We start from the raw sequence: 121,460 nt of genomic DNA, 5'->3' as shown, positions 1-121,460 counted from the left end.
GTTTCAAGGTGTACTGATTTTTTTAAGATGGTTGATTTGAGGACGGTGCATGCAAACTCTCTGTTGGGAAATGAGAGAGGACAGACCCTGGACATCTTTCCAGTGAGCCAGATGGGAAAGTTGCGAGGGCGTCCTCGAAATTTTGATGATAACTTCTCTTATAGTATTATTTACAGGCAAGGAGTCCGTTCCAGACGCTCGATTCAATCACTTCCTACCTGCTGGAGAGTGCCAAGCCCATGCCTTAGTAGGTGACTCAAACTCCCCGATCATCCAATGTGACTCTATGGATTCATCAACGTTTAAATGCTCTTCATGCTTAAGTGACACAATCCAAGATGCAATGGAAACGAGTGAATGGAAATTTCAGTTCAACTCAGAAAATAAAATCATCCGTCTGTTGCCAGGATTTTGAGAATTGCTGATGGCTCGTTTACAAGTTGCCTGTGCCTATTGAAGAAATGTATGCTGTAAAACAAAGTAAGAACAAATTACACCTAATCTTGTATTTATCCAAGCATATTTATCTATGTATAAATATGAAACATACAAATGTCAACTACTTTTAGAGAATATCCCCCAAAAAATTGCCTTTTCAAACCCCCGCTCCCCAAAAATAATTTCTAATGAAGTAAAAGATGCTCTGTGTAAATATGAGATCCCCAGAATTGTCCATATTTGTGCTTATAGAGAATCAATCATTTGCAATATTGTTAAACGTTAAACACTCATGCTTTGTCGGTCCCTCTCCATCAGAGGACCCTGGGATTTAGTGCACCCTAGAACTTTGGATAAGACAACCCTGCCCATTAGTTTCATTGGGAACCATTCATGTCCACTTGGTCATGTCTTGGCCAAAAGCCAATATTTCTTCTTTGAAGAAAGGTAACTTTGGCTACCATTTTCATTTTTTTTCCTCAAGATCAAAAATAAATAAATAACTAGATTAGATTAGATACTTTATTCATCCCGTATTTGGGAAATTCACCGTTGTAGTAGCAAGAGGGTGAGAAGACAGACACAGGAAAATACATTTTAGATATGAATAAATAGGTAATAAATAAGTGAAAAAATAAATAAACATATATATATGTATATATATATGTATGTGTATATATATGTATATGTGTGTGTGTATATATATATATATATATATATATATATATATATATATATATATATATATATATATATATTTTTTTTTTTTTTTTTTTATTTATTTTTTTTTTTTTATATACATATCACATGTTGGTCTTAATTAAGGCAGTCGTGTATTGAGTGTATCTTACTTTGATGGTCATCTCCTTAATGTTCCTCAAGTTTAAGTTTTTTGAGTACTCTGGTTAATCAAAGATCCCATTAATTATAGATAAGAATATGAGCCTGAATGGTTGTTTATGGCATATCACCTAATGTGTGATTGGCTGCCAACCTGTCTACCAAGACAACTGGGATAGGTTTCAGCTTACCAATGAGCCAAGTGAGGACAAGCGTTATAGAAAAGGGATGGCTGAATTTAGTCATGCAGTGCAAATCCTGCCCTAATGTTGACATCTGCCTCCCCATTCACATACGTACACAATGCAGACTCCAGTCTGTCCCTGATGCATAATAAAAATGTCTGTCTGGTTGGAATATTCTTTTCAACTGAGTTTGAAACCTGCTCATAGTTCAACCTATGATCTTCTATTTTAGAAATAGTAGGAGTATTATTGGTCCTACAGTTGTTATTCTATGTGACCAGTAAATTTGCAAGAGAACATAATGATGAGCAGCCCGGTGGACGATTGGTTAGCACGTCCGCCTCATGGTTCTGTGAACAAGGGTACAATCCCCAGTTTATTCCAACCTTCTTGTGTGGAGTTTGTAAGTGGATGGGTTTTGCTCTGGGTACTTTAGTTTTCTTCCAACATCCCCAAAACATGCATGGGTGGTGTGTACCTGAACCAATTGCAACCAATTCAGGGTGTCCCCTGCTTGCTGGCTGGGATAGGCTCCAGCACCCCCATGACTCCCGTGAGGATAATATGGATTCCAACTTGAAGTACCAAATGTACAACATATCAAAACAATATAATAGTCCCTAAAGTGCCTCACCAGAATCTATCTCTGGGTGGTTGCCAATGGACCTGTAGACTTTATGCCTACAAAGACCCTTTAATAAAGAAGATTAAGTGAGATGGGCCTCCCAATCTTCCTTGTGAAACATGATACACTTTGTAACCTTTATCTTTAATCTGCAAAAGAAAAAAAACGTGAAACCAAACACACCATGCCCCTGGGATTTAACACAAGCGAAATGAAGGATTCGCTTTGTTAGACTGATTACTGTCGCTTCTGCTCTCCAGAGACCCCCACAAAGTCCCGTCCGACAATTTCTTGACAGGAGCGATTCTACAGATATCTTTTTAACGACTGTGTCTGAAGCATTTCGATTGAAAAACAGGAAGGAAATTACATTATTGTCAGTCATGCGTCTGGCACTCAAACCACAGTTAAAACCTTTGTCTGTAAGCAGCACATGGAAAACCAAAGCAAAACTAAGGTGACTTCCCTGGAATTCAAGTTATCTCTGTAAAGAAAGCTTGAAGAGGCACTGGAGGGGACATAAATGAGTGGATTTTTGTCTCCTAGCCATGCAGTAAATCAGATTTTTTCACGAGGTTGTCACCTTAAGTGAGACCCCTGACACTCTTTAGCCTTGTCTGGTTGTTTCTGAAGATATTATTCATCAACAGATCTGTGTCAAATGCAATTTTTGCTCCTCTGAACTCAGCATGAAATAAAAGGAAATCTCATGATGATAACTATCAAATGATCATATGAATTGTAAAGAATTCTTGAGGATAAAAACAAGAGAAACATGAAACGAGGCAAAGAGCCACAATATATATAGAGCCACGTGTTCGCCACCACTAAATAGCAAGTTGGATCTCGCAAGGGCACGTGTAGTTTTTCTTGAAAGTTGGAATATATACTGAAAAGGCATCAAGTCATAGATAGAGAGAGGGGGTGAGAGAGAGAGAGAGAGAGAGAGAGAGAGAGAGAGAGAGAGAGAGAGAGAGAGAGAGAGAGAGAGAGAGAGGAGAGAGAGAGAGAGAGAGAGAGAGAGAGAGAGAGAGAGAGAGAGAGAGAGAGAGAGAGAGAGAGAGAGAGAGAGAGAGAGAGAGAGAGAGAGAGAGAGAGAGAGAGAGAGAGAGAGAGAGAGAGAGAGAGAGAGAGAGAGAGAGAGAGAGAGAGAGAGAGAGAGAGAGAGAGAGAGAGAGAGAGAGAGAGAGAGAGAGAGAGAGAGAGAGAGAGAGAGAGAGAGAGAGAGAGAGAGAGAGAGAGAGAGAGAGAGAGAGAGAGAGAGAGAGAGAGAGAGAGAGAGAGAGAGAGAGAGAGAGAGAGAGAGAGGGAGAGGGAGAGGGAGAGGGAGAGGGAGAGGGAGAGACAGAGAAAGTGAGAGAGACAGAAAGTGAGAGAGATATAGAGCGAAAGAGAGATATATAGAGCGAAAGAGAGAGAGATATAGAGCGAAAGAGAGAGAGAGATATAGAGAGAAAGTGAGAGAGAGGCAGGGAGACTGAGCAAGAGAGCAATTGAGAGAGAGAGGGGAAGAGAGAGAATTGTGAATCGGGGTGTCGTTTTTTCATGCAAATTATTGGGCAACTCCAAATCCTAGGCGTGTCTTTGAGGAATGGAGCCGGATAAGCCAAGCAGCTCCTGTGTCATTCATATAGCACCTTCAAAGAGCCTGTGCGCACACATCCGCCGCAGCACTGGAGCAAACGCTGGTAAAGCACAACGTCGTGCTTCACTTTCCACGGGAGCGTCTTTTTGACTGAGCGCACTTCAGCGCAAACTTCAAGTGAGCAGTTGCGGGGCGAAAAAAAACACGCGCACACACTTGTTGCGTAAAAGCGACATTGCACACTCTTGTTTTTTTACGTCCATTTGTTTTCTTTGTCTAAATGCTACTATTCAATGCACACGGCGTTCAAGTCAGCACAAGAAGCTGAACCCGAGCGTCATTGCGCATTGACTCCATTGTTGGCATTTGTTTTGAAGTTGAGAAACTCGGGTTCGATTCCTGCGCCAGGATGACGGAGAGCGACAGTAGCCGTCTCCCGGAAACAGAAGGCTCCAATGTCAGCGTCTTGAGTTGGGAACAAGTGCAGCGTCTGGACGCCATCCTGACGGACACCATCCCCATCCACGGACGGGGCAATTTCCCCACGCTGCAGATGCAGCCCCGACAGATTGTCAAAGCGGTCCGCAGCAGGATGGAGGAGAAACAAATCCACGTCCGGGACGTTCGGTTAAACGGTTCTGCGGCCAGCCACGTACTTCACGAAGACAATGGCTTGGGTTTCAAGGATCTCGATCTTATTTTTTGCGCCGATATGAAAGGAGAAAGGGACTTCCAGGTTGTCAAGGACATTGTTCTGGATTGTCTTCTGGACTTTTTACCAGACGGTGTGAATAAAGAGAGGATTACCCCTTTAACGTTAAAGGTAGGCTTCCAGATTACAAATAATTTTGCAAAATCAGCCATATTGATTTTATATTTACACGGTGAGATTTAATTACAGTCTTGCAATTATATTGCAAGCACTTTATTGGAAATTTGATTCATTCGGTGATACTAAAGGATGCCGGAGAGGATTAAGTTAAACCAATTTGAAAGGTAACTTGAGCTCGGAATTGTAGATCTAGTACTATCCGAGGATAATCTTTGGTTCCGCAAAGAAGAATATATTGGAAAAGCTACAACTAATTGCACTTTTGCATGTGCAATATGTTTCTTATCCTTGCAATATCTTGCCTCTCACAGGAAGCCTACGTGCAGAAGATGGTGAAGGTGTGTAACGACTCAGACCGCTGGAGCCTCATTTCTCTCTCCAACAATCGGGGCAAGAATGTCGAGCTGAAGTTCGTCGACTCTCTTCGCCGTCAATTTGAGTTCAGCGTGGACTCCTTCCAGATCAGGCTGAACTCCCTCCTACTCTTCTATGAGTGCTCCAAGAACGCCATGACCGCGACTTTCCACCCTACAATTATGGGCGAGAGCGTATTCGGTGACTTCGGCCAGGCCTTGGATCACCTACGTCACAAGATCATCTGCACCCGCAACCCGGAGGAGATCCGAGGTGGCGGCTTGCTCAAGTACTGTCACCTACTGGTGAGGGGCTTCCAGGCCACGTCCGAAACGGAGATGAAGTCCCTGCAGCGTTACATGTGCTCCCGCTTCTTCATCGACTTTCCCGATATTGGCGAACAACAGCGCAAGCTGGAGTCCTACCTTCAAAACCACTTTGTGGGCCTGGAGGACCGCAAGTACGACTACCTGATGACGCTCCACGGGGTGGTCAACGAGAGCACGGTTTGTCTCATGGGACACGAGAGGCGACAAACCCTAGGGCTCATCGCCATGCTCGCGGTTCGCGTTCTAGCCGAGCAGAACGTCATTCCCAATGTGGCCAACGTCACCTGTTACTACCAACCTGCTCCTTATGTGGCAGATGGTAATTTCAGTAACTACTACGTTGCCCAGGTGCAGCCAATGTTTGCCTGCCAGCAGCCTGCCTACTCCACCTGGCTGCCCTGCAACTGAGCAAACCCAGAGTGGAGAAGAAGGTGAAATTTATTTGATCAGGAGCACAGTTGTCTACAAACTAACTATTTGGCAGCTGCCAGTAAAGGGAGTCTTTTATTTTAAAAATGTTTTGCATCAAAGCTTGTGTTTTTTGTTCATACTTTGAGTATGACTGATAAATAGATAACAAAACAGTAAACTTTCAGCCAATGTGAATATCTCTTGATTTTTAGAATTATTACATTCGTCACAATCAACAAGTGAACGCAAAATCTGCATCAGTGCCTGGTGAGTTGACATTAACGCCAGGTCACATCTGAAGGGAAATACATCAACCAATCTAACCTATTTTCAATGTAGGGACAATAGAATCTGCCATTTGAATTAATTGGCTTATTAAATCAGCAACTCCTTTTCATTTGTATCGATGTGGTTGTTATGGACCAAAGATTTTAGACTTTTTCTTACTTTGAAACCCTGTTTTGTTTCAGGGAGCAAAGCGAAAGCTCTTTCTATTTATACATACGAATGTGTGCTTAAGTGCCTATCGCCAGAAAAGAACGAGCAGGCACCAGGAAGGCTATTGCGTATATGTGAGATACACCTGCAAAGACCAGTATTTGCAAAAAAAGACCATGACTCATGTTTTGTATAAAAGCAGAAATGGGCATAGATTATCTCATCTCATTTTCCAAACTGCTTTATCCTCACTAAGGCCATGGGGGGTGCTGGAGCCTATCCCAGCTGAGTTCGGGTCAGAGGCAGGGGACACCCTGAAATGGTGGACAGACAATCGCAGGCATAGATTATAATAACCAGGAAGTATAGAGTTAAGAACAGTATAGTATCCTCAAACCCTCATTTATCATTCGCCCCACCAAGAATTCTGATATTGTTTGTAACAAATGAAAGCACTTGACCAAAGTAAAACTCAAAGTTATCAGTATATTTTGTAGGAAATAGGCTGATTCCCTCCCCCCACTCCCCTCTCACCTGGGAAACTGCACCAAGTTCATTCAGGTCAGAGGTCAATAGCCACTTTGATAGCATAAGCAATTATGTACTTGAAGCCATCCTACATGTTCAGGGTGTACAAGAGATCCATTTCATGTTCATCTATGTGTATTATAAAATTTGTTCTGTTTTGGCTTATGCCAGGTTCCATAAAATGTTGTACCACAGGTAGCGTATAATTCTTACCTAATGTAAAAACAACAATAATGACAAGAGGCTCCTTGGCGGTGCTACAAAGCGACGAAATGAGAGTAAATACTGTCAATCAGAGGGAGTCAGACAGAGCTGCTGCTTGAAGAATATTTGCCATGACACCTCAGTTGATAAGACACTATTTGCTGTAGCACCCTGACAGGGAATTCCTCAGCTGCTACTCAAGCGGTCCGGTTTGTTTTGCCTCTGCAGATGCTCTTTCGAGAGTTAAAAAAAAATACTCTGCCAAATATTTTGAGGATCCGCTGTGGTAGGAGGTAGTACATTGATAAAAGCTGTTGATTTGGTCTTGGATTACGAATGTGTGGCAATAGATTGTGTTTAAAAAACAAAGGCAGAGAGAAATACGTAAGGGAGAAAAAAACAGAGCTGGAGAGTATCTGTCTGGAGAGATGGGTGCAGCTGGTGACGGGGTTTCTCATCTCGAGAGCTGCCCTGCTTCAATGTGCAAACTGGATCACAAAATAATGACAGTGCTGCTTCCACCAAAAGAATTATTGCTTTTTTTATCACCAGATTTCTTTCAAGAGAGAAAGAAAAAAAATCATGGGAATGTACAACAAATCTTTGAGCTGAAGTGTTGTAATGTAGCTGCTTATTTAATGTCTTGAATGCTACATGTAGCCACATTTTAATACAATGTACATACATTATTACATCCTCCAGCTTTGCCAATTCACCTAATTCACAATCTGCCTGTTAAGTATTGATTGTGCTTATCAACTTGACATTATGGATTGCTGCATTGTCCTCACTTTTGTTGGTTCCAATATGTTCCTGATGCAGTGTTTCATAGAACAATATGGAAAACAAAGATTAAAGTTCATCGTCTTGTATATGTACTTTTTTTTCTCAAATCAATGTTTATCACTAAAGGAGACTGCCTATTCCGCAGCGATTTTGAATCTGTGATCAGACTTTCATGGATATGTTCTCTATAGCTTTTTGCTATGTTATGTTTTATGTCCAATGGGTCCAAATTTAATGATGTTTTCATCAATAAAATATATGAGAATAACGACGGATGTCTCATGTCCTGCCTTTGCTCTTTTCCACCCCATTAGTTTTAATCAAGTCATTTTCACTGATCAAAGTCAAATGGATGTGCCTTCATCCTGATAGCTACATATATTTATCCTAGTGGAGTTTAAGTAAGAAAAATGGATCAGAAGTTTTGTATAAAAGCGTTTTCTTATTGAAAATACTTTTTTCTATTCCGCCTGACCCTTTTAACTGCCACCACAATTCTTCCTCTGCACTCACTCACTGCTTGACCCTGTTGCGTAGATGTGGAATTTACCAAACAAATCCATAGGAGATTTTACCATCAATCTTGAGCTGGACAGGTATGTACAATAGAGGCATTATTCTCTTGATATCTCCTTTAGATCCGGATGTATCTTTTGCTATTAATGAAAATCCAATATTCATTCATTTTCCTTAGCGCACCAACTAGCCAATCCAAGGGCAGGAGATGAACAACCAACCATTCATGCTAGCACTAATTCCTCAAGACAATTTAAATTGTTAATCTGCCTATTTTTCATGTTTTTAGAATGTGAAGAGAAACTGGAGCATCTGGAGAAAACCCACACCGACACAAGGAGTAGATACACATCTGCATACAGGATGATTGGAATTTGCAATCCTAGAACTATGAGGCAGCTAACCAGTCTTCCACCATGTCACTTTCTGTCTGTCTGTCTGTCTCCCCATCCATTCATCCGTCCAACCATTCATCCATTCTTCCATCCTTCCATCCATCCACCCATCCATCCACCCATCCATCCATCCATCCATCCATCCATCCATCCATCCATCCATCCATCCATCCATCCATCCATCCATCCATCCACCCATACACCCACCCACCCACCCTCCCATCCATCCATCCATCCATCCATCCATCCATCCATCCATCCATCCATCCACCCATCCATTGATCGATTGATCTACCACAGCCCAGATTTTGATGGCTACCTCCAGCCATAATAGCCACATCATAAAGCTTGAATCACCGCAGACTAGTTACTTAAACTTGACAATGAGTTCAAAGTACTCAAACAGCCTCCAGTTACCAGATCTCAACCCAATAGAGCACCATGGGGAAAGGCTTGTTATCATGGATGTGTAGTCGACTAATCTGAAACATCATGTCGAAATGGACCGAAAGCCTCCTAAAAAAATCCTCAGTGAGTGAATGTATAATTTTAAAAATATAATACATAATTATATAGAAGGTTTTATTACAGCTACAAGTGATTTTACGAAGTGTGAGACAATATTTTGATGAATTGCATCCTAGCTGAGGGGAATCTTGTGCAACTCCCAATTGGTGTAATTTTAGGGTGTTTAAACACTATTTTCATCATTCTCAGAGGCGTAAGGAATGCACAATCTGCATACTAAAATACTTTGTGCGACAGTATTTCACATAAAAAAGGTCAAATTTTTAAAATGTATGTATTTGTTTTCCGTATAGTATATTAGTTTATTTATATATAGTAGAAATCTGATGACTTAAACTCACAAGCAAAAATATATCATTATATCGATATATCAAAATATATCCTAATGTTATGTTACATGACAATAAGAGTTGATTATTGAATTATTGCCAATTTGCAAAGGAAATATTGGGAGAAAAGTCTAACTTAGTAAAACATTTGAAGTTGATGTGGATTTAAATTGGGTTTTATTAAATTGGTCATCAATTTAGTGAGCCGAGCACGTTTGTCTGGTGAGATTGTCTGTGCATTTAAAAATGCAAAGAACTTATTTTTGTCAGAGGTTTGGGGCTTTACTGTTTATAATAGTTTAAACTGCGAACTTTGAAAGTATAATTAAAATGTTGCATTGTAGAGTGATCCTTTACCCACTTATCTCAACCTTCAATATTTATCATATCCCAAATTAGGGTAGCGAAATCGGATAGAAGTAAATATATGCAAATCTATGATTTTTTTAAACCTTAAAATGTACATTTAACATGCACAAAAAAACTGCGTATTTCCATTCAAAAGATGCCAAAACAGGCTGAGGTTTAAGTTGTGTTTCCCTGTGAGAAGTATTCTTCATCTTATTTGGAAAATTGAGTTATTTTAAGTACGCCGTGATAAAATGAATAAACATTAAGGGGAGATGTAAAAAAAAATGTAATATGGACACAATACATCTTTACTATACTTGCCTGCATAATCAGTCCTTTAACTGACCTTTGTACGTTTTTTTTGGTCGGGTCTGTGAAGGGAAAGATAGGCCACCTGCCATTTGAGCCAAACATATATTTATGTTTTATATGGGTGAAAGATAGTTGTGGTGTGCATTCTCCAAGAAACCAAGTCTAAATGCATCCAAACTTTGTTCACCAAAAAAAAGAAGAGTAAGAGTTTCTCTTTTCACTGACGTTGCTATTCAGATGCTTTTTAGATGAGTTCCCTGCTGTGAGAGCCTGTTGGTCCCAGCAGGCCCAAGCAGAAACTCATTCAATAGTGGCCATCTACTGTCAGACTAAACTGAAGCTGAATGTGAAGAAATTTGCAAACACTGAAAATCTTTCTTTTTTAAATGAATCTCCGCCTGTTCATCAAACTTTCTCTGATTAGAATCCCGCTCATAGCGAGCAGCTGCACATTGACAATCAAGTAGAAGTTCCATATGGAGTACAATCAGCTAATGGTTGTCAGATTGGGGGAAAAAAAGATCTGGATCAGACCACATTTCACTGTAATTCAATGTATGACACAGTATTATATTTTCTGAATGGGATCAGATTATTAACACACTCACTTAATTAAATTAGTTATTACCCCCAGCCATAACAATCTGACAGGCTATGGTTGATCAGGAATTTCCATAGTCAAACTAATCATGCATACATGGGTAATGTATAGTTGGCAAATATCTGACTGAGTTGATCTAGTTTAGGCTTGTTTGAGATTAGATTATGAACCAATGTATTGGTCGGAAAATCATCTGTCAACAATCTAAACCCTTTATGTACATTCTGGCATTCTTTACCATTCGGTGTATGTGCAGTAGTCTAGTCAGTATTAACAAATGACGATCATGGAATGTGAAGGTGATTTGAATCACAGTTGTGACTGACAATCCTCATTTTTAACATTCTTGAGTTGTAAAAAGAAGCACTGTGAACTTGAAAACAATGATAACTACCTTGAGTTTGCCAATGTTACCAAGGTGTGAATGTGTGAGTCTATAATTCTCCTTAAAAGCAAAAGAACTCAAACGAAAACTATTGTACACAGACAGACTTTATTTTTTGATAGCCATGGAGTTGAACTCTCGCAAGGGTGCTGGAATTTTGAGGCCCCACTGAATAGGCTCTTCTATCATAACAGTTGTCCAGTGTATGGAAAATGCCACTTTCAAACAGCAAAGAAAACCCACATTGTCTCCCTGTCGCTTATTTTGGTTTTGCTTTATATAAAGACGTGGCTTCTCTTACAACCTTAAAATACATGTGATTATGTTCTAGATATAGAACTATCTGAGAAAAATGTCCTTAGTAACATCACATGTTTAATTTGTGCCATGCTGTACAGTAATTCTCCCTAATTAGAGCAGGTTTCTCTTTTCATTTAATTCTCCATTTAACTTTCTATTCAATATAAGCTACACACCTTCTTAGTTATGAAATTTCCCGAATACAGAATGAATAAAGTCATCCAATCCAATGATAGGTGACAGACAGGTGAGAAAACCAGTGTGTTTGCTTTTGGGAAAGTGTCTCATATTAACCAGAACCACAGATGAGCTGTATTTGCACCCATAGCTTTTTTCCACCAATTCCTTTTCAAGCACAACTTAATTCCCACGTTAGAGACCCTTCTTATTTGTGGTAAATTCTTTAAGTCGTTAAGTTATGTAGAGAAAGCACCAAAGGGGCTTGAATCCAGACTCCTTAATTTGGAATGGAGCATCAAACAATAATTCCATTTTAATTTGAGGGAGCTGTGAGTTTAACTTTCCAGTTGTCTGAGTTGTGAAAGACCACACTGACGTACCTCAAAGAGTTGGCAGGAGGAGGGTGAGAGCTAAAACAGACTGCAGCGTGAATCCCTGTATAATTATCTGTTTTACCTTTGAGTAAACAGCGCAGCTGCATAGCTTAGATACTTTTCATATACGTATCCTCCAGTCTGTCCTTCCTGATTGTCTGAGAGCTCAACTATCCTCTGATGTCTTTTCCACTGCAGGGGTTGGAGAGTGACCTTCTTGGGATTTCTCATCGTTTTCCCTCTCAGTTGGAGAGAAGAATATTTTCCAGATGCAAGTTTTTATGGAGACACGAGAGTTTGGAGAGTGGTCTTTACCATACTGACAGCTGGGTTTGGACCGGCAAAGTTCCGCTAGGGTATTTATTAATGTGGTGTCTAGTCTCAGTAATTGGAATTTTTTTGTATGTACATACTTTTTGTGTATATCATTGAGGGGGAGTGATAAGCTCAAGCAGACAGTATAAGAGCAAAGTTGCAAATGAAATTCCTCCAGAGTTACATTTACAAACTGTTAAAAGCTATTAAAGATATATAAAGTTTTAATGACTGTCAGTAAAAGGTCACAGACCACCAGACACAAGTCTCTTAAAAACTTTAATGGAAAAAAAACATACTGAAATAAAATCATATTCACATTAGGCTCTCTGCGAGAACAAATATTCCATGTGGGAGTAAAGTTTAAGATTTCTCGCTTTTACTAGAGGGCTTGCAAAAAGACAGCGATATAAACTGAATGTAATCAGTGATAATGTGTTCATAATTTGCTGGACATGTATAAATATGCTGCTTGGAAAGACGACAGAATGGATTGTTTATCAAATGAATGCTGCAAACTCCTTAACACTGAAAAGAGAAGCTGGGTTGCTCAATGAGAGTTGAGGCACCCTTGGTATGAGGAAGTACTTTGTTAGCAGAGCTCATGCACAGGTTATGTGAAGTTTGCAAAGGTGGTCTGCACCACGAAATGGGCTGATAGACTGCTCGCACCAGTTTCAGTTTGGTAGCTCTGGCTACTCCACTCTATCCCTAGCCAATCATAGTTGGTGAAAAGCAATGACGTATCCCTACGCCTGCGAGAAGGCAACTCAAAATCTGATTGGTTAAAAGCAACAGTCTTATCGACGCTTGTTTGATGCAGCAGAGCCCGCAGAACTGATTGTGAAAGCTTTGAGCCATATTTCTGACCCTGGCAACAAAAAATGGCTGAAATGTGATTGGTTAAATGCTTCAATATGAAAACACACATCTGGAAGCAGTGCAACCAGAGGGAAAAGCAATGAAAGGAAGCGAACAGACAATTTGGAATTATTTAATAAGTATTCATGGACAAAATATAATTAACATCAGTCTGTAATTCAGATATTTCTGAGGCCAGCAGAGAAGGCCTTTAAGGCCCTGACGGCACACCACTGAAGGCAATATACTACGAAGATCTCAAGTTGGCCCTTACATGTTTGGATTTTTATGAATGCGGCCCAATTTTGCACCCCCCATGCACTAGATCAGTGATTTTCAACCACTGTGCCGTGGCACACTAGTGTGCCGTGAGAGATCGTCAGGTGTGCCGTGAGAAAATATCCAATATCCTTTTTTTTTAAATTAACATTTATTAATAGTTTTCTGCAAATATGATGTAATTGTCCAGTGTCCGTGCTGTAGTAAATATACTATACAGAGTGTCATTTTGTAAAATTTTTGGTTAGTGGTGTGCCACAAATTTTTCCAATGTAAAAAATGTGCCGTGGCTCAAAAAAGGTTGAAAAACACTGCACTAGATAGATATTTAAAGGACAGCTATTAAAGAAAGTGTTTTGCTGAGTGGTTTATAAGATGTGTGGTGTTAGTGTTCAGCTATTCTGAAAATATAGTGTTTTGGGCAGCTGTACACATGCAACTCATTGTAAGCAGTTAACAACATGCGTGGGGTGTAACAATGCCATAAAATATAACTATTTCAAATTAGTGCTGCAGCATAAAATAAAGCCCAGCCTGAAAACTAAGCATGTGACAAAAATGCGCTCATTATGTTCTTTGCAGGAATTTAGTAACAGTTTTTTTTAATCCCTTTTTTATCCTCTCTTCCTCTTATCTTTTTTTTCTTTCCTTATTCAAAGCAGCCATTACAGAGTTCTGAGAACACACTGTGGTCATACTGGTTCACACCCACAGCTGTGATACCCTGGAGACAAAAAAATAACACACTCACACACATAATCCACAAATAAACTGCACTCATGTGCTTGGTTTTGCAGGGTAATGGGTTGAATAAAGTTCATTTTAATAGGATTTTCAACAGTCTATCGTCATCATATCAGTCCTGCAGCTATCAAACTTGTGTTTATCTGAAGGGTGGAAAACTTTTCACTCATCTCAAATCTCTGTTTGAGGAATGTGCATACTCCTTCCAGCTATAGTCTTTGGAGATGAGCTCAAGCGAATGGCAACTTTGTAGTGGGCGGAGACACTGCTTAAGTCTCCCTTCCAAACATTATATTATTCTTGTGGTGAGAGAGATCATGTGTCATCTAATGCATATTCCTAAAATATTTTTTAACTACAACATTGAGGACTCCTATGGATTTAAATTATTTATGTCGCTGTTTAACTCATTTTAGCCTTGATATCTAAAACTGTATGACACACCCTAAAAATATCAATTGCTGTTCTTGTAATAATTTTAACATCTGACCATTTGCTGTTTTAGATGAGTGTACAAACACAAATAGAGCTTGAAAACTATATAGTGTCACATGTCATTTCAACCCATTAAGAAAACACCTTTTCACCAATCTGGCTCTCTACAGGTATAATTGCTAGATTGCAATCAGGTGCTACTTGTTTCCACAGAAACCTCATTGGATAAGTTGTCAGTGCTGAATTGCTTGGAACAAAAACCTGCAGCCAAAGCCCAGCTCTGATGTAAAAGGTTATGGACCAACTGGTGAGTAGACTAATCTGTTGTTTTGATCAAAACATTTTTACTGAAGACTGCTTTGACCAAGTGAAAAATGATGTGTTGCCATTGAAGAGTTGGGTAAAATGACATTGGACCCAAAACTAAACAAAGTTTGAGGTGGCCTTTTTTTCAAACGCTACACTTGCTTGTACAGATGATATTGTAAATGTAAAGTATTTACCATTCAATAGGCACCTGTGATCTGATGTAGATGCAGCTAGGTTACTGCTCTCTTTTGCCTCTGGTTTAAATTTGTGTGGTAAAATCTCCCAGTAATCATATTTTGGGGAATTATTTCCTCCTCTGAACCACTTTCAATTGTAGCAATTGCATGACGAAGACTACTTTTCTGCCCAAATGTTTTCCCAATGTTTTGTGAAAAAAACACCCCCAGTTCTTTTAATCATTGATTTTAACTATGCAGGCACAATATTACATTATTTTTATAGTAGAATTTCTGTACTAGACTTTGACAAAATCCTATTGATTAATTAGTGCATTTTGTGTGATAATGGGGCTTTTAAGGAAACAACAGTTTTATGTGCCACAAGGGAGTTTGGTGAGCCTCCCTTGTGGTGGCTTGTATTGTTTTTTTAATTTTTATTTTTAATTCATAAAAATGAATTCATGTCAAGTGATCACCATATAGTCAAGGCATACACATTTTAACCAGAAGAGGGAACCCAGTATCAGAATAAATCACCTGTGAACATTAATAAATCAACCTTTTACAACGTAATCTCTAATCCACGCACTGACATTCAGTACCTGTACATGTCTACTGAAATCTAATCATGCGTGCGACCATTGTCATGTGTGTGCTAGTGATGCAGAAAATAGAATTTCCATCCAGGGTGCAGTGGACAACCGAGGGGTGGGACGTTAACACCTCACCCGCAGTTGTGTCTGATGTGACACCGTCCATGCCAAGGCCTTGAGTTGGTCCTCTGGGCCCATCTAAGCCACTGCCAATCGACCCCCAGAAACAGGATGGAGTGCAAAACTTCCAACCACATCTAAATGCTAAATTGGTCCCTAGTCACTCACAAGGCACGATGAGCCAAATAAGCAATCGTGTATACCAAAGGTAGGGAACCTATGGCTCGGGAGACATATGCGGCTCTTTTGATGGGTGTATATGGCTCGGGAGCCATATGTGGCTCTTTTGATGGGTGTATATGGCTCCCTGCCTTTTTAAAATCATTTTTCTTCATTAAACTCTTCTGCATGCATCCTCTCATTGATACTCATAGATTAGCAACAGTGAAAAAATGTTTTCAAAAAAATTCAGACTTTTTTTTCCCCTTAAAGTTGTGAAATGAATAATAAATGCTCACATTTTCATGTATTTTTACTTTTGAATTCTGAGTATGGCTCTCAAGGAATTATGTTTGAAACTATGAATTGTTTATGGCTCTCTTCGTCAAAAAGGTTCCAGACCCCTGATGTATACCCTCATACCAAAGGACAATGTCAAATGGTCGATAGGCCTACCATGCATGTTTTGGGATGTAGGAGTACCCAGAGAATTGCCACACACACACACACACACAAACATGGGGAGATGATGCAAACTCTGCACAGAAAAGGCTGGAGCTTTGGTCTCAGAATCCAGACATGAACGTTCTAACCACACTACGACTGTGCCGCCGGCTGCGATTCATCTTGGTAGAATGCGCGACAGGCTGACAGAAACTTAGCATCTAACCACAAACGGCCTCTGGACTGCAGTTGGATATTTGTATCCAACCACTAAACATTTAATAGAAACTTCTATGGCACAGGCAACATCTTCCCAAAATTTAAGGTAAATTGGTTATGTATCTTTTGAAGTAATCCTGTCAACCAGAAAAAAAACAACCAAAATGTAGCATCTAAAATACTAATGATAGGCTTAAATGATTTTTTTCTTGGCAGACTGTAAAGTATCCAAATATGGCTGCCATGAATACCTATATTAGACAAATATTTTAAATACATAGAGGCCTCCGGTGCAAGTTCCTGAAAGAGGCTTTTCTATGCTGACAGCTTCAGTCGCTCACAGTAGTGTGTGAGAGGCTGCATTGAGATCTCTGGTCTCCGGGATCAGTGTGTGGAGCCGCCGGCTGGGTTCACAGGGGTCAGTCTGAGGATGTGCTCTGTTTGTACTGCAAAGCCACGCTTCTGCCAAAGTGTGCGGCAAGCGTAGACCTTCTCCAGCCATTGCCAGAAAAAGAAAAGCATTTTTGGAAAATTGCTAAAATGTTTATACACAGTGGTAAATTCGCTAAGCTTAGTTTGGACTGCGGTGCTGAACGGTGTCGCTTAATATAGAGATTTGACTTTATGTATTTTGGTTAAGATCAAAAGATTGACTTTTATTGCACTTTTATCAGGTGCGTAAGAGATGGTGCTGTTTATTTGTGCACGTGATGAAGTGCATGGTCGTGTGTGATTCTCTACACACTTCCAGCTTCCTTATCCAATCCTCAGAGAAGCACTTGTCTAGTGACAGAACAGTAATTCATTGTCTGACAGCTGTTTTCTTTTCTGTGCGCTTGCCATGCTTGGATCCCCCGGTGTAATTCCACACACACAGCCAGTTGGAGCTTTTCCTAAATGGAAAAAAAAGGCCATGAGGCCAGAGCTGTTAGAAAAGATCATCGTAAACCAAACTCCAGTGCACTAATTGAGTAATTCAATTTGACTTTAAATTCAATTATATTCAATTATGGGTCAGTGGGATTTGTTTATTTTTTTTTAGCTGTCATTTTCCCCCACAAACATCTACTTCATTGCTACTAATACAGACATACTGTAGACATGTAGCCGCTAATACCCTATATATATGTACACACGTTTTGTATGGAATTTCGGTTCAAGTTAATTCAAAAGAAAAATCATTTTAAACATTTAAAACATTTTAAATAGCAAACTGACTACCTATGTTGACCACTTATGTTGTTACCATACTGACTACTTTATTATTAATAACGTATTTATTGATTATTATTATTTATTTGTGCACATCATGGTGAAGCTGTAGATCTCATTACACTCATATATATTGACAATAAAATCATTCAATTCAAAATGATGCTAAATTGCATTGTTATTCAAAACAAAACCCCCTTTAAGACCATATTTTTGACACATCTTTCGAGGCACACTATTGTATTCCTCTAATTCATTTTCTGAACCATGTAATCCTCACAAGGGTCATGGGGTTGTTGGAGACAGACAATCATTCACGCTCACACTCTGGAATTGCCGTTCATATGGGCAATTTATGGGGTTCAATCAGCCTACCATGCATGTCTTTGAAATGTGGCTGGAAACTGAAGGTTCCAGAGAAAACCCACACGGTGCACGTGCCTCTGAGACCCGAGGACAATATGGAAATCATAATGGTCAAAATTCATTGTGGAGTCAAAAGTCTGTCTTTTGGATTCTGACGGTAATAAAAATCGAAGAAGAATTTAACAGAAAGTTTCTCTGATTATGTGACAATGAGCAAGATTATATGACATCTGCAGCTTCAGACTTGTGACGACAAAATGGGATCCATTTTAAACAAGGCAAGTGGACAGCATACTCTGACTACTTGGCAGGTTTTCAAACAGCTAAACGATTTCACACTGGATGACAAACATTGTGAGTAAAAGTAACATGGATTAAATGCAAAAAAAATAAAGATTATACAACATGAAAAACGTGGCATCCCCAAACTGTAACCTCAGACAATTAATAACATATTCCTCCAGCAGAAATTTGCAACTTTAGAAACTTTACTGGACTTAAATACAGATTTATACCGCAATCCCATGGTTAACTATGCTTCAAGTAAACAGAGTTGTTCTGGCCTACGTGAAAGTTGTGTAAATTTAGCAGGAGAGCAGCAGGTTTCTCGGTGAGTCACGCACAAACGACTCTTTAAAAACAGTTTTCCTTTCATTTCCTCTCTGGATGACCCAAAAACACACTGCAGGGTGGCTTGTAACATGGCCCAAGTAAGGTTTGGCCATCACCTCTGTCCCTCATTTGTAGACAGGATGTTTAACCAAATTATTTGGACAGGTTTGGAGGGAGGGGGTCACAAAGGGATTTGGTCCAGATGGTGTTACTGAAGCATATTTGGCACTATGCTGAAAATCAAGAAACTGAGACATGGTTCTTTGCTAGCATAGTTTTTTACTCTCATAAAACAAATGATTAAATCAGCTTTATTGACAAGACAAATACAATACTATAGGAATTTTTCATCAAATGATTTTTTTTTTGTAGAATATTGGCTTTCCCAATTGAATTGCCATGATCCCTTCTATTTATTCTTAATACCAAATTTCCTTTTCAAGAGGTCAACATTTTCAAATGTAGCATATAGTTTAATGTGCTTTATGCTGTTTTTGTCCAGTATAAATGTATTTCCCTGAGCAAGTCACACCTGACATTTGAGCACACCTTAATAATTTTGGAAAGATTTTGAAAGATTATTAACAAACAGTCAATTTGACGTATTTCTAAATTAACATGCAGATGTTGTGAGGTCCATCTAATCCTTTGACAAGACTCCCAGTCCTGGCTGCACCACCCTATAGAGTAGACTTTTCATAAGTAATGACACTGCTACCTTGTGGCTATCTGGATGTATAATTATGCCCAATTTCTGGTCAGCAGATGCTCCCACTCACGGCTAAGTACATTAACAGTCTGTACAGTAAGTGGGGGAATGGTGGGATGCTTTGAAACATTGCCAAGGGCTTGGTGTGAAAATTTTATTATCGCTGAGTGACAATTTTCTACATACCTTTCACCCCCAGTGCTCATTGAAGCTAAAATTACAGTGAAAGGTTTAAAAACCACCATTCTACAAATGTCATTCATTTTTCCTTGGACAAGATGCTGTGCAAATAATGGTGCAACACTTCAATCCAGAACTCTAAACGGCAAACCACAGTAAAACGTACTTGGAATGGAGATAACTATAATTATCCAGTTTTCCATCGTCCTATACCTCCAGCAGTAGAATCCCAAACATACTATGCACACGTGCCCCAGCGTAGATAAACACAGCTTTTAAACCATCGGCCATGTAAAAGTTGAGTGATGATACCGTACTTTAAGGTCACTGAAACTAGCAGAGCCCTTTTCTGCACTGCTCTAATCTCCTTAATTGTGCATCGAAAAAGCCTAAGGCTTGAAAAAAAGGGTAGCGGGAATTTGCAAATAAAACATGACTACTGACAAGTCCTTCACACGAATCAACAGCCTTTATTCCGCTGCCTTTAAAAGCAGCCTGTTTGTAGATTCAAAAGATGATTTTGAAGGTGTGATGTAGGCAGTTCATGTGTAACATCACATGAAAACTGAGCTGCAAATCTGTCTGCCTGTGGCTTGTCTGATTGTGCGCAAGACAAAACTTAGACTGGGGGGGGGGGGGGGGTTGGGGGGGCGCAACCATAGGTTCTAGATCTCTTTGAGGCAAAGTGGAAGGCTGGGGGCCAAATTTGGCCCACCGCATCATTTTGTGTGGCCCGGGAAAGTAAATCATGAGTGCCGACTTTCTGTTTTAGGATTAATTTAAAATAAAGAGTATAGATGTTTATTAAATTTGCTGATTTTCCCCCTTTGTAAATAAATAGTGTGGCCTGAGGTCAACTAGTATGAAGATCTACTGCAATTTAGTGGAAAATCGCAAATTCTACAAAGTTGAGCCTTTTAGGGTTCAATTTACCCATCTGCTCTCTTTTAGTGTTTGTTTTGTCCCCGTTTATACAATGTTATGGCTGACAGTATTTCCCTTAGATATACATCTCAGTAAAAATAGGCACAGAGGGTGTGAATAATCACTAACATCCATGCTTCAGAAAGAAACATTTATTTCTATGCATATTTCTATATTTCTGTAACACTAACAGCTAACTGTCCATTTCCGAGCAGTAATCAGGGTACACTTGAAACTGGTTGCCAGCCAATTGTTGGGTGCACATGGTCCAATAACCTTTCACACTCAAACAAAGGAATGGGAATGAGTGTTCATTAGTAAACCCACCCATAAATGGGAGAACATGGAAACTCCACAAAGTAAAATTTGCACTCAAGATCAAACCCATGAGCTCAGAAATGTTAAGTTTTCTGTGATACCTACTTTACTATAATACTTAAGACTGTGGGTTAGTGGATGAAATACTAGCTAAGGTTGCCTATTGATGCAAAAATGTGGGCAGGGCCAGGCTGAGTGATTGCATGTGAGACTATTGGCCTCATCCACAAGCAGCAAGGTTCTTGTCAAACTAATAATTGTGGTAATCAACTTTACATATTATAAACACTTACCCATTCATTGTTCATCGGTTGTCAGGATTCCTGCTTGCTTGATAGTTTGCCATTCTAAGCTACAACTGTAATGAGTTACTACTGCATTTTGGGCCTTGAAGTGTTGAAGTACTGTTGGATGGTTCACCCAGTCCAGAACGTGGCAAATTTCTGGTGCCATTCTAACGATTCCTCCACTTTAAATGTGTTTCCACTTAATATGACATGTATTCTTGAGGATATACCTTCTTTCACGTGCTATATTTACAAGTTAATTGCAGCCCATTCTGGGTGTAAGCCGGTCTTCTTGGGGTCTTGACTTGACTGTTGTGGTTATTATTGTTATAGAGTTCAGCAGGACCTCTCCTCAGGTTCACAATTATATGAAACTGAAAAAAAACTGAATAAATGAATGAATTAAAAAATAATAATGAGGCAACTACTAAATATCTAGCATTTAAATATATATATGCTGTACATTATATATAAAAACTGGAATCTAGGTAGAGGTTTACTTCATATACTCTACATGAGAAGGAAAATAGACTGTCATCTGGTTGGTAATATCATGCAAAACAAAATAAGTTGTCTTGTTTCACACTAATAACTTACTGAGCAATTAACATGCCCAGTTAAAAAAGTAGGCAGCAGTGACATTCTCTGTTTTTAAATGTCACAAAAATGGAAGGAAAGCACTCATTCAGGCTTTTGAAATATAATCGAAGCCACAGAACACAGGTTTAAAAATGTCAACTTAGAGCAAAAGACAGTGTTACAAAAACTTGCCCTCTTCCAAATAGTTTATAACACCAAGTTCTCAGATAGCTTTGGGAAACAATCCATCTGGCACATTGGTCAGTCAACTTCCACCTTTTGTCAAGAGGTGACTAAATGCCATATATCATATTATCTTTTCTTTGGACTTTGCTTTCTTCATTTTGGCTTCAAAATGCTGTATGTAAATTGCAACTCTCTTTGTGTATTTATTAAAGCTGTTGCTAGACACTATTTCATTTCAGTTGAATCTTTTGGGTGTGGGGAAAAGGCGACAGAGTTACTGGCTAGATATAAATTTGACAACAGATGTAATTCTGTGTTCATCTTTCTTCACATGCCGTGCTGGGAAACCAGTCATTGACTTTTTTTAATAACATGATAGCACTGTAACTGAGACTTAACCCACCACAGAGCTTCAGTACTTGTGGCTGCAGTAATTTCTCACCTGTAGAAACACATTTTGTGCCAATATATTTGGGCTGACTTGTTACATTTTAACTATTCCTTTCCCCGACCAACCACCCTATTTGTTGTTCTCTGTGTGTTTGGCTTCCAGATATAAGGAATTGTATCCTGCGTCTCATTATCTGTAATCGCAATGACCCTGAGTTGTGATCTTGCCAGATGGTTCCTTGCTATAAGAGGAAACACCACAATTGGCCAACCAATACAGAACTTCTGGAAGTTCTTGCAAACATCCAATCTTGCGGATTAAATTGAATGGAATATAGAGTTGGCCCATAGAGACAAAACACATAATATGGGATTGTCCAAGGTTCAGTTGTGGCGTGTTAGCCCACCAGGCAGATAGATTTTTCGGCAAGACCAGGACACATCTTGCTCACCATCACCCAATCAAGACAGTTTCTTGGTTCTTTGTAAGGTACTTTAAAGCTCAAAGTACATTTCTAAGGAAACTCGATGAAAACAAAAATAATCTTTGTTTGGCAGTTTGGCTGCTCAAGCACTGTAGGGAGTTTTGGATTTATGGGGTTGCCGACCACAGAATCCTAAAATACCAGGACACACATTGGACAAAATATAATCCACATATGAATCTTATTAGTTGGAGATCATGCCTGTGAGGTTATAGGGCTGCACAGCATGGGTTATTTGGAAAACAATGATATTTTAGCAGATTGTACCACAGGCTTTGCATCAGTATCATTTTGGCAATTAACGGTAGCAGTCAGAGGGATTTTAATGGTCACCTTTCTTATTCATATTTCATTTTGATGTATTTATTTTTCAGTAATCTTTAGTATTTTAAAAGTTACTCATTTAGGGATAAGTGGCCAGATGGGCGAGTGGTTAGCCCGTGGTGGTTTCCGACCTAGCTGTCCAGAGTTTGCATGTTATCCCCGGGCTTGCATATATATTCTCTGGGTACTCCGGTTCCCCCCTCACACCTGAAAAACATGCATGGTAGGCTGGTTGAGCATTCTAAATTGCTCCTAATTATGTGAGAATGGTCGTTCGTCTGCTTGCGCCCCATGATTGGCTGGCCACCAGTTCAGGGTATCACCAACCTGATATATGTAGTTTTTCAACCCTTGTGAGGATAAGTGGTATGGGAAATGAATGAATGTTTAGGCATGCTCAAATTAAAAATGAATATTTTATTCTAAACAAATTTTAAAAACGTCTGAGTAGAAATTATTCAACATTTCTCTAAACTAAAGTAACCACATGCTCTCTACAATGTTTGATGGATTTGCTCTTGAGATACGTATTGGAAAAAAAGGTGTGGTAAATTAAACAACCTACCAGTGTCAAAGTAAAAAATTAAAATAAAAATAAAAAGCATTTTTGCTCAAACAGTCTGAGGGATATTCACCAGGGTAACAGGGGTGCTGGAACTTATCCCAGCCAACTGTGAGCAGAAAATAACCTGAATTCACGCTCACATTCATACCTTGGGCAATTTAGAATATTTAACCTGTTTACCACTGTTGTTGGGATGTGGAAGGAAACAAGAGTACCCAGAAAAAAATCTTATTAAGTATCAATCCTCCAAAAAACGAATGACTTTTTAACAAAAAAGCGCAAACAAACACTGCATGTTGTTGGCTGCCATTGAACCGATGAGCTCAGAGGGGCTTGTGCTAACTCATCATTTACTTGACATAACAGTACAAGCTAAACGTCTTAACCAATACAATAATTTAGTTTAGTGGCATCGTTATGCTTCTTTCTGTACTTTGATGGTCTTTCTGGGATGAAAGCCTGAGGAAATAAATTGTTAACGTTCATGGCAGCTCTATGCAAACCAGCAGGAGCTGCTGCAATGGAGGATGAATGATTACTGATTCCCATCAGACGTACAAGGACAGACATACTGCAGACGTCCATGTGGCTGCAGCCAAAATAGATCAATTGATGGTGGGCAGGTTAAGGGCCAAATTCATTTGACTCACTTGACTGAGGACTAAACTGTTAATTCACATTACCTTTAGCCTAATCTAGGCCTCCCCCAAGAGTGTTTTGTGTTTTATACAGCGCTGGGAGAATAAATCTTTAGACAAGAGGAGAATCTGACATTTCCATCAGCTGCTTGCCTGGGCTTGCTCTAGACGATCCCTCAATGATACCTGAACTCACAACCATTTGTGTAATGTATGCCATAGCTTCTACCTATCTCGATAGAGAGATAAGGGCATAGCGGTGTCAATTGTATGAAGTCCATTTAGACTTAAACTCAAACCCTGAGGTGCTAAAATGCAGCTGTCTACATGTTTGGAGGAAATTTTGCAGCAAAAGAGGAATGACTTACCACAGTAAATATGCAAGTCAAGTTATGTGGCATGTAGAGGCAAGGCAGAGAGTAATAACACGTGGTTGAAAAAGTCAACCCATATGCTGACCCGCAATATTGATCATGTACAGCTCACTTTGTCTGAATAAAAATTAACACTCTGTTCTCCAGAGGCCTAACTTGTGCATGAAGCTTAGCTTGACTCCACTTATGATAGTTAGCCATTAATAAATGCCACATCTTGTCTGTCAAAGGCTGTTAAGGAAATTCAGCCCAGACCATAATTTGAATAATTGCTATTGTCTAGTGGTCCAGTCCATTGTTGTACTGTCACACGCATGAGGAAACAACTCTTAGAGATATTGGCCCAAAAATGGCAGATAGTAGCCTTGCTTTTACTTACTTGGAAAATGAACTCCCCCCGAAATGTAAAAGGTCAGACTTGTTTTTCTACAATAACACTTAAAATTAAGGCAAAAATCATGACAAGATCAAAGGTTTTTACCAGAACAGAACTCATTTATCATGATGCACATTGCTGTCATATAACCTTGAGGAAGAGCAGAGCTACTGTGAACATAAGGGTGTACATGCCTGTCCAAGAAGGATATAATGGGCACTATTCCAATTACGACATTAATGATCTTCAAGGAAAACTAAATAGGAAAATCATGCATTTAAATAAGGCACATGTGACTTCCTTATGAAAGAGAATCCTTTGGAGCCTATTAGGTTTTTCATGTACATAATGTGAAATCATATTCATTTTGTGGATCATAATTGTAATGGGAATACGATGGCTCTGAACAACAATACATGCATACATTGCCTTTCAGTAATAATGCTGACAACGTGCTAATGATACACCAAGAAAAGATCTGGAGTAATTCTTGTGGCCAAGATCAATAATAGCATTCATTTACTAATGGTGTATAATAGGCTTACACTCGTCTTTATGTATTGACCCTTGTTACTTCACAATCACGTGTATATGGCGTTTTATGGGTGGTGTTTTGTGTTGCATGTAGAATATATTTCATATACTTTAGCAAAAAAATATTATTTTTTTTACCAAGAACTGAATAGATAATTGGAAATTGACAAGGCAAATCATCAAACATAAGAATATGGCATGAAGGAGAAAACCTGTATACATGATGTTTTATGTAGACTGTGTGTCATAGTAAATCACAATTCACATCTTTTAGCAAACAAAGATATATATTTTTAAATTACCAAGAACTAAATTGACAAGAATAATAAAATGACAAGACAATTCACAAAATAAAATACTATGGCATTAAAAAGAAAACGTGGGCACTCATTCTGTGCTAGATTAAAAAATAATAATAATAATAATAACTTTTTATTTTAGATGTCATTTCTAATGGGGCATTGAACATTTTATAACTACTCCCATTTCATATATGGAGATACAAGTGTTGTGTTGACAGCGGTGTACTCACAGTTTGAATTAATGAGACCAAGACGAAGTGGAAATAAGAACAGGGAATACAAAAATACAAAAATGAACCAAAACTTGAAGAGTCAAGCATACCTAGGATGCACATCTAACCCTAACCTTACATTGGCAAGGATGCCACAAGAAAAGAACAAACAAAGGACACTTAAATACACAGAGATGGGTTAACGATACAATGAGTTTCTTGGCTGTTGCTGAGAAACACTAAGTTTGAACTTCTTCCAAATGTTTTCCATTGACTTTATGTCTGGGACAAGCTGGTCACGCCAGAACCTTGTCATGTTGGAAGACACAGCCACGACCCTTCATTGGTCTAACTGAGCGATGGAAGTTGTTGCAGTCCATTTGTCATGTCCCATGTGCAGAAAAACGCCCTCATGCTTCACAGTTGGGAGGATGTTCTTGGGATGGTACTCATCATTCTTCTCCCCCCCAAACATGGGTAGTGGAATTGTGACCATCTCACCAAAAAAAATTCTCACATGACTCCTTTTTAATATCAAAATGATCATTGGTAAACTTAAGACAGACCTTGACATGTTTTGGTTTAGGGACTGGAACCTTTCATCCCATGCATGATTTCAAACCATGATCATTTTGTGCATTACCAACCGTTAATTTTGGAAACGGTGGTCCCAGTTCTTTTCAGGTCATTGACTAAGTTCTCTCGTATGAGATAAAATTCAACGATTTTAAGGCACTTTTAAGGGGGTGCAGCTTTTATGCATATGCAGTCAATATGCGAGAAAATGTGGTAGAATTTTACATGCTGTGTATGTTGTTAAGCACAGAAATCCTATTTCCCAACAAGATGAAGGCAGTGTGTGCGCATGTGTGTGTGTGTTTGCGTGTGCATGTGTGGGTGTGTGTGGGAGAGAGCACATGTACATGTGCATGTGTATTTGTGTTTCCATGAAGCAAGGCGGAGGTTGACGTCAAGCATTGACCTTGGATCCCACTGGTGTTTACTGTTGCCTGAAGTATCTGTTCTGGCCAATGGTGACAAACACACACATGCCCACACAAATACACACCCACAGTCATGTCTATTCTTCACAATTTAGGGTATCTTTAAGAAACAATCCTGACTTTCTCAGGAAAGCATGAAAACAGTATCCTGGCATGCTTTGATTTATAGAAGTGACTGATGTCTAGCCAATCAGCAAGTTTTGACATGCAAGTAAATATTTTAATGGATTTTTTTTTTTGAGGGGGGGGGACACTTAGTAGAATTCATTGCCATTGCCCCAGCATTCATTCATGTATTCATTTTCTGAACCACTTTATCCTCATTGGGACGGTGGGGGGTGCTGGAGCCTATCCTAGTTGACTTCGGGCCCGAGACGGGTGACTCCCTGAATCGGTGGCCAGCCGATCACACATCAAAAGGAGACGGACAACCATTCACACTCACACTCATAGTGTCCAATCTGCCTGCAATATATGTTTTAGGAATGTAGAAGGAAACCGGAGTGCCCGGCGAAAACCCACGCAGGCTCGGGGAGAACATGGAAACTTAAGACAGGTGGACCAACCTGAACCCGGGACCTTAGAACTATGACGCTGACATGCTGACCACTCATTTGCCAGCATTATAATTGCCTTCAAAAAATATATATTATTTGTACAGTGGGGCAAATGAGTATATAGTCAACCACCAATTGTGCAAAAGTTCTCCTACTTGAATAGATTAGAGAGGCCTGTAATTGTCATTATGGGTAAATATCAACCATGAGAGACGAAGAAAAAAATCACATTGATTTTTTTTAAAGAATTCTTCCATGCAGATCTCTAGAGCAGTGATGTTTTGGGGCTGCCATTGGGCAACATGGATTTTCAACTCTCAACAGATTTTCTATGGGGTTGAGATTCAGTCTTCCCAGCCTAGCACTGGTCTATTATTTTGTCTCTGGTGGACTTTGAAAGCTCTTTAGTCTTGGCCGTAGTGGAGTTTGGAGTGTGAAAGACTGAGGTTGTGGACAGGTGTCTTTTATACCGATAATGAGTTAAAACATATGCTATTAATACAGGTGACGAGTGGAGACCTTGTTAGAACTCTTTGACCACCAGAAATCTTTCTTGTTTGTATGTGACCAAATACTTATTTTCCACTCTAATTTGGAAATAAATTCTTCAAAAACCAAACAATGTGATTTTCTGGTTTGTTTTGTCCCCCACATTCTGTCTTTCATGGTTGAGGATTTCCCATGTTGACAATTACAGGCATCTCTAATCTTTTGAAGTAGGAGAACTTGCACAATTGGTAGTTGACTAAATACTTATTAGCCCCACTGTATATACCTACAGCTCAGTTTGCTCAGCCAAGTTCTGAAAGTAGACTTTTTGCTTTAATTTCATGATAAGTATTTTCTCTTTTAATAAACTGACCTCAAGTGAGTGACCCACTTTCAGTGAAAACAACATGGACAAATTCATAGTAACTTTATTAAGCCATCATTAATAAACACGTTATTTACTTTAATCAACACCAAACACACAGCTTTTGTTTCAATTGTTATTCATGAAGCTGCAAATGCACTGTCAATAATACAGGTCTTTCTTTGTGGGTTGGCAGAGGGTTGTATAGGGTTGTGCGTGTGTTCCGCTATTGTTCTGACTTAATTTAAGTGTTGACAGTTCGATGTTTTGAACTAATAGAGGTAATCAACCCCCAATGTTTTAGAAAAACTAGAGTGATGTAATATTTGACATCAAGACAGCCTGGTCATGTTTATTGTTATGAAAACTTTGACCTGGTGCGCAAGGTGTCAGAATGAACCAATGTAGAGAGATTGATTTTCTTAAAAATAAAATAGGACATAAATTAACCCACACTTCCATCCTATTCTATTGAATAAACACAATGATTTATGAAAGGTCAGCCAAGCATTGTAATTATTTTCAGATTCCCCATTTTATTTAAAAGTTGGATTGCAATTCTATTTTTTGTTATTTAGTCACTGTATCCCTGATGGGTATTAAACAGACAGATCCTCAAAGAAAATGATGATATTAAAAAATAAACATTATCACTTCTGCCATTGCACTCCCTCAATGATCATTTTGATTATTTAATTCATAATCATTTATATATTTATTTAACATCCTATATACTTCACTTCTAATGGGAACTTTTAAGTGACATTTTGCAAAATATTGGAAACACATTGCACCGTTTAAAATATACATTGGACTGTGTTCAAACTTGTCGAAACTTCTCATTTTGAGAGGTGCACTTTTTAAAACCACAAGAGGCATGCTGCTGATTTTTAACCCTTTACAAGAACTTGTCATTGCAAATTAAGCAACTAACAGAAGAAAAGCCAAAGCTGATTTGTTAGATAATGATACCTAGTGGATCCATTGCCCCTTAATTAGAGTCTCGAGTCCCAGACCACGGAGACTCAAGTGAGTTATATCTGAGTCCGTGATTTTTCTTATAGTCCGAGGTGAGCTGTATGTCATTAAACTTGCAACTCGAGTCATCTCGAATCCGAGTCCCTATAACTCGAGTTCAACTGTCTTCTTTCAATTGTGAAGAAATCTTTTGCATTAGATTTTAATCCATTAATACCATTAAAAGAAATTAATCAAACATTGGCACAGTCTTTTAGCACAGAGCAAAAAAATCATGTTGTCATTTTACGAGTAACTGTAAGCCAACATTTTTAGAAGCACTAAAGGGAGGTCAACCCCGAGGTCCGTCTTGCGGTTCCGTCTAATGTCCAAAAACGTCCAGCCTTGACTTTAATGTCCTCTCAAATGTGTCAAGACATCATTTGCAAATGTGGTCATTAAGTTAATTCAATTATTTTTAACAACGTGCAGACACGTAAAGAGGAACTGGTGTATGTCGATTCATGAACACATCGACACGTGAACACATTTTAAATGAGAGCCATTAAGTGCACAGTTTCCAGATGAAGGGGTAACAAATTGCTCCTTGTGGACGTAGACATCAAACATTCTCATGAAGACAGAATCTGGGGAATGCTCCATGGAACATAGCACATTTCCAAGTCTGTTTGAGCTTGCCTGTGGTGAGGAGAGGATGACAGGATGCAGGTTTAGCAGGCCAAAGGTTCACTGAAAAGTTGAGGGTGTGTGTGCAAACGCAAGGTGCAGGACACTAACACATACCTTTGCTGAGTGTAAATGTTTTGGTGGCTTCTTGTCAAGGAGGGCTGAATGCATCTTTGACATAATTACACCGTTTGTCAAGGCTAAAGAAGAGGTTTCATATGAGAAGAGGATTGTCTGGTCAGTGTGAAAGAGTGGAAACTGGGCTGCCAAAAATGGGAAGTTGTTGATTAAACATCTGTGAATTAGTGACAGTTTGTGGGTGTGCGCCCATGCATGCGTCCTAGTATTATGAAAGCTCAGGATTTCTCATATGTACTGTCTTTTCTAGACTATATAAGTCACTTTGGCTGTATCTTCCAGTGTAAAATTATTCACAGATTATATTATTTATTATCATTTTTATACTGAACTGCAAGAAAAAATAATTGTGAAGGGCTTTTTCCTCCATTGTTTGGGTAGTGCGATTTATAGTCTGAAAAATATGCTAGTTTTCATTTGTGTTTTATTTTTTTCATTCATTCATTTTCTGTACCGCTTATCACCACAAGACCCATGGGGGTGCTGGAGCCTATCCCACCTAACTATGGGCACCAGCATGTTTTGGGGGATGTGGGAGGAAACTAGAGTACCTAGAGAAAACCCTCACAAGCCCGGGGAGAACATGGAAATTTCCCACAAGAGAATCAACCTGGGTTCGAACCCAAATCCCGAGAACAGTGAGGCATTAACCACTCATCTGCTCATCGGACCAACATATTATGATCGGCCTCTAGTACTCTCGCAGATAACGTTAATTTAAGATCACAATAGGTATGTTTAAACGGAGAGGTCGGAAGACTTTTGAGTGACCAATACTTGTTGAGCTGGTGCTGTCCTGAGTACCCCCATCCCAAAAGAGCTCAGAACTGAGAAACAAGAATAACTGTCGAGCGGTATAACAAGGAAATATGCAGTGGAATGTAAAGTAGGTAGGTGTGAGAGAGGGAAGCCATCCATCACTGTCTGACACAGATATGTTACTTGTGTTAAATTTTGCTTTTCAAAATATCTTCATTTAATTTTGTGTTTCTGTTATAATTTCTTATATAGTAAAGTGCCAGGGTGAATTCTTTGTATTTGACGTAGGCTGTACTGAAATTTGATCCAAAGTTTTACTGTCAGCAAATATTGTGATATATTTGACAACCTCTTTTGTATTGTCTTCCTTTATTGCTTTAGAAACAAGATAAAGGGAAAACATTTCAAACAAACACATGGTAGAACATAAATTTTTACTATGTCATGACATGAATGATGGCAATCCATGAGTCAGAATCCAGATGTTTCATTGATCATGTAGGAAATGGTACATTTTTCAAATCATGCCGCAAATACTACAAGACATGATGATAAGGCTTTCAAGTTCAGTCAATATAATGTGCATCATTCCTCTTGCATATATCAAATGTGATAACTCCAACTCACCAAGAAGAAGACACAGTGAAAAAAATGTATATATATCCGTGAAAAGACGGATCGGGAGATACAGTATTTCTCAGTGCAAAGAATTACCTGCAACTGCCTGGCCACCGATTCGGGGTTCAGTCTTAGCTCCTGGTTCAAGAATTTGACTAGGTGAAAGTAGAATAGAGCCTGCAATTGGCTGGCAATCAATTCCTCATATAGGTCTTGTATGGTGGTGACGGAGCCTATCCCAGCTCATTTAGGGCACCAGGCGGGGGCAAACGCAATAATCATTGACCGGGGACGGTGGGCTGAATTGGGGGTGGTACGGCGATCGAGTAGATAATACACCTGCCCCAAAGTTCTGAGATTAATGGTTTATACACAGTGTATTTCAATATTGCTGTCTAGACTTTGCATGTTCTCACCATGCCTGGCTACAAAGTTCACTCTTCAGGGTAATCACCCAAGGCAGGCTCACTTGATTAGACCCTTCATTCAGCAAAACCAATACTACAAGATGGCCTCATGCAAAACTATTTACAGTCACGGTGCATTATTGGGGGAACTAAATCAGATTCCCTCAATCCCATGGCTGCACTGCGATCTTCTGTTAATGAAAATTATTGACAGAATTATTGAAAAGGGCAGCCTTGGCGGAGATCAACCCTAAGTTGGAACAAATCCAAATTACTGCCAGAAATGTGCATCCAACTCTGACACTGATCATAGAGGCCCACATCCCATAGTCCATTGCTCCATACTCCTGCCGTACCACCCCAGAACTGCCTGGGAGACACGGTTGGACGCCTTTTCCAAGTCCACAAAACACTCGTCAACTGGTTGTATCCCATGACCCCATGAGTATCCTCTCCCCTAGAACAGGTAGGGTAATCTGAATTGCCGTTTGATGCATGAGGATAAACAACAGTCACGACTCATCAACCCCCACTCGAAGGCGGAGAATGCAACCTGATTGTCCACCGTGGTCAACCCAAATGTGTGAGGGATGATAGGTGTCTCTCGCCATGATTCTTAATGGCATACTTAATGAACTGTTGTCACAGCCTGTTTGTTACTTCATCAATTTTCTATTTGCATGAAGTAAAAGTGTGATTTTAAACTTCTACACTTCACCCATGGCTTTGATTTGCATTGGTCAATATCCATTATGATTGCATTAGAAAGTCCTGAGACAAAGTACATGACCCATATGGGGCCTGTCTGTTTTCCCTTTTCTGAAGAGTGCGAGAAAGTGTCCAGATCCACAAAACATGCATAATACGTTATCTGTCCGATCTTAGATCTTGATCTCTGATGTGGGGTTGGAGATTTTGGCAAACGAAATCCCTCATAAAGTCATAAAGTTTGTGTCATTGTTGCATTGTTGATGTTGTTCCATCTTATTATCCCCGTTCTTGCGATGCTCAGAACTATTAACACTTGATTTATTTTTCTGGTTGGCTTGCTTGTTTGGCACTTTGTAGATTTGGAAAGATAATTAATTTGTATCCACATTTTGAGCAGCTTTTTTCTAATCTCCTTCAGTGAGAGAGCCACACAGAGCATATAACAGAATCAAGATGTTTTCCATTGGCTTTGACCACGCCAAGCCATTATTATTTTGGTTGGAAGTTGGCCCTGTCACACGTGTATTTCTTTCACAGCAGAGACAGATTCCTTTCAGGATTCCATTCCTGTCATTTCGGTAAGTTTTAAGTCAACATCCGATGCATCTGATGCAATGTCTAGGCACCTTCACCCCTATGGAGCTGAGAAATGTAAGCCTCCTGATATCAGACTGCAAAGTCAATTAATACTATACAACAATATGACTCTGTGCGGAGATCACTACAAATTTGAATGTCAACAAATCTTGATAAAAGGAAGAGAATAAGTTTATCTGAATGACATGAGGACAGCGTATTTGTTCAAGTCGAGGAACATTTTTATTACTGAAAAGGGTGAAGTGGTTAAAATAACATAGAAGCTTTAGGCTTGGACAACTTCAGTATTGGATCCATGTGGTCGAAACTGACATTGTGAAAATTTATATGCTCCATGAAATATTTTATTTCAACTGGAAAATGTTAGGTTTGCCTATGTTATGATTTAATCAGAGAACATTACATTTTTAGATGTGGTTAGCAATAAAAAATCCCACATGCCGTAAATGGATCAGAGGAATGAGAGGTATAAAATAAATGGAGACATGACTAAAAGTACAATCATTTTATTTCATTCAATCAGCATGAAGTGGCAAGTGATGATCAAGTGCAAGTTTTGAGGGTCACTTATACTATATACTGAAAAATCATTTTTCTTTGGTACAACATCAACTGATATTCAAATGCAAGTCATGTTTCATGTCCAGTGAATCACTTCCCCGATTACGAATTAATGACATCAATGGCATTAGTCAACACTGAAGAGAAAATGGTGACCTAGGGTGACTTAAGACATCACTTGGAGTCAAAGGTCAAGGGAGAAAATTTAATAGGTACTGATTTGTGTCACATATGCAACCAAAGATCAGTCTGCTGACGTCTTTTCGTGGCCATGAATCACAGACAGCTGCGTAGCAAATGTTTAAGAACTCTCCCTTCCGTGTCAATTTTTATAATTTCCTTCAATTCAGAAAATGTGCTACAAAAAAAGTACACAGTAAAGCTAAGTTCATTTTACATTAATAGTAATAAATAAAGACAAGATGAAAACTACACCGTTCAAAGGATACAGAAAGTCGTTCAGTTTAATTTGAACACTCCTTTTTAAAAAAATGTATTTCCATCCCACATGGGAGAAGCATCATTCCAGAGAAAGATCTATTAATAGTAATGATGGTCTTTCCTGGGCAAAATGCAATGATAAAAATCATTGACAAATTCAAATGCATTGGGAATGACAGATAATGGAATTATTATTTGTGTAAACTGTTTATCAGCACAGTGGCAAATTATACAATATTTCTCCCAGAAAGTCTTTCACACTACTAGTCAGACAATCTTGAACATGATACAGCAGGGGTAGGGAACCTATGGCTCAGGAGCCACATGTGGCTCTTTTAATGGGTGCATATGGCTCTTTGCTAACCTGTGACCTAAAATATGGAAACCGCTGGTTCTTTTTTTTTTGCATTAGAATGTTTTCATTCATTGAGGGTGCGCCTTATAGTCGTGAAAATACGGTAAACAAACAATTATACTTAAACTCAAATCTTTAAGCCAATTTACAGTGGGAAGGATCAGAAATAATATGAACCTCTCTACACTGAAAGATTCAGATTGTCATGAAAATGCCACTGTAAGTAAAGACAAAAATTGCTACTGGTTTCCGCCTACTGTCTATCCTATGTACAGACTGCTCTGCAACAATTTATTCTGAATCCATGGAAAAACATCAATTGTAATTAGAGGTTAGATGAGAACGACATAGTTGTTTTTTCTCTTCTTCACATGGGAACCAAACTTATGATGGAAATCACAGAGAAGCTGTCATTCTCATTCAGACAGGGAGGATTTTGACGGGACGTGGACTGTGCGGGGCGGCAGCACGCTGTTTGAGGTTTTACTGTTGTCTTGAACCGCTGCCTACATACTTTCTGCTACTCAAACGATCGAGGCCTTCAAGGTCCATTTTCAACGACGTGTGTGGGGGAAGCTACTGTAGGTTCTGCTAAGGTTCAAACTGTGAGCAAATGAGTGCTTTCTTCTCAATGAACCTGTATTAACTAGAACATATCAATATACAGAGGATATGGTGCATATATATCTTATTATATAGGGTCCATGCAGAGCAAAAAAAGTTGTTTCTATACAATACTATATTTTGGTGGCAGGATTACAATTGCAAAAGAAGTCGAACAGAGTAAATCTTCTCACGACAAGCATTGAAGTTTCCACATGCTCGGCCATTATTAAGAGCCAAAGAACAGAGACTACTGTCTTTTTACTTCTTGGGGGTCAGCTAGTCCGTGTGTGGATTGGTGCAACGGCAGAAACAGAAACACTGTGATTATGACTGTCCCAAATAAATATTTTAAATGGCAAAGGCGAAGGAGGGATGACACAAAACCCAAAATCTAACCGTTGTGTAATTATATCAGTGCCTAAGTTTTTGAGGCCTTCCTGGCATGGACTTCTAAGATCACATAAGGACGCCTACTGTACAACTAGAAACACGGCATGAAACTATTCATGGACTGACGGGAACAACACAATCATTTTTTTGTGGGACAAGTCAACAACATAGAGTCCACAAACCAATGTAGTGGACTCTTTACATCTGCAGCAGATCTGAGCCTGGGCAATATATTTAGCAGCCATGTTAATCAGAGATCCGTAGGCATAAAAATAATAAATAATGAGCTTCCAACTAAGTATGTCCATACATGAAATGTTTCCAAGGGCAAAAGTAACCAAACGGTATTCTAATGAGTATACTAGAAAGACATTAAGAGTATTCAACTGATGAATTTTGTTTGTGAACAAGTGCTTGTCCAAGACACATGAATCATATTTCTCAACATAAAATTGCACGGAATTCAAGGATTTTAAAGGATTTGACGTCGTTAAAAGAGAACTAGAACTTGTGGCCCATTCCAGTTTATTTTTGGGCCAAAAAGTTAACTTATTGGCCATCATTGGTGGCGCTACACATTCAATTTCCTTTCAAAGACATTTTCTCCCCAAGATCTGTCACTATAATCAACTTGAGAATTGCACTAGACTCAAATAAGTCACTGCATTATAAAATGTCATAACACTGCCAGATGCATATCAATAAGTAATCTTCTCAGACATTTTCTATTTTATGAGCTTGTAATGTCCTCATGTAGAGAAAAAGACAAACTTATACTCAGATTTATGCGAGTCATACTAAAACAACAAAAAACAAAGGTTGCCCTTATTTATTGTTTATTCACAAGTGGCTGATGAAACAGTGGTAGACCACCTACATGTTTTTGTTGAAATCTCACACATCATTCTTTTCTTGAACATAGTGTAAATAAACAACTTTTTTCTTTGTTTGCACAGTGGCGGAAAAAGTCGGTAGAAAAAATTATAATAATATAAAAACATCTTGATCGTGAGGAAGTCCCACCGCATAAAAAGATACAGTATTAGCTGCCACGGTATTTCTTAGGCCAGCAGAGAAAGCCTTGAAGGCCCTGACGGTCTGCCACTGGTAAAATCTATTGTTGAATCAGTTTTTTTTGTTTATTTTTGTTTTATCAGCAGTCAGCTCGTGGGTTTAATACGCTCATACTCTAGATTTGATGGACAAAAAAAGCAGGTTGATATTGTTACAAAATGAAATGAAAAACAGTTCATAAGAAGTCTTAACAGGAGATTTCCTTATGCCAGTTCAAACCATTAATTTCTACTTTCACTGGACAATGTCTTTACAGAACAAATGAGGATGCGCAACAGCCTGTGCGTATGAGAATGAGGGTCACTCAGTGGTCTTTGTGCTCTCCATCGTCCTCCAGTTTCCTGATCTCCAACTTGAGGTGGTTAATGTTCTCCCTACTGGCCTTCAGCTTGTCTTTTAGCTCGGCAATCTCCTGACTGGTTCTCTTCTTGGCCGCCTCCATTTTTTCCTTGGTCCTCTGCTCTAGCTCGCCGACTGCACGCACACACATGTGCACATGTTAGAATAAATACCAGTGTGACAAAAGTGAGCGTGCTATTCTAAATATACATTCTGTCTCGTGTTTGTAAGCGCCCAAAGTGAGTTGCCTCGTTGTAGTCAGTAGCTGCTGCATCATGGCCGTCGGATCCTGGAAAATCTGTTGAAAAATAACTGAATGAAATCATACGTTTCTCGCGTTCCGTTTTCGCATTTTTTTCCTTCACCATTTCATCGTAGAATTCCGACACGACCGTTTTCTTCGGCATGGCGCTGGAGTCCGACTGGAAGAGCTTCAATAGATGGTAAAGGGTCACCTGGAGAATGATATTGTTTCAATACTGGTGGTCAATTTCCTTTTTGTGCGGGGCATGTTTTTTTTTGACCCTTACAGATCGCTCATTGGGGTCAATAAAGACGATTTTGATGGTGATCTCAAACTCTCCCCATCCGGTCTCTGTGATTTCATAAGGGGGCTTGGTCACCACTGTAGGGATGAGATGAATAAAAGCAAAACACGTCAATTAGGACTTCAAATGCGAATTTGGACGAGAACAACTAACCTCTAAGTGGATTTCCATAACTCTCGTGCAGCTTAAATTGGATCTTCTTCACATACGCTGACATATCCTAGAGGAAAACAGCATCAAATCTCCATAGTCGACAGAAAGTTGACTTAAGGAGCGTACCAAGACCTGCCTCATTTTTGTATGGTTTCACGTAGACGGACCACTGATGAGTGTGTCCATCTTCCTCTCGCTTCTTTCCAAAGTAACGAGCAACGTTTCCGAATACGATGGGCTTCACAATAGTAACTCCCTGCACACACAAAAAAAAAAACAAAGTTGAAGCCTAGCGGAAGCCAATAAAATAGGCTTGGGATCCGCTTCTTCTTCTTTATTTACCTTCACTCGACCGCCGGAATCTGGACCAAATTCCGTCATCTTTTTAAACATAATAGACAGACACTGGCATGAAGAATATACGCCCAGGAGACGCTTCACATTATTCTTTTTGGTCTACGGAAGAATTGCAGTTCTGTATGGCTCGCATTGTTTACTTTATTTGAATAAACGGCGATTCCCGGAAGTGCAACGTCTTCTTTTGTCCGAGTGGGCCCCAAGTACCGGAACAAATGTTCCGCATTCACGCGTGTTGCGTTTTGAATTGCCGGACATATCATTATTTCAACTTTTTTTTAAGGGACTATCATAGCCCCTTAAAATAATAATAATAATAATAATAATAATGATATGTCCAGCAGTCAACGCTGAAGATGAGTTCTGATATCACATTCTGTCCACTTACGGTTAAGGGGTATCGCGTTCTTTCTTTTTATAAAATAAAATTTAAAAAAGCCAAAACTGAGGAGCATCAGTGTTTTACTCACGTTTTACTCACGTGTTTTACAATCATGTGTAAAACACATGAGTTAAACACTGACACACTTAAAAGAAAAACAACAAAGTTCAAGTTTAGGCATATGTTAGAACTTAAAGAACCATGCATGTTTGGCTCCCCATGATTCCTTTTTGATCATGGCAGTGCCGAAAATACTGAGAAACCTTTAGAGTGAGCAAAAGATTGTGAGGAAAACCAAATAAATAAACCATACAGGGGCGCAGCCTTATTCAACAATGTGTCAAGAATAAAGAAAGCGCTATTCAGAAGACATTGTTCCATTTGCAGGGACTAAAAAGAGAAAAGTTAGTTCAAAACATGCACTTGCCAAATATGTTTATGCATAAAGTTCAAATGAAATCTATTCCTTAAGTTTGCTTCTGTAGACTGTGATGAAAGGGGTTTTGCAAACTTCAATAGCACATCAGCACCAGAAAGTACATCAGGTTGCTATTTTCCCAGAGAATAGTGCAGAATGATTACAGAAAACTTAAAATTTAGGTCAAAAGGTTTAATCAAGGTTTCATACATGAAAAAAAAAATTCACCATATTTCCTACCTTTGAATACATGGCAAGTTATGCACTGTGGTATTAGGGAACCAACCCTCCTCATCCTTGAAAAGGACATTCTGTATGGAAAATGTATATGTTGCACCATGCATTTTCTTATTGCTTGAAACACACGGAGAAATAATCACACAGTGATTAGTTGTTCCGCTTAATCCAACTCTTACTGTAATGAGGAAAGTCTCTCGTTTTTGTCAACCTGTGTGCACCGAGACATCAATGATGGAATACCGATTCAGACTTTAACATGTCACCCTTGCTATGTGGATCAAGGAATCAATAATCGAACACCGGTAAACATCCAATCAAAAACTAGTGGTACATCTAACATGCAATTGTTAATAACATTTTACCATCCAATCCAAAACTAGTACATCCAACATGCAATCATTAATAACTTAAACACTTTAGCATGTCACATATACATAAATAGACTAAAAAAAGCTAGCAGATGGCCATTTACTGGCGAGAAAACTCTTTGTTAGACCCCAAAGGTTATCATATTTTAATAACCATATTGGGCAAGATCACAGAAAGAAAATATTAGATATGGATGCTCGGACGTTGGGTCGCCGGTCTTTTGGTCGCCGGTCTTTTGGTCCCCGTTGGTCGCCGGTCTTTTGGTTGCTGTTAGGGTTATGGTTGTCAAATGTACTTAGTTATTAAACCCTAACCCTAATGGCGACCAAAGGTCCGGCGACCAAAAGTCCGGCGACCAAACGTCCGGTCACGTTATATATGACATTATATAATATAGTTATATGCATGGAGGGCACGGCGGCCGGACAGTTTTGGGGTCGAGGATTCAATCCTAGGTCAGTCCTTACTGTGTGGAGTTGGCACGTTCCCCCAGGGCTTGCATGGTTTTCCCGGGTTGTCCGTCTTCTTGTGCCCTGCGATTGGCTGTCCACCGATTGAAGGTGTCCCCCGCCTGGTGGCCGTAGTTAACTGTGATAAGATGCAGAGCCCCATGCAACTCTTGTGAGGATACGCGGTCCCAAAAATGAATGAATGAATATTCATGAGGATGTGCGCGGAAGTAATAATCGTGTATAATACCCTTGAGCTCGTTCTGTATGCTCAGCATTTGTCAATATGCTATTCACTGTCCAAATCCATAAAGAACTAAGAACAAATACGTGATGTCTTGTTAGTTTGTTATTTATGTAATGGTTGTCGTTAGATCCTAAGTATCTGCTTTGAAAGAAAACCAAAGTTTTGTCATAACGAGATTTATGAGCTGACTGTCGGTAACTTACTTTATATTTGCATTACCAGATGAGAACACTAATGAGAGATAGGTAGGAATATATTTGATTACAGTATAACATATTGCAGAGTTGTGACTAATATTAAAACCAGACTAACAGATCTCCATCTGTTTCTTCTTCAGATCTCTTCAACACTTTCAACCCAGCTCTTACTGTTTGAGCCAGCTTGCGCTTTGCAAACTCACACTCGTTCTCGTGGAACAATTTCAATCCATCCAAATGGAAAGCAAGATTCCAAACTAAACTGAACTCCAACATGGTACTGTGTGGTGTTTTTGTTATTGGAAACATCTGTGAGGATTCATCAAACATTAGGTATGAGTGATAGAGTTATTTGGGAATCAAAGAATCAACAACGATTCCGTAAAGCGGTTGAAGATTTTGTGAATTCACAGCTAGCACGATTCACGAGTATGTGATCTGGGAGTCATAGTGGAATTTTCTCACAAGTGACAAATGCAAGCATGTATGTATTTATGTTTAAATTGCAGGGTTCATTGCTTTTTCCCCTAAGTATTTGTCTTGGGTGTTTTGCTGGTCAGTGGCCTGGCCAGCGAAAAGGGGTTGTCCGCACCAAGAAGCTGTCTTTGAAAGGAGATCAGAGAACCTGCTGACCTAATTACCAAGATGTTTACCTCCAGACATCTGGGTTGCATGCCTTCCTTCTGCTGAGGGCTAACATGGAGGTACGAGATGTCATTGGGGCAGGTCGAATCAAATCACACCAAAAAATCACCAGTAATATTCAATGTTAACCTTGCATGACAAATTCTAAGTTCTATCGTTAAATGTGTTTGGTTGTGTAAGAACATAACAAGCTCTCACACTAACTCCATAAATCATATTTGGTTTAACCTCCCCAAAAGATTTTATAGATGAATGAACAATGATGGACGTGATCCCACAAACACACGCCAGTTATAAATACCAGGGATGGTGCCAAGGATTTAGGGCTGAAAATACCTGAAAATAGCTCCTCCCTCCAATACGGCTGTATTTTTAGGGTTTCTGTTCGTCATAAGCCCATTTCTGTTATTTAAGGCAATATCCCAAATGCCAGTGTCAAAATAGTTTTATTTCAGCAAAGGGAATCACTTTGGGTTTACATGGTATGCGGCAAAGAAATGACTAGACCAAACTCCTCTGCAGCATCTTCATCTGATTGCAAAATCTTAGTTTCAGCACACACCAGCCTGTCACCTCTTATTCAAAAAATATTTGACATTGTAAACCTTGGTTTACTTAATGAAGCTACCTTGTAAATTCACTCCTTTTTAGTATCAATTGGTATATTAATTACAAAGCATTGTCAAACATTTAGAGTTGCGGTTTTTGGTGTGATGTTTTTTTTCAAAGCATGTAACAATCACAACAAAAATATGTACAAGTGGAGATAATTAAGCAGCTCAATGGATGAGTGGTTAGCACGTCGGCCTCACACTTCTGGGGTCCTGGATTCAAATCCAGTTTGGTCCTTTTGTGTAGAGTTTGCATGTTCTCCCTGAGTGTGTGTGGGTTTTCTTAGGGTACTGTGGTTTTCTTACACATTCCAAAAATTTAGGTAGATTAGACACTTTAAATTGCCCCAAGGTATGTGGGTGAGTGTGGGTGCAATCAGCTGGCCACCCATTCCAGCCCCAAATCAGCTAGGACAACCTCCAGCACCCTCATAACCCTTGTGAGGATTAAGCCATTCAGAAAATGATTGAACGAATGAATGTGGACAATTGTAAGATCTTTACACTTTACCACCTCTCACTTATTTTGAATTCGCATAGCTTGGATGTCCAGAGTTAACTGTTTCAGCGACTAAATTTCATCGCATTTTTTTTGCTCGTGTGACTGATCCATTAAAATCAGGCTTACGACCAATGATAATTATGACCAATTGGAGCTTCTTGCCTTCATTTGCACTAGTACTTAATAGTACTAGCAAATTCTGAATCAAAATGTTTTCTCTCACATTGTCCATTATTTGGTCTTGTCATCTGCGTCAACCTTATTTAAGCGGGCACAAACAGCTGTTCTAATTAATTGCAAAAAAATTGGATTTTGAAAAATGGCTCGGTTTGTGCAACATTGAAAATCAGTGATGTGAGGACTAGCTATTGTGTCCATCATTATTGTCCTTGGTTGACTTAAATATAGCAGGTCAAGAGAAGCCACACGACTTTAAATATGTATTTCTGCAACGGTAATTAGAGACTGCATGTTAAGCGGTCACTGAGCCCAGGACAAGGTTTGGCTAAAGAAAACAAAAACAAAGCTTCCACACTGAAAACAGTTTGACAATATGTCAGAGTCATGCAGTAATCAAACATTCTTGGAAAGGTGAGTTTTTGTATGAGTTACATTTATTGAACTATCAGCACTGCACCAGCATGAGGCACGATTTGGTCATGAACCGTACTTTAGAAATGTGAAGGAGTTGATGGGAATTTATAGAATAGATGCGATACATTTGTGACAATTACCGCATTTTCTCGCATATAAGCTATATTTGTAACAAAAAAAAAAGTATGATTGAATCAAGGGTACGGCTTATATGCGCAAAAGACTTGCTATACTCTTTTTCACCAGTAGATGCTGGGAAAATAATATTTAGTATCCGTTGGTTGTTTTCAGTTTGGCAGTAAGAAAACAACCATTACTGATTCAGACAATATCTCTGAAATACCCCGTGCAATGATTTTCCCTTCAAAGTAACATATTTGTACTCCCTATTAAAATTTATATATATATATATAAAAATTGTACCCTAGAAATTGTAAAATTCAATGATTTAAGGCAATTCTAAGGGCTTGGCATATATGCAGGGGCATCTTATTTGCGACTAAATACTGTATGTAGGCTGCTTTACAGTGGTTAAACCTAGGGGTGAATGGCTGGTTCCTTATCATAATAGCCACATTAGGTCCTTGTTCAGGTTTAAGTGCCAAGCTCTCACGACATGCTCAGCATTTTTTAACATAACATGTATTTCTGTATGTACTTCAACCTGTGACAACACTTCTAATTAAACTTGGCCACCTGCGGCAACAGTTGGTGAGTATGGACACTAAAGTTATTTTTGTACTACCCTTTTTAATACTGCTTAATATCTTATCCTATTTTAGACGGAAATTGCCAAGCAACATTTATTTCCAGACATCTGGTAATCTTGACTTGCTTCTTGTTGCAGCAGTAAAAACAGTGTTGCTTTTTAGTGGGTACTCTTCTTAACCTCTACAGGCCAGCCTTTCAATGTTTGTTTGTTTTTCGAAGCAACTTTCAAATACAAAAAAAACACGGTATGGATCAGATATAGGCTACACAAGCTGGCTACCCTAAGATCCTTCCACCATTGCAAATCCTTTAAATGGTGCTCCATTTGTTTTCCACTCTCAGAGCTCTACTTCCGCAAGTAAAAGCCACTTTTAAAAGCCGCTCATAAAACACCACTCTCGCTTGTCACTTTTACTCATATTGTGGTCATGTAAGTTATTAAGCATATGGTGCCAAAGAAGACTATTTCTGTTATGAAAGAGTAATACAAAAATGAAGAGAATGTGATTGTGCTCAAGCAATCAAGTGTTTCAAAGAAAAAAATGTGGTTGCAAAAAGAAACATTATACACAAAGTAATAATAGAAATTAAATATGGATGTGTGGAGCATTTTTCTCCAGTTCAATGTGTGTTACTTGAAAAGTGTGATCTAGGGAGTGTTACGGCTCTGCTGATCAACCTCCTTCTTGTCTCCCTTCCAGCAGATATAAGCGTCTTGAGTCAGCCTGGAAGAAGGTTTTACTGTTCACACGTTTCTGTCTTGCTAACCTCAAAAGAGTTTTCTCTTCCCTCCCTGCAAAATAGCGCTCCTTGTGATCCTTCCGCACCGCCACTCAGCAGCACATCTGACACATCTGGGAACCCAGAGGATTAAGTGCTCTGTGTTTAAATGTGTTTTTGAAAAATGAGAAGGCGTCAAAGGGTTGCAGGATGGGAGCCATGACGCAAGCATTGAGCAGATTGGTCAAACTTTGAAAACATGTGAAAAGCGAAAAATACTGGGGCATCAAAATTTGTTTATGAGCAGTATTCAAAGGGAACCCAGCACCATGTATAAATATCAAGAGTTCCAAAATCTGCAAAAGAACTGAAATAGTCATATAACTTTGTGTATTAAGTCATCGTCAAATTTAAAATTAATAACACGCGTGTATACACTTGTGCTTGTGTGTATACACATAAATATACATGTGTCTACTTATTTATTTACAACTGATTTATTGATTATTTATCTGTTCATTTGTTGTTGTTATTGTGCACTTTGTGGCGAGGCTCTAAATTTCATTATACTTGTATAATGACAATAAAAACATTCAATTCAATTAATATAAAACCTTTACTGCAGCCAAAGCTGCGACACATAAAAAAAGCATCAATGATAACCAGGGCGGCCCTGCGGATGAGTGGTTAGCGCGTCGGCCTCACAGTGGGGGACTTGGATTCAAATCCAGTTTGGTCCAAATGTGTGGAGTTTGCATGTTCTCCCGAGGCCTGCGTGCGTTTTCTCCGGGTGCTCCGGTTTTCTTTCACCTTCCAAGGACATGCTTGGTAGGGTGATTGGACACTGTAAATTGCCCCTAGTTATGAGTGTGAGTGTGCATGGTTGTTTGTCTCCTTGTGCCCTGCGATCGGCTGGCCATCAATTCAGGGTGTCCCTCCCCTCTGGCCCAAAGTCAGCTGGGATAGGCTCCAGCACCCTCGCGAGGATAAAGTGGTTCAGAAAATGAGATGAGACAATTAAGCATTCTTTGTGTTTCAAATGTTAAACTTTTAATGGATTAAAATTGCCTGGAATAAAGGTGAGTTGTTGTAAAATACTAAGTAAAAATGTTCATCATTGTTTCTACTGACACACTGCTTTATAGCATCAAGACCACAAAAATCACGACTATTCTTCGTCATCTTCAAAACATTGTCATTGAATTGGGAGGACAAACCACCCCGTGGAGTGCGGTAAGCAAGCCACCATCTTTTCCACATTCAATATGTCGGGACAATATAGGCGTGGTTATACCTATTGTCGACGCAGCTGCGTAAATTAAGTACATGTGCAGTACCTCATCCTTTCGAACAGCCTTTCTATGCTGACGGACGACTAGCACGCCAACGAGGTAAGCGATTTACTGGCCTAAGTGCATTTTTATCACGCTACCGGTCGGACTTTGGAGATTGATTTGTTTATTATAGAATCTACAAGTATTCATCCAAATTAGATAAAAGCTTAAAACATTATAATGTTGTGTAACTCAATGATGTAATATGCGATCTATTTTATGAATGATATTGCCATGGTGAGGTTTTACTGAACATAAGTTGTGATTTACTTTTCCCCTCCTATAGGAAAAAGTCCATAGTGCTCCTGCATCTGCTGGTAAGTGGCCAGATCTCTAAGGCAAGAAGGATTTTCTAAAGATTTGAAACTTAATTTAATATTGGCATGAAAGTACATTTTGGAGCAGCAATTTTCTTTTGGTACAATTAAGACTTTAACTGTTTTTTTTATATATATATATGTATATATATATATATATATTTTTTTTGGCAAGATTTAATTGTTAGTTATGAATTGACTATGTCTTGTCTTATGTCTACAGGTGGAGAAAAGACTGGCCACACCAATCAACACTTCAATATGTTGCCAACTTCTAAGTGTGCAAGAGTTAAAATGTTTTCCTGTTAATAAAAAAAAAACATTGAACATGACATGTTTCTTGCATTTTTTGCTAGGTTAATGTGAAGAATAAGACATATATACACTCCTGTGTAGAGTTTGAATGTTGTTCCCTGTGTTGTGTGGGTTTTCTCAGGGTACTCCAGTGTCCTCCCACTTTCAAAAAACATGTATGGTTGTCTGGTTGGACACAAGCAGTGGAGTGTTAAGGAAAAAGTAAAGAAGTGACCTTTAAACTCAACAGTTTTCTATTCATTTTTGAATACCAATAAAATGTATGGTATGTTTGGGCTAAAATGTTTTGTATCATATTTTATTTTTTTTTTACCCCTACACCGTCTGTATTCTTTTATATGAATAGAACAACTCCAAGATGTTTGATTTCTCCTGTTGCTTTCAACCAGAAATCCTTATAAAGAAATAGTTGAACCATCCTTTGAATATACATATCTTGGAAACACATTCAATAATTAAAACCCTTTGTGGTAAGAGTTTACATGCCATGAATCATTTTGCTTTCAGGTTTTTGCATGTGAACAATACCACATGGACAGTCAAACCTTGGATGAAGATCAATCCAATTGAATGGCGGTCTACTTGAACTTTCCTACTAACATCTGGTTATAATCAGCTTAGCAAAACATGCCACAGGACATTTAACACTGTAAAGACAAATAAAGACAACATTTCTCAAGCAGCAACATTCAATCAAATTTAAAGTATTATCAGCCTTTATGGAGTTGATCATTTATACAATCAGTCCTGCTGGAGGACTGACATTTGCTCAGGTCCATTTCTGTATACAGTAATACCTTGACATACGAGTGTCCCAACATATGAGAAATTTATGATGGGAGGAAAATTTCGAGCAAATTACCTGTGTGCTGTCCGTGTGATTATTGTATGCATTTTTGCCGATTGTGTCCCCCATGAGTTCCCTTTCCTTGCGTGATCAAGACTGTGTATTTGGCAATCAATCCCTGTCTGTCTATTTAAACCCTGTGTGTTTGTGAGTCCTTGTCCGATCTTCGGCTTTGTTCGCGTCATGCCATGTCATGTTTCAAGTTACTCGTTTCCCCATGTCTTCCATGTCAGGTTTGGTTTTGTTATATATATTAAGTCCTTTTTATTTTCTTGAATCCTCTCCTGCCCCAGTCATTAAAGTTTTCGTTAGAGCACTGCACCCACTCGTCCCTGCATTTGTGTCCTACTCTACGTACCATGCCGCACAACACTTAACAGTAATATTTTTCTTTTGGTGTTTTTTCAGAGGGAGTGCAATGGATTAATTTTATTTAGTTATTTTGTATGGGGAAAAATTATTTGTATACAAGTAAATTGACTTACGAGCACAGTCCCGGAACGCATTAAGCCCGAAGAAAATTAGCCTGCCTATATAAACCTGATAGTAAAGTGAACTTTTGCAGAGTACAAATACTCCAATGCATTCAGGATTTGTGTATCGTCATAGTCAACTATCCACATGTTTTGTGCCACTATTATGCGCATTCTGGTGCATTACACAAAGCAAACACAGCAGAAACATTCCCATACATCCCCTCCCAATTCCAATATAACTGCCGTCCTTTCACAGCATTTTGCTTACCATACTTCAGCAACAGCATTTTAAAGTAGAAATGGATTTCAAATATCTAACTGAAGTCAGTGTAATGATGTGTCAGATGTGGTACAAACACCAGAGAGGGAAAGGCAATTGTGCTTATGACTTTTATCAGAAATGGCCCTTCTTTTAGAGAAAAGTGGCCAGTGGCTTTGGGTATTTAATTTAACGCACATTATGATGACCATGATATGCATATTTCTCACCAAGCTGTCAAACGCTTACAAAATTTCACCATAAGCTCATACTTATACAACATCCGTTACCTCTTAATATCCCACTAGGCCAGATGGTCAGCATTTACATATCATCGTCTTTCACAGTCAATCACAAGATTCTCCCAAGGAGTTGCAATTTCTTTGTCAAGGTAGTCATCACTCTTGCCGAGTAAAAGACCCCCTGCAAATTTGAAGGCCGTACACGTGTGGTGATCCTTCATTAGTGTCGTGGATGAATTTTTTCTACATTCAAATTAGTGCTGTACCCATCAAATGGGATGGAACTACACTCTGCGTCTAATAGTGTGTCAGTGATGCGCAAACGTAAAGAAAAGAAATACATTTATTCACCCACCCATCCAATCTACCTCAGAGTAGCATTTGCAGAATTGCTTTTTTTTTTACATTTACATTTTTGTAACTTGGTAGAATGATGGTTTGTGTAGGAATACACCATTTATTAAAAGTGCAAAAAGGGTAAGAATAAGGAATTTTGCTCACTGTTTCAATTTGAATATGAGACAGCTCTTGAGGTTTGGAAAAGTTTGTTTTCTGTCACTGAGGTAAGATTTCTATGAGTAACACTTCATTAATTTTGCTACTAAAAAAAGAATTTTGCGCTACATCTTTAAAGAAGGACACTAAAGTGCCTTTTGTACATGTCCCAATAAAGTATTGTATCTCAAAATTAAATAGGAACCTGTTCAGTATGAATCATTTCTCATCAGCAATCCAATCCAACACATCCATCTTAGGACACATTTCCTAACATGTAGACAGTTTCTGATAACTTTGAATAAATCCTCAATTCACAGAATTAGCTGTTTTCATGAACTTGCTACTCATTTAATTAGATGCAGATTGATCCGAGTCAAAATTTAATATGCATTTAATTAGCCGCTGCAAGCTGTATGTGTGCCACATGCACTCCCAAGATACCACAACTATGCATGCTAATGTAGAGTTTGTATGTATACAAAAAATGTCAAAAATAAAAAATGGGAAGGTTTACCCAAACCTGGTTCAAAACAATATGAGAAATGCAAGTAGTTTTGACTGAAGTCTGCCCTTTCTGTAACCCAAAATACAGGAAAAAACCTTTTGTTTGAAGATAAAACTTAATTTAAAAAAGGTGTGATAAATCATACATATGGAAAGCACTGCATGTCAAAGACATTCAGAAAAATAAAAGAATTTGCGCTTTTGACTTATTTGTACCACATGCGTTCCCAGGCACCCCTAAACCAAAGAGTCTTAAAATCCATACAAACAAATCCATACGGACTGCCACACATGTATTCACATGGCTCCAAAACACAAAGTCAGAGATTTATTATTTTTTTCAAAAACATGTGAAGCGTTTCCTTAAGATGTTTATGAGGAATTGCTGATCAAGGAGGTATTTTGTTTCTCTTTGTTTCATTTAGAAAACTTAATTGGTAGCGTTGAAATGGTAGTTTTTCCTGTGTGTCATGACAATTAACAACAATAAAGCCGATATAATATGGAAAAAAATATTCCAATTTATTGTCCTATGGCAAGGGGTAGGAAACCTATAGCTAGGGAGCCATATATGGCTCTTCCCATCGGTGCATATGGCTCTCCACTAACCTGAGAGGTAAAATATGGAAATCACTGGTGAGAGAACTGAGTCCCGAACGCACCAAAAGTAGCGACACTGGCGTTGACCTACCTCTAGCTGCTAACCCTAACCCTTGAAAATAAAATTGTAATGTGTGTGTGCGCTCGTGTGTATGCGTGTGTGTGTGTTTATGTCCGCAGGAACAACCACTGGGAGTTGGGAGCAGTAACAAGTATGAGGTAATTAAATGACAAAATGGGATTTTATTGTTGAAGCCAAAGGCAAAAGAAACTAAATATAACAATAGACTATCGATCACATCACCAACACTGTTGCCATCAGAAAATAAGGCTCCATAATTCTGAGGTACGTAATGTAAAAGTATTAGTATTAGTTGTGAGGGGATACGGGGGGCGAGGAGTCATCTGGACATGGGCTTCCTTTCTGAATAGCCAACAAAGTGTCTTTTTCTGGCTGCTCTCCATTGACTGGATACACGAGTAGGAAAATAGGGAGCACGTTGTTGGGGCTTTCAGGAGCAGGCGCTGGAACAAGAGAGGTTGAGAAAGTTAAAGTGAATCACTTGGTGATGATGGCAGATGAGGTGGAAAAGTCATGCTGGAAGGAGATGGTGAACAGCAAAGATGAACACTGACGTCTGTTGGATTTGATTGAAAGAATTATTAATGGCTTTGTGGCCATTGGCCCAGCGCCTGAGTAACTAAGAGTCAAAATGGCAATGAAAAAAGGATAATTAAAGTGTGGTTGATTCAAATCATCCAGTTCACAGGATTATTGAGCCATCCAGGAAAATAATTGTTTTGTTAATCAATCATTAGCAGTGAACTTAAATAGTGATGAATTGGGGACAAAACCTACATGGCATAAACAATCCGGTTCAGTAATCTTACCAGTGGTCCACTAAAATCTAGTTATGTTAAAAATGCTTTATTGCACATGACACATATACATGTTAAAATCTCATGTATATGCACTGTGAAAAATGTCCATGTTTTGAACCTGTGCACACATTAGGGACTGAACGAGCAGTCTGAAATCTGCTATGAGGAAAATATGTTAAACACAAGGAAAAGCTCATGCCTCACAGTCAAGTTCAGCCAACAAACATAACAGTGCTCTATAAACACTTGTGAAGCTAAACGGTGCTAATGTGAATGCAAGCCCAGTAAGGGTCAAGTTTGGTATCATCTTAAGGCTTCAATTCACTTTATTTGGGAATAAATGACATATTGAATGCCTCTCTGGGCAACAAAAATCCAGTTGAATAAATAAATGGATTTTGAGGTTTTGTTTCAAATTGTGCCAGTAAAAGTCTGGTTTCCAAACTGCTCAAAACTGATGATTTAGATTATTATTTATCAGTATCCACATTTTAAGTAAGCTCTTCACACGAAACACACACAACAACCATTTTACAACAAATAATGGGCACTGCATCATATGAGCTGAGCTAGAATTCTTAATATTTTTTATTTCTTTCTTTGATGTGAAAACCAGTGTACCTTTTTTTCTCTCCATAAAATAACAGTATTAAATTTTCAAGTTTAAATCTTTGTTTTAATAAGATGATAACGTTTCTTGCTTTATTTTTAAATTTCATATTGAATATGCACCCTCGTAAAACGATACACTCCAGAACAAAAGTACAGAACTACGTCTTTTGAGTCACGCCTATGAGGGTTAATCTGACAGGTGTGTACTGACTATAAGGTGCCTTCTCTTTATGATTATTTTCCAATTGTACTGTACAAGTGTTACTTCACAAAGTAGTTCCAGAATTCCAAAACTGTCCATCTCATTTTCCATTTAATCAATCATTAAAATGCTCAAATTTAATTTCCACTTCTGAATTTTAACTTCTCTTTTTAAACACAGTTTTTTTCCCTCTATGGGACTTCTCAAACTGATGATTTCTATTAGAGTACTTTAATGCAGATGGTATTTAAGGCTCTGGCACAAAGATGCATGATTACATCAATATAGATTGATTTTTTATTGAGGAGAAATATGAGATCATCCTTACCGTGTATTCATCTTTAGTAGTTGATCATCTTCTTGATTCCTTCAAAGCACTTCCACTTATCTGGGATGTAGAATGGTTCAAAAATATGTGGAAAGGGGGTGTCATACCCACACACTCTACTAATGGGGGCCTCCAAATTAAGAAAACACTCCTCCTAAAATGTTGAATATGAAAAAGATTTGAAACATTATAAAAAAATTGCCAGAATTAAATTTACAATCATGCATGCATCCAAACTGGTATGATAAAATGACGTCTGCTCTTTCAGTGTTTAGACACTTATCCAAATAGGTACTGCTGGGTGTTATTGTTGTTATTTTCAACTTGACTCGACGGGATTCATTTGAACATTTTACAGTTTCTCTCAAGATGTTCACTATAAAAATATACTGTAATTACTGACCAGCCAGAATACTCAGCAGCAATTGAAAAAAATCCTGCTATCATCACCATTGGCAAGCAGACAATTTTCTACTGAACAAAAAGAAACTATGTAAATTTTACTAACTTTTTAACGATGGATGATCTTAAAGCATTTTAATCCAAATTAACATGTTTTAGATGTTTGCATTGTTTTTGAACTCCTTGATATCAAGTAGGAAAATAATAACTGGCTGTCCTCAAATAGGAAAAGTAGGTTAAAATGGGTTAAGGAAATATTCAACAGTTGGCAGTTACTTAAGAGGCATTTCTTACAAAAAGAAAACAACAGCAGCTCTGTCCACTCTAGCTCGTTTTGTGTTTTTGCTGCTTTTTCTGCCTTAATGATTTGATTTGGTGATTCTTAATGATCCCATTTACTTTGATTTGCTCTGTACTTTCTGCTTTTGCTTTGTTGTTCTGCGGCCTTTGCGACTGTACTTTCTAACTTATAACTATGCCTTTTCTTGCTACTGTAACAATGAAATTTCCCGACAGGAAGAATAAATTTATCCAATCCAATACTTCACTTGGATCTTTTAGTGGGTTGGCCCGGTGTTGTCTTGCATATCATAACCAACAATTATAACAGGATGCTACAAGAGGATTTTTGAATTTTTTTCAGATTTTTTTTCATAACTTTCCTGTTGAGGCCTTCCATACCATCAAAATGGTATATATGGAAACATTAATGGTTAAAAGTATATATATATATATAAGTATAATATAAAAAAAATCATTCACCTGTACTGTAGAGCTGATTTCTGCAGCAAACCCTCCAGTTATTGGGGCCTCGTGACTAATTAGCAAACGTCCAGTTTTCACCACCGACTGCAAAATACGACACGAAAACAGACTACTAAGCTTTTGCACAATGTAGCATTGTTGGGATTGCACTTAAAGCTTTTGCACATTCTGGATCATTTATTTAATTAAGAGCCAAACAAAAATACTTTACCAAGGACTGTTTACATGACTGACATAATTTTATATTCAAAAGAAGTACTCGAAGGCACCCAACTTCATCCTCTATTTTGGTATACGTTTGACAATTCTATTTTTAATAGATAAAAAACTACTATAATAATATATACGATATAAAATATCATAATAAATTAGAGCACAAGACATTTTAGGTAAAAAATTGTTCCAAACCGAAAATAGATTTACTGTTGATTCAAAATAAAAAAAAACATGAGCACAAACTTTTGAATCAAATTGAATCAACAGGGGAAGATTCCCATTTGTTCAGAATTATGTGATTAAAACTGCTGAAAGACTTTCAACTGACAGAAGTTCTGTCCAAAGATTATATAATGGCAACAAAGAAATTATAGAAATTGCCTTCGACCCAAAAGCAGGGTGTGAATATTCAAGAACGGAAGCATTCATGGATCCTACATGTAAACTACGACTTCCCTCTAACTGTTTCCCGAAAAAAAATAGACTGCCTCTTTATCCATCTTAAACATATGTTATTCAGGGAATAATGGAAACTAAGACAAGACATTTTGAAGATGAAGTAGTAGGAAAAATGTCTGGAGGCAAAATTTATAGTTTGATGGTTTCAAAAGGAGAACATTCAACCTACAGACTGAGGAAAGGACCAAGTTTAGTACATAAATTTAAAACTTGGGACGCCATGCTGGCAAGGATTCCCCCCCATTAGTAGTATATATGGTATTTAAATCGTAGTGCATGATAAAAATACTAAGTAAGAGTTAAGAGCAGAGAGTTAATGTTAAATAAATTGAAAAAAATATGGCTGTTTTTTCTTTTGAAGATTTCTTTACAGTTTTATAACTCAGATACCATTAGAATAACCACAAGCTGAATTATATCTCTTAGCTAAGCTGGAACTTGGAACTAAAGTTGTGCTATAGACCATGACTTCTCTGGATAAGCACTATATTAAAAGTGAATAGATTAATAGACGTTGATACAGACTACCACGTGGTAAGTCTTAAGTATCCAAGAGTACATAGAGGGGTACCAAATGTATTATGGTTTGGGCAGTCCTGACTGTAGGATTTTTTCCTTTGTAAAAGTACAAAACCAGCTAACGGTGCATGTGAATCCAAAGGAAAAGAATCATCTTTAACAGTGTGGGGAGTAGGGGGGGAACAAAAATTAAAAAAAAAAAAAAAAATGAATTTCATTTTTATGATTTGTAATAATGGAAAAAAACAGCCATCATGCATGTTATATACACTAGTTACATGACATAAGACTGGTATGAAAAATTTGATATTGATTGAAATAGTTTTTGGAATTTGATTCCTGATAATAAAGGGTTGATGACAATTACTTTATATTGTCAGTATAGGTGACTGTTTGAAATTTTAAGATTTTCACTTAATGGTGTCCCTTGAGAGTTTTTCAATCCAAGTGTGCCTCAGCTCAAAAATCATTGGGAAACACTCATAAAAAGAATCAAAATATAAAATAAAATATTCTCTGAATATGACGTCTCTTCCTAGATTATGTAACTGACCCAATAGTTTATAAATTAAAGATCTGGAGGATCCGTTGGCAATCTGAAATGCTGTTTTCATAATCACAGGAATTGCCTTTTTCAGGCAGTGCTGAACAAGATGACCCCAATGATCTCAACTAGTCCAACCCAGGCCAAGGTTTTGTTCTCTTCAGTGGAAAATAACTAATGTCTGGTACAATGAGGCTGGAGCCTTTCCACACTTGTAACTCAAGGACTAATTTCATACATAAGGGTCAAAATCAGTGTAGTGAATAAAAAGCTCCTCGGTGGCAAGGCACTGGCGTTGGATGTTAACTGCACCGAGTTTATTTCCACATCGCCAGCAGTCAGTTGGATAGCTACATAAATAAGGATGCAGTTCATTACCCCCCCCCCCCCCCCCCAAAAAAAAAAAAATCAATAAATAAGCAGCACTGGACTATGAAGTGCAGGCTTCAAAGTCGGGAGAAGGTAGCGACTTATGGCCTGAAAATCATGGTACCATTTTCATGTCAAATTGAGTGGCTGTGATTTATAGTCCAGTTTTTTTTTTAAAAGAAAAAGTTGTGTACGTTTCATTAAGTATCTGTTTCCATGCAGATATTCGCTGTAATTATGATTTCTTTACTCAATCAGCTAGGTGATATGGTTTAACATTTGTCTTAAGTCTGTTGTAAGTAGGAAACTTGTGTATTAAGCCAATGCGGTGTTTTATCACCTTAGCAACAGTACAATTTCTCTAGTTTTCCCATGGACTATCAGATCAATGAAAACAGTGTTTGAAGCTCGCACTTTTGAGCAATGTTGAAAACAGAACTATATGTGGGGAAACTGTTGATTTTTTATGATCCCTTAAAGATGGATCGTGATTGATAATGGTAATGTGACCGTAGGATAAATGGTATTCATGGAAGATGTCACCACAGTTACAGCAGCTTTACCTTGCAAACAGTTTCAACATCCCAAGGCAGGATAGTGCGAAGGTCAATGACCTCACAGGACACACCAAGTTTTTCCTGTGCCATTTGGGCCACTTCCTTCATCACGTGTACCTAACCGAAAGAAAGAAAATCCTGATGGTTCATTTTTAGTTTTTACAATTGCTAGCTGTATTTACATTAATAGATAACAGAGTGACTACCACTTAGAGCTTTAAATAGGTGTATTAGCACAAGGATTCAACAATGATCTTATCTTGCATAATGCAAAGTTCAGCCCTTCAAAACGTATCTGCGCATTGCAGTTCAATAAATGACAATTACTAATGCCCAAGACTGCCAAATTTTGGACTCAAAAAACAGTTATGTTTCACCTGACACAGGGATTTCCAGTAAAGGGGACGAAGATACTGATGATGTCAGTGTTCGCGCACTGCACGAAAACAATGTTTTCATTAAAAAAAAACTTTTACCTGGTCTAACTACAGTTAATGCCAAACAAGAGCAATATCCACTTTTGGATGACTCTTACAAAAAGTCATTTAGAGTACAGAAAAACTATTCCGCATATCTAAAAAATATTTGGTTCACCTGAGACGCAGTAGGGAGAAAGATAAGTGTGGACAGACCTGGGAGGACCTCACTATCATGCATTATTGCGTCTCCATGTCCATGCAGATTTGCCAACACTAAAGCTTATTGTAAATGTGGAAATAAAGTAATAGCAAAAAGCTACTTTTGGGGATTTGCCCAGGATTGCTGTCATGTTAACGGGGCCTGATACTAGCTATGATAGAGAAACTTTCTTTCATTGTCCCATTAATCACCTCTAGGTACATTAGGCCCCGGATAAGCCGGATAAAGTGGCCGGGAACAATCAAATTGAATCTGACTCCTAGTGAGGTACCAGCTGTGATACCAAGCCATAGAAATCAAAGCCCACTGATGAAAAGACCATCATCAATGGAAAGTGTGCTGTGGACATGTGCAGTTAATAGACTGAAAGCCAAGCACAGCCTTGGTGCTGAGATGTCTGGGAAGAAATAGTCCAAGCATGCCAGCTGAGAGACCCCCCTACAGTGACACAGAGGGCTTGTAATGGATTTAAAATTAATCCGAGAGCTTTGGACATTACATATTGTTCAGGTGACTCCCTTTTCTTTTTTTCAGAGTTCCATAGATAGACGATAAATAAACTATTCGGCACACCCAGTGAGATGTTGTCAATGATGTGCAGGATTACCTACCTGTGTCCCCCATGCAATCAACGTGACATCACTTCCTTCCTCGACAACCTCAGCCTGTGATAGTGGAATAGTGTAGGGTTCTGTGGGAACCTGCTCCACTGCAAACACAATTGAGATGTTTAGCATGAGATCCATACATAAACTATATTGCCACATAGACCTAGGCAACAACAACAACAAAAAAAACTCATTTTATATTCCCTTTTCTTTTAAAGTAAGGTAACATAGTTTCATAATTGAAGATTGAGGAAAGTCATTTAATTACTCACGAGAAGTTTGAATTTTCAAATTTGAAAATAAGATGTAATAGTTATCATAATTAATAATGGATTGTATTTTTTTTTCTATCGTGATAACATTTTTTGACATGTCACGCAGGCATATTGCCACAAGTATTTTCCCAATTGCCTTGACTCACTCATGAAATTAACTGATAGCTTGTTTCTAATTTAGATAGACTTCAAAAGATTTTTTTTGGCCCATTCAATGTAGCTACAACACCTTCAGGAATTCTGGAAAGGCTTGAGTGTGCTCATGTGAATTGTCTAATCATTCTTTTACAAGCAATTTCTAAGGTTAAATATTGTTCTGACAGATTGACATCAGGATTCTGCAGCCCAATTAGTTTCATCCACACCATTTTTTAAAATCCATTTCTTTATGGACTTTACTTTCATCTACATTGAAGTGATTTTCGAGCAGAAATAGGCAATCAACAAACTGTTCCCACAAAGTTACAGAAGTACAGAGTCCAAAATACAGAAGCATTCAGTGTTTTTTTTCAAAAGAACTAAACTTACCTGCTGCTCTGTAAAGAATTTTGGGTTCAAAGAAAATGCAGGGGTTGTTATCTGCGATGCAGGAGAGAAGCAGCCCCTTAGCCTGGACGGGGCTACGAGGTACAACAACCTGGTCACACAAATTCAATTTTCAAAATCCATGTTTAACACATTAAAATATTAATACAAACAGTATGTTCATAGGAGCTTCTGTGTTCATGGGTAACCAAACATTTTTCACTTAGGGCCATATAACTTCTCTAGACTGTAATGAATACATTTATGCTAAAACAAAATAGTTTAGAGGACTGGGAACAACCAGAAATCATACATCGGGAGCACCAGATTATAAAGGACATAGTGAATTAATTCATTTATGTTACTTGACTATATGGGAAGTAGGTGTGGTACACGCTAAATTGGTTGCCAACCAATTACACGGCACAACAAGTCAACCAAGCCCTCACACACACAATCATACCTACGGACAATTTGATGTGTATAATAAACCCAATGTTTCTGTTTTTGTGAAGCACCTATCTAGCAGCCCAAAGAGTGCATTCGTCAATATTTTTATACTGCTTGCAGTATCATTTTTGACCACCAATGTTCCCATGGGCATTTCTAGAATTAAATGCTTTAATGAAGGGTCATTTTACAGCAGCTGTGAGCATTTTGTGGCAAAGGCTGAGCACCTACAGTAGCCGAAATGCCACCCACACAGGCATAGACGGAATAAGCAAACTCCGAAAAAGGAAGGTCAGAACCCACCGGGATTAACCCTCGTCTCAGAACTGTGAGACAATTGTGCTAATCAATCAAAGACCTACTAATTTACTGTAACATTTAAAGAGATATAATAAGTACATGCTAAGGTGAATGGCTCACCTTAATGCCAGGGCAATGGGCAAAGAATGCCTCAGGGCTTTGGGAGTGGTAAAGGGATCCATGGCCAACACATCCCCAGGGAGCACGAATCGTGAGGTTTCCACAGTCAAACAAGTTGCCAGAGCGATAGCGGTATTTGGCAGCTTCATTGACAATCTACAAGAAATCAGTAAAATTAGTTTCAAGAAAAATGGTTCCATGTCAGATATAATAGACAAATTACACAAAAGGTTGTTTCAAAAGAAAAATACTAGGTTTTAATTTAAACAGTGCACAGCAACTCTGAATAGAAAGGATAATGAAAGGAGTACCCTACTCTTGAGGCAGTAGTTTAAAGCAGGGTGTATAAATCAGATAAGAGCTGCCAAACATCAAAAAGCAAATTTCATAGTGGGTATTTAGCATTTTTAGATTTGTGACACTTTTTCCTAGTGATTATATTAGATTGCACACCTGTCCTTGAAAAGTGAGCACAGTAGTACTTAACTTTCAAAATAATGAATATGTGGCTGTGCGGTGAGTAAAAAATCCTGAGGGATTGTCCTCAAAATGTATACTTTTTTTATTATTTCTTTTTGTTTTATCCATACCTGGTCAAAAGCAGGATAGATGTAGTCAGCAAACTGGATCTCAGCAATAGCTGTTGCTCCCGCAACTGCTACACCAATTCCAAATCCAACAATCCCCTGCTCACAGAGTGGAGTGTTGAAGACTCGATCTTTCCCTGGTGGAGACAGCAAGAGAAAAATATATCTAAATTGTAAATTTATGGATATCTTCAAAAACAGCATTTATCAAGCTACATAAGGAAGTACACATACTTGGCTATTCGATAACATGCCAGACTCGGCGTAGTGTTTTCCCTCCTTTCCTGGACCCGATTGACGGGTGTGTTTATTTCCATTGTTCATGTATTATAATGTATTATTTAAAAATACAAACATTTTCTTTTATTTATAATAATAATAATTATTTTATATTATTGGTGTGATGGAGCAAATTCAAACTATAGGTAGAAGCGGGCCACTGTAAGAGTTTCGTAGAATTTTGACCATATCCCTTGAGGACTCTTGGTACCAAGAGTATTGGGTGAATTACCGCTACTAGAAGTATAATTTATTTGATCGTATTCATGTGTGAAGGAAAATGCAACAGGCGGTCGACAGGCGGATCGGTACGGTACGCCTTTTGTGGTGATGGTGACGCATCTGCATCGGTTTGTAGTGGTGAAGATGAAACTTAGCCAGAAGACGAAGCTCTCCATTTACTAGTATATGTATTCTCCTGTTCTCACCTATGGGTCAAGCTGCTTTAGACTTTCTAGTGTTAAAGAGTTTAAATAGAGAAGCTTGGTCTTCCAGGAGAGGGCCGAAATAGAGACGTTGCTCCACCACATTGAGAGGAGCCAGATGACGTGACTTGGACATCTGCTTAGGATTCTTCCTGGATGCCTCCCTGGTGAAGTGTTCCGGGCATATGCCAAAGTAAGGCGATCTCGGGGTCAACACAGCACACACTGAAAAGAGAGGAACGCCCCGGGATCCTCCTAGAAAAGCTGGACTAAGTGACTAAGTAGACTAAGGAGAGGGAAGTCTGGGCTTTGCTACTGAAGCTGCTGCTGCTGTGATCCAAGCACAGATAAGCAGGACAAAATGGATGGAAGGTCTTAAATGTGTATAATAAAACTATAACCTCACTGTGCTCAACCAGGCTCTCTCTTAGGGTGCTGTGGTTTATAGTTCCATTCCAAGAAAAATAGTCCACATGATAAGGCAAAAATTGTCTACAATTGTACATGTTGATTTAGGGTTGTAAAAGAATATTGACACTAGTATGCAGTGGCATTAAAACTGCTTATTCTTTGCAGTTGTCAGCAATTTAAAAAGGCAATGTAAGGAAGCTGTGACCGATACACCATGAAAGCCATTTATATAGTCCTTACCCTGTATTAACCTCTTTTTTGTATACTTGCAGCAGGTGTCAGAGGTGTACTCCTTTTCTTTCCTTTCACTAGTGAGAGGGGATAAAAACAGCTTTGTGCTCGTCACTGTACACAAGGACGAGGTGGAAAATAATGATCCCTCTCCAAAAGGTCAACATTTCTGACGTCAATGAAAACAAAAGGCAAAGCCGGCTGCTGTCCAATTGATATGAGGCTCCACATTATAAAAAGCAAAAAAAATGAGGGGATAAAAAAACGATCCAACCGCCCGAAAATCAACTGAAAATACATTAGACAAAGAGGTTATGATTTAAGACTATTTTTCCATGAATATCATCATGAGAAATGAATAAATCAACAAGTGTTTTTATTTGGAAAGGAAGCTTCTGTTTTGGAATTCAAAAAATATCCAAAAAGTTGTTTGTTTATCCAATTAGAGCTGAATAGATCCACAACACTATTAGTTTAATGCTTTTAATTAAGCGTAATATTTAAAAGAAATACTTTTTACAATTGAAAATGAACATTCTACACTGAACAAAAACAGAAGCACAACACCACTTTTTTTGCGGTCCCATTTTTGTGAGGTGGAATGATAGATGTAAAACTTCCCAAAACACAGTTGGCCAATTCCCTCAAATATAGTTCACAAATCTGTATAGGCACTTTTCTGGTTAGTCAACTACATTCTTCCCCTTCACGGGAGTGGCATATCATGATACTGATTATATAGATTGATTGTTGCACAGGTGTGCTTTAGCCAGGCAACAATAAAAGTTCTGCTACCCCGATTTGCCTCACATAGGGCAACACATTTCCTTTGCATTTACTTAGTCTTAGATTATTGGTTGTGCCATGTTGGACGTTGGCCCACTCTTTAAAATATGTGCAAAAATTCTGCCAGTTTTCAGAACGTGGATCAGGCTGTCGTATTGACCAGTGAAGAACATTGCAAACATGCTCATTTGGTGACACGTCCATTAGTATGATGGCAACGCAAGAACTGCGATGTTTTTAAAAGTCAATTCTATCCAGGAAAGTCTGAAGTTTGCTTTGTTTGGCCCAGACCAAAATACATTTTGTCCAGAACTCTTTTAATGCAGTTACTCTTCAGATTGAACCTATTGCTAGCAATCCAGGATTAAACAATAACATATGCATGTGCAAATATTGTTCAATCATTGGAAAAAAAAACGTTGGGGTGGGGTAAAATACGGAAGTAGACAACCATGGAGATCTCGCTTGCAGCCCTGCAGCTGTGGCTATTGGAGCCTGTAATGTGCAAATAGGCATGTGATTTCAACTTAGGTCCGATACACAATGTGGTCGTTTTCGCTCATGAAATGAAACGTACCACGTAACGCATGGAAGCAAACTAAGACCACCTGTGGGACTTAGTCTGAAACCAGGTGTTTGGTCTCCACCAAAGTTCACTGATTTGTATTCACACCAAATTGTTTGCACCACAGACTTTTTTAGTTTTTTTCCAGACCAAATAGGGCAGGTATGAATAGGACTTAAATTCTAGGATTTGTGAAAAGATCTTTGCATCATTGAGCCATGCATTATCATGCAGGTGACAGTTGAAGATGAATTCAAGAAAAATAGTCCGGGAGGGTCTTGTCACGACACTGTGCACTCAAAATAGCATCAATAAAATACACCTGTGCTTTTGTTTGCACATAAGTTATTGCCGCTTGATCCACAACGTTGATAATGGAAGTAAACAATCATGGAGCTGGTAAATTGCTCACCTAAATGACGTTGAACACAACGTTCAACAATCTGCTATAATTAGGATTCATCCGTAAAATGGAAACTATGCCAGACCATAACATACATAAGCATTTCCCCACTCAACTTGGTCACAACGACGAAGACAGCAAGAATTCACATGAGCTACAATGACTGTTGGTGCAGGTGTTTTTTAGTTTTAAAACTTTTCGAAGCAACTGCCCAGGTGTCTGGTCTGAAACTATCTTGGCGGAAAACATGGTGGATCTGGAGGTTCTGGATTCATGTGGTCACCTGTGGTATGAAATTGTGAGGCCAATTGGATGACTGCCAAATTGTTTGAAATGCCATTGGATACAGCTTATATGACCATCAATTCAAAGGCAACAACGCTGATAGACATTCCTGCAGTCAGCAAGGCATTCTCAAGCGGCATCAAAACTCATGTGTCATTGTGCTGTTATAAAACTGCATATTTTAGGATGAACAATTCATCATTCATCATCTGTACTACTTATCCCTGATGAAGGTCACGGAATGCTTGAGCTCATCTAACACAATGCCAATTTTGGCCAATATGCAAGACACACTCTAAATTGTTTGTCACTCAATCGAAAGACACAAGGAGACACACAACCATTAAGCAACAATCTCATTCCTAGGGCCAATTTGGAGTGTTCAAGAAGCCTACCATGCATGTTTTTAGGATGTATGAGTAAACCCAGAGAAAGCCACGCAGGGACAGCCAGAACATCTAAACTGTACATAGGAGGGACAGAGATGAGGGTTAAATTGGTAGGCAGGCATGCTAACTCACTATAAGGCACCACTACTAGCCACTCATTGAATGAACAACATTTGAGAAAAATTCCTAATTGTTTATGTACAAGTTTTAGATCTTTGACTTCATTTCACAAAACAATAGCAGCCAAATCAGAAGTGTTAAATTTATATTTTTTCAGTATCATACTTTATTTGAAAGTTTCTCAATGTGACAAACAATCAAATACCTCTATTTGTGGCATACTCATAATTCAGGAGCCATAAACAACTGTTCAACTGACCCCTATGGACTCTCGTCAAACATACACAAATGAAACATTGAACTTTGTCATGTTAAATCTACAGAAACTTCATAAATTGTCGATAGACGTGCCTTACGCTTGTTTCAACCGTTGCCATAGAAACCGGCAATGCAACAGTCTGGTGAAAAGTCCATTCACAGGCATAGCAACTGCAGCGTCTTTCCAAATCTGTCATCGCCCTTATACACTTTCCAATGCATAGACATATTGTACATACTGTATATTAGAACTGGACAATTGTTATGGGTTACAGTTTCACACTGGTATCCATTTTATGTGTATGGTGATACTTACCAAAAAATAAATAAAACACTTAAATCGTCTCATTTGTTGATGATATGCAGTCCTTTTCTACAATCCAGACTTGACTGACAAATATAAACTGACTAAAAAGAAAACACTTTAATTTCCCCTTTTTAATGTTCTAATTTCCAACATTATTTGAAATCACAGTGCTTATAGTGTGCTTAAGCTTTGTGTTTTAGTCATAGCTATGATTAACTACATTGTACATGCAGTAGCTCTTTTGCTTATGAAATACCAGCTGTACAGTAAACAAGGTTCATTCAAGTATCATCAGAGTGAATAGGAAGTGAAAGTATGTAATTACATTGGTATTGTAGAAAATTATATTTGCATTGTCCCTAAAGCATATATCAGCTTTCTGTCTTTCTGTTTCAAAAGGGTCCTTTTGGTCCTCTAGGTGAACAGTGAACTGTTTAAAGATTTAGTTTGTTGGGGCTTAAATCTCTGCTGCCATCTTGTGGTACAGTATCAAAGGGGCTTTTCGATGATAAAGGGAAAAAAAGTATTGTGAAGGAAGGCATCATCTTACCATATTTGTCTCTTAGGCCCACTGTACATCGAAATACTCCTCCAAAGGCCACATCTTCCCCAAATATAACTGCGAACAAATACATTACAGTTACATTAGGCTTTACACAAGACAACATGGGGTCTGCCTACTTTGACCAAGAGAGGTGGGACCAAATTTAAGAAATAGAAGTCGTTCAGAAACTTTAAGCATGATACGTTGCTTTTGTAAAAAGGTTCACAAAAAAGGCAAAGAAAAAAAAAAAGTAAGACAAGAAATCTGTAGCATTCCGCTCAATGACACTGTTTTTTTTTACATTGACTGATGCATCAAAGGTTTAAAAGAATCAAACATATGGAAACTTTTCCAAAAAGGAATACTGCACAATTCTGCTCCAGAATAAGAGAAACACTGAGACAAACATTGGCTTTTCCTTCAGAATTGTACTTTGGTTCGGATGGTCCATGCAATGCACAAAAGCATCAACACTAGCATGTGACGACAGGAGGACTGACAATCGACACAGACACACCTATAAACTCTGATCACTGACAGAATACACAAAAAAACATCATAGAAACGCACCTCCCCCCATGTCATTGGGAGCCCTGTGGGGCGATAGGAGGTAGCCAGTGCGAGGCAAACGAGGTTTTGGGGAATAGCAACTCTATCATGCAAAAAATAAAATACCGGATTCAACAAGTTTATTTACGTTTCAAGCGATGTTTGGATTTTTGAAACTTTGCAGTTTGTAACCTGAATTTTTTTTTTTTCGAAGCCGGAGATGAATTTTTCCCATTGAGGTGTCGCATGACCTGAATGTTTCATATGTACGTACGATCATAAGTCAAAAAACAACTATATGTTGTAATAATATCAAAACAAGAGCATCAACACCTAACTTTAAGATAAATACATACCTGCTGTTGGGTCAGTCGAAAGAGTGTTGTCCAAGGCACTTGTAATTGACTGAAACAAATTCATCTTCTCGGTGGGTCCTAGAAAAAAGTACAAGTACAAGTTGAGGAGACAATACTCAATATTATGGCAACCCATTTTAATCGTGTTTAACTTTAGCACATCTGCCTCACAGTTCTGAGATTGAGGGTTTAACCCTGAAATTGAGCCCACCCGTGGACTTCGCATCTGCTCCCAGACCTGCGTGGGTTTTCCCGGGTAGTCCGGTTTTATCACATCATGGGTATGCGCGTGAATGCAAATGGTTGTCTGTTTAGTTGTGCCCTGCGATTAGCTGGGAACCAATTCGGCTTCCATTCCAGCTGCAAGACTTGTTAGGATAAGCAGTATGAAAAATTAATAAATGATTATTTAATAATTATTACAGAACAAATATGTTTATGCCTCAATTATTTACTTCAACAACACACACCTTGATAAATATTTCGGATTAAATTGTGTATGACTTGTTCACCATTGAAGGGAATTATTTATTGTAATCACATGTATTCTTTAAATAAGTAGGATAATTCTCTTTAATGGTTACCAAGATCCAAGAGGATTACTAACGAATGATGGAGCAGTGTCCACAGAATAACAATAAACTGTGTGGAGACTTAACAGATATTTGGCCTGGAAAACTAAATTAAAAAAGTACTACTTCAATCAACCAATCATTTTATTCATACCTAGTCATGTGTAAGTAATAACCTGTATAATCGATCCAGCTAATAGGAGACATGTCATGACGTTTAACCTACGATTAGCCAACATATTTTTTAAAATGTGATATTTTTTATGCAAATATGATTTATCCTAAAATTGGAGTTAATGTACCGCGTAACATGAAAATCCAAATAACTATGGACTAATATTTTCATAATTTACATTTATATAAATTAAATGAAAAAATAACTTCATATTGCTGTACAATATTTATACCATGCTGACAAATAAAAAATAACTTAAGTAGATGTTATATTTTGCTGCCCAAAAGTGGATAAACTTGACGAGCTAGCTACTTACCATATTGTGTCGGAGCGAGGTCAGACTGAAAGGTAAAATGTGCAGCATGTCTGCGCTGTGTTTTCGCGTGGGGGTCACAACTGGATGACAGTTTAAGCAACGTTGGCCCAAAAGTGTTCTGTGGTACGGTGGATACACTGGAGACATAAAGTTTTGAGTGTACACCTCGAAGGAAAAGCCGTGCTACAGCCGCCATTATTGTTGTGACCGGAGATCAGACGGACCCAGCCTACAAAGATCGTATATTTGGGCATAGATGTCTAGAAAAAAATGTTCGTATTTCATAGCAGATATCACATATGATGTTAGATATCTAATTGCAGTGTCAGCGGCGTAGTGATTTAGCAGCCATCATGCGTCGGAAAATTCTCAGGTAGACTTTACTAAAGTGGACGGAAAGTGAGGGACTGTAATACTCTTAACTATCTGAATTATTGATAGAGTTGGATTCCAACAAAACGCATTTGCATAGCTATGATTCAGGCTGGACAATAACATTTGGAAAATAATATTAAAATTATTTTATGACATATCACTGCAGTGACCCAGTGCTGGGAGTGGTTAGTGCGTCGGCCTCACATTTCTGGGGTCCTGGGTTCAAATCCAGGATCAGTCCACCTGTGTGGAGTTTATATGTTCTCACCGGGCCTGTGTGGGTTTCCTCTCGGTACACCACTTTCCTCACATTCCAAAAACATGCATGGTAGGCTGATTGTACGTTCTAAATTCCCCCTAAGTGTGGGTGAGTGTGAATGGTTGTCCATCTCCTTGTGCCCCGTGATTGGCTGGCCACTGATTCAGAGTGTTGTCCCCCGCATCTGGCCTGGAGTCAGCTGGGATTGGCTCTAAGCACGCCTCACTACCCAAATGAGGATAAAGCAGTTCAGAAAATGAGATGGGATGAGATATTACTGCATCTATGGTCCATATGACAAGCCAAGTTGTTGTAAAATAATTTGACAATTGAGAAACGTGATACTAAATTATATGTAGTTACACACCAGTGCCTATAGTCTTAGCAATTGTTTCTGACACAAAATGACCAGCATGTAAAGTTGTAAACCATCCTAACTCCCATTGGCAGCTCAATTTAGATCCTATACGAGATAGAGAAGCACACACACTCATAACTAGGGGCAATTTAGAGTGTCCAATCAGCTTACAATGCATGTTTTTGGAATGTGGGAGGAAACTGGAGTACACAGAGAAAACCCACAGGACCAGGGAGATGCAAACTCCACACAGGTAGATTAAATTGGATTTGAACCCAGTACCCCAAAGCTGTGAGGCTGATGTGCTAACCACCTACGGCGCCAGACTTCCCGTGAATAGACTACAATACAAGTAAATTATTTACATTTTTTCAATTCTATTTATCACATGTACAATCATACTGTACAGACAGAATATATTTATAGAGTAAAAGCAGGGTCAATGTGGCATTCATTCATCTTCTGCACCGCTTCTTCTCATAAAGGTGCAGCTGCAGTAAAATATAAGTCAATTGTACACACATCACAAACCAGAATATGTAATGGCAAATGAATAGCCCGCGTTTATGGGATTATTTTATGGTAGTTTGATGTTCAAAATGTTTCTCAAAGATTTCTCAAACAATTCATGAAATATCAGTTGGGGAGTTCTGAATTTCTACCTTGTGCAACATGTTCTTACTTTTCCAGTTTACCACAAATAGTTCTCTTTTTTGTGATGTTTTACCTTTTTGTGATTTCGGAATGCATTACTAGAAATTACAGGTAGAGATTGACAATAATTTCTGAGGATACTGTTTTCTGTGTGTTTTGTTGTTGTTGCAATGTTAAGTTGAATTCGCACACTCAGCTACATCCAGCTTCTTGCCACTGCTGCACATTTTGGCAAGATTCTGTTAGGAGGGAAAAAACACCATATAAAAAAAATACAAAATGTTTGGAGAAAATTTATGAATTTTTCAATGAAAGTCTCACATTGGCAGCACGGATAATGGTGTTCGGAGACTGAAGGGCTGCAAGGTCCATAAGGATCTTCTGGAGATCGCTGTTGCATCGACGTTCTGAAAAAAGAGAAAACATGGTCATTGCAAGTCTCAACATGTGAAATTTAAGGCTTTTCAAGACCACTCAGAACAGAATTTAACCACAGTCATTTCCCAGCCAACAGCAAGAAAAAAAAATTATATAACTCCTAGGATGTCTAAGCACAGTTTAAAATGTATGGAATTTGAATCATACCAGAGGCGATCATCTGTTTTTTGGAGAAAATTGTAATTTGACAACAATTTGGTCCTGTAATATTTGTGTTTAGTTTTGCTTGCCTTTCCCCAAAAATGATCAGATTAGTTATTGTTCATATATATACTGCCATATTATGGATAGGACATAAAGTGGTTGAAAGGGTTTACTGCTTACAGGTCCAGTTGCGAATGAATGATGTGCCAGATTGTCAAAAACGTTGTTTCCTAATATCTATTGGTGATTTTTTTAGGACAATGTGCATATCTAAGATGTAAATGTGTTGATTACCAAATATCTATTGTTAAATTTGTTTTAGCTAATTAGAGTCACTGTTACTGATCAATAAAAATAAATTGTTTCTAAGCATTTTTAAGTTATTTTCTTTATCAAAACAGTGGAGTTCTAACTTTTCAATATGAAAAACTGATTTTTAAAATATAGGCAGTAATCGTAGTTTTAATATGTAATTACTGTATTTTAAATGAAAAGTGTACGGGTTTATGAACTTGTGGAGAAGCACTATACAATTTCGTCATACGCTGCCGAGGGTATGGTGACTACTAGGCTTTTGTCAAGTCAATGATGATGACAATGCCTATGTCTGATTTTCATTTTCATAAATCTTACATGCTTATTAATTCATTTGAGGCAAACGGCTTGCATTTTTGTGATTGAATTTGACAAATATACCTGGTTGTGGTGACTTGTGGGGATTTAGTTGCAGGTACGGATGCTCCAGGAGTTCTGCAATCGATATTCGTTCTCTGGGATTTCGAACCAAGCACCTCTGTTCAACAAGATGATAGTCATTTTTAACCACTGTATTCACTGTTTATTATACAACAAAGTATCACTGATCTATGCAACTCTATTTGTACTTCTTTGTTAGTTTTTTTTGAGTGAACACAACCATTTCACTTCAGTTGGACTAATTCATGGCACATATGATTGTAAAATGTACAAACATCAAAATCATAGCTTTTTGATAGGAGCCATTTTAGTTTTCAGAAGTGGTGTACATTCATAAGTTTTAAAGCCACATGTTTCAACTTGTTTAATATAGCACAACTGACATTAGAAATTAAAGCAGTGGCATTTTTGGCCTCTTACCTTCAACACATCCAGCAAATCCTTCTCTGGGATATCAGGAAATTCAATGTGATGGCTGGGATCAGTGATGGCGTGCAGCTTGGTAATTTGATTGGTGATACTTTGGAATGGAGTCTTTTTGTACGTCATACAGTACAGAATACACCCAAGAGACCACACATCACCTTTTGGACTGATCTTAGAAACAAAACAAACAAGTCAGTAAACACTTGAAATCAATGAGAACATATTTATTGTTGAATAAACAAAAGGAAGAGTACTTTTGAGCAAGCTTTTCCATTCTGGGATGAAGTGTATTTAATTGCTTCGGGCGGCATATAGTTCAAGGTTCCAACCTGTAAATGACAAAGAAATACATATTACAAAGTAAAATGAATTATTATATCTGCAAACCTCCAATTCATTAAGCCAAACATTTTTCTGTGTGCATTCCAAACATTTACAGCTCTTACTTGGGAATCTTTCATAATGCTTGTCACATCGGGTTGGATACGGTTTGCAATGCCAAAGTCAATTAACTTCAGTGATGCATTGACAATGACAAAATTGGCCGGCTTCAAGTCACTGTGGACGATACCTGCATAAAATGTCAAAGAAACCACAGGTTTGGTTTAAAACAAATATCAGTAACTCTATTTAGGGGCATTCAAAGAAAACATACCATGTTTGTGGATAGTGTGAACTGCTTCAAGCATGTTCTTCCAGTAAAACTTTCGCTCAAGTGGGTTGACAGTAGTTCGTTTCCGCAACCAAGTGTTAAGATCTAAGTTCCCACACTCCATCAGCATATAAATGTAACTGTCTGTTATTTCACTGTAGAAACAGGACCACAGAAATATTACGTTTTCATATAGTTTCCATTAAAGTTCTTATAAACTAATTATCATTTATTTCCACATCAAGTACCATATTTTCCATACTACGTCAACATCTAGTCCTACAAGGACCGAGTGGAACTTCCTTATTCATGATTCAGTAATCAAGCTATGCCAAACACGTTGAGATTTTTTTTTAAATCAGTCTATGAACAGTACTTACAATTCATAGAGCTTTATAATCTGATCGCTGTATTGCTGCAAGTGGTTTAGATGTTCTATCTCATTTTTGTAACTTTCTACTGTCTGAGCATCTGCATCCTGCAGGTTTACATATTTCACGGCAAACAACTGTTTTTTGTGATCCAAAACCTGGTACACCTAGGGAGGGGGGAAAAAAAAGTTAAACTGATGACCAATTCCACCCCTTCCATAATCTTTGCTAATCAACACATTTACATGTTATATTTCCTTATGGTCATTATTTACCTTGCTGGATCCACCTTGTCCGATCATTTTTAGAATGAAGAACTGTTTATCTTTGATGGTAATGGACTCATTTGACAGTGACCCGATGGAAGCCTGTGGGTAAGATATGATAAAACAAAATTTTATACAGTTTACATAAGAGAGAAATACAGTTCAACACGGTTTTGGGCAGATGGTTATTTGAAACATTTTGGCTTATTTTGCATTAATAGCTGGCCACCAGTTTAGGGAGCCCAACGCCTCTGTGCAAAAGCCAGCTGGTATAGGATCCAGCACCCCCCGCAACCCTAGTGAGGATAAACCAGTTCAGAAAATGAGATGAGACAAAAAACTAATTCGATTACCATTTTTTTCAACTGGTATAATTGAATCATGTGACTTAACTCAAATGCTGTTATACTTAACCAGACAAAAGTATGCAAATGTAAAGACAACTTTGCAAAACTGGAAATGAGAATATTAAACAATATATATGCAATACACTATGTACCTGTGATTTGTGAGCACTTGCTAATTGGTTCAGAGGTGTGTGTGGCGTCTGAACAGGTCCACGTCTGTGTGCTGATACTGAGGATGAATACAACACTGCAGGGTCTCTCTTTACAATAGGGGTAATTAGGCTGAAGAGGAGATCAATAGAAAGACAGTCAAGAGATTCATTAACACTTCTAAATCCAATTCTGATTTCAATGTACAGTTTCATTGCATTAAATGCAAGCACACAAAAAGAGAGCTACGAACGTGTTACCTATTAGCATAAGGATTTCTGTAATTGTCTGGTGTCTGTGGATCTAATTTTGGTAGTTGAGATGGAGTGGGGACAGATTTCAACCGACAAGGAGCCAGTTTGGCATCAGGTGGTGATTCACGTTTCACCTGAAAACAAGATAAGTGCATACAAATAGAAAGCTGTCATAAATAATATATTTTGTCCACAAGGTTTTCCAATCGGGCGGCCCGGTGGAGCCCTGCTATCGGCTGGCCACCAATACTGGTTGTGCCTTGCTTCTGCCCCGGAGTCAGCTGGGATAGGCTCCAGCACCCCCCGCAACCCTAACGAGGATAAACCAGTTAAAAAAAATGAGTTGAGATGAGGTTTTCCAATCGATAGACAAGTCAGATCTGACTGCCTGTTGCTCTAAAATAATCTGACCCCATGAAAACCTTTTTTTTAACTGTTCAGCATTGCACTAGCTCAGGGGTGGCCAACCCGCGGCTCGCGAGCCGCATGCGGCTCTTACATCCATATCAAAGTTTGTATTTGTGTTTTATTTTTTTTTGCGTGTGCGCTTCGCTTGAGTTCAATACGGTATTTTCGTCCAATGCGCATGTGCTTGGGATGAAAATACCTCAAAGTTTCCCAGTAGGAGCAAGGTCATTTGACTAAACGTTTTTAACAGAGTGGGAGAGCTCCCGTGAACCAGAAGCGACAATGAACGGCGTCGCGCACACAAAAAGTATCCCAAAGATCGAGCGTCGGCTGAAAAAGCCACACCCCCTGCGAGGCAGACCAAGGCGAGAGTGCTCAGCCGGGAGCAGCCAATAGGAGAGCGAGGTGTACACCCACGTGGTGGGCGCGCTAGTTCGCCCACCACGTGGGTGTACACCTCGCTCTCCTATTGGCTGCTCCCGGCTGAGCACTCTCGCCTTGGTCTGCCTCGCATGAACATTGTGTGTGCACTGTCTCACACAGACAAACTCTCAGTTCAACCAAGTCCACAAACAAAAATATAATAATTTACAATAGCGTTTTTCTTTTTCTATGCATGTTACTTAGTGGGACTTCTGTCATAAAATCAGCGCCTATTTTTGCGCAACATTCGCTCCTTGTGAGCTGTCATTTATTATGAATGGCTTTTAACTAGCGAAAAGCCATTCATAATAAATGACAGCTCACAAGGAGCGAATGTTGCGCAAAAATAGGCGCTGATTTTATGACAGAAGTCCCACTAAGTAACATGCATAGAAAAAGAAAAACGCTATTGTAAATTATTATATTTTTGTTTGTGGACTTGGTTGAACTGAGAGTTTGTCTGTGTGAGACAGTGCACACACAATGTTCATTGTTGATAATGACTGGCCTGTGCTGTTAGTACTGTAGGAGTCAATTTATGTCATTACTATGCTGGTGTGTGACATTTACAATAAATCTGTGTGATGTGGCTCTTTGCGGTAACACAGTAAAAAATGTGGCTCTTTGCGGTAACACGGTAAAAAATGTGGCTCTTGGTCTCTGACTGGTTGGCCACCCCTGCACTAGCTAATTGAAATTTCAACTACAATAGTGTTATGCTGAAAATGTGTGAGTCAATTTTATTAATTTTCAGAGCGATACATAGCATAATTTCTGTTTTGTAATCACACCTTTTACTTGACAAAAAAGGCTGGAAAATGTTAATGGTTTAAAGTTTAAACAGACGTGAAACATTTTTCTTTTTTTTTTTTAAAAGTGATGATTTTAGATAGGTTTACGCACATCAGTAATACTGGTGTAGGACTGGTATAACATTTATGAATCACAAAAGGATTTGGGAGAAAAATTATCAAAAATGACATACCTCAGGAGAAATTTCCTTCAGTGTTGGAAGCTTCCACTCTCCAATCGATACACTGTCCTTGCAAGCTGGTTTGGGGTTTTCCACTGTTTCATTCACTGGAACCCTAGAAGATAACTGGGGTTCTTGAGTTGGCCCCAAATGTAGAAATAAATTTAAAAGATAAAATATTTATTCAAGGTACAGTAACTAAATGAATATTTGTATATGCATATGTATATATACACACACATTTTACAGACATCTTTAACCAAACGTGTTGTCTTTTGCACACACACTTTTATTCATAAATAGGCCTTTTTAAAAATATCTCATACTGGTGGTGGTTATCTTGTGAAATAGTCTATTCTGTTGTAACATCACTTCAAAATAGATAATCTGGTGACTGTGCAGATGTGTGTATCTTTGGCATTGAAAATACCTGTGAAGGAGTACTCCTTTTTGGTGGAAACAAGCTGTTTCTCTCCAGATTTCAAGTTCTGCATGGCCTCCTCCAGGAGCTCGGCTGGCTTGGCATTTAACGATCGGGCTTTAAGCAGTATGGAAGTTGCCTTCATCACATTTCCTTCATAAAGGAGTTCAAAAAACACCCTCGATTAAAATTAAATTTGGCCATCTTAAAAACAATTATAATAGAAAAAAATAATTGAAGTGACTTTATTCATGGAGTAAAAATCTCATTGAACTACTATACCTTGGGAAGCCAAGAACTGAGCATGTGCTACATGGACAAATGCAAAAGACCTGCAGTTGGTTCTCGCAACTATGAAATGGTCTTCAGCTTCATCAGAGTTGTCAATGCTTTTAAGAAAAAAAGAAAAGAAAAAAGAACATATATTACATTATACTGTATTATCAGCATCATAATTGGACTAAAGCTATATATTTTATGCAAAAAAGACTACGGTAAAGCTCTTTGTCTGTAGTGAGCTTATACTTACGCCTTGATTTCTGCATATCTTATGAGTATTTTTGCATAGCTCTCGTTCTTGCTGAATTGTCTTAAAGGCAGGCGTGAAAAGACTTTACAATAACAGTCCTTGAGTTTATTAAGAAGGTTGATGTCTGTATGAGGGTTGCCTCTTTTTTCCAGATTCATCAGGTAAGCCCAACATGACTCCGGGGAGTTTGAAAGAATGAGTTGTTCAAAATTGAATGTTACGTCTGCAAAGGAAAATATCAAATCAGCAAATCAAGGGTAATAAGAAAAAAAAACATTTTAACTTAAATTCTTTTTTTTTTACATTTTGGTCAATAAATTAGTATGAAGACAAATATTTAAGCGTTTGAATACCGTCTAATTTCAAAGTGTTCTTTGTATCAAGTGTATAAAGGGAACTGGTTGTTGACTCCGCAGAGGCCTGATCTCTCCAAAGGTCAGTTTCTGGACTAACAGATGGTAACTGGAAGTAATAGAAAATGTATTTTCGATGAAACACACAAAAATGCCTCTGAATGCAAAAATATAGAATACAAAATGTTCACCGGAAAGTTGGCAATATAGTCATCAACAGTTTCTTTACTGGACGAGGCTGGCCCAAGCATTGAGCTTTTGTTTGAAGTAGACGTTTGCCTGAAAGAAAAACATACACACCAACTTACAACTCAGTTGCACAATATAAAAATGGAAAAGATTCCTTGCAAAGTCAACTATAATAAAATGAAAAAGCTTGAAAGTTAGAGGATGGTTTCCTTACCGTGAACTGAAAATGCTTGACAGATTGAATTCACTCATTTCATCAGAGATCCTGCTTAATTTCTGGAAATCATAGTCTTTTTCAACAATGCCATGTGCAGGGGTGTTTAAAAATGCTGTCAGAAATGACAAAGAACCATTAAAAAAAACGTGTCAGATAAAATAAAAACTTGAAAAGGTCAAAACAACAAATGAGATGGCTGTTGGATTAGCAAGGGATCATTTTTAGGAAAATATTTTGAAATGCAAGTGCTGTAAAACAGCAGCATCTCACACTGATCTCAATAACATACTACATGGGTATGTATGTTTACGCTAAGATGGAGGAATCTTTAAACATAATGCAATTACTTAGCCAGTAAAACATTTTAAGAGTCTATCGCGTAGCGATCGGCCGATTATCGGGGTCGATATGCAATATGGGTGACATAATCTATAAATAATTATGCATATACACAAAATGGATGCACTGCCACTAGTACCAGTGATCAGAATCAACCACATAGTACTACATTTTCTTCAAGTATAGCCGATGGCATGCAAAAAAAAATATCTGAATGTGTAGCACATTGAACAAACATTTTTCACATAAAAAAAATAAGATTCTTACATGGGTCGTTTTCCTTGTCGTCAATAGAAAAAGTGTGTGTTTTTTCTCCCCCCAACTTTTGCAAGGCATCCTCGAGTAGTCTTTTCGGTTTAGCATCCAGTTCAATTGCATTATGGAGAATTTCAATACTTCTCTTTGTGTTGCCTGAAATTATGATTTAAAAAAAATATATAAATGTCACCAATAATGTGATTATTTATTATAAAATGAAAATTGTAGCTGTCGTACCTTGAGAATGTGCAAACTCTGCATGAGCAATGTGGACAAAAGCAAAGTTCTGGCTATGAGATCTGGCAACATTGAAGTTGGCCTCGGCCTCATTGACATCATGAATTCTATTTTTAAAAAAGGAGAAAAAAAAACTCCAGTCAACTGAAAAGAGCACTGAAGTTTTGTTCACAGCAATAGTTTAAATACTGTTTCCAGAAGCAAGCACTTGCACATGACTATAACAAAGTCACTCACGCTTTCAACTCTGCAAATCTGACCAACATCCTGGCATAGCTCTCATTTTGACAGTGTAATCCAAGTGGCATATTTGAAAACACTCTGGAATAAAAACTAATGAGTCGAGCATAATGGTTAGGATCTAAATGAGGGTCCCCTTTCCTCTCCAGGTCTATCATATATGAAAGACAAGCTTCGGATGACTTAGAGCTGATGATCTGGTTAATATTTCCAGTGTCATCTGAAAGAAAAATCCACACAGCTGATAAAATGTGTGCCTTTTTCCTGCAAGCGATATAACAACAAGACATCAAAAGTACCTTCATTAAGATGTTTTCTTATCTTGCTAAGCCTTTGAGAAACTCTGGCAAGGGTCTGCATTGTGTCAGACTGCTCATTTTCATCCATCTGAAAGAAAAAATGTTGAGTTCACATACAACAGTCTGTCACAAACAATATCGCAATGGGAATGTTGTTATTTGTTGAATATGTAGCCGTTTTGTTTATATTTAGATTTATTTCACTCTGCAGTGTGCAGCCAGGTCAGCATTGCAAAAAATCTGCTATCAAATGGATAAATGGAGTATGCACAGAGAAGTTCCAGTTCTTCAAATTCCTGGGGGTCCACATCACGGACAAGCTCTCCTGGTCTACCAACACCATGGTAGTGGTGAAGAAGGCCCAGAAGGCAATTTCCTAAGGGCACTCGGTAGGAACAACTTGGACACTAAGCTTCTGGTAACCTTCTATAGAGCCATTGTGGAGAGCATCCTGTATTAGTGTGGTATGCTAGAAGCACGGCATCTGACAGAAAAGCCATGCAGAGAGGGATAAACACCCCCTGAAAAGATCATCGGCTTCTCTCTGCCCTCACTGGATGACAATGCCAGCCCTCGCAACCTCAGCAGAGCCGAGAACATTGTTAAGGACCCTTACCAACCTGTTCAAGCTGCTGCACTCTGGCAGACGCTACAGGTCTCACAAAACATGGACAAATAGACTTGGGGACAGTTTTTTCCCCAGAGCCATCAGGGCTCTGAACTTGCATTAGCACGACCCTTCTGTGCAATAACTTCGGGGTGTGCAATAACAATGTGCATGTGCAAAGTCTAAGAATTTAGCTTGCCTGGGTGTGACATTTTATATTACTTATTTATCTTTTTACTGAGAAACACGCACTTTGTGGAGTAGCACCACTAATTTCGTTATACGCAGCTGTTGTATGATGACAATAAAGGCTTTTGATTGGATTTTACTTTACCGTAGCATGTGAAAAACACAAAAACAAGTTTTCGCATCAGAATCAGATGCTACGTTCCAACAAAGCGTAGAGTTGTCAATATGTTCTACATACAATTCACATTTAGCAAGGGCAAATTGTAAAGGAAACAGCCAACTTCAGCGACAATCACAAAAGATGATCAGTAAATACTTATTTCTCAAATGCTTTCCGTCTCAGAGACGCTAGCTACCCTAACGTGGGTAAGCATGTCTTATCGTCATACAACTTCATTACTATTCCACAATTCATCACGCTATTTTGTTTCTAAACATGCATCGTTTAAGCATGGTTAACCAAAATATACTCGATTCTACCTCACCTTGTTTATGCTCCCAACAACATTAAACCCGTATTGACACCACACGATCGCCGTCAACTGACTTTTCAAATATACCACTTCCGTCTGAGTCGCGTGTTGATAGGCTCATTTCACATAATAACAGAAAACACGTCACACTGTAGAAAGCTTTCTTCCGGCGCAATGTAATTTTAATCGATGGCTTACTTTCGCCATTATCGTCAAGGGAACAACACATAAAACACAAAGCTTCTTTGCAACTTTGCTGGATTGAACATGTAATTAACGTGACAGCGAGCTATTTAATTAGCACGGGTGCTCTCCACGTTGGCATGCGTTTAAATTTCTCACGGAACACCGTTCTCTATGTTTTTTGAGGTGATTCGTTGGGTACACAGTTGTGTTTCCCCTTTATGTACTTCTAAAAACAAGTATAATGTAAAGTATAGTAAAGTATAATGATAACGTACAGGAAAATAGCTGCACGTTTGAGAAGGATCTGATTGGGTACTTTGTCAAAAATAGTGACACCTGCTGGACATTAAAGTCTTACAGGTACGAGTAATTACTATAGTACTGGACAAAAGCCTTGCTTGGTTATTGAACGCACCATTAGGCGGTTCTTTGTCTTCTTTGCTTATCTTAAAAACTTGGAGGGCAAAAAAAAACAAATACAAATAAATAAATAGATGCTTCAATATACACTCAACACCAAAATCCTACCATCACATAACTTTAGCAGGTACAAATATAATTTTGTATAATTTTGGAAAATAGCATTGAAGCTATAAACTCCGACATTTTTCCCAGCAATAAACGCAGCGCAATTTCTTTATTTCCTTGTTCCTGCTCCTCCCAGCTGAGAACCAAGATGGCAGCTACGTGAGGGCGATGAGCCGCGATACATCAGAGTTCTATCATGAAGCAACATTAGAGTATGTAGCTCTTACGGTCTTTGTTTTGACTTGTTGGTATAATAGTACCTTGCAAATTTCTTCACACTCCTCAACACTGTTGAATTTTGGAAAGACATGCTTTTCTGCAGGCTAAGCTAGCAAGCAGCGCTCGGCAAATAAATGAACATGTCTCGTCAGCAATATAAAGGAATCACTAGCTTTAAATACGGTCATTTTTGCCCGTTTCTGTGTTATTATCACAAAGTGTTGTTCAAATAATTGTTTACTGTACGTGCTTGGAGGGCACAAACTTTGGTTACTATTACCTTTTCCACATTCGGTGCTTCACTATATATTTGTATTCTGTATCGCACCCAACAATAGCGTATTTTTCATAAAGAGGTGTAAGTTATAAGTTAAGTTATATATTTTACCCCAATCCCCCCACCCACCTAGGTCAATTTCAACATGGCCATCACTCAATTCCGCCTGTTTAAGATCTGCACATGCCTAGCCAGTTTGCTGTCGTTCTTCAAGAGATTAATATGCAGGTAACTGTAATTTAAAGTCTCTCAATACATATGTATTTTAATATGATAACTGAAGCTGTTGGTTGTCAAATTCAATATATTTACTCCTGGTTAATCCATTTATCCATTTTTTTGGATCGTTTAATTTGTTTTAATTGAAATACCTGTCTGGACAAACAGTTAAGGCTCAAATTCATTTTTAGCCTTGTTTTTTTCCCCCAATTTTTAATTAATTGTTTTTCTTATTAATTGGTAATAAAGGACTGGAAGGGGCCGGAAGCTCAGTGGAGATCAAATATCCCTTCCGACTACAGTGGATTTCTCATCATCCATACCCAAACAGGTTTGTTGTCATTTGTAAATTAACCAAACACTATTGTGTTCCACCCCATTTTGGACCCTATTATGTGGACAAACAAACAGAATATTATCAAACATAAAGTGGTCTGGCATTTTGGCATTTCAGCCTGATTGTATTTGTGTTTTAAGTAGTATTTTGTGCTGTTAATTCTTCACAGCCAGATGTTGAAGAATGGAGTTCATGGGATGAAGAAGCTCCAACGAGTATTAAAATTGAAGATGGAAATGGAAATGTTCCCCCTCAACCTACTGATATAGAAGAGCCTGACTATTTTAAAGACATGACACCAACCATCAGGAAAACCCAGAAGGTATATACACACTGTTGTCATGCAGAATCCTCTATATCATGTAATATTTCTATATTCCATTGCTATTGGTTATTCATGAACAAAATTGTATGTGCTTTGTTGTTCAATAACTCAACTGAACTGATTTGTTTGTCTTAACTACATTACACCAAAAACAAAAAGAAAATCACAAGTCTCCTAGCGAGGGCTTTATTTTCATACTATATTTCAACTGAAGAGATTAGTCGCGCCTGTTCATCCCGCTTTTCTTTTTTAGAAACTGGTGGGGCAAAACTCCATCATTTGCCCTTTTGCAGTCACTGGAAAATTGATGAACTATATATTTTTGACATCCAATTTCTCATTCACATTATAAAAGCCATAATGGTAAATTAGGGGTCTCCAAACCGGTCCTCAAGGGCCGCTGTGGGTGCAGGTTTTTGTTCTAACCGATCCAACACAAACAGTTTAAGCAGTGAGGTTTCTGTTGAAACAAGAAGCACCTGCCTGCAATCCAATGATTGCACTTCTAAGATACCAGATTAAATATTGGAACTATCTGGAATAGTTTGAAGACCCCTGTGCTAAATGTTAACTCTCATAAAACGTCCACTACCGGGTTATATGTGATACTGGCTGCCTAAAAAGAATTTAGCAAAGTGTAATTATCTTTCCTGTATAGAATCAGCCAATTCTATTCTTTCCCCCCTACCTTCACATTTTCATGCAGTAGGGATAGTCCAATTCTGATGTTTTCAAATCTTCCTTGGCTTTTTAATACATTTAAGAATGCAATTTTAGAATTTTCTTTGTTTTCCTTGCTGCAGATTTTGCTCAAGAAAAGAGAACCACTGAACTTCCTGGTTCCTGATGGCTCAGCAGGTTTCTCCAGCAGACTGGCAGCCTCTCAGGATATGATGACCTTCAGTCCACCTTCAGTAAGTTATCTTTTATCATCTTCAAAGCTTCAGGTGTCATTGTCCGTATGCCGAGACAGACATGAAAGTTCAAGTTTTGTTATTGAGTGCAGGTGATGTTATTTTATCTTTATTTTAAAGCTTTATCAAACGTGTTAATTATACCATTTTATGTCAGGGCAAATCTATGGTAGTAGAATCATTCCCAAATTATGTAAAACAAAAAGTTTGATTTGCAAATGAAACATCATTCAAAAACAGAAGTGTGGTCTACAAAAAATAGATAGAAAAAATTTAATGCAAACTGATTGCCTTTGCATACAGATTGGTTTGCAGATGCTTACACATTGATTAGAATTTCCATTCAAATTCATTTGTATTGCCTGGCAGATCAATGAACATTTTTATCTAACTCAATGACATGTAAAATTTCAAGTCAAGTGACTTTACCATGAATTCCTGTCCATACCAGCCGATGGCGCTCTACACCGTTCCAAGACCACCAGGATTAGATCACTTCAAAACTAGAAGTGCACTCAAGCCATGTCTCTCTATTGCATGAGAGACGGGGGTGTGATTGAGGTTAGGTAACCCCACATTACGTCTCTGTGCAAATTCCGCCCCTACCTCGTCTTGTAGGCCACAGACACGTTACGTCAGTACTTCATTCCAGCCCGCCAAGAGGAGGCATTGCCATTTATTCGTTTTCACGTTGCGTTGCCGAGTTGGAGAAAGAGAGCTAGTAAACATATTATTGGAATCTTTATAACTGTCTGACTCAAACATTAATTAATAAATATATTTTCCAAGTATCCTGATTTCTTTGCCTTCAAATTCATATTGATGAAGTTGTTTATTTTATTTTTTACAGGCAGAGCTTGGTGAAATGGACAACTGGCAGGGGGATACCAATGCCTGGGAGGAAGAATCTGATGCCACCTGGGAAGCAGAAGAGGTGCTAAGGTAAAAGTCTTTCACATAGCTGATGGCGCACAGGCTCACGTTGACCAGGAGATGTCGGCGATGAACACCACTGCTTTCTCACTGGGTAAATAGTTAGCTGGTAATACAACATAAAGACATTGTCATTTGTTCTTGTTGGAACAGACAACAGAAGTTGGCTGACAGAGAAAAACGGTCCATGGAACAGCAAAGGAAGAAGATGGAGAAAGAGGCTCAGAGGATGATGAAGAAAGAGCAGAAAATGGCAGTTAAACTTTCTTAACATTTTGGTAATGCTCAGTTTTGAGCCAGAGGAATACAAGGGAAAGACATTGAATCAGTTATGAGTTTCATCAAAACATTTGAAGTTCTCATGCTGCTGTGCTACATTTTCAGTAATATGTCTTCATCCAGCAACCATTTCTCTCAGTTTTGGGGGAACAACTGAAAGCCATCCCATGTTTTGGACATTTTGGCCTTAAGGAAGAACCAGAAATTATATGCTCCCAGTATAGTTTTGGTGTATGTGCTAGTCAGCACAGGCCCTTATTCAAGGTGTGTAAATAAATTTAAACCTATACTGTTAGTCCTGGTCATCGTACGATTCTTTTTCTTTTGTCTTATTTCTAACGGGAAGGACAAAGTGGTGTATGTTTTTTTTAAGAATCATTGTTTATAAGTGACATTGGTCAGGTAAATAATTGTTTTTATATTTATGATTTATCATTGTTCAAAAAGCATTTTCTCCAATGATCATGTACACTGAACCTCCAAATTTGACAATTAAAATATAAAAAAGCTATGTAGTCTGTGGCTACGTGCTAAAGACTGGATGGTATGTCACATTATTTTTAAGAAATTGGTCTTGAATCGCTGCTAACATATCTATTCCATTCCCGGCAAAAGGAAAACTGAACCTTTGGGAATGTCCGCAAAAGTATTACCATGTAGTGTATGTGTTTCTGTCCTTGTGTGTTTATGCATGTATGTGTGTAAATACATACACATGCACAGGCATACAATGTGGGAAATAACTATTGAATGCATAAAAGGGTTTTCCCCTACAGTTATTCACAAAGATGCCATTCAAATGAAATAGGCTTTTTAGGAAACTTCAAATGAGCTTCAAAATGCTTTTTCCTGAAGAAAAGGTCATACGGCCCGGGTGTCCCTAGGGGCCGTAGTCGTGGAGTACACAACCGATAGTTTTCCCTTTTAACAATTGTACCTGCTTCCTCCAAATCTTTCCAGAGTATACTTTGAGGGTGGTCTTTGGCTTGTTGAATACTCCCTGGTCAGATTTCTTTTGAGGAGCCACTGATTGAATCCTTTTGATAGTCACATCGTCTTCCAATTGTTGTGAAGTTAAGTGAGCTTTTCTTGGTGATGACTTGTTGCCCACTCTCATGTAATATACTTTACACACATACTGAGAGAATGTGCAAACTCTCCTGTACCAATTTCATCCGCTTCACTTTAAACTGAGATTCCCTTTCCTCTCGATCCTAGACTCAATATTGATGCAACCCTTGCTCCGAGACCGCCCATGCCATCACAAACAGTCCATAGACATGCCAGCTACACTGGGCTGTGATACAAAATGATTCCTGTTAATGTGCTAAATAACTTGGGTCTGCCAGCATTTCTATATCCTGAAGGGGAACATTTCTCAAATTGCAAGACAAGATCACCATGGAGGGTTTTATAGAATCTGAAGGCATCAGCTTTTGATGCTTACGGAGCCAAGATAGTTATGTAACTAAGAGAGGATTGTCCCCATCAATGGGATTAAATAAGTCTTGGTTCTTTTAAATTTCTTCCCCAGATTTGACTTGGTTTTATTTGTCTATGAAAAGGCTGTGAGGTAAACATGTTTCAACTGTAGTGGTTGACAATTTAAGGCTTCAGTGGCTACCCTTACCAGGTAACAGATGAAGAAATATTTTATAAAGTGCAGTCAGACAAATGCTCTCCTGCTAAAGTATAGCAACCTCAGTTATTTAATCATGTGAACATAATGAATAGTGACTGACTGATATGGGTTTTTCAGGACTAATACCAATAACAATTATTAGTAGTTGGAGGAGGCAGATAACCAATATTTTGAGCCAAAATTAATTTGCAGTTAATGTGTAAAAAATAATGCAAGTTCTGAGCTTCATATAACTTTATTAAATCACACACAGGCCCACACCATTGAGTGTATAATTCAACTTGATTTGTATGGCATCAAAGCAACAGATGGTTAACAGGTTAAATTTGCATTTGGTGCTGGTCTCTGTGTGGTCGTTATTGGTCAACAATGAATGAATTCAGATGTTTGTCATGTTTTATGGGTCTCTTAATATTATTCAGAAAGATTTGTATTTAAAATTATACTTGAAATAAATGTAAAGAAGGTTATATGATTTCTACTGGAATAACCAGCCAAAAAAAACATTGCTCATTCAAGTATTGTGATATCATGCTTTAATAAGTATACATAGACATCTGATGCAAACTGCAGGTATTGCACATAGCGCAGGCACATAAAAGTGATTTGCTGTCAAGCATCAGCTTTGTGTTTTACAATACCAAAGTTCAATTAAAGCTAGTTAAGTTTTACTTTTTGGACAAAAATATAAATCACACTAAAAAAACAGGACTGATTTCACATTAAAGCTTTGGCTGAAGGTTTAAAGTTACTTTTTAAAACAATGACTTAAACATCTCAAAATCTTGAAAAAAATAACAGACATTCCATTTTAATCTCAGAAAACTCATCTGAACAGTGAAAAGTGCTTTGATTTTTAACAAGGATGACTTTGGACAGTACAAAACATTGAGAATACAAATATATCCTTCCTCAATAATCGACATTAAATAAAATATAACCATCACCCTCTTAATAAATGTTCCTTTTCATGTCCCCACTTCACTTCAACCCCACCTACAGTGCATCAATTAGGTGTTCAGGAACAAAAATACTCTCAAAAATGCTTAAGTGCTTTTAATTCAAAGTGAAAATAAGTGTTTTTACATTGACAGCCATTACAGATCTGGCTTGGGAGCAATGCGGCGAAGAGAGTATAATCCCATGATGCAACAACCCCTGATGAGAGTAGCGATGTTGACCGGAGTGCTTTTGTCCACACCATGCTGTGAGTAAAGCCAGACCAATGTAGGTAGCACAGGTGCAGCAATGGCAACCAGATCCACCAGAAAACTGTTGCTCCAGTAACGCTGGTTGAAAGCACTCATCTCTAGAGATAGAAGCTGTTTTTCTGTACTTGGTTCAAAATCCAGTTCATCCATCATTGGAATCTCTGCCAGATCTGAGCAACCGAAGTCAGCATCAGTAGCAAGGACTGTGCTGTCAAGAGGAGCAGGGGGCAGCATGTAGGGGGAGATGGGAGCCATCAAGTAAGGGGAATGCATGCAAGTGAAAGTGGGCAGCTTTGGGAGATCCACAAGAGCGCTGGAGACGGACAATGTTGGTCCTCTGTGCCCTTCGAGTCGAAGAAGCTGATAGAGTAAAGCCTGAAGCTCTTGTGACATGGACATTGTTTCAGTTTGGGTGCCTTTATCTTTTTTCTTCAGAGAGTGGGAAATGTGCCTGGAAGCAGGAGCTTTTATAACTAGTGGCTGTGGATTGGATATTTCAGAGATTATGGACACTCCGGGACCCATGTCCATTCCAGGATTCACCTTGTCGAGCGTGTCCAAATTGAACTCTCCTGCCGTGGACATTAAGACCTGCTCCAGAATGTCAGATCTGTTGGCCATTTCGTCGTCTATTAGCAGCCCACTATCAGCCAATGCCTCTACTCCGTGATCTCCTAAATCCATGGCACCTTCTTCCACTCCTGCCATCTTCTTCCTGCCACTCTTGGGGCTCTCAAAGAAGAAGTCTTGTGTGTTTTCATCCTGAAGGCTGACACCACTCTGAGCAAGTTCCATGCTTTGTAGCAGTGACTCCAGCTTCCTGTTTTGGATATTTATGTCTATGAAGTACTTCTGTATTCCCTTATCTTTTTCCATTAGGGTAGTCTTCATGGTCTCCACCACCTGACGCAGTTGCTTGATTTCCTTACGAGCTTCTTTGAGTGACAGTTGGGCCTCTACTCGGTGACACTCCTCTTCAATCCAGTCTTCCCTCATTCTGCTGAGTTGACCTTTGAGATCCTCAATTTCTGCCTCTCTGAAAAACAAAAACTTCCCCTTTCACCTAACAGACAAACAATCACTGCCACCAATTGCACATGAGCCAAAAGAGCAATTGCAATGAAAACAAGTTTTCTTTTGCTAAGTGAACATGAAAAATTCATACTCTAGCTCAACACGGTACAAAAGTTACGCACGATTAAACTCAAGTGCTACATTTTTTTGGTTATCTTATGTAATTACCCAGTGGCTGTCAGAACAAGTATCAGTTGAGTATCAGTGTCCGGATGTTGATATTACATCCCATTCACGACCACCACCATCCTTACTTAAAAAGCAAGCTAAAAATAAGTAGAGTGCCCAGTAAGACTACGGCTAACTGACCTGTCATACACCCGGTTGTCAGACTCCAGTAGTTTTGTCTTCAGGTGTCTGATGGTCACTTCCTTCTGCTGCAGAGGAGTGAGGTACTGCTCAGGCTGCGGTGGCTTGATTCCATGGTTATCGCTGCATGAATGATAGCGGCTCAAGTTTGCTCTCCTGCTGAGCAAAGGGATAATTTATTCATTCATTATCACAAGTAAACACCCTACACATCTACAGTAAAAGACTGCTACATTTTAGTTACTTTCTATGTCAAGAAATTACTGCGCACGAGTCGTGAAAATAAAGCTGATCCGATTAAAAGTCACTGATTGCAATACGCAGGTTCTGCGATAGAATGATGTAAGGACAGATGTTTTCTGGAGGCTTGATTTACTGTCTGATGCAGGATTACTGGCATTCAGACGAGACTGGATAATACCTATTCAAAATGCATGCTTAAAATAAAGCAGAAATCTCCTTACTGATTGCAACTATCTAAACACGAGTCATATTAACATTCCTATTATGTTTGATCCCAAATACAAGATGGAAAAGGGAGCAACTACCCGTATCTTTAAAAAATATGGTCATTAAAAAAAATCATTCCTATTACTGTATTTTAACCACTGACTGATTCGTGTATGCCTTTTACTGGAAGTGAAATTGAAACTAAAGAAAATAAAAGCTAAAAGCTAAGGAAGATGTTGTCTTGACTTTTTCCAAGATTGTCAAGTGACAAACTATCTGAAAAATATAACTGTAGATAGAAATGTAGTTGTGTCATGTCTATATTGACTTTTGTGATTGTATCAACTGCAAGAATGGAGTTGTATACAATAGTCTTATTAAAAATAAAGTGACAGGGCAATAATTACTCTTCCCTCCCATGCATCTGATGTGCATCCATCCACAGGCTGATAGCAATCATTGTCTCAGCCAGCACTCAAGGTCAAAATAGATCTGACTTCTCTCACCATTAATGGCAGTGAATCATGATCAATACCAGGCTTTACAATGTATTTGAGGTCTGTAACTATCAATGGCAGTGAAAGACTTCAAAGAACCAAATAATCCTTTGGTATATTGCAAAAATACCTGTACAGTACTATACTAAATATAGTTAGATTTTGAAAATAGTAACTAACAATAAAGACAATGTGTGCAGCAACAATATACAAGAAAATCCCAATCAAGAGAGCTCAATTTGTCAAATTGCAATTTCATATGCTGAAAACTTCTGGTGACTGGACTGGCTATTTACCTTGTGGATTGACTAGGAATGATCTTTGCCCCTTCTAATCTAAATACAAGGATTTAACTGCAACTTTCCTAAGATATAAACACCCAAAGCAAGCAAAAAAAAATAAAATCGATACAGGTACCTGGATGTAGGACTAGAGTTGGAGCTGCTACTTGAGAATGCAACTCCAGGTGGAGTCCTGTAGGGAGCATATAGTTCTGCATCCCGGTTGGTAGAATGACTCCCTGCCGGTTTGAAGACTGGAGGCAAGCTGAAATGGGTACTGCAATTTTGTTATACTGAAGCAAAATTATGTAATTTCTAAAATATTCACATTTGGCAATTAAAAAAAACAACTTTTTGTTGCAAAATAAAGGTAAAAAACAGATACCTGTGACATGGTGTTTTCTTTCCAGATAATTTGGTGATACGCTCTTTGTTCTTAAAGCTCCCTGTACTACTGGAAGAGCTAAAATTTGCCTCACTTCCTGTGTGGGGAGAAATAGTAAACCATGTTAGATGACCACACACTGTCACAAGTTCAATGACTTCAAATAATGTTTGTTTTAATTCTCATGTCAGAGTTGTAAGTATTACAAAATGTCAAGATCTTAAATTCAGATTCATCTGGGATTAAAATGGATCTGCCACTGCCAATTTAAAAAAAAATGTTGTCACATACTATACAGTCTCATTAAATGAAGGCTTTAATGCTTATGACATTAAAAATACTACATGTGGCTTTCAGGTTTGGCACTTGAAATGGGCAATTCTTAAAGACAACACTCACTGGTGAATTCACCATGCGACAACTGTACTTTAAAAAGAAATGTGCAATGTGCTTAGGGTTTGAGCAGAATAAAATATCAAGTCCATACCTGAGAAACTTTTCTTGCCTTCAAGCAAAACCATTGTATTGTGTGTAGTGATGATTGTGCCAAACAGAATTAGGCGTAAACCCTGTGATTCTACATCTCATTGTAAGTTTACATAAGATCTATACACACCACTTAGTTAAGTAACCTCCCACTAATCAGCCTAATTGGTTAAGCCCCAAACTTTCTCCCTTAACCAGTCAATTTATTCCCCGTTTTGCATCATGAATATCCTCTTGTGTCCAAAATACATTTCCAGTTTTATTAAGATGAAGGAACTTAATACAGATATAAGGATCTTATTATTATTTTTTGTTTGCCACAGGCCATATTATAGATTTGAATGATTATATTCTGTATTTTTTTTCAATTTGCAACATTTTTTCTTAGCTCAAAAATTATTATTCTTATTATTGTGGTGACATCAATAGAATCCAGGGAACCTGTTGTCATACTGGCAATTTAAATCCTTACATAAGGATTAGAGAAGATTTTTTAAACTGTGTGATTCACCCTCTTCTGGTGTTTCTTTACCTCTGACTTTCATGGCTGACCTCAGCTTCTTCTTCTGCCTCGGAGCACTCTGTGGTTCATGACTGGTCTCCCCTATGACTCGAACCCTCTTCACTCTGACCTTTCGTTCGGGTAGTGTTGGTGACCTATAGGTACTCTCGTCTGAGCCTGACGGAGTTTTGGAGGGGGACACAGACTGACTAGTGGGGCAGCCGGTGTCATCTATATTGTAGATAGGCACACAGATAGTAATAACCAAAACCAGACACCCGAGTCTGGGGTGCAGCTTGGTTATGCCTAAATGATATAATTTTATCAAGATACTGTTTGTGAACCGTTCCACCAAACCCAGATACTTCTCGCACATATTATTTCTTCTAATGATATTTCTAATAATATTTCCTAATTCCTAATAAACTCTCACCTCAGGAACGTTGACTTGAAGTTTTTATTATAAAATTATTTGTGTGCTTTTGTGAAAACCAAAATTTGAAAACAAATAGATTATCAAAATGAGGGTGAGTGGTGTATTTATTGGAAAAAAATGTCGGAATATTATTCATATCTTAAAACAGAAAGTGAATATTATATGTTAAAGTTGAGGAGTTCAATTTAAAAATGATATAATTAGAATTTGTAATCTGAGAGACAAATCTGCAGATAGAATGAAGAAGATTATTGGACTGGCATTGGCCCAATGACCACAGCTGTCCCTATGATGCAATGTAGCAAGACCTCAACTCTGCCAAGCTTTGTAACATTTCCAAATCTTATCATTTGACACACCTCATTGTGTGAAAAACATGCTTTCCGGCCCAATATTTCCTAACTTGTGTGTCATGATTGGCAAGTTTCACGTCTTAAAACTAAGTTCATGTCCTTAAGAACATGGATGTGTGCAAGACTAAAATGGAATTTAGCAATCATAATTTCAATGGTAAATCCTGAACATGAAAATATATTAGCCTGACCTTTCACATTTATTGGAATTCCACGTTTGCCTCTCTGTGTACCCTACGGCTGACTGGCAACCAGTCTAAGGTGTAGTCTGTCTTTTGACCAAAGTCCGCTGGGTTAGGCTCCAGCAACCCCCGCAACCCTTTCGAGGATGCATGGTATGGTAGATGAATGAATGAACTATTCAGATTTAGTTTTTCAATGCAACAATACAAATTCACTCATTCATTTTCCACACCGCTCATCCTAAACCCTAAAGTGGTCATCAGTCAGTTGTAAGGCAACCATTCACACTCCCAATTAACCACACATGGGTGGAAATCGAACCCATGCAGCCTGCACCAAAATTAGGTGAAAGAACCACTGCATTATCAGGTGTCATGATAAAAATGAAACACTACAATAGGAAATTATAGAATATAATTCCAATTCAACTATTCAAAATGAAAAATTTCAGTCCATAGGACAAACATAGCATTTTCTTATATTTTGTGATTTTGTCCTCAAATTTTAAGCAGATCAAATTGGATTACTACTAACTAATACTTACTAATACTCAGATTTTGAATTAAAAAGGTGAATCTAAGCACAATGAAGAAAGATGGTTTATAAGTATTTTTGAACCAAGTATCTGAGTTTGGTGGAATGTATTACATAATGTTGATTGATGTGCTGCAAGGTTTCAGCACGCACATGTATTTTATTGGTCATAATAATAAATAATTAAAGATGAATTATTGCGATTTGAGGTTCTTACCCGAGTAAAAGCTGTTGGAGCTGATGGTCCTCTTGGAGTGATCTGAGCTGACGTCATACTCTTTGCCATCCTCCTCTGAGTAAGGAGAGTCAGAAAAAGGGGAATTGGCACCCTTTGGATGAAAGGGATGGAGGATTAAACGTGGGATGCGACTCCGAGGGCTGCCTTTCTGTGGAGACTTCTTTTCCTGTTTTGTGGGAGGATAATAATCGGTGACTAAAATAAGTTTAATATTCAATGAGTGTATTTTGTATCAATTAATTATACAGGACCGATCAAATACTACCATTCTATAGACTAACCTCATATTCTTGGAAGGGTCCCATTGTTTTTCATGTAGCGTATTCTCACTGGTAAACAAAATAAAAAAGGGGGGAGGGGGTGAGTTGGATTATTAAGATCTATTTCCTGCAACAGCATTTTTGATGGCATGAAACAATTAGCCAACAAAGAACAAAGACCCTATTTTGGTTGCATCACCATACCAACCCACTACAATAACCTGCATGCATGTACACACACAATAGACATGCAGCTTGACACTAATTGTACAGAAAATACAGGGCCAACACATTCAAACTTTACCGTTTTATAAAACCAAACTGTAGCTATGCAATACTGTAATTCCAGGATGTGAAAAGCGATTTTTACACTACCTAGCATAAGGCCCTTTCATTGTTTTTGTTGTAGTGAGTATTCTGAAGACAAAATTTGAATGGGAATTAATCTCTAAAAAAAAATCGAATTACCGTATTTTCACGACTATAAGGCACACCTTCAATGAATGACATTTTTTCCCCATGTATAAGGCGCACTGGATTATAAGGCGCACCCTCAATGAATGGCACATTTTATTTTTTTCCATATATAAGGCGCACTAGATTATAAGGCACCCTGTCTATTTTGGAGAAAAATATAAGACTTAAGTGCACCTTATAGTCGTGAAAATACAGTATGTTGTTTTTTAGAATTTTTTTTTATTCTGCGTGGATGCCACTATTGGTTGAAGTACTATTGTTTATTCGATATTTTTTGCATTTATCAGTGTCAGTACAGATTTTGTTGTTTTCCAGCCTTATTCTATTTCAAACTTGACTGTAGAAGCTAAATGCCGTATTTTCCATATATATATATATATATATATATATATATATATATATATATATATATATATATATATATATATATATATATATATATATATATATATATATATATATATATATATATATATATATATATATATATATATATATATATATATATATATATATATATATATATATATATATATATATATATATATATATATATATAAGGCGCACCACATTATAAGACGCACCCTCAATGAATGGCACATTTTATTTTTTTCCATATATAAGGCGCACTGGATTATAAGGCGCCGTGTCTATTTTAGGGAAAATTTAAGACTTTTATGTGCGCCTTATAGTTGTGAAAATACGGTACTTGCAGTTTTCTTGTAAAATGTTTGGTTGCAGTTTATAGTCAGCAATACTCCAAAATATACAGTAATTGATTGCAGTACAGTGATTTCAGCCAAAAAGATCTACATTACATCAAATTAAATGTGTGTGTTGGCACAAGCACAACGTGTCTAACAAGAGCTAAGCAGAAGAAAAAGCTCAGGGTCACAAACATCAAATAAGTACAGCACATCTGCACTTATGTAACTGACCCAGTAAGTGAGAGTGCAAAGAGGCAGCACAGTTAACACACCAGAAGAACTGATATGAATGTGGCTTTTATTCTAGCAGGAAAGCTGCATTATTTATTTCTAAAACATTAATAAAAAATGTTTGTTCCATGCAAAACATGTGCGGCAAACATTAATTCATGTAAAATTGATTTCCTTCCTCCACACCACACTGTATTAAAAATGTTTTGGTTTGTTTTACTTTATGGTTGACAATGACATAGCGTTAGTAGAAATCAACGACATTGTTTAAGGGTTAAAGGCTACAAATAAGAAAATAATCGGTTTATTTCAAAAATACATGAACAGTACTAAACTATATAATTTTATTTACACTACTGAAACAAAATACTACCAAAAAAATAAATAAAAAAGTTTAAAAAATCACAACCAAAAAAGCTCACCATCACATTGAACTATTATAATATGTTGCTTTATAAAAATCAAATAGTTAAACCTAATTTAATTGTAACCTTAATCTGTGCTGCACTATTGATTTGCAAGACATTTCCTTTTAGCTAATAATATGGCTTTAACCTTTCATAGTTTTGTTCAAGTGGAGTGATGAAAATGTGTCGTGAGCACAAAACTGAAGATGAAGAATGTATTCATGTCCCAACAAAATAGTTTTGAGGACAACCAGAATTAATACATAAAGTGTACTTGATTATATATAACAAAAAAATAAATAGCACGAAAGAAAAGCACACATGACCTCTCCTGGCTAACTCAGAACCTAGAGGCAACAATAAGTCCACAGTTAAATAATGTAATTAATCAGATAAAATAAAAATTTAAAAAAATCGCCCACCAATCAACAATATCTGAAGGTCTATAGAATATTATACCTACTAATTTCACTATAATAAAATAGCTCCGACGTACAATAACAGAGGAGTGAAATAGTTTAAGTCCTCTCTCTTTAAAAACCACAGAGTAAGCATGAGCTTAAAGCCTAACTAGGGGTGGTTTAATAAAGGTATAGAGTCCTTAATATTGGTTATTTGTTCATGTAAATCCACAGCAGACTATGAACTGGAGGTTTCTACATTGCATCAAAGGATTGGGATCCAATGACTGGGAAAAACTGTATAATCTGAAGGCTATGCACAGGATTTTGTAAAAGCAGATCTGTATTATGACATCCTTTTTCTTCAAACCACAGAGGGCGATAAATATAGATCAAAACACCGTGGGAATAACACTCCATTTTCCATTGTCAGATACTAAAGTAGAACTAAGATCTAGGTGGCCTCCATTTTATATTTTACATTCATTATCTTCCTGAACTACAGTGCCATAATACATGAGTAGATTCTGTAAACTGGCACAGCAGAATCTGACAGAATATAAATATATCAGACATAGGCCCAACAAGTTTTAGCAAAAAATAAGACGCTGAAGAACAATTTTATATGTTTAAGTCTGTAAAATTTGACAACTTGTGCATCATTCTGGGTATTTGCCCTCCATGAATATTCTTCAGTATTATTATTATAGTTTTATTAGCCGATTAAAGAGGGTTGAATTTATGATTGCAATTTATGATTCTGTATCCCTGCTCATGCATCTGTGTGCAAATGGATCTACATTTCCACACTATTGTGCAATTGTCTATCAGTGTTACTTAAAAGCCTCCCCTTTAGATTCACATACATTAATCTGAATAATAAATAATGGCAAATGAGAATATAGCATAGCAGTAATCGCATATACATAGTAATAGCAATTATAACATTCATTTATTCTCTGAAAAAGAATATGTTGGGTGTTTTCCTTCACTCTTGATTTGTACTTTTCATTTATTCTTTCAATTTCTGAACCGCTTATTCTCAACTATGGGCACTTCCCTAGCATTTTATGGATGCTTCTAAATTAAGATAAATTCCCCAATTCAATCATCATTAAACTAAAACCATGACTGGCAGTACCAGGCAATATTAATAAATTGTCATGTGTTATACTATTGTCAAAGACAGGCTCTTCAGCTTTCTTCGCAGTGAGTGTCATCACAGTTTCTTAATCTAAAACCCTAGAACCAACAAATCTCCACAGAAGAGTGACATAAGGAATGAGGCACTGTGGAAAAGCAACATTATCTCAATAATGCACAGAAAATGTTTGGACTTCTGACCAAGTATGCTAACTTGATAATCATTCCCTATAACCAGATGGCGAATACTTTAAAGAGTTTAGATATATAAATTCTCTTAATCCATGTAAATCCAACTGCTTTCAAATGATGATCCTCACAGGAGCTCATGTCAAGCTGTTTACCACTTTATTCCATTAAAGCAATCAGTCCGTTAGTTCGATGCCTTTGTAGTTTGTCAAAAAAAGAAACTTAACTGATACCACCATAGTTTGATAAAGATAGTGTTGATTTATATATAACTCCAGCTCTGTATGCCTGCAGTTGATGTGTCAACTCTCATGTCAAACATGTCATGTATTGTAGAGCAAAAAGTAAAGCAGAATGGATACTTCTCGAAACCTACAGGCAACAATAACAACTAATTAATATAATTGATCAAGCCTGAAACATGGGAAAAAATCTGAAATAGGGCTCAGAGGATCAATGCGTATACATGCCAAGAATGTACCTACCAAATCTCATTCTGATTTGTTCACAAATAAAGAAAAAACACTAATTTCAGCCCCTGTCCTCCTCAAGAACAAAAAGGACAACCTAACTTTTTGAGCGCTTCCTCGGGCGTTCCAGAATTACCACTTAATTCCAGATACATATTTCTAAAACAGTGGCACGTAAATCAGATGCCATTATCACACAATGCTGTCTTACTGAGTCATGCTTGTGAGTCATCCCACAATATCACTAGAAAACACTATTCATTTGTTCAAATTTAACTCTATTCCTCACATCAGTGTTTTTCCTCCTTTTGAGGATTTTAATTGTGTTCATATGGACCACAACAGAAGGTGTTTTGCCTACAAAAGATACACGTACCAGGCCAGATTTCATCAGTTCACCAATTAACATTGCGTCATCATGCAAACCACAAACAACAATATCATAACACATAACCACCTCTTTTCCCAAACACTTTTTATATGCGCAATTTATTTATTTAGAAACACTATTAATATATATTTTCTCAATTAAAATCATGATACAAATATCACCAAAAGTCTCACCTGATGTTTTGCAGTTAGCCCCTAAAGATGATTGCTTCTCTAGCTGCGTACCACAAATACACGCCCGGATGCTGGCAGTACCAGCTTGTGTTCTACAGAGCAGATGGATCCACAGTAAGGAGACACACCATTGGATATATCTGACAGTACACGCACAGTATGACGACAACCATCCTTGGAGTGTTACATAACCCATTAACTCTTTGAGTCGCAAATGACAGTGCAAGACTGCATAAGGGCAAGGATTAGCAATGTGGAACTGCACATAAAATTGTGCATTAGAGCTGTCATAAACATACAAATTAAAAAATATACCTACATTTTTTTTAACCAAAATCCAGGATGAGCGAATTCTCACCGTGATTGCTCTCCATGGTTCTGAACGACCATGGTGGGCGGGGCAAAGTGCGTGATGTGTCTTTCGATGTTTACTTTTTGTTTTCTTTGTTTTTTTATAAATGTATTTTACCTTTTAACAAACCACACCCGCTTTTTCACATGTTCTAAACTAGCAAATTGTAAATACGCCGAATAGGCTTTAGAGATTAGTTCTTTAGTCTAGTAGTCCTTTATAGCAAAGATATATTATGGTCATGCTATGCAATAATAATAATAATAATAATAATAGATTGCTATTTCATTCTGCTTACCATTTGCCAGTTAGTCCATGTGGACCATCTTTATGGTCTGGATTTCTGACGCTGAGTCGTTGGGTGGAACCAAGGGATAAAACGGAACACGTGACCCCCCCCCCCCCAGCCCCCACCACCACCACCCAAAAACGTTTTTGAGGTCACTACCGCCCTCTGTTGGTAATAGTTTGTAATGACAGTTTCTAAATTTGAAATTTCAATTCTCCATCCAGTTTTGCCAAAACTGGCAATTCTGCACATAGCCATTTAAACAGTATTGTCTTATTGCTTCTCAGGAGAGACACTCAAATGGAAGAGGTATCATAAAATATATGTTCATAATTTCAATCAGATTCCCAGGTGGGTTCCAACCTGCTGCCCATAATTGGCTGGGATTGCTATCACCGCCCCCCCGCGACTCTTGTGAGGATAAGATTGTGACTCTCCATATTCTCTACCTCGGTCACAGTCTGCAGAAGTTCCCATTCTTGTGAATGACATCCTGTGTGTGATTCCAGTTTTTTGTCCAACTTTACAACGTCTTTCTGAGTCTGTATCCGTTTTTACTACCGCAACCATGATGGCGCTGTTCAAGTGGCAGCCGGTGGCAGAAGCCCCGTCCACTCTTGCTCGTTTTGTGTTTTTGCTGCTTTTCTGTCTTAATGATTTGATATGGTGATTATTAATGATCCCATTTTCTTTGATTTACTTTGTACTTTGTGCTTTTGCTTTGTTGTTCTGCGGCCTTTGCGACTGTATTGTCTAACTCAAAGGTGTCAGACTCGGGTTGGTTCGCGGGTCACATTAACGTCAACTCGATTTCACGTGGGCCGGACTATTCTAGATATAATATTGAGATTTTTAATATTGAGACACAGTTTCAAGATCGTGTAGATGTTCAGAAAAACTGTTGACTGAGTCGTTTCCCTTGGAGATGCTTTGTAACTCCACCATGTACCAAATGATGCCATAGTCAAGTTTTGCAGGTTTTCCCAGACGCCAGGAGGTCAAGGTCACCCTAATCCGGAACTTTAAATCTGGTTCAAGTCTCTTCATTGCCTGCAGAGGATGGGAACAGATCTGTACAGTTCTAAAATAGGCCACTTATCTCGAGGTCCTGATGGAGACAGTGAGCGTTGAACTTTGGAATGTACGAGCCACTTTCCAACCACTGCTGGAGCATATGGACCGGAGAAGGGCCTCCAGTTTCCTTATAGGCTGTTTCAGCATTTTTCAGAACCAAAGTCTGCAAACACCTTCCAGTTAGCTTTCAAGAATCTCACCACTGCATGTGAAATCCCATATGATTTCCTGTCATCAACACTTGATGGAGTAACATGAAGAAATAGAACCAACTCAAAGATGATTTTTCATAGGTGAGGATTATACATTAGGATTTGTAAAGGGAATTGGCTAAAATATTTTAATGCTGTACTGGAATAAAGCGCTTTACATTACATTTGGGAAAATGAGACAAGTTAAATACACTGTAGACCTACGTAATGAACACTAGAGGTCACTATACGCTTTATGAATGTCTTGTCCTCTTTCTATCCCGTTCGTGTTTTGAGTTTACAAAGGACCATGCAATGTATTGAATTCTTTTAATTAATACAGTGCTAGAACACTTCTCCTATTATCCAGATGTCATGCAATCGATTAAATGGAAAATATGTGCAAAGAAAACTTGTATTTTCAGTATACGTTATTTTGACACCATTTATGATCACTTTTTCAAAAATCTAGACGTAAAATATTCTGTTTTGGTCGAATGTGTCCTTGGGGCTTTAGTCTCAGACTTGATAAAACGCATTTTACTCCATATTGCAGATGAACATTTCCGTCTCAACTTTTTAGGAGACTAATTTGAGTGGTTGGCTGGACGGCACTAGACGTCCAATCCATTTTGCCTGGGAGAGCCTGGCATCGTGCAAGTCAGAACAGATTAGAGGTCTTGCGCAGTCAATGGCACTGAAACATGAGCATCCACAGTCCTCTAATTTTAATTGAATGGGACATAAAGAACACCCCCCCCCCACACACACACACACACACACACATATACCGACATAAAACAAACCCATATTCTTGTTATTGGGTCCCAAAACATTTCTTATTGTATTTATTTCAATTTGTATTACTTTTGTAGTTATCAACATCTTATTTATTGGTAAATGTGTTCATTAATGAAAATATATAGTAATGTTACAATTGTTGGTATTAACATAAGATAATATATATTTTCATTCAAATATGTATAAACATCACAGTTTGGGCTTCATCACATTATACACAAAATGTTTTCAGATTTTTTTAATGAGCATAAATGGTCATGAGCTTTATAAAAGGTTAATTAAATATATTATTCTTCATTTGTGTTAACTTTGAACTATAATGTACATTCGTTTTTAAGTAGTATAATGTCATTTGAATACTTATTTATTGTTTTGATTTATTTTTGTTGTTGTTGTTGTACACTTCAGGATGTTTTGGTTAAAAAAAAACACTCCATCCATGTGCTGCGAAAGTGCAACCAAAACTTTCCCACATGGATTCCCGGGTCGTTGCTTTAATGGCATTTGGCTGGGTGTTCGCAAGTGGGTGTCATGAAATTGGGAAGCAGTGGGCGCCCGCGTGGGCGTGTTCCATTCGGCCAAACAGCCTCCGCTCTTGTGCGCAGTCCAGAGCGCAAAACGCACTTCTCGAAGGGGCGCAAAAGCAATCTCCCACCCTGACGCGCAGACCATCTCCGGCTCAGGCGAGGGAAGGAAATCCACGAGTCTCTCCACGACCATTCCTCACTCACCCTCTAGCCATGTTTGCATGCAGACTCGTCACGCTTTACGTGGGCTTGCTCCTTGTTTTCCTTTGGAATATACCATGCTTCCAGTCTGCTGCTATCATCTCGCCCTCCGCCCCGAAGAGGAGCCGGGGAGCCAAACTCCCTCATCAGGGCGGACAAAGGTCAAGCAAACTTTTCAAAGACATCTTCGCTTCCTCCCATCACGCGATGAGTCCACGCAAAGACGATTTGAAGGACGACGTGGTGCCACACGAGTATATGCTCTCCATTTATAGGACCTACTCGGCAGCAGAGAAACTCGGACTTAACTCCAGCTTTTTCCGCTCCTCCAAATCTGCTAACACCATCACAAGTTTCGTGGACAGAGGAACAGGTTGGTTCGGACCCGCGGCCAACTCACCCACATACATTTTGACAACCTTTCTTTTGGGCTACGTGAAAAAAAAGACATAGAAGCAAATTCAGGGCTGGGGAACAAATTTGAGCACCAATTTTAATCTATGAGTGTCAAAGAGCCACACCACGCAGTGACCTACCAAAATAGACAGACACATACACTAAAACACACAATAATAACCCTATTATTAAACATAGCACTCGAATTGCTTATATATATATATATATATATATATATATATATATATATATATATATATATATATATATATATATATATATATATATATATATATATATATATATATATATATATATATATATATATATATATATATATATATATATATATATATATATATATATATATATATATATATATATATATATATATATATATATATATATATATATATATATATATATATATATATATATATATATATATATATATATATATATATATATATATATATATATAATGAATTTCAATGTGTTTTAAGAAATAAATAAAATAAGAGAAACATGAAATGAGGCAATGAGCCACAGATTATACAAAATATGATAAGAAGCAAAGCGCCATATTTACTTTGGCCGGGAGCCGTGTGCAGCTCGAGAGCCACGTAATCAAGTATTGAACAAAAAAGACAAATTAAACAACAATGCTAAATAAAACATACGAGCTTGACTTTATAGGACAACAGATTATTTTTTTCTCATTTTATGCCCCCCAATATAACTCAAGATCGATCTTTTTCTCTTAAATTTGACATTATTTCACTGATCGCATGCCATTGACAACAATGGATGATTCAATTAAATGGGGAGAATCAGCTGTTAATGCTCATCTTTCAATGCCATTGACATGACTAGACGTTCAATCCATTTGACCGATTGCCAACCTCAATCTTAATTGATTGGACGTCTAGCGGCGTCATAGCAGCGAATGAGTTAAGTAAGTCCCCTATAAAGGGTTAACCTTTGGGTAACACGACAGTAAAACACTAATTGAGACGCTTGCGAAAGGAAGGCTGTAAATCAATGTCAGTGCAGGGTTTTAAAAAATGTAAAGAAAAAAAAGCCACATATGGGAAACTTTTACCTTTTCTCCAACGCTTGTGGTTTCGCTGCACAACATCCTGAAATTGGCATTGAAATGAAATACCCTGCACATTTTCACATTCAAGTGGCCGACCTGCCAACCGAGTGTGTGTGTAGTGTGTGTGTAGTGTGTATGTGTGTGTGTGTGTGTGTGTGTAGTGTGTATGTGTGTGTGTGTGTGTGTGTGTGTAGTGTGTATGTGTGTGTGTGTGTGTGTGTGGGGGGGGGGGTCTTCTATAAGGAGCAGGTGTTTGAGCCATTATTAGTGTGAAAGCAAGTGCTTCGACGTTGTGCAATATTGCATTATTCTCTCGTGCAATATTGCCATTTGAGTACAGAAGCAAGTATTTATTCGACTTGAAAACGTTCTTCTTATTATTATTTATTACTGTTATCATCAACATTATTATTATTATTAGTAGAAGTAGAAATATTATTATTATTATTAGTAGTAGTAGTATTTGTGGTAGTATAGTCGAAATATTATTATTATTATTAGTAGTAGTTGTATTTGTGGTAGTATTAGTAGTAGCAGTAGTAGTAGTAGTAGTAGTAGTAGTAGTAGTAGTAGTAGTAGTATTATTAGTAGTAGTTGTAGCAGTAATGGTAGTATTAGTATTAGTAGTAGCAGCAGTAGTATTAGTAGTAGTAGCAGCAGCAGCAGCAGCAGCAGAAGCAGTAGTAGTAGTAGTAGTAGTAGTAGTAGTAGTAGTAGTAGTAGTAGTAGTAGTAGTAGTAGTAGTAGTAGTAGTAGTAGTAGTAGTAGTAGTAGTAGTAGTAGTAGTAGTAGTAGTAGTAGTAGTAGTAGTAGTAGTAGTAGTAGTAGTAGTAGTAGTAATAGTAGTAGTAAATCAACAACCCTTAGCATATCTCCAGCGAATGGAATAATTTCATTCATAAATATTTTTCAAAAGTCATTGAGTCAAAAATAAAATCCCACCGTAACGATTGCCTTTCAATAGTTGACTCATAAAGAAACATGATATATTGTATATCACTCATTCCAGTTCCAAAACAAAGACAACACGTTTACGAGCTCAGTATTATGTGTGTTATTTGCAGTGTGAATTGATTCGATGGGGGGAAAAAGCCGCACTTTTTTAATCCTGTGATTTTGATGTGGTGTGTCACTGCTCTGACCCTGAACTGAGACCCTCTGAGAGCCGATTGGCACCGAACGGCTGATTGGAGTACAATTTGAACTCACTGATCTAATTGAGTGTTCATGTCAAAACATATCAAACACCGTCTTCTCCCGTAATGAAGGCCACGATCAATGATACTTCCCCAAATAAGCGACCTCAATGTCTTTTTTCTCCTTTTCTTCTGGGTTCGCCTTTAACTTACCTCTTAAAACCCCTTAATGTGATGCATTTGGTTAAATATCAAATAACATTAAATCAATATGAAACACAAATGCATGACAAAGGAAGGCATTATTTTACCTATTGTTAATTTACCGTGTTAATCGCGTAATAAAGTTAATTGTCAAGTGCCGTTTATACATATATATATATATATATATATATATATATATATATATATATTTATATTATACATACATATACTCTCATTATACACTCATTGTTGTTAGGCAAAAATAAGGTCGTAAGTAATCTAACGGAATCACGGTATTAAGAAAACCTGGTACATTCTTGTCTGTCAACACGAATATGTCAGTAATTTCAACAGGCTGTTCACCCAGTCCGGTCAGGGGCATTTTAAGGGGGATGTTGTCGTTGGCAAGATGGAGTGAAATATATAGGGGAAGGGCTTTAATGAGAAAGATGGGAATTCGGGTTGTTAATTATTTGGCGAACATGTATTCGATTTTGTTTAAGGTCTTAAAAAAAGGTAAAAAAAAAAGGAACATAATGCAGACCATACGCGCAAATCACACAAACGAGCACAAGGTTTTAATCTGTTCTTTTTTGTGCTTTCCTTTTACGGTTTTACTCGGCCGGGTGCACCGAGGGAAACTGACAAGAAGAATAAAATATCTATTTAGAATAGTTTGTTCAATTGACGTGAGTGTGCGCACGAAGTCCTCTGATTGGTCCACACTGTTTTATATTTGGAAATTATGCTCGTCAACTCAGCTCGAAAAATGCAATACTTAAACGGAATCATTAGGGTTACTATTTGCAATTTACTTCGCGATTGAATGCCTATTCAAAAAGTAAATTTTAGGGGATTTAAAAACATTAAAAATGTACTTTAAAATGAGGACAACATGCGTTCAGCTATTATTTATAAACTTATATTCAAATTGCAATATTTTAATTGCATGTCTACAGTTGTAAATTTGCATGAACGAAGTTCATCCATTTGTTTTATTGCAAACTATTATGATTTTTTCCCACAAGTTCGCATTGATGGAATATTTGCACAGCCCCGCCCCCTTTTCTGCAGAGTATAATGCATTAATTGTGCATTGTTCAGTTGAGTTTATAGGCCTTTGCCGTGTTATGTCTGGCGCACAGCACCAATTTGACACATCATTCTTGAATGGAATAAGTTGCTAATAGTTGTCCAAATATAGTGGATATGTTAAAGTACAAAAAAAAAAAACACAATGCAAATAATTGCATCCATCAACACACAAAAAGCCCAAAACGACAGTGATTAAACATGCGTCCATACAAAATATAATGTTAATGTATTTGACATATTCTTGAGTTAGGCATCGTTAAATCAATAACAAATGACATTAAGCAGGATAATATCAACCTGAAAAATTCCTGTTGCAATTCAAGTATTATATTTAACTTTTTTCCCATACTTGCGTAAAGCGTGAATAGGATTACTAAAAAAATTAGGAATGATATATCATATATATATATATTTTGTAACGACGACTTTTGCTTCTTTTTAATAAACAGTTGAAAAATTGATCAGGAAAGCATTTTATTGCAATAGTTATTGTTGATTTTGTGAGTGTGAATGTTGTATGTATGAATGTAAATAGTATATCTAACTGAATTTGTGTCTTAGTGAGGACGCTGATAATACAATGCAGTTAAAGCAGTCTATAATATGTAATAGTTAGGAGTCAAGGACATTTTTTTCATTTAAAAATAGAGGAGAGATTTTTAACAGAAAAGGGGTAAAATGATAGTTGTCTGTTTTGGTGTGGTTTCTGGGTGTGTGGGGGGGGGGGTGCAAGGCCTCTTGGAGCCTCCTTCCTCCCCCATCTGAACACTGTACACCCTAAGTGAATCTGACTGCAATTATTTTCTTCTTTTATCCTTGCAGATGATCTTTTGCACCCTCCTCTGCGAAGACAAAAGTATCTGTTTGATGTCTCAACCCTTTCAGACAAAGAGGAGCTGGTTGGGGTGGAATTAAGGATATTTAGGAGAGCGTTAGGAGACTTCCAGACGACAGGCCTCTACCGCATCCAACTTTACCCCTGCAGCTCTGATATGCTGCTCGACTCAAGACTGCTGGACCCTTTGGACGCTACCAAGTCCAGATGGGAGGTTCTGGACGTGTGGGAGATGTTTAAATCTCATCAACAACGTCAGCGACATTCACAGCATCATCTTCTTGAATATCCAGGATCGCTGCTCTGCTTCCAGCTCAGAGTCACCCTGGGTAATTCTGATATTGAGTTGGACCTGAGGACGCTGGGCCTGGACAGGAGTGGGCGGTCCCAGCAGGAGAAAGCTATTTTGGTGGCCTACACCCGCTCCAAGAAAAGGGAGAACCTTTTCAACGAGATGAAGGAAAAGATCAAGTCACGGAGATCTATCAGGGAGATAGAGGTGCTGAGAACTTCACAAGAGGAGCAGGGGGAAGGCATGCCCTATAGGGGGGTCAGGGGAGAGGGGCCCAGGAGGCGGAGGAGGACAGCGCTGAGCAACCGACACGGGAAAAGACACGGGAAGAAATCCAAGTCCAGGTGCAGCAAAAAGGCCTTGCATGTGAATTTTAAAGAGCTAGGCTGGGATGACTGGATCATCGCGCCTCTGGACTACGAGGCATACCATTGCGAGGGGGTGTGCGACTTCCCACTCCGATCCCACCTGGAACCAACCAACCATGCCATCATACAGACTCTTATGAACTCCATGGACCCCACCAGCACCCCTCCCAGTTGCTGCGTCCCCACCAAACTGAGTCCAATCAGTATCCTTTACATAGACGCAGGCAACAATGTAGTGTACAAACAGTACGAGGATATGGTGGTGGAGCAGTGTGGGTGTAGGTAGCGGCCATTCAGCAAATAAAATAACGCTTTTCTAGGAGATTGATGGGTGGTAGTAAAGTCCTTACGGGATACCTCGACTCGTGCCATCCACATGGGATGCTAGATGCGATATTTTCTATTTATTCCAAGTCACCGCTTTCCAAAAATGCACTCTCTATCTGCCTTAAAGTGTTATTTCCCAACCATGCAAAAATTACAGGTCATCAAACAGACCCTTGTTCCCTAGAGATGCGTTCATTGTGTGATGGAATTCCATTGGGTGCCACTGTGCACCTGTTCGTGCTTTGGCTGTAGAGCATAGAGGCTTTTTGCCAGTCAGCGTTTGGATTTGCAAGCTCTTGTTGTGCAATCTTGTTTGTAGGACGGACTCTTTTGGGTCTGTGCATCCGGCTCATAATTGCCTCTGTCCGACTGGAGTCATTAAAGGCCCGTGCAACTTTTGCAAAAAAAAAAGGAGAGAGAAAAAAAGAACAAGAAGAATTGAGAGGGGAGAGAACAACACACGCACACACATTGTCAGAAATGAGGAGAACATGCCTTCAAGAGATTTTTGCCTGACAGCAGACCAGTCGGGAGGCGCTGTGTTAGGGTCACCGTGTGCTTTCCGGACAGAACGGGACAAAAACGGACTTGTCGGCCCGCTGTTTTTGAAGAAAGATGTTTTTAAAAGCACACACCTGAGAGAAACTAGTCTGCATCTTTACGAAATGCACTTCCGCAGCTTTACTGCGCTAAGGAGATGCCGACAGTTTGTCTGCTCTGATAAGGAAAATGTCAAACAAGAGACTCGCAAATGATGCGATATTTAAATGCACATTAGCTTTGAATGCACTGCTGTTCATTATTTTTTTGAGCTGTAAATATTTTGTATAGTCGATAACTTTACAAAGTGCTCCCAATGAAGAAATGAGAGAACTGCATTTCTTTGTAAATATACAAAATGCACTCAAATCGGTATAATTTCTATTCTATAATTATTTTATTATTTGTGATGTACAGAGTTTCATGATAATCATATATTTCTTACATTGATAAGAGTAATTTATGGCGTAGTCCATTTTTTTTTTGCAGAGGGTGGAAAATACCATTGTTAAGTGTCTACCTCATCATTGCGTATTGGACCTGAGTTTTGAGGTGCATTCAGTGTAAAGAGCTTTTACAGTATCTATAAAATCATTTATATTCATATATTAATGGATACTATTTCACTCCATTACTTTATAAATAAAATTCAAAACCAAGTCAACAAGTCTTTTATTTGGATTGATTCCACCCTCCTTTTGTTTTATGCATTAAATCCAATAAAACATTGCTGGACGTTTGTACCACAGTAAAATTGGGAAAGTCCACTTTTGAATTATTTTTATTTTAAGTTTAATAATCTATATGGTAATGTGCTACTACAATTTGACGTGTATGTTTAATGATATACTGAGTCATCTAGTTTAGAAAAATGAAAGATGTAAGCAAGTCCAAGTATAAGCAAGAATAAATACTAATTGAATATTATGGATAAAAAATGTCATTCAGAAAAAACAGTACATAACCACTGTAGCAACGATTGGAGTATATAATAATACAAGTGTCTTGGAGTATTCTTAGGTATTTGGTTTAATCTAATCTTTTTATTTGGAAATATTCTAACGCAAATAATGCCAAAAATGCCCATTGGCAGCTTTGCACAAAAGCCTTTTTTGCGTACATAGCAACAGACAGATGGGGACCGTCCAAAGAAGGTAACCTGACTGTCACTGATATAGCACTGAATGTACGAAAAGCCCAGCAATTTCCCAATGAATTACCCTGCTTAGGTCAAGTTTACTTAACACTTTAATGTTTTCCAATCTGTGGATGAAAAAAAGTTGGAGAGAAAGGGATTGCTCCCATATAGGCTATCGACCTTGGCCTGGAAACAATTAGGAAATTGCTTTGAAATGTTATATGCTGTCCAGACTCTTGTACAGTATCATGTCACTCTTCACATGCTTGTGAGGGGGAAACAGAGGATGCTAAGTGCACTCTTTAGTAGGCGCGGCAAATGACTGACACAACAACCATCCCCTTGAGAATAACCAAATGGCCCTCCAGGCTATAAGTCTGGAACACCACAGCCATGGTGCTACTTGAAACTTGCTGCGTTCCCCCCGTGAGCATTCGGGGAGATAGCAGGGACCATCAAGGTTAGAAATGAGACAAAGTAACAAAGACAAATGAAGCGCTTGAGCACTAGAGTTTTGGATAAACCTTTTCTTTTTGATTTATATTTATTTGACACGTTTTCTGGTTTGGTGTGCACTGGCCAGAAGGTGAATGTGAAGGGAACAGTTAAATGGTGATGAAAGGGAAAGGAATGCTTTGTTTATCCGCTCAGTCTCCCTCTCCTTAAGTTAAATGTTCCAATAAAACTTCTTCATGACAACCGGCGTATTGTCCCCCCACTACGCGCCGAAGCAAAGTGAGCGAAAAAAGAGTTGTGTTTATTTGAAACTTGCTTCAAGTGTATTAGTCCAAGCAAACCAAAATTGGCAACGAAACGGGCCCTTTTCATAAGAAATGTGGAGAATGTATAACACAAATAGTCTTGACACCCCACATCTGTGTGTGATGGCTCCTCTTTAGGGCAATGGTAAGCTCCAAAGCGAAAAAAAAAGTCAAGATCGGCAATGTGATGATGTGAGTGGGAAGCCGAGGAGCCTGTCCAAAATATAAAATTCATCTTGGCTCATTCGGAATGTGGATGCTCCTCATTCTTAACCTTCCTTTTATCAGCAATGTTCTCATCAGGACAGGCATACGGCACATCTTACTGATAACCTAGATTCCGAGACAAGTAAGGCAAAGGGAAATTTGTTAACTGAATATCACAGAACATATCTGAATGATAGAAATGTGGGAAACGAGCTTGGCTACAGCTAGTGATTTTACATTGATAAAATGCAGTGCAGACATATTTTCTGTCATGATGTTTCTCATTAGAGGGGCTCTGGGCTCTAGTGGGATTTCATTTTCTCCAGTGTTATGTAGATCCTGTTGTTAGAGTTAGCTGATATAGGTTTGACACCTTCCTCTTGACAGAGGCCAATACAAAGTTCACCATGATTGTCCATTTATTGTACTGCATTGACCATACTTCAATTCTCCACATTGTATGTTATGGTTAAAATGGTTCATTTTAAAATTATGCACAAAATATAGTAGAATGACAGTTAAAAAATATTTTTTAAAAAAGGGTCCTTTCAGACAGTGGTCGATACATCTGTTAAGACCAAGTGACTATTTTTGGTAATTTATTTATTTGACATTTAACACCCTTAAAGTGAAATGAGAGTCAAATGACATGTTTGCGCTATATGTGTTAACTTTAATAACACACTTCTTATATACATCCTTTAAAAATACCATTTGAAATATTATTACTGCGATTGGCTGGCCACCAATTTAGGATGTTCCCAGCCTGTTGCCCATATAGGACTGGCATAGGCTCTAGCACCCACTGCGACCATTGCGAGGTTCAGTGGTACAGAAAACGAATTATATGATAACGAATATTTTCTTAATAACTTTATTTCTATGTGAGTCGCCCTTTGTTGTTGCGGGAAACTGTAGTGATGATCTACCAACCATTCAGCCTTTACAGTTTGAGTAAAAATGAAAATAAGATTTTTTTTTAAGTCATAACATATTTAGGACAGCACTATTTTTATATCTAATATGTTGAAATAAAGATTTTAAATTTATATTTTTGTCAAGAGCAAAGTGGTTAGCACATCAGTCTCACATTTCTGAGATAAAAGGTTCCTTTCCAGGTCTTCCTGTGCGGAGTTCAGATGTTCTCCCTTGTCTTGCGTGGGTCTTCTCCTGGTACTGCATGGCAGGCTGGTTGAACACTCTAAATTGCCCCTAGGTACGAGTGTGAGCATGAATGGTTGTTTGTCTCCTTGTGCCCTTTGATTGGCTGACCACCAATTCAGGATGCCCACTGCCTGATGCCCAAATTCAGATGGGATAGGCTCCCGCACCCCCAACGAACCTTGTGACATAAGCGGTACAGAAAATGAATGGAAGAAATGAATATTGTCAAAGCTAGTAAATTATAGATGAGATAATGACATTAAAACAACGTACCCTATTTTTTTAGTCTGTAAGTCACTAATACTGAATGGTGACTTATATATGTATTTTTTCTCCTCCTTTGTCCTTTAAAATTAAGAAATTCTGACACAACCCAAGACAATGTAAATGTGGCTGGCCTTCTATACTGAGAAATTGGGTGAGCTGGCTTTATGCCTCCAAAGTTACACTATATTGGCCAATGTTCATCAATGTATAGTAGGAAGATGAATGGCTTGTCATACTGCAACACGACAAGCAGAAATTCTAATACACCAAATTTCCTGTGACGTTGTGAAAATGTGTCAGATTGGCCATTGGTATCCCTAATTTCAATGTATTGGCCAAGACAGTGAATGATTCTCCATCTCAAATTAGTCAACGGACAATTTGAGACAACGGAGGGTCAGTTTAAAAGGCATGCTCATTTTGTTCACGTTCTTTTCATTGAGGAGTTAAACTGGTGCTCCTCCATGCTTGTCCAAAATTGGAACATTTAGTAGGTATATTCTAGGTATACCCATTGACTTACTGAGCCTGAATATTAGTTAAAATGTTTTTCTTCTTTGTAGTTTGTTAAACTTTTTTTAAATTCCGTTTTCAGTTTTAGTTTTGTGAGCATCATATGGTTAACTGCAGGAATAGATGTGTTTTGGAGGGAGGAAAATGTTAACGCTGGATGGGGCAGATGTGTAAAGCTTTTGTGTGCATTTAGTATCTAGATATGTAGAATAAGTGGACAGAAGGGTGACAGTACACACAGATGGACAAATGATGGATTCAACAGTGCAACAGATGCCAAAAGTGACCCCAACTGCTGCCTTTCATTGAGTCCACTGGCTTTGACAAAAAAGCTGGAGTGGCCCTAAACATTAAATACACTTGCTTTTGCTTGAATGCCAAAGGTCACGTTGCCCAGCACTTTTGTTTATCCCTGTGAACCTATTTAACAACAAGATATCCAAAGTTGCCACATTTTCTAAAGTTATTTGAACAGAACACTGAAAAAATGATTTTCAAAGGAGGGTAGTTAGATAAGCAGTCATGGCTTAACACAAGATTGCATTAAAAAAAGTATAGTAATACCGTGAGATACGAGTTTAATGCATTCCGGAACCGAGCTCGTATGTCAATTTACTCGTATCTCAAATTAATTTCTCCCATACAAATGAACTAAATACAAATAATCTGTTCCTAGCCATTGATAAGAAAAAACACCAAAAACAGGATATTACAATGGAAAAACCTAATTTTATTTGTTCTAATTCACCACCTACTCACAAAGTAAAAAAAAAAAAAAATGGTTATGATCTTCTATACTAAAATGTGACTATTCAGTACAGACAGAAGGTAGCATTTACTGCGGAGTGCGCGGAGAGAGAGAGAGAGAGAGAGAGAGAGAGAGAGAGAGAGAGAGAGAGAGAGAAAGAGAGAGAGAAAGAGAGAAAGAAAGAGAGAGAAAGAGAGAGAGAAAGAGAGAGAGATAAAGGACAGGAGAGACGGCAATGGGCTCGTACCATAACATAATATTACATTTAACTCAAATGAACTTAGATTACTATGCACACGGACTTAAAAATACATTTTGATATTACCCTACACTAAATGTACACGTTCTTGTGGGATCACCGAGGCAAAGATGTTAACGTATACCACCAGTCGGAACTTTATGGCTTCTGCATGCCTCTGAACCGAGTGTTCGTTCTTTAAAATTACCGAACCAGCCACGACTCGCTTTGAAAGGTTTTACTGGTGTCTTTTTTAGATGCCTTGGTCTCAAGCCTATTTAGATTTCGCTGGCTTTTTTGCAGTTTGCCAACTTGGTCACAATATCTCCAGGCCCGGAGCTCGTAGATATCTTTGTGAAAGGAAGATGCGAGAACGACAGAGCAACGTTGTTCTCATAAGCAGCCTCTCGTATACTTACTTGGCCATCCGGACGGCCGCATCGGGAAACATCTGTCATGCTCGTATCTCAAATCCGTCTTGTATCTCAAGGCATACATTTGCTCAAAATGTTCCCCGTATCTCAAATTTCTTGTATGTTGGGAACACTCTTATGTCAAGGTATTACTTTCTGTATTTCACTGACTAAGTCACGTTTTTTTACCAATTCATCTTTATTCCTCCTGTCAAGCCAATACAACATCAGGAAAATGTTCAAACGCTTCCAATATCGCTTCCAACTCACCATAGATAATGTTTTGATAAAAAGTCATTCATGGAGTTTTTGATAGAACATTGTAGATAAGGGCCGTATATTTTTGTAAGCTCTATTTTTAAGAGCCAAACATTGCCCGCAAGAGCTGCTTGGCTTGTCCAAAGAAGCATGTTTATTTTCGAAAAGAATTTTAAGGGTGCCCTTTCACCTTGCTTCATCAATTTACTAACCTTGCCTAACTTACAGATGGTGACCTTATTCTTGTCCTCCCTGATTAATAAGTACACTTACAGATTCTCCAGCCAATATCAGCTACTCTTGCAGTCCATCTTATTTGGTTGTTATTGGGCGTCGCTGTGAGCTCTTGTGAGGTTCTGAATGAGCTTCAGTGAAAGGTAAATTTGATCTGTCAAGTGTGACAATAGTGATGTTTGGGAGCAAGGCAAGGACATGACCTCAGTGCCAATTCACATCCACAACTTGTGGAGTGGACAGTGAGAGAGGGTCATTTACCAACAATGGGATTTTCAGGTCTGGACACTCAGCTCATGGGAGGGCAAATAAAGCCTTCTTTGTGATGTATTGTCTTGAAGCGTGAGTGAAACATGTTTGAAGAAATCTTAAACTTCTTTAATTGTACTAGTTCAAAAAAAAAAAACTTCATTTTAACTAATACAGTAGCCATCATAGAATGGCATTGCATAGCTAAAGACATGGCTGATTTGGAATGAAATGTTGCTGTAAAATTCAAACATTTTATTTTATTGTAAAACACAAATAGCTTAGGGCTAATTAAGCAGCAAGAGAAGAATCTGATCTTGAAAGGCAGATGACTATACGGTGGAAGGTGAACGGTGGAGGGGTCCATATGGACTTGATGGACAACTCAACAACTCAGCAAAAGCAGAGCTTTCACTTAAAAATGGTGCCTGGCCTATCTCAAAAGGTCAGAGCCCAGAAGACTAGCACACTACATTAATCACGAGAAGCTGTGGCTTACCTGTCTAGTGTTTCAGCTGTGCCGTACAGTTAACCTTAATTATGGTTGATTAGACGGTGTGGAAGATTTAGAGTCTGAGCCATGCAAATGACTGGGCATTGATAAAAACACTGTCAAACAAATTAAAAGAGTAACATTTTAGGTAGGATTTACAAGTTTGAGGATTTCATTTTTTTTTATAAATCCATCAGCAAAGATCTAAATATTTAGATACATTATTTGCGTGCATTGTCTTGAAATAAAACATGAGTATGGATAGATTAAATATAGATAAAACCACAAAGTATGTACGTCAATTAAAACCTTTTTCCACTCCACTGAGCTGTAGAAAACAATTCAAAATCCTAACTTCCATCTTTTAACAGACATCAGTGTATGAGTATCTGAAAGTTGTCTGGGTATATAGAAAGGATCTGTATAAAAATCTAAATCATGAATAGTACTATCTTTATTTGCACCATTGAGACTTCTTCTATTAGTTGCATTGATAATATTACAATTAGTCTACTGTATGTAATCGAAATATTATTACAATCTCAGATAAGTTAACACACAGAAGAGATAAGCAAGAAAGCAAAAGAACCACAAAATGGTGGGCAGTTAAAAATATTGTATACTCTACACATTGTTTCTTTTTTAATCTCTCCATACATATAACTTTGTACATTTTATATCTAAGTTTTTAGTGCAAAACTACTTTTCAAAAAGCCACCACCTAGTGTAGAGTTTCACTCGCCGGACTTTGGTGTGGGCTCAATTCCCGCTGGTGGTGGTATGATTGGTAGTGGTTGTTTGTCTCTCTGTGTGTCCTATGATTGACTTGCGACCAGTCTACGGTGTAGTCTGCCTTTCGTCCGACGACAGCTGGGTTAGGCTCCAGCGACCCCAGCAACCCTTACGAGGATGGGTGGTATGGAAGATGAATGAATGAATGAAGAACTATTCAAAGCAATTTTCAAAGAATGGCATGAGTGGCTGCTTTTTGAAAGCAAAAAAATGCAGATGAATGACCATATATAAATAAACATTTTCTGCAACATATTACTACTTAATTAATGCAATACTGATCCATCCATTCGCTTTACTGATTTAAAATTCATCAATATTGTGAGCCAGACCCAATTCCCATGGTGACTTTGAGCGAAAGGCAAATGACATAAAGAGATGACTGTCGAACATTTACAGTGGACAAATGTCGACCAGTAAGGTGGCCAGGTGGAGAGTGGTTAGTGTGTACTTGCCACTGAGGTTCGATCAGGTTCGGGAGTGCTGGAGTGCATCACACCCAACTATGGACACTGGGCACGAGGAGACAGACAACCATTCACGCACACCCCTAGGAGAAATTCAGTGTCCATGTATGTTTTGGGGATGTGGGATGAAACTGGAGTACCTGCAGAAAATCCATGCAAACTCCACATAGGTAGGTCTCAAAGCGGGATTTAACCCTCCATCTCAGAACTCTAGCCCCTTCTTTGTAATTATCTCATTATACATTGGTGGCAGATGAAGCCACTTGAGATGGTTTATGATAGGGCCATAATCATTTTGTCTTACAAATAAGGGATAGATTTATGGCTCAAGGCAGTTGTCTGTTCACTGAGTCTTTCGCCCTTTGCTGCACAAACACTTCTGCTGTGTTTACACCCCCTCCCCCTCACACACACCAAAAAAATGCTACATTTTATTTCATGAAACTGTGCACATAACTGAAAGATCTATCTAACTTTTTCAAGCAAGAGTAACCTCATAACACAAAGTAAACATTGGTAAGCATTTTCAGCATTTACAAATATTTTATCTTACGTTGACCTTTTTGATGTGTAAAATGTTAGAAGTTTGTTTTGTTCAATTTGCTCTCAGTTTATTGGATTCAATAGCAAGACAACTAACTTGGTTACTCAGTACATTTCTGCCAATATTGGTAGATCAAATGCAGAGTGGTACATATTCCCCTAAAGCTCATGATTCATTCACTCTTTCATACCACCCATCCTCGAAAGGGTTGCGGGGGTTGCTGGAGCCTAAACAAGCTGTCTTAGGGCGAAAGGCAGACTACACCCTAGACTGGTCACCAGTCAGCTGTATGGCACACAGAGATACACACCACCCACCGCACTCCCAATTATATCACCACCAGCGAGAATTGAACTGGTACACCATGAGGGGGACTTAAGCAGAAGATTAATAATGAAATTAGCGCGTTGGCCTCTCAGCACTAGGGTCCTGGTTTCAAAGCCAGGTTGGTCCACCTGTGTGGAGTTTGCATGTTCTTCCAGGGCCTATATGGGTTTTATATTCAGAAAAATTGCCTCTAAGTATGAGTGTAATCATAAATGGTTGTCTGTCTCTTTGTGTCCTGTGATCGGCTGGTAAGTGTCCCCCACCTCTGGCCTGGAGTCAGCTGAGCTAGGCTCCGGCACCCCTAACAACCCAAATGATGATAAAGCGGTATAGAAAATGAGAAAAAAAAGAACCTGTAGCCTACCTGCATGAGATAATATATTTGATGACCTATTTGATTCTGAAATGCTGGAAATCTATTTTTCAGGTATGAGTCTTTTGCAAACAAGGGAAGCTGAGTAACACTTTTTTTTTTAAATTAATCATTTACTGGGGTCAACCAACGAGAGAAACCCCTTGTGTTTGTGCTCTGAATCATGTTACACAAACCTACCACTCTGACACGTCCAACACCTTGCACCTATCATTCTGACTTGTCCAACACTGATTGATTTTCTCATTGTAACAATCAACTCATTATTGAATCTTCTTCCACTATGGCTTAACACTTTTGAGTCCATTTAGCCAAATCAAATATTCACAGAATATTTGCTGGATTCCTGAATATTTAGTTTTATGTCAATCAATTTTAAGTATTCAGCGCAACCTAGTTAAAAGACTTCTTCTCATTATAGTGCTGAGGAATGCTTTTTTAAAAGCTGAAACTTCATCATATGTCCACCACCCCAACTGCAATTCTCGTGTCTCAAGCAGCTTTTAAAAATTAAACAAAAAAACATAAACAAAACAGTGCTTTAACACAATTTTTATGTTTGCTGTAGTCTGACCTCTTTGTGAACTGCAGTAAAGTGAAAGGCACTTTCAGCTGGGGGAGAATCAGATGGCAGTAACCATATGCCTTTCTACTGATACAAAGGTGGGAAAAGGGGGAGGCTAGGGAGCGTGAGGTTTGGGTAGGGTGGAGGTGGGGGTGATGGGGGTTATTGCATGCTAGGGTGAAAAGGAAAGTGCCATGCTCCATCTTTTTGTGTTGGTAAAGTGGTGGCGGTTAAGGGTCGCAGGTTTGGTAAAGAAAAGGGCGGTTTGCTGGATGTTGTACCCAACATTCGGCTGACTGACTCCTAAGATGGAAGCCCCTTACGGATGAGTGCAATGAGTAAACAACATTCCTTTTTTTTCTGTCTGTCTCTCTTTGTCTCCCATTTCAGTTTTTCCTGGACTAGCCTTGTCCATAAAGGTTAACAGAACACCAACAGACCTGTGACTAAGGCTTAAGTTGCTCCTTTTTTCACTATCCTAACACATTTCCTTTTAGGTGATGGAATCCCTTTGACAATTAAAAAGTAACAAGTAACAGTTATATTTTTCAGAATATAAATTTCATGGAAAAAGTAAGATGAGGGGAAACTCCTGCAAATTAGACCCATAGAGCTTATCCCAGCTGATTTAGGCCAAGAGGTGTACTACACCCTCGACTGGTCGCCAGTCAGCTGTGGGGAAAACAGAGAGGCAGACAACCATCTGCACTCACAATCACAGCACAACTGATTTCACGCTTGCCTGCACCGAAGTCAGGCGCTGAACCACTAGACTATCAGATCTTGGCATTTTATTAGATTAGAGACCAACAACAAGTTTGAAGGTTAAAATGTCAATGAGATGTTATAGTTTACATTTGAATCACCTTTGTCACCGAAATAACATTAACAAAATTGGTAGTTGCATTGGGGCAACCACAATCAGAAGGGAGAAGGGTCCAACTCTGGCCCGTAGTACTCGAATTCCACACCCTAAACCTTACCCTACCCCAATCCTAAACTCAACCATCTCTCTCTACCCCTCGTATCAGTTTTCATATCAGTGCATCCCTATACACTATTATAATACCAACATGAAGAACATCCGGCTGAGTAGGGATTTCTTAATGTAAAATATAAACAATTTTTCAGATAAGCGTAGCCAAAACAACAAGGTTACTTATTTACCAAATCCATTAGTCTTCATCTTCAGTATCACATCTGAACAAATCTACCAACTGTGGAAATGTAGTTTACTCACTGTCTTCACAAGTGGCTGCTTACTGTGTTCACTACTGTATTGGGTTGAATGCAATGTAGTTATGACAACTATACAATTTTATTAGAATTGCAGAGTTGCTCATTTATCAATATATCTTGCATAGTCACTTATGGCTCGGCAGAGGTCATAGAGCGCAACAATTATTCCCTCATGGGTTAGTAAACAATGATTACTATTTCATGCCATTCATAGTACCTTTTTTAAAAAGTCAAAATGAATGTAAAATGTCTTTATGTAAAATCTAAAAATATAAAACGACAGAATTTTGTCCTCTTTAGCCGACCCTTACACTGAATATTAAACAATTATAAACAGAGCCAATGTGTTACAAAGGCATTCGAATGTGCTTAAAAAAGGTCTTCATGAAAACAATAGCATGCTTTGTAGGCATGTGAAGAGCCAAAGCAACCAAATAAACACAATAAAACTCCATTAAATTCAAGCATCACTATATTTATCTCTCATCTTTCTCATTCTTCACGCACATGTTGTATTTATTGTGGAATTTACTTAGTGACTACAATAAAAGTAGATATAGTATTCATGAGAATATTATTAAAGCCCCTGTCAATTCAATTTCACTCATCATAGTTTGGAAATAATGTGGACTTGGGAGTGGAAAATTTGTGTTATTCAGCTGTTAGTCAGATGGTTGTTTTCAAATAAATCACTTGGAGAAATTCAGTTTCTGATTTTCAAACCATCTGTTAATTTGCGGAGAATGTTTTATAAAATGTTGAAATATGTGCCATAATAAATCTAGTGCAACGGTTTAAATTTGAACAAAAACCCAAGTATTTTTATGACATGTCACTACTAATATTCAATTTGGTTAGTGACACACTTGAGGGATGTGTGTCAATTTATTTCTTGTTGCTATTTGCAATGCTTAATTTGAACCAACTGCTCATCATTCTTTATGCTGCGATTGGCTGGCCACCAAGTCAGTGTGTCGTCCGCCTGATGCTCGAAGTCATCTCGGATAGGCTCCAGCACCCCTGTGGCACTTGTGAGAATAGGCAGTACTGAAAATGAATGAATGCTATTTTATGATGTCTAAAATATTTTTATTCATGTTTAAGATAACTCTTGAATGATGACAAAAGCATAGTAATATTCTCAAAGATGCAAATCCCAATCATGCAAAACAAATTTGCATTCTATAATGACCTATGTGCTTTTTTATTGTCTGTTATGGTTAACACCCAGTGCACAAAAAGTAAAAGTGAATGAATGATTCCCTGACAGCTTCAGCCATCTATCAATCAATCCGTGCGTCCATCCATCCATGGGCAGTTCAAAAGCAAAAATAAAAAGTTATGCTATATGTACAAGCCTTGATCTTGGTAAGAACATTTTTATTGTGGTGAAACTTGGAAGAGGCACATAAACCACAACATTTGGCTTTGGACCTGCAAGTGTTTATGTCAAATTGTGATTTGCAAAGTTGCCAGTTTCTAATGGTGTTGGATTTAAAAAAAAAAATATTATTCATCTTGTCTATATCCATCTCACCTCCTGATTAGTTATACTATTGATCATTGTGACAGTGGCTCTGCATTTTAGATGGTTAATTGTTGACCCCATTCATCTTTGTCTCAGTCTTATAATTTAACATTCACAATTGACTATTATCAAACCTGATCCTTTTCCAAGATGATCTGGGAAGGTAATTGCTCTTTTAACACACTTTAACAAAAGGATAATCTGTCAAAATAATCTTTTAGAGTCGTTAGATGCTATCCAAGATGGAATGTGCTAAAGGGTCTTAAAGAAAATCTTGGGAAAAATCCTTCTAAAACAGATATTGTGGGAATTTGTCGATACATACACATTACCTCACATCTTTAACTGATTAGCTGACCTAATGCTGCACTATACAGTGAGTAATCTGTGTGTGTGATCACAGGAGATTTAGGGAGCCACCATGTTTGGAAGGAAGAGAGGACATACCGGAAGAATGTTTTTTAAAGAAGTAACATTAATCCATTCCTCTTGGCGTTCTTTAAAGAGTAGCAGCAACTATGACAGGCTAAATGTTTCCAGAAATGTCACATTTCTACAAAATCTAAAAAGCCGCTTGCAGGCGCTCATCCTTTGATGTCTGAAAATGCGTTAGAGATCCGATGATAAAGAGACGATGGTTGAAGTTGGAGAGGAAAAGGGTCTGGGTGGAGGGGCTTGGCAAAAGCCTACTGATGGAACAGACTCCACCACTCAGACCAGTTGGCCAATGAATCCAGATGCTTTCACAAATGGCTTTCCTTCTTACTAACTCCGGGTAGTTTAAAGTAAAACACGAAATCAAGATCCTTCAGACATCCAAGATTGCAAGGTTAAAGCCCTGAATCTCATTAATCTCGGGCAAAGTATTACATCCGCTTCCATTGATTCTGTGCATATTGGCCCTTGAAACACACACCAACCCTTAGAACGATATTAAACAGATGCTGTAGAGCTGCTGTGAACTATTAAGTATGCGAGATTTTGCTCATCACGTCGGATCAGAGCGGAGCTGGACGGAGCAGGTACATTTCCTCTTTGAAATCAAAGTGCCTTCCTTGGAAATTCTATGGTGTCTTTTCTTATGAACATTGAGTTTCCTTTTGAATATTTCAGACCTGAAAGCACTTCTAAAGGCAAAGTTTTGTGATGGGGTGGTAAACGGTAACACAGTTATTCAAATTCTGGGCTGCTGGTCCTCACAAGGGTTCATGGGGGGGTCCTGGAGACTATGCTACCTAACTACAGGGACCAGGTGGGGGACACCTGTAATCGGTAGCCAGCCAATCGCAGGGCACAAGGAGATGAACAACCAATCATGTTAGGGCATTCTAGCGTGTTTAACCAGCCTACTATGCATGTTTTGGGGATTTGGGAGGAACCTGGAGTACCTGGATAAAAGTCACGCAAGAATGCAAGTTCCACTTTACTGTGTCGAGTTTGCATGTTCTCCCCGGGATAGTGTGGGTTGTTTCTGGGTTGGCCAGTTTCCTCTCATATACCAAAAACATGCATTTTAGGTTTGTTGAACATTCTAAATTGCCCCTAGGTAGGAGTGTGAGCATAAATGGACACTTTTACTGCTGTTTATCTCAGATCTCAAATCTATTAATAAAGCATTTTAATTCCCAATTATAGACCAAACAAAGTAATCTGGTGTGAATTTGGTGCAATATAGCCTGGACTAACTTCATCAGAATTTCCTGTGGCATGCACCCGAAGAATAAAATCTTAGCAGACGGCACACCTGCACAAACCACACAAAACACACCAGTATTTTAGCTTCACTAGGCCTCTTCAAACTCAGTATGATTTCCCTTGCATGAAGCAATGGTTTGTTCCTGTCTAAAGAGGAGAGCCCCTTGATAGTCATTATATACAGACTGTCATGACATTTTGGCTTAAGACCTTGGACTCAAACTCAACTTCAGTGCATCTGTGCTGGAGACTTTTCTGTTTAGTCTGGATGCAACATTCCACTGGACTGGGACATTTTGAAATTTGCCCGTTAATAAAACAACATGACATCCTTCAGAATCTGATGCTTGTCTAAAAATTGCACACTTGAGTTGTTCGCAGAACTGTTCAGAAGGAGATAGCAGAACGGGGCATTGCCCCCATTCATCTATGTCAATAAATCCTTGAATTTACAGACATCAAATTTATGAGGCTCAGGCCAGAATGCCAACATTATCCAATAACAGCAAGTTGGCCAAATAAAATAGCCCAACAATTTATGATTCAATAGCCTCATAGGAATAACCATTAAAGTTTGGCATGCTGTGTCTGCCATCCTAAAGAGATTTTATCACCTGTCTCTGTGTACTTTCAAATGTGTATTGAACATCTGCTTAGAATGAGATTTTACATTTTTCAACATACTCCAAGTAGTGCAAAAACTCCCACCGCCACTTCTTATTCTGCCTTAAAAATTAAACAAGTAATCATTAAGTTTTGTAACCTCTGCTTCAAAAGAATGTGAACTATGCTATTTGAAATCAATAATAGACCCCCCTCTGCGCCGAACAAAAATTAGTGGCAGGTTGTTGGCTGATTTATTATCTTTATATACTACTGTGTATACTTAAATTGTCCCAGAAAACATGTGACTAAAATATACAGCTCCTTTCACTCTTTTTTTGTACACAGCCTACATTGTGCTCCTCAACAATCATACCCTGGGCAATGTCATTTGAGGTGGGAAACCCTACAGGAGGGTAAGAAATTAGTTTGGGAGGGGTGAGGGGAGGGGAGCGACTCATGGGGGAGTTGGGAATTAGTCCTTAGCCAGATACAAGGCTAAATAAATAAACCCGGAAACATTAAAATCCCCTTTCCCCTTCACCTTTGAACTTTTGCATTAGATTGTGTAAACATACACTGAAACGTTTCTGCCTCGCTTGTCATGTCACCATGTTACGCTCGCCAAAAAACAAACTCTTCCATCCTTCTAAATGCAAATTGTGCACTCATATTTCTCCCTGTGAGGAGTACGTACACTGACTCGGGAGTTAAAGCAACATTTTTGGGTGCTTTTCTTCAAATTTTGGTGAGTTTCACTTCAAAACAAGTCACTATGACTTTGACATACTTTGCAATACAGTAATCCCTCGAATATCACGATTAATGTGCCTGCGATAAACAATAAATCACAATGTAGGATCACCCCCATTATTACTCAATATGTTTTCGCGCCTATACCGAAATACAAGTGCATAATTATATGCATATATATATATATATATATATATATATATATATATATATATATATATATATATATATATATATATATATATATATATATATATATATATATATATATATATATATATATATATATATATATATATATATATATATATATATATATATATATATATATATATATATATATATATATATATATATATATATATATATATATATATATATATATATTGGTGTGACCAAATGTCAATTTGACATGTGAGACTCTGCATGTGATTTTGTGCTTTGGTTGGTATAAGTCTGAGCTTTATTATCTTGCTATACTTTGTCTAGAGAGTCTTCTAATTTTTGGATTTTTGATTTGGCAGTTGAAGCCCAGAGGTAGACAGCAGGGGTTCCATACATTGTTTCCTGTAAAAAAAAACATACCTCACCATTCCACACCCTAATTAAAGCAAAGGCCATGGCCAAGGTCCCTATAAAATCATGCAAGACTATGGCAGTTTCCTGGTGGCTTGACCTTTTCATGTCCCTTGTTTCGCAACAAAAGAACTTCCTTGTATGTAGAATGTGACATTTTTACGAACATACTCAGTACTAAGCACTTCATTTCGCGTAATAACATGATAACTAGAGATTATACTTCCTGTCCCTTTAACTTGTATAAAAACATGATGAGCTCATAAGCAATACAAGAAAACACATGGCGCCTGCTGGAAGTAGCTTAAATCCTTTGGCTGGAAGTACAAACTTTCTTCCGATATCAGTGTCAATGTTTGCGTGTGTGAGTCTGGGAATGTGTGATTGTGTTGGCGCAGTTATAGTAAGCCAGAGACATGAT

At 38.2% G+C, this 121,460-nt stretch overlaps 7 protein-coding genes and 1 long non-coding RNA gene across 13 annotated transcripts; 4 read left to right on the top strand and 4 right to left on the bottom strand.

Annotated features, from left to right (window-relative positions):
* Positions 1–3,561: 3,561 nt before the first annotated feature.
* tent5aa (terminal nucleotidyltransferase 5Aa) lies at positions 3,562–5,794 on the top strand. Its single transcript, XM_077721807.1, has 2 exons — positions 3,562–4,496; positions 4,817–5,794. The coding sequence occupies exons 1-2, from the start codon at positions 4,083–4,085 to the stop codon at positions 5,594–5,596; spliced, it is 1,194 nt and encodes a 397-aa protein (XP_077577933.1). The 5' UTR covers positions 3,562–4,082; the 3' UTR covers positions 5,597–5,794.
* An 8,876-nt stretch (positions 5,795–14,670) lies between these two features.
* Positions 14,671–40,747, top strand: LOC144199227 (uncharacterized). The gene is made up of 3 exons (XR_013326867.1): positions 14,671–14,767; positions 37,028–37,129; positions 40,611–40,747. It is a non-coding gene; the product is annotated as an uncharacterized LOC144199227 (long non-coding RNA).
* yeats4 (YEATS domain containing 4) lies at positions 36,512–38,363 on the bottom strand. Its single transcript, XM_077720725.1, has 7 exons — positions 38,154–38,363; positions 37,948–38,067; positions 37,812–37,878; positions 37,641–37,735; positions 37,476–37,565; positions 37,321–37,408; positions 36,512–37,245 (listed from the first exon to the last, which is right to left on the bottom strand). Exons 1-7 carry the CDS (start codon positions 38,202–38,204, stop codon positions 37,076–37,078), a joined length of 681 nt encoding a protein of 226 aa, XP_077576851.1. The 5' UTR covers positions 38,205–38,363; the 3' UTR covers positions 36,512–37,075.
* Positions 40,748–49,868: 9,121 nt separating the features above from the next.
* On the bottom strand, positions 49,869–66,225 carry bckdhb (branched chain keto acid dehydrogenase E1 subunit beta). The gene is made up of 11 exons (XM_077721530.1): positions 65,976–66,225; positions 64,913–64,990; positions 64,014–64,082; positions 59,008–59,141; positions 58,418–58,573; positions 57,551–57,659; positions 56,751–56,848; positions 55,507–55,617; positions 52,834–52,920; positions 51,670–51,823; positions 49,869–50,170 (listed from the first exon to the last, which is right to left on the bottom strand). Exons 1-10 carry the CDS (start codon positions 66,169–66,171, stop codon positions 51,683–51,685), a joined length of 1,179 nt encoding a protein of 392 aa, XP_077577656.1. The 5' UTR covers positions 66,172–66,225; the 3' UTR covers positions 49,869–50,170; positions 51,670–51,682.
* Positions 66,226–67,352: 1,127 nt separating this feature from the next.
* ttk (ttk protein kinase) lies at positions 67,353–77,649 on the bottom strand. Its single transcript, XM_077720695.1, has 23 exons — positions 77,533–77,649; positions 76,252–76,339; positions 75,950–76,172; positions 75,713–75,819; positions 75,485–75,628; positions 74,876–74,990; positions 74,664–74,751; positions 74,473–74,581; positions 74,120–74,342; positions 73,873–73,979; positions 73,600–73,743; positions 73,182–73,303; positions 71,372–71,499; positions 71,114–71,243; positions 70,624–70,716; positions 70,358–70,515; positions 69,981–70,132; positions 69,772–69,896; positions 69,580–69,654; positions 69,320–69,496; positions 68,900–68,996; positions 67,943–68,028; positions 67,353–67,860 (listed from the first exon to the last, which is right to left on the bottom strand). Exons 2-23 carry the CDS (start codon positions 76,337–76,339, stop codon positions 67,795–67,797), a joined length of 2,757 nt encoding a protein of 918 aa, XP_077576821.1. The 5' UTR covers positions 77,533–77,649; the 3' UTR covers positions 67,353–67,794.
* A 673-nt stretch (positions 77,650–78,322) lies between these two features.
* On the top strand, positions 78,323–82,279 carry ebag9 (estrogen receptor binding site associated antigen 9). The gene is made up of 7 exons (XM_077720664.1): positions 78,323–78,446; positions 78,864–78,958; positions 79,199–79,280; positions 79,456–79,608; positions 80,415–80,525; positions 81,376–81,467; positions 81,612–82,279. The coding sequence occupies exons 2-7, from the start codon at positions 78,876–78,878 to the stop codon at positions 81,727–81,729; spliced, it is 639 nt and encodes a 212-aa protein (XP_077576790.1). The 5' UTR covers positions 78,323–78,446; positions 78,864–78,875; the 3' UTR covers positions 81,730–82,279.
* Positions 82,280–83,898: 1,619 nt separating this feature from the next.
* sybu (syntabulin (syntaxin-interacting)) lies at positions 83,899–95,911 on the bottom strand. Of its 6 annotated transcripts, none has more exons than XM_077720657.1 (9): positions 95,818–95,911; positions 95,168–95,259; positions 90,600–90,647; positions 90,298–90,484; positions 88,605–88,805; positions 87,587–87,683; positions 87,338–87,466; positions 85,974–86,132; positions 83,899–85,626 (listed from the first exon to the last, which is right to left on the bottom strand). In XM_077720657.1, exons 3-9 carry the CDS (start codon positions 90,621–90,623, stop codon positions 84,477–84,479), a joined length of 1,947 nt encoding a protein of 648 aa, XP_077576783.1. In that variant the 5' UTR covers positions 90,624–90,647; positions 95,168–95,259; positions 95,818–95,911; the 3' UTR covers positions 83,899–84,476. The 6 variants fall into 6 exon arrangements, with proteins under 6 accessions (XP_077576783.1, XP_077576786.1, XP_077576787.1 ...); XM_077720660.1 differs by having other exon boundaries at positions 85,974–86,129; XM_077720661.1 differs by having other exon boundaries at positions 88,605–88,751.
* A 2,493-nt stretch (positions 95,912–98,404) lies between these two features.
* On the top strand, positions 98,405–105,656 carry gdf6a (growth differentiation factor 6a). The gene is made up of 2 exons (XM_077720726.1): positions 98,405–98,975; positions 103,355–105,656. Exons 1-2 carry the CDS (start codon positions 98,615–98,617, stop codon positions 104,311–104,313), a joined length of 1,320 nt encoding a protein of 439 aa, XP_077576852.1. The 5' UTR covers positions 98,405–98,614; the 3' UTR covers positions 104,314–105,656.
* Positions 105,657–121,460: the final 15,804 nt, after the last annotated feature.

The sequence above is a fragment of the Stigmatopora nigra genome, chromosome 7 (assembly GCF_051989575.1).
Source record: "Stigmatopora nigra isolate UIUO_SnigA chromosome 7, RoL_Snig_1.1, whole genome shotgun sequence".
NCBI classification, from domain to species: Eukaryota; Metazoa; Chordata; class Actinopteri; order Syngnathiformes; family Syngnathidae; genus Stigmatopora; species Stigmatopora nigra.
Note: the sequence above shows the minus strand (reverse complement) of the source record. Positions and strands in the feature narration are given on the sequence as shown.

What these genes read in the sequence shown, in the direction of transcription:
- ttk (XM_077720695.1), bottom strand. Translation starts at nt 76,339, where the DNA reads ATGGATGAAAATGAGCAGTCTGACACAATGCAGACCCTTGCCAGAGTT. An exon ending in CAAGTGCTCACAAATCACAG is followed by an intron (nt 70,717 to 71,113) that starts GTACATAGTGTA and finishes TCTTACCCACAG; the next exon opens with GCTTCCATCGGGTCACTGTC. An exon ending in ATTATAAAGCTCTATGAATT is followed by an intron (nt 70,133 to 70,357) that starts GTAAGTACTGTT and finishes CTGTTTCTACAG; the next exon opens with TGAAATAACAGACAGTTACA.
- gdf6a (XM_077720726.1), top strand. Translation starts at nt 98,615, where the DNA reads ATGTTTGCATGCAGACTCGTCACGCTTTACGTGGGCTTGCTCCTTGTT. An exon ending in TTTCGTGGACAGAGGAACAG is followed by an intron (nt 98,976 to 103,354) that starts GTTGGTTCGGAC and finishes TTATCCTTGCAG; the next exon opens with ATGATCTTTTGCACCCTCCT.
- yeats4 (XM_077720725.1), bottom strand. Translation starts at nt 38,204, where the DNA reads ATGTTTAAAAAGATGACGGAATTTGGTCCAGATTCCGGCGGTCGAGTG. An exon ending in TGAAACCATACAAAAATGAG is followed by an intron (nt 37,879 to 37,947) that starts GCAGGTCTTGGT and finishes GTTTTCCTCTAG; the next exon opens with GATATGTCAGCGTATGTGAA. An exon ending in CGGAATTCTACGATGAAATG is followed by an intron (nt 37,409 to 37,475) that starts GTGAAGGAAAAA and finishes ATTTTTCAACAG; the next exon opens with ATTTTCCAGGATCCGACGGC.
- ebag9 (XM_077720664.1), top strand. Translation starts at nt 78,876, where the DNA reads ATGGCCATCACTCAATTCCGCCTGTTTAAGATCTGCACATGCCTAGCC. An exon ending in TTCAAGAGATTAATATGCAG is followed by an intron (nt 78,959 to 79,198) that starts GTAACTGTAATT and finishes TTGGTAATAAAG; the next exon opens with GACTGGAAGGGGCCGGAAGC. An exon ending in CATCATCCATACCCAAACAG is followed by an intron (nt 79,281 to 79,455) that starts GTTTGTTGTCAT and finishes AATTCTTCACAG; the next exon opens with CCAGATGTTGAAGAATGGAG.
- tent5aa (XM_077721807.1), top strand. Translation starts at nt 4,083, where the DNA reads ATGACGGAGAGCGACAGTAGCCGTCTCCCGGAAACAGAAGGCTCCAAT. An exon ending in TTACCCCTTTAACGTTAAAG is followed by an intron (nt 4,497 to 4,816) that starts GTAGGCTTCCAG and finishes TGCCTCTCACAG; the next exon opens with GAAGCCTACGTGCAGAAGAT.
- bckdhb (XM_077721530.1), bottom strand. Translation starts at nt 66,171, where the DNA reads ATGGCGGCTGTAGCACGGCTTTTCCTTCGAGGTGTACACTCAAAACTT. An exon ending in TGATTGCATGGGGGACACAG is followed by an intron (nt 55,618 to 56,750) that starts GTAGGTAATCCT and finishes TCTTTCGGTTAG; the next exon opens with GTACACGTGATGAAGGAAGT. An exon ending in ATGTTGAAACTGTTTGCAAG is followed by an intron (nt 52,921 to 55,506) that starts GTAAAGCTGCTG and finishes CGTATTTTGCAG; the next exon opens with TCGGTGGTGAAAACTGGACG.
- sybu (XM_077720657.1), bottom strand. Translation starts at nt 90,623, where the DNA reads ATGGGACCCTTCCAAGAATATGAG. An exon ending in GACCCTTCCAAGAATATGAG is followed by an intron (nt 90,485 to 90,599) that starts GTTAGTCTATAG and finishes CCCACAAAACAG; the next exon opens with GAAAAGAAGTCTCCACAGAA. An exon ending in AACTCTAGTCCTACATCCAG is followed by an intron (nt 86,133 to 87,337) that starts GTACCTGTATCG and finishes CCCTTTGCTCAG; the next exon opens with CAGGAGAGCAAACTTGAGCC.